The following is a 144179-nucleotide window of genomic DNA, read 5'->3' as shown; positions in this document are numbered from 1 at the left end:
TTGGAGAGTGGGTACAGCTCAGTGGCAGAGTATGTGCTTAGCATATATGTGGTCCTGGGTTCACTCTCCAGTACCTCCATTAACAAAAATAATTTTTTTTAAAAAGATGACAAAGACTTGGTTGGCTTAGATGACATTTTTCGATAACCTGAATGTATTGGTGTACGTATGAGCATATTGTGTGAGGCAAGTCAAATTCAGCTGACCCTAATTTGCTTCCTGGCCTCTCCCAAGACTCTTGGGAGTCCCTGTTCCTCCTGGTTGCTGAATATCCATACCTGAATGCTTATCAGTGCCTCAGATGCCAGTTTCAAGCTCAACTCGACCCTTCCCTCCACACTGTCTCATGTTTGTTCATGACATCACTATTTCCCACCCAAATAGACGTTACACAGGCTTGGGTTTAAATTCTGACTTCACCATCCCTTAAATTTGGGTACATTCTTCAAACCATCTCAAGCTTCGGTTTTCTTTTTTGTACAATGGGAAGATAATATTCACCTCATTTAGGATTGGTGTAAAAATTAAAGGACACACTGAGTTTAAAGTGCTTGGCACACAGCACATATAAAAAATTACTTCTTCTAAAGACAGTGTCTTCAGCAAGTGGTTTTGGAAAAACTGGATAGCAGCATGTAAATCAATGATGTTAGAACACTCCTTCACGCCATACACAAAAATAAACTCAAATGGCTTAAAAACTTAAATATAAGACAAGATACGATAAAACTCCAAGAAGAAAACATAGGCAAAACATTCTCTGACATAAATCTTAGCAATGTTCTCCTAGGGCAGTCTACGCAAGCAATAGAAATAAAAGGAAAATTTAACAAATGGGACCTAATTAAACTTAAAAGCTTTTGCACAGCAAAGGAAACCATAGGCAAAACAAAACAACAACCTACTGGATGGGAGAAAATATTTGCAAATGATGCAACTGACAAAGGCTTAATTTCCAGAATATATAAACAGCTCATACAACTTAACAACAACAACAACAAAAACAACAACAACAAAAACCCAATCCAAAAATGGGCAGAAGACCCAAACAATCAATTCTTCAAAGAAGATATACAAATGGCCAAGAGGCACATGAAAAAATGTGCAGTATCACTAATTATCAGAGAAATGCAAATCAAAACTAAAATGAGGTACCACCTCACACCAGTCAGAATGGCCATCATTCAAAAGTCCACAAATGATAAATGCTGGAGAGGGTGTGGAGAAAAGGGACTCTATTACACTGCTGGTGGCAATGTAGTTTGGTGCAGCTGTTATGAAAAACAGTATGGAGATCCCTCAATAAACTAAAAATAGACTTACCATATGATCCAGCAATCCCACTCCTGGGTACATATTGGGAGGGAACTCTAATTCAAAAACATACATGCACCCCAGTGTTCACAGAAGCACTGTATACAATAGCCAAGACATGGAAACAACCTAAATGTTCATCAACAGATGACTGGATAAAGAAGTTGTGGTATATTTATACAATGAAATACTACTCAGCCATAAAAAATAAAATAATGCCATTTGCGGCAACATGGGTGGACCTAGCAATCATCATTCTAAGTGAAGAAAGCCAGAAATAGAAAGAAAAATACCATAAGATATCACTAATATGTGAATATTAAAAGAAAATGTGAATCTTAAAAGAAAAAAAAAACCACTATGAACTCATCTACAGAACAGAAATAGACTCACAGACATAGAAAGAATCTAATGGTTACTGGGGCAACGGGGTAGGAAAGGATAAATTTGGGAGTTTAAGATTTGCAAATGTTAGCTACTATATATAAAAATAGATTTTAAAAAAGTTTCTTCTATACAGCACAGGGAACTATATTCAATATCTTGTAATAACCTTTAATAAGAATATGAAAATGAATATGTACACATATGCATGACTGGGACATTGCGCTGTACACCAGAAATTGATACATTGTAACTGATTGTATTTCAATTTTTAAAAAATTACTTCTCCTTCCACACACTTCTCAAAATGTTAGTCACCCATGTTTCTTCCCTCCACATCTACTTAGTCATTAAGTGCTGACAATGCACTATTAGGAGGCTACTTGGCCAGACTGGAAATGGAAGTAGAGCTCCTTTTGAATCACATTTAGCTCAGAGAACATGACCTGTATGGTTCTGTTTCTTTGGAATATGTTGATTTTTTTATGGATTAATTTTTATACGTTGTGTGTTTGAAAAGAATATGTAATTTTGCCACTATTGGGGGCAGTATTTCTCTCAGATCAAATTTGATTGTATGGTTCAAACTGTCCATAGCCCTAACGATTTTTGTCTTTTTGATACATTCAACTAGGAGTGTATATTAATATCTCCTACTCTGATTTATCTATTTATCGTTCTATTTCTATCAATTTTGACTCTATATATTTACAGTCTTTATTAAATGCATACAATTTTTAGCTGTTATGACTTCTTGGCAAATTGAAAGTTTTATCATAGTATCATTTAAAAAATCTTTGGAAAAGCTTTTTGCATTATATTCTATTCTCTGTGTTTAGACCTCTTGGCTCACAACTGGATTATAGACTTGATTTGGAGAATATTTATTATCCATCTCTTTAAGGAGCTGTTCCTCCCTCACTTCCTACAGACATTTCTGGAATTGCCAACCATATTCTCTCTGTCCCCTTTTCCACAGTAAGTAGTCTGAGGGGTAGGTAAATGGCCCCAACTGGGCCAAAGTTCTTCCCCAGACTTTTTAGGATGATAGCTAGAGAGGAAGTTTTCACAACACTGTAGAGATGGATGCCCAGCGTTTCCATTTGAGGTACTCTGTGGAGAATTCTCTATACTATGGGACAGAATGGAACCAATAATGGGAAAGCAGCAGATAACATGTAGAGAGAGAGAGTGTGTGTGTGTGTGTGTGTTGGCAGGAGTGGGCGTGGGGGCAGACATCGTGTCCATGAATCTAGTCCACTGCTGGTTGGTTACATGAGATAATAAATTTCTGCTCCACCTTTTCCCTATAAGGTAGATGGACCTGTCCATTGCAATGAAAATCCCCAATTAACAGTCATGAAGTTCCTTAAAGGGTGCTCTGGAATTCTGGCCAAAGAAGATAGTGTACCAACCCATAGCTGTCCTCATCATTATAATTTTGTTCTAAAACTTTATTTGGAAAGATAGGAGTGCTTTTCTGTTTAATAACAAAAGTATTCATAGTTATAGGAACGCAGTGATAAAAATCTTTAATATACCTGAGTGTGTAAGGACACATAATTTGTACTTTTGGAATATACCAAGCAATGACTTGAAGGAAAAAATGTATTGATTTAACCAAGAAGGCAGTTATAAGCTAATTTTAAAAATATTTATGACTTTATGTAGGTAGCAAAGCAATGATGTCATTTATAAACAAAAAAGCCACAGAAAAATAGAAAACCACAATCTGGAAGCAATAAAGTCTAAATGATATGAAACACATTTTTCATAAGTAAACTCTAATCAACAGAGGCCAAAGTTTAATTTACTGGTAGTATAACATATGCAAATAATCATCATGAAAACGCCCTTTGAAGCCAGATTGTCTGTTTCAAAAAGGACAAAGCTGTTGAGTGAAATCAGAATCACTAATTTCAGACTATATTCAATAGTAGCAGATACAGAGATACTTTTCATATCATAACTACTGAGTTATCAAACACTACTTTATACAAAACCTTTCCAGCACTTTAAATAAACTCCATAGTATGTCATGCTTTTTGGCAATTAGACTGATCTCTTTTAGCACACGATAATTGAAGAATAATTTACTAAAGGAAATAAACCAAGAAGACCTCTTCGTAAATTTGTGATTAAAAAAAAAGACATCATTTTATTTTCTTATTCTTGTCTGTGGTCATGGAACATGATCAAATATTTATGAACCCAGTTTTGATATTCTAATGGTTCTTGCTTATAATCACATTCCCCCTGCCCTTTATTTTTGGCCTTCTACTGTAGCTTAAAGAAAGAGAAATGAGATAAAGAGAAAGCAAGCTAATAGACTGGAGCTATACTGGAGTATTGCTTTGAACTTAGTCAAATGACGACTTGGAGTGCTTCTAAACGTGGTCACTTTCATCCATTCAGTTTTTGCTATAGGAGCAATATTAAGTAAACTGAAACCACCGATATAAATCTGTAATTTGCTATTTATGATCTATTTAAAGAAATACCCAAATTAAGTTATTCATATCTTGATTGTGTGAAATGAATTAAACTTTTGACAGTGATTTGGGGGGTGGGGCATGCAGCCTTCAAATACTGTGTTTTATGTGAGTAGGCAAGTCTATGTCCTAAAAGATTCCGTAACTGACAAGCAAACTAATTTCCTAGAAGAGATCAGTTAGCAGTTTCTAGCTAACTCTTCTTGTGGTTTGCTAGTCACAGCACTAAGATCACTAAGAAGGCAAACCTTGGTACAGAGGACACCAATTACTTTTCAGTGTAAGCGTTCTTTCCCAAAACTGCCCATGTATTTCTGTCACAGAAGGATAAGAAGTAAATCTACAAAGGCTGTGAACATCAACGATATTCTTATTGGCCAGAATAGGTTAGGTTATGCTGTGATAACCCTTAAATTCAGTGGCTAAACACAATAAAAGTTTATTTCTGGCCTCTGCTCAAAATGGCCACCCGAGGAAGGCTCCATTGCGACACTTGGTTCTACAATCACTACAGCAGGAGGAACAGAGTGATGGGGTGGCTCCTACTGGCCACTAGATGTAACATATGAAACTTGGGCAGTTGTGGTAGTCGTAATTTGTACTCTGAATTAGAAACAGTGATGGAAGGATAATCTTTTGCCTGCAGAGAGGTGAGTGGCAGGGACCTGATTGTGACCTAGTTCTTGGTTATAATATAACCTTGAGGTTGAGGTATCTTCCTGCCCTTGGGGTCCAAACTACACCTTAAGGTCCATTCAATAAACACATGTTTTTCTTTGTCTACAGCTAGTTACTGTTGTTTACGAACAAGAGCTTTCCTACTGGATCAACACTGTTTAATCCAAGTGCCTCCTTACTAAGTATAGTGAGCTGCCGTCATAGGTTCAGGCCTGGGCATTACTGAGGTACATCCTGTCAGCTTGATCCACAGGAAATACATCACATAGAGATGTAGACACCTTCTCTAAATGATCTTATTCACGCTCTGGTAGACTATGAGTTTTTTTCTCACTTAATTTCAGAGACTAAAGCTTCCTTTATTAATGCTCTAATTAGAACAGTAGGTGAACGTATTGAGCATTTACTAATTTAGGCATTATGCTAAGTACCGTATAGTTAAATTATAGCTTAGCTAGTGAAGTAGAATGCCCAGTGTCACAGAACTAGATAGTGGCATAGGTGATCTTCAACTCTGTCAGACTCCAGAGCTTATACTTATGGTCCTCTAAATCTCAACCTAATCTCAACATCTATCTCTCAAAACCATGAAGACAGATAATTTCTATTTTTCTCCAGTAAGACTTATTTTTATTAGGAAATTATAAAAGCATCATGATGGCATAGGATGTTCCTCTTTTTTGTCTCCTTTTTTCACCAAAGAATTAGTCATCTATCCATGAACAAAAGCACCTTTGTGGGAGTTGTGAGACCCAGCACTATACACCAAGGGACTCAGGAGGAGGAGTCTGGCCCACCTGTGCATCTGGGAGTATGGAGACAGACTTCAGCACAGGATGTTCAATCAGTGGAACAGTGAACATGTCCAAGACCCTCTCATCACATTTGAGAAAAAAAATCTGGGAAGTGCTGACCTGGGCAGATACCTACAGACAAGAGACAAACTGCAGAAGTCCAGTCTTCCCAAAGGGAGATGCAGCATGCCATTGGAGCAAACAAAATTATAATATTATACATGGGGGAGTGTATAGCTCAGTGGTAGAGTGCATGCCTAGCATGCATGAGGTCCTGGGTTCAATCCCCAGTACCTCCATTTAAATAAGTAAACAAACAAACAAACCTATTTATCTCCTCTATAACCCCCCCAAATATATTACATATGAGTGAGTTTGGACACAGAGGAGACAGTAAGAAATTTACTAGTGCTGCCCCGCCTCCCCCAAGGTAACGCTGCATGGGGCTGAACTATCAGGCGGTGCCGACCTCTCCTAACCTCTCAAGTAGTGAAGCAGAGCAGTGAATGAGTGCTGGCTACTCCAGGGATACAGGATGCAGCTGGAGAAACCCATTTTTCTCCAGCAGCACCCAGAGTATAGAGGCAGGACCTCCATGGCTGGGAGAAGGGAGGAGACTAAGAAAAACACAGAAAAGAGTATCATATCAAAGGGCATGAAAGGGACATGGTTCCTGCTGAATACACTCAGGAGACAGTCTACCCATGAGCCTCTGACACTACCACATCAGAGGACCTACCTACCAGGTCTGTGGGCACCTTTAATTGCCTGAACGCTAAACACATAATTCCTGCCACTCTGCAGCTGGCTGCCTGGGCATAGTCCCAAGTGCAGCAGCAAGAGCTAGCTTTGTAGATAGAGACTGAGCTCGGAAAACAGGCCAGGGTCCACGGGCAAGGGAGAAATCATAAACATGAGCTATAGTGCCACCTTCTAGAAAACAAGAAAAGTTTCCTGTAGCCAGCCTGGTGAGTTGTAAGAACAAGAGAAGACATAAAAGCTTAAGAATTCTGTCACAAGAGGGGCCAAGAAGAATGGAGCAGGTGTACCCATACAAGGCAGAGGAAACTCCAGATAATAATAGCATCAACAAACTGAATTCCCTATCTGAAGGCAACTAGCAAAGATTTAAGGAGGTGTCTACTACTCCAAATGTGAAAGCAAGCGATGCAAAACTGCAAGGAATATGGAAACAAACAAAAAAATCAAGGAATCATGTCATCAACAAAAGATAATTCTTTAATAACCAAACTGTGAGGCACAAAATTTTGTGACCTACCTGATAAAGAATTCAAAACAGCTGTTTTGAAGAAACTCAACAAGCTACAAGAAAACCCAGAAAGATAATTCAATGAAATCACAACACACACACACACACACGCACACACACAAAAGTACATGATCATCTTAGCAGAGAAAACCATCAACAAAACGAAAAGGCAATCTACTGAATGGGAGAAAATACTTGTAAACTATATATCCAATAAGGGTTTAATAATCAAAATGTAGCAGAACTCAAGAGCAAGCAAACAACAATAAAATGGGCAGAGGATCTAAACAGTTGACACTTGAGCAACACAAGTTTGAACTGTGTGTGTCTACTATATGCAATTTTTTTTTCAATAATGCATATTGTAGTACTACATGATCCACGGTTGGTTGACTCTACAAATACAGAACCAGACACCCAGGGCTGACTATAAAGTTATATGCAAATCTGACTGTGTAGAGGGTTGGCATCACAAATCCCTGCAAAGTTCAAGGTTCAACTGTAGATTATTTTTCCAAAGACATACAGATGTCTATGAAAAGATATCCGACATCACTATCAGGGAAATGTAAATCAAAACCACAATGAGAAACCACTTCACAACCTGTAAGAATAGCTACTATCAAAAAGACAAGAAATAAGGGTTGGCAAAGATGTGGTGAAAAGGGAACCCTTGTCCACTGTTGGGAATATAAACTGGTGTGGCCAATTTGAGAAACAGTATGGACGTTTCTCAAATAATTAAAAATAGAACTATCATATAACCTAGCTATTCCACTTCTGGGTATTTATTTGAAGAATATGAAGACAATAATTCAAAAAGATATGTGCACCCCTATGTTCACTAGTTTTATTTACAAACTAGAAGTCATAAGAGGAAAGCTGGAAAATCCACAAAAATGGGGAAATTAAACAACACACTCCTGAAAAACCTATGGGTCAAAAAAGAATCACATAAAAAAAAAAAACTCTCAAAATAAATGAAAATAGAAACACAACACACCAAAACTTATGGGATGTAGCAAAAGCAGTTCTGAGAGTAAAGATTATAGTGATAAATGCAAATATTAAGAAAATAGAGGAGGGAAGGATCAATTAGGAGTTTGGGATCAGCAGATACAAAAAACTATACACAAAACTGATAAAACAACAAGGTCCTACTGTATAGCACAGGGAACTATATTCAATAGCTTGTAATAACCTATAATGAAAAAGAAAATATATATGTATAAGTGAATCACTCTACAGTACACCAGAAACTAAAACAACATTGTAAATCAACTATTTTTCAATTAAAAAAATTAAAAGTAGAAAGGGCTTAAATAAACAACCTCAGTTTACACCTCAAGGAACTAGGGAAAGGCCAAACTAAGCCCAAAGTTAGCAGGAGGAAAAAAATAAAGATCAGAGTGGAAATAAATTAGAGACCAGATAATCAATAGAAAAAATTTAAAAACTGGTTTTTGAAAAAAACAAAATTGGCAAATCAGACAAAATTGACAAATCTTTAGGTAGACAAAGAGAAGACTCAAATAATAGCAGAAATGAAAGAGGAGACATTCCAACTAATACTATAGAAATATAAATAATTTTAAGAGACTACTATGAGCAATTATATGCCAGCAAATTTGATAACCTAGAAGAAACAGACAACTTTCTGGAAACATACAACCTCCCAAGACTGCATCATGACAAAATAGATAATTTGAACAGACCAATAACAAGTAAGGAGATTGAATCAGTAATCAAAAACTTCCCAACACAGAACCTCAGTATCAGATGGCTTCACTGTGAATTCTACCAAATTTTTAAAAAACAATCAATACCAATCTTACTCATTCTTCCAGAAAACTGAAGAAGAGCAAAAACTTCCAAATTATTTTATCAGGCCAGCATTACCCTGATACCAAAGTCAGGTAAAGACACTCCAAGAAAACTATAGATCAATAGTTTAATCCCAAAAAAATATAAATGCAAAAATTCTCAATCAAATACTAGCAAAGCAAATTTACTACATATATAAAGGATTATACACCATGATCAAATGGAATTTATCCCTGGAAGCAAGGTTGGCTCAACATATGTAAATCAATAATTATCATATATCACTTTAATAGAACGAAAGGTAAAAATCGTAAGTCATTTCATTAGATACAGAAAAAGCATTTGATAAAAATATAACACCTTTTCATAATAAAAACTCTCAAGAAATTGAGTAGACAAGAAACATATCTCAATGTAAGACAAGACCATAACTAACATACTCATCTACAAGCTTTTCCTGTGAGATCAGGAACAAAACAAGGGTGCCCGTTCCCAACACTCTTATTGAACATGGTACTGGAAGTCCTGGCTACAGCAATTAGGCAAGACAAAGAAATAAAAGGCATTCAAACCAGAAACGAAGAAGTAAATTGTGATTATTTGCAGATGGCATGATAAAAGAAACCGTAATGATTCAATGGCAAAAATGGTTGGAACTAATCAATAAATTCAGTAAAGGGGGGAGGGTATTATAGCTCAGGTGGTAGAGCACATGCTTAGCATGCATGAGGTCCTGGGTTCAATCCCCAGTACCTCCTCTAAAAATGAGTAAACAAACCTAATTACCTCCCTCTCCCCTCCACACACAAAATACATATATATAATTAAAATGTCCAACTACTCAAAGTCACTTTGAGCAATGGAACAGAATAGACCCCAGAAATAAACTCCCACATTTACCATCAACTAATATTTGACAAAGGAGCCAAGAACACTCAATGGGGAACGGATAGTTTCTTTAACAAATGGTGTTGCAGATATAGAAAACAAATTTATGTTTACCAAAGGGGAAAGAATGCAGGGGAGGGGGAGGGATAAATTGGGAGTTTGGGATTAGCAGATACAAACTACTATATACAGAACAGATAAACAACAAGGTCCTACTGTATAGCACAGTAAAGTATATTTAATAGCTTGTAATAACCTACAGTAAAAAAAAATCTGAAAGAGAATGTATATGTATAACTGAATATGCCGTACACCAGAAACAAATACAACGTTGTAAATCGACCATACTTCAATTTTAAAATGTGGTTTTGAGAAAACTGGAAAACCATGTACAGAAAAATGAAATAAAAATACTGCATAACATCACTTACGGTAGAATCTAAAAAAGCCAAACTTGTAAAATCAGAGAGTAGAATGGTGGTTACCAGGGGCTGGGGAGCAGGGGAATTAGGGAGATGTTGTTTGAGGGTACAGACTTGCAAAGAGTAGGTAAGTCCCAGAGATCTAATGCACAGCATAGTGATTATAGTCAACAATATAAAATTTCAAAGTTGCTAAAAGACCAGTTCTTAACTGTTCCCACCACAAAAAAGAAATATCATGTGATGTAATAGAGATGTTAGCTAACACTATGGTCTTAATCATAATGCTATATATAAATGTATTAAATCAACACATACATCTTAAACTTATACAATGTTATATCAACTATATCTCAATAAAAATAAACGCAAAAATTAAGAAGTTATAAAAGTCTACACTCTTTGAAATATTCACAGGTTTATTTACGACATGCATTACTAATATAAATTTTATTTCTGTACTCTGAGGCAGTCCTTGAAAGCATAATACATTTTTTTTAAAGTATATGCAGCCCATGCAGTAAAGTGTGTTTACTTATGGAGAAAATCCAATGGAAACATTGTGATGGGCCAGTATCTTCTGTAGCTGATATTTATTTGCTTTTCATGAAAAACCAAACCAGCATCATGACCCCAGGTGAAGGCTGGAATCGCTTGCTTGGTATTCTTGGGCAGTACTTGCACTTGTGAATTAGAGCAGGGAAAATCTGAAGGGTCCATCAAAGCAGATTGTTTCCTTTGCTCTAGTCATGCAGGAAATATTTTTAAAGGTGGATTTGGAGTTCTTATTTGGGTCAACATTGGAAGGGTTTTTTTTGTTTGTTTGTTTTTTATTGCTTGCCAGCTATATGTGCCTTTAAAAATATCTTCACCCCAGATAATGGTGAGTTTTATTCTCTGCTGATGTTCAAGTCTTTGCTACTTGTTCTGAGGCTCAAATTTATCCCATCCTTTCCTCCACTTGGTTCAGCCTCAAAACACACAGGGGTCTTTCAATGACTTTTCTTTTTTTTTTTGGCTAAAGCTATATAGTAGTTAGGTTTTACTATACAACTACTGCAAAACTCTAGTTTAGATCATGATACTGTGGGTCAGCTGGATGATTCTGGGCTGCCTTGGTTGATCTCATATGAGTTCACCCATGCTGGCAGCTAGGTGCTATAGAAGATGACCTCAGTTAAATGTCTGGCAGGTGGATGAGGGTTGGCTGGGGTGCTGTGGAAGTGACCGGACTATGTGGTTTCTTGTCTTCAGACAAACTTTACAAGAAATATATCTGAAATTGAGAAACAGTGACTTCAAAACAATCTCTACTGGCATTTTAAAAGGGTAATCTCATTTTCAAGGACTTTGGATAGAATATTTAATGATCTTGGGGACCCACATTGTGTATTTTGTGTCCTGAAACTACCCCCTTTGTAAATTTCTTTGGTAATACTCCAAAGTGTTTTTCTGCTAGTAGGCAAGGAGAGACACTTGTAGACACTGCTCACTCATCCTATTGCAAAAGAGAGCAATTTTGATTACTTTGTCACACTTGGTGTTTGTTTTACCAGAAACGCTGGAGGCTTAAATTTAAAACCCCCAAAGTGGTAGAAGTTGTTCAGTATGTATTATTTAATCTTTCAGCTCAATAAAACTTTCCCATTTCCTCAAGCACTGATGAGGCCATCTGGAGCCCAGAATGACCAGACAAATGGGCAACACTGGTTACTATTGCTTCTCCTCAAGGAACATTAACTAAAATGTCCTTTTAAAGTAAAGCATCTGGACCTATTTATCACTGTTTAACAATGTGAAGGGAGTTGCATCCTAAACAGAGGATTGCATTAAGATGCTGAGTATGCATCGAAAAGAAATGCAAGATGGGGAGGGTATAGCATGCACAAGGTCCTGGGTTCAATGCCCAGTACTTCCATTCAAGATAAATAAATAAAAACCTAATTACCTCCCCTGCCTCAAAAATAAAATTTAAAAAAGAAATGCAACAAGGAGGTAAATGATTGTCGACATCTCTCCTTCTCAAAGATGTAGAACTCTGCGTCAGTGTCATGGGTGGCAAAAAAATCCCCCATCCCTGTTTCCATATTTTAGAGTCTTTCTGAATTTTCAAAATAAGGTGAAAAGTTGACCCTAGATTAGATTCTACAGAACATTCGTAATTTCATGGACACTGAGCTTTTCCTTGACCCACTCAAACACACACACACACACACACATATATATATTCACTCACTCACTCACTCTCTCTCATACACACAAAGATCTGACCAAACTCCTGAATGAATCCTGACTTCCAAAAGGCCTCCTCATCCAGCCCCTGACCCCTCCGAGTTAGTTGCTGGTTCCTTGCTCAGGGTCACTATTGAAACTTGAAGGATTTTAAGCAGTGAATTGACATCTCAGGTTCATGTTTAGAAAACTGTTAGAGCAGCAAGACTGGGACAGTTAGTTTTTGCTGTGTAAATAAATAAACCCCAAACAGAGAAGCTTAAAGAAACCACCGGTCGCTCTCTCTTTCTGAGACGACCCACACTCTGCCTATGGAGGAGTATCTACCTTTACTTTAACAATCCCCCTACACTTTTATTAAAAAAACAAAACAATCATTTCACTGCTCATGAGTCTGTGGGCAAAGCCAATCACATGGCCAAGCCAGGAGTCTGTGCACATAGGAACCAGTTAAAGGTGTGGATACAGAAAGGTGGAAACAAACTAGGGACCATCACCACAGCAATCTACTGCAGAGGGGTTATTTCATTTGTGAGTGCCTTCAAAACATGTGGGTGGATTTTCTATGGCCCCGTTTTTTTTTTTTCTCTTTTTTTTGCATTCATATACATGTCAAGAGATGATGAAGCTTTAAATAAGGTTACTAAGGAGGGTTAATAAGGGGACAGTAAAGTATGATATTCTGTTTTGATTTCTATTTATGTTTAAATTGACTTCAAGTTATGCTCATTTTTTCTACTGGGAAGGGTTTAGTGTTATACAAACCAAGAGAATTCATCCTACAGACTTTACAGAAGCGTTAAGTAATCATGATCACCATGTATTATCCCCTAGAAACTCACCACTGTTTATAAATTTACATACAGAGAAGTATCCATTTAAATTTTTTTTTTTGCTTATAAGTTAGTTCCCTATCTACACAAAGGAGACCACTTAATCGATTACTTCAAGTATAAAACAAATTCTTGTTATTTTTCTATTTTTATCCCTTCAAAATGCCCTAATTACTCATTCATTCCAAAAAAATAGTTATTTAGATTATGTGCAAGGAACACAGTGCCAATGTATGATATGGTTTTCCCATTTGCTGTCCCCCCTCTATCCCACGCTTATTCATTCACTCATTTTTTCAGCAAATATCTACTGAGTATATTTTGTAAGGCAAGTGCAATTATAACTCTGCATATCAAACTCATACATTTAACCAATAAATACGCACTGAGTGTCAGTTATGTGCCAGGCACTGTCCTAGACATTAGGGCTCCAAGGATGAGCAAAGCCTGGCATTCTTTACTTTCTAGAATTTATAGTGGACTTGGGAATACAGACATTAATTGGAAAAATTACACAAACGTGTATTCAATCACAAAATGACATAAGAAATAAGTACAATAAAGGAAAATATAGTTTGCACCAGGGAGCCCCAAAAGGTTTCCCTAAGCAAGTGATGCCTGAGGTGAGGTGAGAGGGTTGGGAAGAGCCAGTGGGGGGACAAGCGGAAAAGAATCCATGGCAAAAGCCACAACACACTCTGTGGCTGGAGGGGCAATGCCCATTACCAGAACTGAAGGAAGGGCTGGAGTAGAGAGCCGAGTGTGGGAAGTTGTGGAGATGAGGCTGGAGATGGGGGGTGGGGGATGGCTCACGCTGTGAGGGGCTGTAGGTCATGGTAACTATATGGGCTTTTATCTTAAGATAAATGAGAGTCATTGAAGGATTTTAAGTGGGAAGGAGACACTGTCAGATTTGTTTTTAAAAACAAATTTTAAAATTATTGCTCTGATTTACAATGGATTGGAGTGGAGTCAGGGTGGATGCAGTGAGATGAGGAGGAATCCCTGTTTAGTGGTCCAGGTGGAAGCCTGGACTAGGATGTTGCCAGTATACAAGGAGAAAAGGAGATGAGTTTCAGATTTATAGGCGGTAAAAAAAAAAAAAAAAAAAAAAAAAAAACAGACTCTGGTGATGTGTACGCGCAGACGAAGGCGGAGGCCGACTCCAAGGTCCTCAAGTGGTTCAATAATACCTTTGATAAGGTTTTTACCTACAATTCTGCACCCAAGTCCAATGTGTGGGGTTTTTCCCCCACAACCAATTCTCCGACACCAGCTGAGTACCCTCTAAATCAACTTAATTCTGACACTACCTGAAGACAACGTCAGATCCCACAGGTTAAAGTATTAGGGCAGTAGATATGAGCAGAGAAAGGGGGACGTGGGCCAAATGGCAGGAAACCATACATCATGTGAATAATGGGGGGGGGTGTCCTTGGGCAAACAGAGAAGCAGGAATCTTGGGACTGATAAAAGATACAATTTTTAGGGTGACAAGTGGCCTGGAGGCCAACAAAGAAAGGCAGGAAAAAGCAAATATCTCCAGTGTCCAAATGTAACCTTTTGCTCACTATGCCCTCATTTCAATAAAATTAGCCTTGCAGATTAGAAGCACCCATCATGCACAGATGCTGTAACACTTCCCATCCAGACAAAATAAGGACAAAAATCCCTCTTCCCCTCAGGAAGCTGGAGCTAGGATGAAAATCAGGGAATACGACCCCAAACCCTTCCCTCCCCAATGAATATTCTACCCATCCCTTCATTTTTACACCCTGTGTAACCAATTTACCAAAGAAACTCAGCGCAGCTGCTCACCTGAGCCGGTCCCCTCTCCCCTTGAGAGTGTACTATCTATCGCTTAATAAATCCTCACTTTACTTTCTTAACCTCTGTGTCTAGTCTCTAAATTCTTTCTGCAACAAGACAAGAACCTAATTGCTGGCAACAAAGGGCTCGGAGCCCCACAAGAGCACCCCCTCCTTCAAACGCCAGTCACAAGTCCAGACTACTACTGTGCCTCTGACCGACCGGCTATAGATCAGAGGTTCCTACAACCCTCTCCTCGGGTTGGATTATCTTGCTAGAGCAGCTCACAGAACTGAGAGAAACATTTTACTTACGTGATTACTGGTGTATTATAAAAGAACGTAACTCAGGAACAGCCAGATGGAAAAGACGCGTAGACCAGAGTACGTGGGAAGGGGTAAGGAGCTTCCACACCGCCTCCAGGTCCACCAGCCTACCACCCTCCTCAGTCTTTACGTGTTCACCAACCTGGAAACTCTGAATCTTGTCCTTCGGGGTTTTCATGGAGGCTTCATTACATCGGCCGTTGACAGCGGAACTCAAACTCCAGCACTCCCTTCCCCGAAGAGCAGGGAATGGGACTGAAACTTCCAGCCCTCTTACCACGTGGTTGGCTCCCCTGGCAACCAGCCCCCATCCTTAGGTGCTTTCTACGTAACCTCATTAACATGATAGAAGACACCTTTACCACTCTAATCACAGGAAATTCCAAGGGTTTTAGGAGCTCTGTGCCGGGAACCAGGACAAAGACCAAATATTTCTTACTATAAATCACAGTATCACATTACCAATTGCAAAGGCAATCCATGAAGTCTCAGCTTTTACTGCTAAAGTACCCCCAAAATGCAATGACTTAAAACAACAATCATTTACTCACAATTTTGAGGTGTGGCGATTTGAGCTGTGCTCTTGTGGGTGGTTCCTCTACTGCTGGCCTCTGGGCTCAGGCTCCTGAATGCCTTCAGCTGGAAGTGGGGCAGACTAAGAGCGCTCAGCTGAAATCACTGATTGACTGTTCCACCTAATCTTCTAGGCTTCTTTACGTGGCGGTCTCAGGGCTCCGAAGAATAACAAGAGAAGCTACTCCCAAAGTGCTGTCACTTTTCCAGCTTTTGCTTGCACTTCACTCACTACTGTCCCATTGGACAAGTCACACAGTCCAGCCTGGAGTCACTGTACAGGAGGATCACCCAGGGACATGGATATAGGGAGCTGTGACCAAATGGGGGAAATTACTGAACAATCTGCCTCACGTGGTTTCATTGTTTTAACAATAAATGACTTGAAAACTTGTGGGAGGATAGCCTATGATCTCAGGGATTGATTTATATTTGTGTGGAATCAACACATTGTTATTGCCAACTAAGGAACGTCACTCACCGTCCAGCTCTACAAGGATTGAGTCTTTACCCACTGCAGTCACTGACCTTCAGCACACCCTGCAAGGAGTTCAGGGCAGAGATCAGGAATGAGGCGCTCTGGGAAAACTGGCAGAACTGGCCTTCAGATAGACATTTTCAAAAGAAGATTTTACGAAACCAATTTCTTGCACCTTTCCATAATTAGAAAAGACCATTAGCTAAGATATCTGCTCATGACCAACAATAACCTGCTACCAAGATGTAGGCAGCATCGCAGGTAACCCTTCTCCAAAATCACATATACCTCTTTGGAGCAGTTTCTCAGGGCTGAGAGGCTGCCTCCCGGACTATACAGATTCAGTAAGTCCCCAAATAAAAGTGAAACTCACAGCTCTCGCGTGCATTTTTATTTCAGTCAAGATTATCAAGGCACAATCGCTATTTGACCTGGTGCTCGTGACCTAGTGTCATATACACACGCACACACGTATCAAGTAGTTTGTTTAGTCAACTCCCCCCTTATCCCCTGCTAAATCTCATACTTTAGTGGTGAGGGTATAGATCAGTGGTAGAGCACATGTTTAGCATGCATGAGATCCTGGGTTCAATCCCCAGTGCCTCTATTAAAAATAAATAAACCTAACTTCTTCCCCTAGATCTGCCATTTACCTCCAACAAAATCAAAATTAAAGTACATTTTAGTAATCTCCAAAAGAAAAAAAATTAAATATTTCAAGACTAATTTTAACATACAACCCAAACTACCATCCAAATACCAACATATTACTTAAATATATAATTCTTACACATATAAAATCCTACTCAACCTATTAATGTGGCTTAATAATTAAGGCAAGGCACTGAAAATGCCTAGATGAGTTTACTAACTCCAAAAACACATAGGTTTGGTCCTAGGCCATTAATTTCTAATAAAATTACACATGCAAGTACCTTCATTCTAGTGAGAATGCCCTCTAAATCATAATAGATTAAAAGGAGCAGGCATCAAGCACTCTATAAAGTAGCTCACGACATCTTGCTTAACTGTGAAGGAAAAGCCCAGCTGGGCTAACGAGCTAAGTCACAAATCTAAGTGTGATAAGTGTCGGTTTACTGATCTAAGTTCTGCTGGGCTAACTCATAAATCTGAAGTTTAGTGTCAGTTTACTGGGCTAATAAGCTAACTCGTAAATCCAAGCTCAACAAGTGTCAGTAACGTGATCTGTTCCAAATTGATAAGCTCCAGTGTACTGATTCCTTGCTTTTTGTTGCTTGAACCTTATTGGCTAATAGCCCCATACTTGTAATTAACCCTATAAAACCTCATGTGCACGTCTTGGAGGTGCTCAGAGCTTCGGAGTAGAAGCCCCTCTGAGCCCGCCGACGTAATAAATCTGAGTACTGCAACCCTCCGAGTGGTGCTTGTTTCTTGGCTGGCCTGTCATTTCCGTAACATAACCACACCCCATGGGAAACGGCAGTGATTAAAAATTAATGTCTGATGACATTACATTAACTAAACAGGGTTGGTAAATTTCATGCAAGCCACTGCTGTCATACGTTAACCCAAATCAATAGAAATCTGTTGTAAAGCATGTTAAAGAGTACCCCAAAATAAAGTTCAGTCCTAGCTAACGTGTCAAAAGCCATAGATAGAATTAAAATAAGCTACAGAAAGTGACTTTAACATTTCTGATTACACAACAGCTAAGATCCAGACTGGAATTAGATACCCGACTATGCTTAGCCCTAAACCCATGTAATTTTAGCAACAAAATTATTCGCCAGCGTACTATTAGCAATAGGCTAAAAGTCAAAGGACTTGGCGGTGCTCCTTTCTAGATGAGCCTCTTCTATAATTGATAAACCACACCAACTGTTGCTAATACAGAGTATATACCACCAGCTTCAGCAAACTCTAGAAATGACTAATAGTAAGCATAATTATCAGACATAAAAACGTTAGGTCAAGGTGTAACCTATGGGATGGGAAGAAATGGGCTACATTTTTTTACCTCAAGAACATAAAATATTTTATATGAAAGTTTTTATGACATTAAAAGCCAAACGAGAATTTAGTAGTAAATTAAGAATATGGAGTGCTTAATTGAATCAGGTCTGGAAGCTCACTCACACCCACACTGCCCGCCATGCTCCTCAAATAGCAAAAACTCCTTATAATCTAGAAATAAGTACCAAAAAACATAGAAGAGGAGATAAGTCATGACAAGGTAAGCAGAGTGCAAAGTGTTCTTGGATGAATCAAAGTGTAGCCCAAACAGAAACACCTAGTTTACACCCAGGAGATTTCAGACTGCATGAACACTTTGAACTAAAATTATGCAAACTTCCCACCAAACTCAACTATTACAAGTAAGTTAAACATTCATTCAATATTTAAAGTATGAGCGATAGAAATTTTAATTTGGTGCTACAGAGAAAGTTTTGTAAGGGAATGACGAAAGAAGTATTAAAAGTAGCAAAAAGCACAGCTTACCCCTTGTACCTTTTGTATGATTTAACTAGAAAACTTTAACAAAGAAAAATTAAGTCAAACATCTTGAAACCAGATGAACTACTTACTTATGAACAGTTTATAAGAACAAATTTATCTAATGTGGCAAAACAGTGACTTCTCACTAAGTCTTTATAAGTAGTAGTGACAAGCCAAACAAGCCTGGTGATTTGATAGCTGTGGTGACATCCTGTGTGTTGTCAGTAGTCAAGATCAGAGTTAACTGATGCTCCTCTGACATCTGTCCTCCTGAATCATCATAACTTTGATGCATTGATTCCCTAGTAGACTCTCCAGCCACTGCAGTATTACTTCTTGTGGATTTTGTGCTTCTAAAGAGAAAAATTTGAATTATTTTTTGGTCTCCATTTTCTTGTATTTGACTCAGTGTTTTGTGGATCACTACACATTTGCTTATGTCAGCTTTCCACTTAAAAAATATCCTTTCTTTCTAACAAAAATACTGGTTGTATCAGTCAGCTATTGGTATGTAATTGACACAACACAAAATTTCTATGGCATACAAAAAACACCGATTTTGCTCACATGTCTGTGGGTCAGCTGGGGAGTCTGCTGATCTAAGTGCATGAGTCAGATCCATGTGTATCTTATTGTCCTTAATCCACAGGATTGGCTAATAAGGGTTTTTCAGTAAATCCACGGGCCACACTGAGTTCCCAGGTTGGTTTGCCTATTTTTTAGTTTGCTTCTCTCTCCCCACCGTTCCCTCCGTGTTTTTTAAAAAAGTTTTAAGACACAGTAGCTTGTTTCTTTGACTTTTTATTTCTAATGTTTAGAATGATTTTTTAAAGATTCATTTTTATCCACTTTAATTATGAAATTGATAAAGACATTTTAGTTTGTCTATTATTTCTACGCCTGTCAGTTGCCAGAACAGACATTTGTAAGAAATTTGTTCACTAAACTAAGTTATCAAGTGTATCACTCACGGTGTCCTTTTTGTTCCAAGTATATTAAATCATTCTTTTCTTTTCTGGTATTATTATCCACAGAGGAAGGATCACCTTTTGTCTTTAACTTTAAATGAAAGTTCTGGCCAGACATTTATCAAACATCCAGCACTTTTAAAGGCTGCTCATGCTACTTTGCCAGTAATCTGAGAAGCAATGACCATGAAAAGAAGCTCTGAAATCTCCCCACAGAATCAATGATAAAAAAATGAATTACTCCTAGAATGGAGAAATCTTCTACAGTTGATGAGATAGGAATATGCTAATTTAGGGTCACCTACTTAGGTACAATTATGTGTGCTTTATGGATTAGTAATAAATATTAATGGCAAATGTTACTTTAGTAGAAAATAAATGCTTGCAAGTAAATACACCTGCAAATATTCATCATGGCAACTTACTGAAAGTGGGCCACATTTCTAGGAAGCAAGCCTGTGTCATAGACTAGAATGTGGAATCAAAGCTAATCCAGTCTGATATAACAGCAGTTGGCTAAATTGCACATGACCATCTACTGTCCCACTACCATTTCTTGGTAACATTTCTTTTGGCCCCAGAAATGCATATGGCAGGACAGAAGTTAATCATGATCAGAAGAGAGTCAGTGATGCTAAGAAGTCTGGTAGTGTGGTTAAAAGTGTTGGCTTTGCAACCTAAATGTCCATCGACAGATGACCAGATAAAGAAGTTGTAGTATATTTATACAATGGAATACTACCCAGCCATAAAAAATAAAATAATGCCATTTGCAGCAACATGGCTGGACCTAGAGATTGTCATTCTAAGTGAAGCCAGAAAAAGAAAAAAATACCATATATCACTCATATGTGGAATCTAAAGAAAAAGGACACTATGAACAAAACAGAAACAGACTCACAGACTTAGTAAACAATCTTACAGTTACCGGGAAAAGGGGGTGGGAGGGGATAAATTTGGGAGTTTTTGAGATTTACAAATATTAGCCACTATATATAAAAATAGATCTTTAAAAAAGTTTCTTTTGCATGGCACAGGGAACTATGTTCAGTATCTTGTAATAAACTTTAATGGAAAAATATGAAAATGAATATATGTATGTATATGCATGACTGGGACACTGTGCTGTACACCATAAATTGACACATTGTAACTGACTGTACTTCAATGAAAAATAAAAATAAAAAGAGTGTTGGCTTTGAAGTCCGGCATACTTGGGCTTGAGTCTCAGTCTGTTATTCACTTGCTCTTTGACCTTGGGCAAATCATTCAACATCCTGAGCCACCTCTAGAGATTCAGGGAACTTGTCTGTCCTGGGGAAGACTGGTCCTAGGATTAGTCTCCTTGACACCATTCCATCTGCCCCTACCCACTCCTGCCCACTCCCGAGGCCTCTAAACTCCCTCCTGGAGTCTTTGTAGGGAGAACTTGAGTCTCCACTCTGGCGGGGGCTTGAAGCTCTGTGCCGTTTGTTTCCTCACTCACTGCCCTTAGAAACATTTATCTCTGCCCTCCTCGTCCATTGCTTCACTCCCAGCCAAGCATAAAGCCCTCCAAGCATTAAAAGGAAAAAAAAAACATACAGCAGAAACAAAACACCATTGTAATAGCTCAGTAAATTATCTAGTCAGGGTGAAATAGTATTAACTAATTTTAAGGGTATTTATGAGAATTCAATGTGATAATGTATGATAAAGTATATAAAGCACTTAACCTACATATATAGTAACAACTCAATAAATATTATTATCATCTACCAATCACCTCATGTGAGCAACATTTTATAAATCAGAGAGAGGACCAACCCTTGGTATTAAACCTCTTGGGCATTTCACCTGGAAGTAAGACAGACCTAGACTCAAAATCTAGCTCTTCCTTTTTAAGGACATGCAATATTTTTCAGGCTTTGGTAACCATTTCCACCTTCCAAGAACTTCTGAATTTAACGTTGTCTAGTCTTACTTCTCAAATGTCTGTGACAGGTATGGAAGGGGCTCTGTGCACCTGTGAGGAGTGCAGGTTAGATGACAGCTTCCAGCTGTGGCTCCTTTGGGGGTACTTCTCAGTTTTTGAACCAAGCTCATGCTTTTGGAGGGGGCCACTGGCTAATGAATGAGCAGGTGGTGGTACTTGGGCCTGGCCATTTCTGCCCAGTGCGGGGCTCTTCTAACAGGCAATCTTCCCTCCAGAACTCCCCACTGGGCTGGCAGAGGTTTTCCACCTTTTCTTTCTGTATTCCATGCTGGGTAATTGTGCTAATCTATCTTCTAGTTTACTCATTCTCTCTTCCGATGTGTCCAATCTGTTGTTCAATATATCCATGGCATTCTTAATTTTGGTTATTGAATTTTTCTTTCCTAGAAGTTCAGGTTGATTCTTTTTCAGACCTGCTTTGTGGATGTTTCCAAGTTTGTCATCTATTTCATTAAACTTCTCTGATAATATCTGAAATTATAAAAATCTCTGCTTTTATTCATCAGGTTCTCTTTTATGATGACTCACCTTCTAGTTCTCCCTTGGACTCCAGGGTTGTCAATGCCTTAGGAAAATCATTTCTGGTGGCCCCCAAAGGCCTAGGATGGAGAGGCTTTTGATTTGATTAGGTCACACACCTTGGAGCACTTCCAGTCCAGATTGCATCAACTAAGCTCATGGCTCGAGGGACACACCTCACTGAAGATATGAGTTCCTGGTGGTATAAATTTGCATGATGCAGACATGTACCAACCTCTCAGGGATTCTTTTCCTTTTCTTTCTTCTTCTCTAGCTATGCTCAGAGCCAAGGCAGCTTTTTCTGTGGTCTCCTGGGATAGGGAGTGAGGGAGAAGATCCAGTCCTTATCCTGGAGGTGCAATCTTCTTGGACCCTTCCAATAATGCTGGATAATCACCTGTAAGACTCCCTTGACTTTGAATGTGTCCTGGTCCTGGACTTCTGGATCCCGAGTATGAAGCCTATTCATCTTTGGTGCTCCGATAGCTTATATCTTAGATTACAAGCTATCACCCCAAAATTAAAAATTAGCCTGGGAGCTATCATTTTTTCAGCTCTTCAATATTTTTCAGGTATTATTTTAACATGTTCAATGAGAAAGTTTATCCAAATTACCTAGGGTGATAGATAAAAATGACCACAAGCTGCCTGTAGCTCTTTCTATCAAAAGATGGAATGCATTTTCCCTTCCCTTGAATCTAGGCTGGTCTTATGATTTGCTTTGACCAACAGAAAGCAGTGAAAGTGACTTTGTGGGACTTTCCAAGCCAAGGCCTCAAGAGGCCCTACAACTTCCACTCTTGCCATCTTGGAACTCAGCCACCATGGAAAGAAGTAAGAGCAACTTAGGTGCTCTGGCTGACAGCCTAAGCTATCAGATGTGTGAGTGGGGTCAAGTGGGGCCAGCCAGAACCTGGTCAACTTGTTATCTGACTGTAGGCCTGTGACTGATCCAAGCAAGATCAACAGAAGACTTGACATCAATGAACCCAGGCAAAACTGATGGTCCACAGAATTGTGATCAATAAAATTCCTGCTGTTTCAAGCCATAAAGTTTTGGGGTAGTCTCTTATGTGGAAATAGATAACTGATAGACCCAGCTCACCAGTGAATAAAAACTACAAGTACCCTAAACTGAAATGTTGATGCTAAAAACATCACCAATTTTGTTATTACTTTGAGAAGATATTCATGTAAAATTTGTTAATAATCAAAGTATTCTACTAAGTAACCAAATATTTGATGGCAGAATTGGCTTTTAATCCTTTTCTGCCTTCTGACTTCTGAAAATCTTTAAGCATACATGATTAGAATGGCCAAGTCCATTCAGATATACTAAAGTCAATTATCAATAAAGCATGATAAAAAAAAGAGAAAACTCTACCTTCTTTTCTCCAATCCTTTCCCCAAGGGGACTAAAATTAGTTCTACTATAAGCAATTTTAGAAACAAGACTCATTATTCTTTAACCTACAAACCTGACTGTAGAGAAAAGAATAGTATAACTCTAGGGCCATTCACTTTTTCAAGTTAACATCCTACTCACATGTTTTGGATAAAAGCCTTTTTAATGTCTTTACACAACATATAAAGCTCCTTTTATAAAGCCCCCTCAAAAGTTTTGGGAGCAAGAAAATTTTCATTGTATCTTCCTGCTTGTGGATTTTTAGCATCTATACATCTACAACTAAATTTCTCCCTTACAGTACAATGCAAAGTATCATTACTTCTCTGAGATAAAAATTAATTTGGAGTATTCAGTTCCAAAGTAGTTTATGATTCTTTTTAGAGTGGTATATTCAAAGAAATTAAAAATAAGTTTTTATAGAAAAAGAACTCCATTTAAAATACACTTTACACAAAAGCTACTCAAGTAATAAACTGTTACAATCATTGGCTCAACAACTATTTTATGATTAAAGGAATTTAATCCTATTTGTAGCTTATTAACGTTGATGAATCTATTGTAATTGTTTTTTCAAAGTATACTCTCTGTCTCATACAATTGTATGGGGAAAATGTAAATAAAGTACTCTATAAATTAGGTTATTCACCATTTTCCGGTTATGTTTTATTATATTTGGATGCTAAATTGCTTATGATGCTTAGAACATATGATCAAAGTGCTGATGGTCTATAGTAATAAAAAATATTTTCTTAATAACTATAAAGCTCAATGCATAAGAAGTTAATGACAATAATGGAGTTTTTAAAAGACTTGCTTGGTATTGAGACAATAATGATAGTATCAGCATCAGGTACAATTAACATAATTTTATCTTGATTTGCTAATATTTCTGGATTGTAATAAAGAGATTACTTCTTTATAGTTTTCTATAACCAAACAGATGAGACCAAAAATAATAAAGAATAAAAAATAATTTGCTTGGTATTGAGGAAAATGATGGGTGTGCAATTTTGCCTTGGAATTGGTTGATTCTACTATGACATCCTCAAGAGTCAACGAAGAACAGAAGTGTTGAAAAAAAGCTTTTTTAAAGAAATAGGTTGGGGAGGGCATAGAAACCTAGTTACCTCCCCCCAAAATAAAAAATAAAAAAGTAGGTTGTTAACCATAAAGATCTTTATGATGAATAAATTCAGGGGAGTGTATAGTGTGTAATTAGCAGAGATATTTGATTTTAAATAATTGTTAAATATTAAATTATAGATTGTGAAGGAAATTATCTTTTACAGTGAGCTAAAGTCTAAGGAAAATCAAAGCTGCAGGAAAGTGTAAAGGGATTAATGATTTTGCTTAAGCTGCTGGTTTTTATGATCCTACCATTAGGGCATCCCAGATTTCCCATGATCACTACTATGCTTTCAGGTAATTATGATTACCTAAAACAAGTACCCTAGCCACTTCTGCAATACACGCTGATGGGAAGAAGACCTGAGAAGACAGAAAAGCCTGTGTGGAAAACAGTGCCACCTAGGGGCTATCAGTCTAGGAATCAGTCCCTAGATTCTACGCCACATGCCCTTAAGCAAGCAGATAAAAGATTTTAGACTATGAGTGATGGACTTTGAAATGATTGGGGAATCTTGTACAGTACTCATTAATAAAATGTGATTGGATTTTTGAGACATTTCAGCAGAAAGTTAAGCATCTGCCCATGTTATCATCACTTAATATTGGCATTACAATGTCCAAAGTATAACTCAATTAAAAAAAACCCGAAAAAATTAAGTTTGAAATCCTGTCTACTACAATCAGATTAAAGAAACCTATATAGACATTTGTACCTTTGCCAGTTGTTCCAGGAGTGGGACACAGGCTTGAACTACACAGTTGCTTGGCTCAAGGCAAGAAACTGGAAACCAGTAAGAACTGAGGATTTTCTCTTCTTAGCTTTGAAAGGCAATCTTCTTTCTGGGAGGCCCATGCAGTTACGAGTGCAGTTCCATCAGTCAAACACAGTTGTCGAAGTCAATTAGGAAACAGTAATAAGCAGCAACAGGCTTCAGAGCATACTAAGCCCTGTGTGTTACATAGGTTTTGGATTATCAAAAATTACATGTTGTCCAGGCCTAGCTGAGAGGGAGAGGAAGGCACCTTGTGTCTCTGATGAACACATATACACACTAGAGACTTTGCAAAAATTTCCCTACAATAATTTTTATTATCTATAATCCACAGAGAGAAGAATAGCTCTGGTTTTGTTTATTCTACATGTACTTACTTAACAGAAAATGTGAAGAATCTCTCTTATACTCACATGAGGTTATACTGAAAATATGTACCCTATTGTTTCCTACTATAAACTCTGTAGTAAAGAAAAAGATGTGGTGGTAAATTAATTAAAGGCTGAAGGTTTAAAATGAGTTTGGGGAGAAAGATGATAAACAGATGAAATTAAACCTTCAAGAAAATTAAGGAACAGCATAGTTAAAAGATTCCACTGAGGGAAAAGTCAAGTTATTGGCAATTATGGTAATATATTTTGCTTAATACGTTCAGAAGACTGCCTCCTCATTTATCAAGTCTTTGGGGAAAACGAGTTAGCTGCATCCTTTAATATCAGTATATTCTATTGGACAGATCATGAAAAGGGGAAGCCCAGATCCTGTTTCACCATCTTTCATAGTATTAATGACTAAAGCATTTATTTCCAATATTAGATACTAAAAAAACAGTGAGAGTGAAGTTAAAAAGGAGATAAATTTATTAACCTTTATTTTTCAAGGAGCAGATAAAATTTATTTCCTTCAGAGGGCTCATTTCAGGGACTACAAGTTCACATGCTGTCAGGGACTGGTCGTATATATTTTACATAAATGCAAATTAAAATTACACTTTTATTGAGATGTAACTCATATACCATAAATGTATTCCTTTAAAGTTTAAAAGTCAGTGGTTTTTAGTATATTCACAAAGTTGTGCAATCACCCCCAAAGAAACCATGTATTCATTAGCAGTCACTTCCCATTTGCCCTCTCTCCAGACTGTGGCAGCCACTAATCTACTTTTCGTCTCCATAGATTTGTCTATCCTGGACACTTCATATAATTTGGCTTCATAAATGTGGCTTTTTGTATATTACTTTTTTGGCGTAGTTTTCAAGGTTCATCCGTGCTGTAGCACGTATCCATTCTTTAATCATTTTTATACCTGAATAATATTCCATTGTACGGACATGCCAGCTTTCACTTCTCCATTCATCAGTTAATAGACATTGGGTTGTTTCCTCTTTTTGGCTATTATGTATAATGCTGCCATGAACATTCATGTACAATGGCCTCTGAAGTTAGGCTCAAAATTAGACTTAGTTTTGTAAATAGTTAATATATTAACATGGTTCAGTATTATACCTACTAGCAATTTATATATGTGTGTGTGTGTATATATATATATATATAAAAATATATATATGTGAAAGTTTTTTGCCACCTCTGTCTTCCATATACCCAATATCACTGCTTTCTGTTCCAATAACTCAACACTATTTATAACTTCTTTATGTGTCCTTCCAGCATGGGCAAACATCCTAGTTTTCTTTGTTTAAAATAGAAACTTATGCACTCTTCTGCACCTTGTGTTTTTCACTTATCCCAGATATGTTTTCATGTTTCTAGACAGCATCCTCATTCTTTTCTAAAGCTACACATTTTCTTTAAATTTATTTTTATTTATTTTAGGTTTATTATTAGGTTTGTTTATTAATTTTTTTAATGGCGGTCCTGGGGCTTGAACCCAGGACCTTGTGCATGGTAAGCACACGCTCTATCACTGAACTATAATATGTACCCTCCTCCCTAAAGCTACAGATTTCCTATAGTGTGGCTGTACCACAGTTAATTTTGCCAGTCTCCCTTTGATGAATATTTTGGGGATGATTTAAATGATTTGAAATCATTTATGAAATCCACTTGTAAACTAGTCATATAATAATAAGCAACCAATGAGGTAAGTAATACCAGGTTTAATAATGAGGAATAAAAGAAACTACTTAACTTTAATACTACACAGGAAAACTGAAAAAAGCCCGAGGCTGCTTTTGAAAACAAAATATTATTGTCATCCTCAAGTATTATGCTGTCAGGTAGAATTAGTTACCTGAAGTAGGATGAAAACTGGTAAATAAAGATCATCTAGCTGAGAAACTTGTTTTTAACCTCTCTTCTGCTTCTCAGAATGTATGTTTATAGTCCCCAAATTTAATAGGTCATTTTCACCAAATCCGATGACAGGGAAATCTCTGGGAATACTTGTGAGTTTTTTGTCTATGATATTTAGCACATTTTACACTTTATCATACGAACAGAACTAAGATATGTACCTATAAAGTACAGACAAAGTAGCAATCAGATGGGTTTTAAAAGTCACTCAGTTTTCCACTAATTATCTATTATGTAATCTTATGAATTGTTAGGTTACAAGAACAATGGATCAAGTAAATTTCATTATTTAAATATGATTAATTAAAACAAGCTATTATAAAGTTCTAGCTAAAAAATAAATTTTGGAACCCTTGTACACTGTTGGTGGGAATGTAAAATGGTGCAGCCATTATGGAAAACAATATGGAGTTTCCTTAAAAAATTAAAAATAGAACTACCCTATGATCCAGCAATCCCACTTCTTGGTATACATCCAGAAGAACTGAAATCAGGATCTTGAAGAGATATCTACATTTCCTTGCAGCATTATTCACAATAGCCAAGATGTGGGAAGAACTGAAATATCCATTGACAGATGAATGGATAAAGAGAATGTGGTACATACATACAATGGAATCTTATTCATCCTTAAAAAACCAGGAAACCCTACTATTTGGGACATCAATAGATCTGACAGACATTATGCTAAGTGAAATAAACCAGACACAGAAAGACAAATACGGCATGAACTTACCAAAAGACAAATACGGCGTGAACTTACCTTACGTGTGGAATCTAAAAAGTCAAATTCATAGCAACAGAAAGTAGATTGGTGGTTAGCAGGGTCTGGGGTGAAGGGGAAATGCAGAGTTGTTCAATGGCTATAAAATTACAGTTAAACAAGACAAATAAGTTCTAGAGATCTGCTATAGAACATAGTGCCTACAGTTAACAATACGGTACTGTGCACTTCAAATTTTGTTAAGACAGTATATGTCACATTAAGCAATCTTAACACATACACCCACAAAAAGCAACGAGACACAAGACTTCTGGAGGTGATGGATATTTTTATTACCTTGATTGTGGTGACAGGATAATGGGTATATGCATATGTTCCAACTGATCAAATTATATACATTAAATATGTGCAGTTTTCTGTACATCAATTACACTTCATTAAAGCTATAAAAATAGTAATTTTTGCACTTATTTACTATCAGGTAGACATTATGAGGTAAATACTGCTTACTCGACTGTCAATGCTGTTAGTTTCTATGCTATGACATCTTTTGTTTGGTGGTTCTTCCTAAATAGCCATCATTCTTCATTCTGACACGATACAAAACACTCATAAGCCAAAGAACTGAGCTTTAGGCATTTCAAAAGAAACACACTAAAAAATTCTAAGATATCATCGCAGAAGCAAGTATGCATTGCTTATGTTACTGATTACTTGGAGTACAAAAGATTGAGCTGTTGGGCTTTGAATTCTGAGAACAATGGCATATTTGACTCCAATGACTATCCCAGGTAGAAGGAAAGCAGAGTAGAACCAGTAGGTCAAGGTTGGCTATGACCGCAAGCCCCTATTGAAAATGGCTGCTGACCTTGCCAGGGTATTTTCTCGATGCTGAGATGGGACAGTGTCGTCTTTTCTAATTGAATGAGTAAGGTGCTCATCATTCCAGAAACTACTTCTTCCGGTGTTGGTTAATTCTTCAGAGTGTGCCTGATCAAGTGCTAACAGCTGAGTTTCATGCTTCCTGAAACATCTTTCTCAATTTAACTTTGATCTAAGTTCTAGTCTGTAAATGAGAAATGCAAGTAAGAATGAGGGCCAATTTATTTTAAGTAAATTTATCATTCAGTATCAATGCATACAATTTCAAACATTTATAAATATTGCAACTTATAGAAAGTTAACATAATCTTAAAATTATTTGAACAGTGATTTTCACAATTATTTACATTAACTCAACCTACCTTTGTAGAAACATAATTATGTTTAGAAGTATCCTTGCTACGAAGTAATAATTTCACAGTACTTTTCTATACTACTTATGTCACTGGAATGTATCAATAAAACCCAGCAGATTCAATAATTTAGAAACAGCATAATCAGAACTGCAAATGTAAGCTACCATAAACTCCAAATAAAACAAAAGCTTTTATATTAATATATAATATTTTCCCATTTCAGCACTGACTGAAGAATTAGGAGGCAGTGTTTTCTTATCTGTAGTAAACAGAAATTAATTTTCAGATATTTTTAAAATTGACATTAAGAAACTAGACCAGGTAAGTTTTTCTAACACATACTATTAAATTTTTTTAGAAATTCTTGGTTTCATGAGAAGCCATTTCTAACAGTAAAACACTTCTTCAGCTGTAATATGACAATAAGCAGAGATAATTCTGTCATCTCAAGTAGAAATTACGATTGCTTATCAGCAATTGATAGCATACTTGGATAAAAAGAGATTCTTGGCTTTTTTTTTCTACTGACATTTTTAACCTAATTTGACATCCCCTCAAAAGAACCCTATATATGTCTAAAACTATGGCAAAGGAAAATAACTTTATATGGACTAGTGCTTGTGTTTGAAAACAATATTCACTGTAGTATTAATCCACAGTCTTTTTAAAAATATAGTATATAAAAGTAAAGTCTAAGAAATTATAGTCACAATAAAGTACATTTTCTTTTATTGACATAGAACATATACTTGAATTTTAAATGTTGGCTCTTTAAGAAAAAGTTTCTCTTGGTAAATAATATGCATAACCATTGCCCAAAAATGTATACAGCTGTTTCCCCTGAAATATTTATACACATAGTGGTCCACTTAAGACCAGCTCCATTATAACCTACTGAATATAATGTGCTCTTAATTTATAAATGGGCTACCCGCAGTATATAAAATACATAGACATATACATTATACATGTAAAATAAAAAATATAAAAAGGAGAAATGGGAAAAAGAAAAGGAAAAAAGTGTCCTTCCCTATAAGATCCAGATTGTAATTCAGTGTAACCAGTGAGATCATGTAAAATGTAAGAATTTTCAGTTTTTGGCAAATACTTTTCAGAAAAATACCTCAGCTGTGAGAGTATTAAATTTCCACTTTAAGAATTTAGTAGAGGTATCCATTTAAATATTCACTGAATGATGTTGTGGGGGTCTCTCTCATAAATAGAAAAGAGGCCTTTGTGGGGGGGGGGTTGTTAAAAAGAAACAAACAAAAAGTCACTCATTTTTAGCTGGTTAGTAATAACCCCTTAATCAAGTGTGTGTAGTGCAGGTATCAAATCCTGGCCCATCAGAGTTTGAATATCTTTGAAAAAAGATTCCAATGGACAGGATCTTAATTGTTCCTAGATTTTAGAGGGAATGACGCAGGAAATGATGGCAAAGGAGGGGGTCAGCCCCAAAGGTGGCTGGTCCAATCTTTACTGATATTAAAAAACACACCAAATGTTTCTATAGCATTCTTTCTGCTGCATTTTCTTTATTTCAAGCCACAGATGTACTTGGAGGGTCATGCAGCAAGTGGCTTATAAATAAAATCAGAGTCTATGAATAGTGTCATCACATTAAGAGACAGAATCGCTGGATTCTCGTTAGGTAAAAGAGCTCGCATCTTTGGGATCCATGAGTTCGTATTATTTATGGCATACCTAAAACAGAGGACAAGAGTCATATATGTCAATAACAACATACATGCAATTCAGGCATTAAAGCAATGAAGACTATTCAGTTATTTACTGAGCTAGAGATTCCGTATGGTTCCTAAATATTGCTTCACAGTTAAAATGCAACAAATATTAACTGGGCCAATTCTAAAATTAGCAAATAAACACTACTGCTGTTTACCAAGGCAAGCCATACCCATTTTTCTCAAATCTCAGCATATGTTACCAAGAGAGAGCCTAAAGATGGTAACTATAACCATTTTGGAGGCCTAGGACTTTGGACACTTAAAGTATCCTTTAGCTTAGACCAGGACTTTTTGTTTTATAATGGTATCAAAGGGGAAACAGAAGGAAAAAAAAATCAGTGAAAACATTCAGCTGCAATGTTTTTTTCTTTCCTTTTCCACACCATCAGTATGCAGCCAAAAACTCAGGATAAAGAAAAAAAATAACAGAACTTTTCTGAAAACAGCATTTAAGTTTTAAAAAATAAAATTTAAATTACAGTTCTTCTAGGGAATATTTGGACTCTTCCACCAAACATTCCCAAGAAGCAGAAGGAAATTGGCATTAGCTAATTCTGTATATATTTATGTATACAGAAGAGCTTTGTAAGGTGTAAAGCACTAATACCAACATAAAGTGTGGTTATTATGAAAGCAGAAGATGTGAACAAATTTATCAAGAATATGAAGAATACAGGAAAAGGTAATCTAGTTTTAAATTCTCATGCAAGTAACCGAAATTGCATCATTAATTAAAAGATAATTTAATGTTCTGCTGATGTAAATAATTTTCATTTCATTTCTGTTGATGTTAAATAACTTTCATTCCATATTTATATATAGCACTTTGGTGATGGTGCTGCGTTGATTAATGCTTGTCAGATTTCTATAAAGAGATGTTCCCCCATCAATAAAAAATTTTACATTTTAAACCCAGGTCATCTTCTAATTTATTAAAAGATATAATTTAACTCTTTCCCTAATTAGGAAGATTTTTTAAACGTTTCACTTTCTTGGCAACATATGAAATACATGATTTCCATTTATGCTATTAATTTGAAGAAAAATTGAGCTATCATTAGATAATCTTTCAAAAATAATTATTGTATTTAAATTACTACAGTTTATGTAACATGTTTTATAACATACTGAGCAATTTTACTCTTATAAGAATATTCAGAAATCAATATTCAAAACTAGTAATTTTGAATTTCAATCCCAATTTATTTCAGCAATAATTAAAAAAAACTTCAGTTCACAAAATATATTCTTTTAACTAAGATAAAAGTGACTAAATTTTCCCCAGTTTTAGAGTTTTACAGAAACTCTGCTGACATACTCTGGCGAATTCAAATATTAAGATTTCTCTAGCAGATTTTCAAAAGTATGAAAAACAGCATATATACAGTTGTAAGCCAATTTAACTGATTTCAAATACTATATTTAAAAAAAAATTTTTAATGGCGGTACTGGCGATTAAACCCAGGACCTCGTGCATGCTAATCACGCTCTCTACCATTGAGCTATACCGTCCCCCCGTCAAATACTGTACTTTAAATTTCACCTCTCACTCTGAAAGTCCTTTCATTTAAGCATTAACAGAAATTCTTTCACTTTTGCTGACTGCTGCAGCTGACAGCCGAATGCAGTCCCTCAAAGAAATCATTATCTACTAAAAATAAAAGAGATTAAGCAGAGTCACAGTCCTTAATTGTGACTGCCCCAAAGAATAACTGGTCTAACTAATTAGATCTTTAATGGATTTTCCAGGTTCCAAGAACAGGAAGAAGGAAAAACACTGAAAACTTTCTGCTGAGTTATACACAAATACATTAATGCTAACTAATACAATTGTCTGATTTAAAGAGGAACTGACCTGAGAGGTACCTTGCTCCGATTAACATTACCATGCTACTCACTATAAAAAAGCCCAAGGGTAGACTACAGAAGATACTAGGGTCACCTGTGGTCATCCAAGTGGGAGGGAATTCCAGTCAAGCAAACCAAAAGAGAGACACATAATTACAATATTTGTGTTAAGAATCACATGATAGCAAAACAAAGTTATAAAAATAGTATATTCATAAAAGCTAGCAAAGAGTTATTACTTCAAATCAAAAACAATCAATATTGAAGGCTTATGACAATTAACAAACAATACAGATAGCATGCCACAAGTAGTCAAGAACATAATGCATATAGACCAACATAAGCCTTCCACTGGCAAAGCCAAAGAAAGCTGATGGAGAACTTTTTGGGAGGCTGTTGATTTTAGCTTTCTTGATTCTTCCCCAAAAGATATTACATGAGCAATCCAATTCCTCCAAATTCAAATGCAAATTAGAGATCCTTTGGCTATCAGAGAAGAGTTATATTAGTCTACTGAAAATTAATTTCAAACCCTATTAGTTTTATTTTCTTTTTAAAATGAACTTGGTGTATAAGGAAATACACTTGAATATTAGTATTACTATAATTTAAAAACTAATTGTATTAGTCTACATCTTAAGATATTGCCTGAGAACACGGCTGTTTCATTATTTTCTAACTTAAATTCTCTTGGAATCCCTTCCTTTGTACATATGTATTTTATATATGTATTTATATATTTATATATGTATTTATATATTTATTTATATATTATATATATACACACACACACACTTTTCTTAAATTTAAAATTATTTCTCTAGAATATTAAATACTCTGAAAAAATGTTTTGTTGGGTTTCATATAAAGCCAAGAAGCCATCATTTATGATTAGCTCTCTCCAAAAAATATCAACCCCCCAATCACCTCTACTATATTTTAAACACATTGAACATATTTTAAAAATTCTTTACAATACATTCAAATACAGTTACAAATAAGAAAATAAATATGACTGCTTCAAAATTGGCAAAGTGCTTTGGAAATTAAGCCAGCATTATATTCATCCTATAAATTAAAGCACTTTAAGGAGTGCTGTAGCAATTTGAATATCCATTCAAGATGATTAGAATAGGATTCTGTCTCTATTGCTATCATCATATAGTTTGTTGATACAGCATACAGTTATATCATATAGCTTATATTGCTTAAGGAATACAATTAGCATTTCACTAATTGAATATTATTATTCTGTGTACAGTTTAGAGACTCAAAATATACACTAGAGTGCTTTTCATAAATTTACTCAAAGCTTTTTTTTTTCAAATTTTGGTTTAAATCCATTGTTGTCTAATTGAAACAAAAACAAAGTCTGAAAAATCTAAAGCTCTCAAAAAAAAAATCAAATAATTTTATCATCAATGCTGATAGCAGAAACCAAAAGAAATCATGTAATTTTCTTCTAACAACTTCTTCTCTTAAAATTCACTGACAGTAAGGTAGGCAAAGAGAAAAGGATCAATTGGTTTTGTGGGAATTTTGCAATTAAAATTATATCCTCAATTGTTAGTAAGGAGAAGTGTGTGTGGCACTGAGGGTTGGGGCGGGGGTGGGAGGGGGACAACGACTCAGGGAGAATTGCACCATTTAAAAAGATCCAACTAGCCAAAGAATCACATAACTCAAATTTTCATTAGCCATTAATTAAGGGCAATCACAAAATAAATCAGAGTGCATGTTTGTTATATCTTGCATAGCAACAAGCACTGTGCTACAAAAATACCTACGACTGAGAAGTTAGACTATAAAGGGTCTCAAAATTGCACAGTCTTAGCAAGAAAGGCTTTGCCACCCTCTTAGAAAAGTGAGTCTCAGAACAAAACATTTAAAGAAAATGGATATTAAGCAAGTAGGAACATCTGAGACTGAAAATACAGATCACAGTGATCTGCGGTAATAGATGATCCCAGAAGCTTCTCCTAGAAGCCAGATAAACTAAAAGCGGTTCTATACTCACTTAGGGGTGGGAAGGCAGGTTATTTTTCATTTATAAGCTCTTCTCCATTAAAGTATATGCTTTAACATATTGGCCATTGTCCCACTCATTATGTTCCAAATCTTACATTTAGTAAAGAATTAAAATATTACATCAAACTAAAGGCATGTTTAAGCCGTTTAAATATCAAAGGCATATTAAAGACTGCTCAGGGCTGTTTACAACTAAATGGTTTTACTTAAGCCAAATACCTTCCCACCTAAGCAAATGAAAAATAGTCCTCTACTTTCTGCCAAGGGCATTTCCTAATTATGACATTTCTAATTTACTACATTTGGTACTTTTCTTCCTCTGATTCCAATGAATTCTCATAAAATACACTCATTAAGAAGTCAGAAATCAAACTAGGCAACAGTGAAATAGGATCTGACATGAATACAGCTTTCAGTTAGTTGAAGTCATGAAGACAGCCCCCCAAAAAGGCAAAGAAAGACACGAAGAGGGGGAAAAAAAGTGTAGTTGATTTTTTTTTCCATTAAGAAGAAACTAAAAATAAGTTTACTTTCAGAAAACTATGTTATCAATTGAAGTAGTAGGAGTAAACTAATAAGGAAAGATGGAGCAGGATACAGAATAAAGTATATATATCAACGTGATAATTTATATTTTATGTTTAGAACTTTTCAAAATGTTTTCAAAGCGTTTTCAAAATGTTAGAAACTATGAGCCTATGATAATGCTTGTCTTCAAAGCAGCCTTGCTAGTATAAATGGTCAGATACTTAAATAAGCTATTTAACATACTAAGACAAAGTGGAAATAATAATAAAAACATTTTTACCACTTTCCGAAGACTGAGTTGTAACCCAACCCATTGACTTCATCACAGCTTTCTTCCACGTAGAATAACGAATTTCACTTTCTAGAAAGAGGAGGTTAAAAAAACACACACAAGAAAGGTACTTTAGTGAGATGTACCACACTTAATGTTCACTCAGCATCCTTGACAAATAGTTATACGTATTAAGCTGACATTGAGCTTTATCAGGACTCAGATTTGGGAGAGTTCATTCGCTAGTGAGTGCCAGTGAGTGGGAGAGACGCTTGCTTGGAAGTTGGAGGCAAGTTCAGCACAGTCAGCAGAGTGAAGGGAGATTGTGAGACAGGCTGCCTGCCAAGACCAGGCCACAAGCAAGTGGTCATGAAGTAGAAAGGGGAATCCTACTGGATCTGTTGTCTTTTTTTGGAGGTGGAGGAGCTTAGATATGGCGAGACGTATACTATAATGTAGAAAGACTAGAAGGAGAATTATTGTGGGTCCAGCCACAGGATTGAACAAATATTGATTTTTAACATGATTCAAATTGCATTCCTGTCAGATGGGATGTCTTTAAAGGTGGAAATCCACAACAAGAGGACTAAACAAGAATGGGCCCTGGTGTGTCCATGCACACTGTACTCCTCCTAATGACAGGGAGGAAACATGCATGAAGCTGCCCTTCTCTCAGGCCTCCCGGCCTTCCACAGCACCCGAAGCCTGCAACACCCATTAGATATCAGTTGCAGCAGGAAGCTTTCCCGTGCCCTACACTTCTGGCCCCTCCTCCATCTTCCCAAAGCACCTAACACAGACCTCAGGATAGCAGCTACCACGGGGAATTTTCTTGGTTGTGTCTACCTGTCTCAATATACATGAGTCTCCCAAGGAGCAAGGACTTCAGTTCATTCATCTCTACATCCCCAAGTCCGGACAGTTTTTGGCCTTTACTTGGGTCTAAACAAACATGCACTGGAAGAATGAACTATCTACATCAGGGTGCCCAATCGCCCATGCGCGTGTGTGTGTGTGTTGTGGGGAGCGCGAAGGGCTCCTGAAAGGAAGGACAACAGATGTAAATGATCAATTCTGAGATAGGCCTTAAAAAATGGCAAAGATAGCTCTCCTTACACAACAGTAGTCCTTAACTCTGCACAAAAATTCCCTGCTTTAACAGTGGGATTGGGGGAAGGGTATAGCTCAGTGGGAGGGCACATGCTTAGCATGCACGAGGTACTGGGTTCAATCCCCAGTACCTCCATTAAATAAACCTAATTACCTCTCCTCCTCAAAAATAAAAAAAATTTTTTTTAATTTAAAAGAAGAGTCGACTAGTATCTGATGGCCAAATACTTGCTCTGAATATTATTTGCTTGTTAAGGAGTTGGTTTTCTTCAGAATTTTCATATTTTTTTATTTCAGAAAAATCAAAACTTGATTTTTTTGAACTTCATGTTATCCAATATGGCAAATTTAAGAATGAATTACAGATAGAATATCAGATTTTGAAATATATTTCTACATCAAGGTACATGGTACACTGACTATAAAATTACTGATACTATAATTCATTTTCTTGTATTTAGAAAAGAATGAATAAAATTCAGAAGCACTGGCATAGTGCTCCAGAAAATTAAACAAAAATGCATTTGAAAGCTTATTTGCCAATAGCTCAAAATCCACTTTGACACTATTTTATACATAGGTTTTTAAAAAGTTTAAAAACCAAGTTCAATACATAAAACCTTACTTTTGTACTCACATTGAATTCAATTTCAGAGACGCACCACAATATTTCAATAAAGGTAGCAGTAGGAGCTTGCGGCTTAACTTAGTTTGTTAGGACAGTGAACCAGATATTTAATGCTCATTTATTTAAATTGCTGCTGCATTTGTTGGGCTAGCCCTGCTGTGCTTAAAAGTTATCAGAATGTCTCTTAGCCCAGCTGATCATATGCTAAAACTGGCCACTGGCACCAAATATGATCCAGTGTAGACATGAGGGGTTGGTGGCCAATACATCTCCCTTCTCATTTTCAAAAAGGGCTACACTATCAACTCCCAATAGACCTGGAGGCCCCAAATGGCAGGAGATTCCACCTCCAGTGGACCTGGATCTTTATTATACATATTGCAATGTACTAGCCTGGTGAATGGCACACCCACAAGTGCCATGACAGTTCTGAAGCTAACCATGGAAGGTCAAGAGAGAGGGTGGTGGCCCAATTCCTGGGAATCCATCCTCTTTCTCGCTCTCTCTCCTTCTGTGAGGTCTGCATTCTACCTATGAAGTGTCTATCTCCCTTTACTTCTTTAGTTAACTACCCTCCGCAGTGTATATCTCTCTAAATAAATCTCTTACTAGGAAAAAAAAAAGAAAAACAAAAGCCTATGCTAACAAACTAGAACTGATAGTGAGGCAGTGTTGCCCTCCTACATGAAAGGCCTGTAAACAGTAGAAGTAAATGTTAAAAAAAGAAAAAAGTGATTTTAGAAGTTTTTTCTTAAAATAAGGAACTACTTCTCTCATTCACACTCATTCAGTGTAGCTCAATAAGTTTAGTAGCCAAATCTCAAACAGCAGCATTTGCTATTTTATTTAGTTTCTTAATTTATGGATAAACAGAAAGGCAAACTCACTTTTCACCGTGTACCATTCTTTAAACATCTCATTTTTATCTTTCTCCTTCCTCTTCCTTTATTCTGCCATCCTCCACCACTACCTCCCCATCCTCCTCCATTCCCTCACTGTCACCCTCCCTTCCTCATCCTCCTTCCCTCCTAAGTGTTTCATTCTTAAAATGTACCCTCAGCGTTGATCTGAGGTTCAAACCGCTCCATCGTGACAGCTGACAAATCCTCAGGTTCAAGACTCCAAACGCCAACTCCTTCTGCAGCCCCTGCTGCCATGGCAGCTCCCAGGGCAGTTGTTTCTGGCATTGAGGGTTTCACTGAAGGGAGAGAGCTACATCAGTATCTCTGAACTCACATATGCCTAAAAAAACAATTCTTCAGAAGGAAACATTACTCTTGGAATTTAAAGGCATGAAGGCTTACTGACCTACTGGGATATATAGAATGTCTGCTTGGAGCTGCATAAGAATTTTGTTGTTCGTCATTCCTCCGTCTACCTGCAAATGGCTGAGTGGAATTCCACAGTCGCGGTTCATGGCGTCCAAAATCTGAAATTAACCAATGCAATGAACAGAATTAAAGTACTTCATAGTAACATCTCTGAAAACAGCAATCTTCTTTCAAAAATGCTCAAGAGCACCCCAAAGCCTACAGAATAAAAATTTGGATTTCTTATGCTGATCTTCCAAGTCCTCCTTGATCTGGTTACAACCAACGTTTTCTCTCACCACACCTCTCCACTCAGCCCTACATCCAGCCAAGCCAAACAACTCTATTTTGCACCCTGATTTTCTGCCATGATGCCTTTGTTTGCGCTATTATTCCCTTTGGTTAATCTACCATTCAGCATACCCCTAAATGTAAAATGCTTGGTACTTGGCAGCTAACAGGAACTCAGAAGGTAATAACAGCTGGAAAAAGAACAAAAACTTACATTTATTAGATTAATGTTTAGACAGGCTTAATTTTGATTAATTATTACATTTATTGTGCTTTAAATAAATTTCTGGCTTTAATATACAATTTGTTTAAGAGCAATAAAAGTGGATTAAGTACAAGAAAAAGGCCCATATTTATTACCTCTCGGGTCTGGAAACAAACAGCTTCTAACGCAGCAAAAGCAATATGGCATTTATTGGTGAACTGAGTGAGCCCACAGATAATCCTAAAAATACACACAAAGATTCTTAAGATCAGAGTGGAATAAACAAGTCAATTGAAGATGTCCTGAATATGGAAAGGTTGATTTTGGTAGAAAGAAATGTGCAGGGGAAAAAATGGACATTAAATAAACCAAAACTGGACATAAACATTAAATAGCTTGAAAAGTCCTTATAGTCTACAATCCTGCATCCACATATGAAAAAGTTCATGATCCAGCTGCATAGATGATATGTATAGTAATATTTTATTTTATATTGGTATTTTTATAGTATTCATCAGTATTCATCTACACTATGTCCTCTTGATATATAACTTGCTGGTATCTTGAAGGTAAAAGATATTAACACTAACATGAATGTGGATATGGTGGGGGCTTGTTGTCAGATGATTTATAACTTCTTGGAGTGTAAAGGCTCTGAAATTACACTCTCCAAGTAGAAAAGATATCTTCAACACTTAAAAATCATTTGAGGGGGGAGGGTATAGCTCAAGTGGTAGAGCGCATGCTTAGCATGCATGAGGTCCTGGGTTCGATCCCCAGGACCTCCATTAAAAAAAATCATTTGAAAATAGATAGGAAACTGTTACCCAGTAAGTTATTAGCCAATGCTGTAAATAAATCAAGACCAACAAAAGCATACCTTACTTTCAATTCTTACCCTCTGGCACTGGGCTCCCAATAAGGTGCATATAGGCCTGAAAACGCTGGGACGAAATAGCAGCCATAAGAAGTACCTACTTCTTTAGCAAGTTTTTCTAACAAAAACAAACAAACAAAAAAACCCAAGAATCACTCCAATATCTACTTACTTCAGTCAATAAACACACGTGTTTAAAAAATGAGGACAGAGCTTTGGGTTTTCTATTCATTAGTAAAGCAAAATGTTCCTAATTATGACAGGATGCGAGGGGCAACAGAACCAAATTTCCCACATTGAATATCCTCCAGTAAAAATGTACCCCAGTCCCAGAAATAACAAACTGGATTAGTTTTGTTAAGGTATTTTAGCTCCTCTCCACTATTTTGAAGGTTGCTGATTAGTAGATAAAGTAGCCTCCAGTGTGTCCCTAATCAGAAATGTGTTTCTGATTGTCTCACCTTCAGGCAAAATTAAAGACGTAGATGAATGAGCGGGAAGGGGAGTTCAAAATAATTATCCATTGACTGAAAATAGCCATATTAATGCTTAAATTATACATACTGGAGTTTTAATGCTCACTCTAAGAGTTAAAACATTTTCTCATCAGATAAATTTAACTGCAGAGTCTGGCAATCTTTTGTGTTCAGTTTTATACTTGGGTAATTTTTATGCCTTACCTAGCCAGTTTATTAGTAACCACCACTAATTATGTCAGTCCGTTGCTTTATAAATCCTCACAAAACAGTCTTTCATGTATAATTCAAACTCATAATAGGGATCCAAGTAGTTTAATGTCACATATGGGGCAAAGCACAAGTACTAAAAGATTACAAAGGTAAAAATGTTAAAATTTTTCATTATTTAGATTCTAACCCTTTGTTAGAACATACTCACCAATTTCCTCTGAGGTCTTTATAATTCCAAGATTGTCTCTTAGCCAGCGAATAACAGCACCAGCTATAGCTACAGAACCCTACGGAAAAAAGGAATCCGAGAGAGAATATATGTTATCACTATAAAAAGTTTTTATTGATCATATTCTCTGTGTATGACACTACCAGATGGATAAAATTTTAAAATTTGTCAAAAAAAACCCTTCAACTTGGGGACTTCTACAAATATCATAAATTAGGCCTCCTAACAAATAGTTTTATCTAGGTCATTATAGAAACTTGTCATGAGACAGAGAAGCGAGCCCTCAAGCATAACATACCCTTGGACCTGTCCCTGTTGGTGTTCAGCAGTTTGCCTCTTGAACAATTGTTCTATCTGTTAATAAACTACTGAGGTATATTATTACCCAGAATACATTCCCGTCTTATCCACAAAGTTATTGGGAGAAGTCACATTAAGTTTTTTTCAAGCCCATTTCCCATATCCAACAGTATATGAAATCAAGCAACAGCAACAAAATCTTAGCAGAAAAGCTAACTACAAAGTAATTATTCTTAACAACAAGATCACCATGGGATGTGGGGGAGGGGTTGTATGGCTACAGTAATACGGAATAAAACATACAATTTGGAGTCAGATGAACCAGACTTGAGTCTGAGTTCTAGTTTCTAATTGCTATGTGACCTTAGGCAAATTGGTTAGGCTTTCTGAGCCTCCATTTATTCACCTATATCACAGTAGTGACTGTAACAAAGCTTACCTAAACAAACTACCATGAGGCTCAATATGAGTATCTGGGAGGTTCTTATTGAATGTAAATATCAGCATCATCAATTCTTTAAACGTTAAAAAAAAGTATCAGCCAATTCCATTGACTGATGTATGATTAAAAAAATGTAGTATAGCCACACAATGGAAAATTACTTGGCCATGAAAAGGAATGAAATTTTGTTGCAACACAGATGAACTTTGAAAACATTATACTAAGTGAAAGAAGCCAGTCACAAAAGACTATAGATTGTATGACTCCATTTATACCAAATGTCCAGAATAAGCAAATCCATACAGACAAAGAGTAGATCAGTGGTTGCCTAGGGGTGGGATGATGGGATTATTCTTTGGGGTGATAAGAATGTTGTAAAGTTAGATTGTGGTGATAGCTGTACAACTCTGTGAATATACTAAAAAAAAAAACATTGAATTATACACTTTAAATGGGCAAATCAATCACGTGACATGAGAATTACATCTTAATAAAGCTGTTTATAAAAAGATCTTGAGGGCAAAGAGTATCAGCACAAACTATTAGGAATTCCAAAAAAAGGTTTTTGGTTCTGATGTTTCTTTCATAGAGATTATTAATGTAAATTACTTCCACAAAGTCACCCCAAACCCAAACCTCAGGTGGTATTAAGTGTAGGAAGCAGAATGCTTCTTATATGTTGCCTGCCTCTCTGTCCCCAATTCCATTCATTGAATTACAAATGGGTGCTACTTCCTGCTGTCAGTTTTCATGACGTAAACAAACTAGATGCTGAGTATGTTGATACTGTCTACCATTCACAGCTGCTCTGAAAATAAGTCAATATATGCTACTGCAAAGCTGGCAGAACAATACAGTTGTTCTTTTTATACAGTGGCTTTTCAGCTATAAAAAGTTATTTGAGGAACAGATTTGACATTGCTGTGTGAATATAACCAGGCTTTAAAAATGGGACAAAGATAATTCAGCAAATTCCTGACAAGGAATTCCAACCCAATGCTTCCTCCCAAAAAGGAAGTTCTTAATACACTTCCTAACTTCGATATATTAAATATTTACGTACATAATGGGATCATGAGGGAGAACTAAGTAAACTTTTTGCCTACGGAGATAACAATTCAACTCTTAAACATTATTTGGAAGCAAAAAATTCAGAGACAGTAGTTGCCAAAGATTGCTAAATATGTAAGATATTCTAGACCCAGTGGTGTTTAACAGAAATATGTGAGCCACATATGTAATTTAAATTTTCTAGTTACCATATTAAAAAAAGGTTAGATTAATTGTAATATATTTTGCTTAACCCAATATATTGAAAATATTATGACTGCAATGTGATCAATATAAAAATGAAGATTATATATATAATAATAGAGAGTATATGTGTATATATACATATATTCTACTAGGTCTTTGAAATTGGGTATATATTTTACACTTACAGCACATCTCAATCCAGCCTAGCCATATTTCAAGTGCTCAACAGTCACATTTGGCTAGTGGCTACCATATTATTTTGGATAACACAGTTCTAGATATAACTGGAAAAACAGATATCCTTTATTCTTATACTCTCAAAAAGACACTGGTCCTACACGGCATCTAACCAGGAATGTGTATATGTTCAATAGTTTTAGGTGAGTAAATTGTGAATTTTAAAAAGCCATTGGAAAAAAAAGCCACTGAGCTAGAAGTCCAGTAGAGCGGTCCTGTGGCTATCAGCTAGAAAAACTTTATATTTAGGGGAACAAAATGCTGGTGTACGTCATTTCCACTGAAAAGGCCAGGATGTTACATGCTTAAACTTTTTTTTGAGCGGAAGCAATTTGATTTCAGAAAAAGGAAAATCAGGGTTTTCATTAAAAGTAACTGGCTGAGAACCAAAAGGCATTATTTAGATTAAAACAAAAGGGGAAAAACACAAAGCCACTGTCAAGGTTCCAGAAGAAACTTATATTTAAGTTTGGCCATCAGGAGTATACAGGAGTGTTTTGTTGTTGAATGAATAGATTCAACATTAAAAAATTAAGGGTAATTAAAAACACTCATCTGAAAGAAGTATATAATTTTGGCATCAGGATATAATACTTGGTATAGCCTTTAAAAAATTAATAAAAATAAGAGAAACCTCCAAATTCACAAAAGATGTAGTCTTCTGAATCCAGAGGCAGGACATAAAGTGGAAGATGATACAATGCTTTGAAGATGGGCAGGAAAAAGAGTACAGGAATGGAAACCTAAAATGATAGATAGAAGATGACTGTCTACTTGCTATCAAATAAGCTGCTGTCATTTATATCCTAAAAAGAAAGATTCAGTACTTTAGCTCATCATCTACAAATATGAATCAACCCTTATTCAAAGTCACGATCTTCTGGGAAAGTTACACAGAAGCCTCGTAGTTGTTCTCTAACAAAGACATAATAGAAATGAGAGGGTAAAAAGAAGTAAGTTCAGTGATAACAGGACAAGAGAAATAAATTATTCAAAACTTGGACAGATAGCCTGGAGAGTGAAAGGCTAAGAAACAGGCTAAGAAACAGGCTATGCAAAGATTAGATTAAAAAATAATCAAGTAGATCGGATGTGATGTCATAGCTGGCAAACATACTTTTCCCAAAAAGCTCCTTGACATGAATGCCACTACCATGCACAGTATCAGGATGTAAGCAGATATTTCAGGATGCAGGGGAATCATATCTTACAAGGCTGTTATGGTTAAAATCAGTAATTGTCGAGAAAAATTACATAAAATTAATGTTATCCTTCAACTGCTTAAAATCAAACATTAGGCACAGTAAACATAGTTTTGTGTATGTTAAAGCAGTATCACTACATATATAATTTATACTGTACTTAATTTGTATAAGATTACAAATGCAAAATCTAACTCTATAGCATTTTTAATTGCATAGAATGAGAACAGGAGCATAGTGCTGAACTGGGGAAGCATTATTTTTGAAATGTAATCTGTATCATTAATACTTCAGTAACAAGTTAGGGAATTAAAATTAAAAGCACTTATTGCTCAGAAAGTATACTTTCCAAGAAAGTACATTACAAAAGTCCATAAATATATATACTGCGGCAGACAGATCCTTAATTAAGGTGGCCTCCATGATCCTTGCCTCCTGCTGTGCATCCTCTTCTGAGATCCCTTCTCCATGAGCGACATGAGATCTCTGACTTGCTTCTAACCAGTAGGTCATGTCAAAGGACAAGATGTATGTGATGATGTATATATGATTACATTGCATAAGATTATTGCACCTGTTTCCTGGACTCTCTCCCTCCCTTGCTGGCTTTAAAGAAACAAAGGGCCATGTTAGCAGTCATCACATGGGAAGGAACTGCAGGTGGCCTCTAGGAACTGAGGGCAGCCTCTGGCTGACTGGTGGCAAGAAACTGAAACCCTCAGTCCTACAACCACAAGGAACTAAATTTGGTCAATAATCTAAATGAGCCTAGAAGCAGATGGAGCCTCAGAGGAGACTGCAGCCTTGTGAGACCATGAGGACAGGAATCAGCTAAGCTTTGTCTGGACTCCTGATCCATGGAAACAGTGAGATAGTAAATGGGTGTGGTTTTAATCTGCTTACATTTGTGGTAATATTGTTATGCAAAAACAATTAATTAATAAATCAGGCTTATACCTCAAATGGAATATCTGCCTCAAAAGGAATGAAAAACTCAAAAAAGAAAATATTAACACTATAATCATAAATCATACCAAGTAAGAGATGGAATAAAGAACATTTAAAGATACAAGGAACCATGTGACAATGAATATATATATGTTCATGTATAACTGAAAAATTGTGCTCTACACTGGAATTTGACACAACATTGTAAAATGACTATAACTCAATAAAAATAGGTTAAAAAAAAGATACAAGGAACCTTCTTTGAAGTGCATATTTAAATAGACAAAAATGGCATCACATAGTATTTGGTATGTAAACAATATTCATTATTGAGTGTCTACTGCATGTCAGCCTCTGGGATGGAGTGGTGAACAAGACAGACAAGTACCCTGGCTTAGGGTACTTCATCCTAGTGAGAGAATACAGAACATGGAATTCTCAAATCCAGAGTAAGCTCAAGTTCATAATCATATTAAAGGCCCCCAAGAGAGTTTTGTTTTGTGAAATAATATTTAGAAAAAGAAGATGACCAAGGAAACGGAGAAGCACAGCTTGGTGAAGATAGTACACAGATATCAGAGCGAAGGCAGAAGTACTCAACCACTATTTTGTTTCAGCATCTTCCACTCCTAAGAAACATTTTCCAACTAGAAAGAGTGGGACAAATTTAAGCAGTTTAATATGAGTTTAAAGTTTCAAAACAATGGAAGGATCATGTGTCCCAGTTCCTTTTCACTGATAATGAAAACAGGGACCTAGAGTTGTTTAAATGTCAGGTATAGATGAATCACATGCTGGAGGAAGGGAGAGGAAAAAAGAATTTTCTTGGTGATGAAAAAGAGGTAAATATCGTATCAGCAGAGGTGGTGAGTCTGCATTTTAAAAATCATCTGTGTTCCTAAGAGAGGGTAACAGGCAAAAGGTAAAAAGAGAAAACCAAAACAACACAGGCTAACTCAAACAGAGGATAGTGTCGATGTGGACAGAAACAGAAATGCATGACCGAGCAGGATTTGAGGCCACAAGCAGGATGGGTTCTGGTTCACTTTTCTGTATGTGTCAGGGAGCAGGAGTGGTGGCTACGAGCTGACTCCTGCAGAGGAAAAGGGATCCAAAATGTTTTGTGTAGGACAAGGAATAGCATTGGTGCTTGGAGCCAGGGCCAGGGGCTGCTCTCCCGCTCGTGCAGGGGTGCTGGGAAACAAGCGACTGTCCACCTGCTGACTAAGGCTAATGGCTTAGTGGAAGATGACACTGGAAGGGAAAATTTCAAAATGTACGAGGAAATTCATTATTAAGACATCAGGCATGGTGTTGGAAAAATTGGAGAGGTACATGCAAAAGAATCAAACTGGGCTACTTTCTCACACCATATAGAAAAGTAAACTCCAAAATAGATTAAAGACTTAAATGCAAGGCTTGAAATCATCAAACTCCTAGAAGAAAACATAGGCAGTGTGCTCTTTGATACCGGGTCTTAGCAATTTTGGAGATCTGCCCCCTCAGGCAAGAGTAATAAAAGCAAAAATAAACTAAAAAGTGTTTGCACAGTGAAGGAAATTCTCAACAAAAAAGGCAGCCTACTTAATAGGAGAAGATATTTGCAAATGATATATCTGATAAGGGGTTAATATCCAAAATATACAAAGACCTCATATAACTCAACATCAAAACAAACAGCCCAATTAAAATAATGAGCAGAGGACCTAAATAGACATTTTTCCAAAAAAGACATAGACATGGCCAAGAGACATATGAAAATAAGTTCAGCATCGCTAATCATCAGGGAAACGCAAATCAAAACCACAATGAGATACCACCTCACACTTGTCAGAATGGCTATTATCAAAAATACAACAAATAACAAGTGTTGGCAAGGATGTGGAGAAAAGGGAACTTGTGTATGCTGTTGGCAGGAGCATAAATTTGTGCAGCCACTATGGAAAATGGAGGTTCCTAGAAAAATGAAAAATAAATCTACCTACCATACAATCTAGCAAGTCTACTTATGGGTATTTTTTCAAAGAAAACAAAAACACTAATTCAAAAAGATACATGTACTCTTATGTTCATTGCACCACTGTTTATAATAGCCAAGATATGAAAGTAACCTAAGTACCCAATGACAGATGAATGGATAAAATGGATAATTTCAAAATATATAAAATGGAATATTACACAGCCATTAGAATGACATCTTGCTATTTGTGAATACATGGATGGACCTAGAGGGTGTTATGCTAAATGAAATAAGTAAGACAGATAAAGAAAACACAGTATGATTTCACTTATATGTGGAATCTAAAGAAATAAAACAAATGAACAAATACAATAAAAAAGGAAATAGACTCAGAAAAGGAAAACAAATTGGTGGTTGCCAGAAGGGAAAGGGGTAGGGAAATGAGTGAAATAGATGAGGGAGATTAAAAGGTACAAACTTCCAGTTACAAAATAAGTCACAGGGTTGTAATGTACAGCACTAGGAATATAGTCAATATTTTGTAATAATTTTGTATAGTGAACGATACTAACTAGACTTACTGTGGTGATCATTTTCTAATGTATAAAAATATTAAGTCACTATGTTGCATATCTAAAATTAATATAATATTGTAAGTCAATTATACTTCAATTAAAAATTGGTAAAATTAAAAAATACATATATATACTTTTCGGTAAATTAGATATTATTGCAATCGTGCTAGCTTGCAAGCACCATTTTGAATAAAAATGTATGGAAGGGAAAAAATGACGTAAGTCAACAAAATAGCTGGAATAGAATTCATTCCAGTCTGAAAAGTAAGTATTTAAAATATGTATGTGCTAAAAGTATTCAAAGAGATAAATTAAGGTATGATTTCCATGAAAAAAATCACGAATTACAAATCAAAAGAAAAGATGAATAAAACAAAATCAGGTAGATATGAAAAATAATGAATTGCAAATCCTAGAAATGAAATTACTGAGTGAAATTTAAAAATGTAATAGATGGGATAAACTTTAGAATAGACGGAGGAGGGTATAGCTCAAGTGGCAGAGCTCATGCTTAGTGTGCGTGAGGTTCTGGGTTCAATCTCCAGTACCTCCTCTTAAAACAAGTAAGTAAATAAACATAATTACCCACCCCCTCCCCAAAACAAAAACAAAAACAAAACAAAACAAAAAGGATGGACAGCCATGTTAGGTAAATAAGTGTTCCCATACACTGCTGGTGGCATTAACATATGGTAATGAAAAAGAATGAAATAACAGCTATATCTAACAACAGGGATGAATCTCACAAATATAATGTTGAGTGAAAAAGGCCAGATCAAAGATTGCATACTGTATTACTTAGTCTCTCTCTTTTGTATTTTTAATATGTAAAGTATTAAAAACATGCAAAGCTAAACTCTGGTGTTTAGGATTGCACATTAAAGTGTTAAAACTATACAGAAAGTAAGAGCAGGATTATAATAAAGGTCAGGACAGCCATCACCTTAGGCAAAAGGGAGGAGGTTGTGATTGGGAGGGGCACACAGGGCGGGGGGGGGGGGGGGGTTCCTGGTAGGTTCTGTTAACTGATCTGAGTGAGGTTACATGGGTCTTCCCTTTATAATAATTTATTAAGCTGTACACTGATATTTTATGCATTCTTCTTTATATGCCTTCCATTTCACAATTAAAAAGTTTTCGTTTTAAAGAGAGAATTTGAAAATGTAAGGTAGATACTGAGAACTCACCAGGGATGCAGCACAGAGAAACAAAGAGATTAAAAAATACAAAAGGGCAGTTAAGAGACACGGAGGGTGGGTTGAAAGGTTTCAATACCCATACAATAGCAATTCCAGGAGAGGATGGAGGTAATGGTAGAGAAGCAGTATTTGAAGAGATAATTGTTGAGAATTCTCCAGAACTGAAGACAGACTTGTATCCAAGGACCTAACAGAATAAGTAAAAATAAATCCAAACTCAGGGACTATCACAGTAAAACTATGGAACAGTCAAAGATAAAGATAAGGAGATAATGTTAAAAACTTCCATACAATAAACCTGATTATCTACAAAGGAACCACATTTAGAACAGAGCAACAAAGGTCTCACTAGTATCAAAAAATGGCCACGAGGGATGTAGAAAAAACAACTGAGATTTTATATCCACCCCAGAGAGAGGGCAAAATAAGGACAAACCTATAAAGAATAGGCTTACTATGCCAGACTATAAACTATAAAACACTATCCCTCAGCAAGAAAAACCTGGGGATGAAGACATAAAAGGTATGGGACCAAAGAAATGATACTGGACACAGAAATGGATAAAATATGCCATAAATATGATTTATGATTGACTGAAAACAGTACTAATGATTGTGTTTTACAAAAAGTGTAAATAAAAAAAATTAAATTCAGTAACATGATTGCTGGTGGAGGGGGTAGAGGTAAAGCAGAGATCCTCATCATGGTTGGGTGGTTAAACATACTAAACAACCATAAGCCCTCTTAGGAAAGTATATCGTTATAGAATATCTTAAAAATTTAAAGGCACTACCAAAAAATCCCAAACAAAAACCAAAAATTAAAAATGCACTGTTTTTTGCTTCTAAATCAGCAGAAGGAGAATGAAAGACTAAAAACTAAGATGGGCAGGTATAGTTTCCATTTTCAAAAAGTGTAGAAAGTAAAATTTTAATATCTCAGAATGCCAAGCCTAACAACAATCTGTCAAAGAAATGAGTATTAAATATACACTTTTTAAGCACTTACCAAAAAAAGGGGGCAGGGGGTGGGGGAAGAAGCGTGACCAAGTGGAATTTGCATAAACTTACTGAGAAAATGTTGTACCAATACAGCTTTACTCTCAGCACTTTTTTCGATCTTTTTTTTTAATATTTAAAAAATGTTTGTTAACTGAAAAAAAATTAGAAACATCGAAAAGAAAAAAATTCTATCTACTATTGTTAATATAGAACTGTGTGTGTGTGTTGTGGCTGAGTTGCTAGGTTAGAAGGGTGTAACCTATGTGAGATCCAGTGAAAAGAACACTGGACTTGGGAGACTGGAACCCAGAATATTCAGATTTACAAGCAAGGAGATGGCACAGCGGGGTGGCCTAGGCATCTAGACTTTTTATGTCCAATAACCCTAATTTGCATCCAGCATCGGCTACTAACTAGCTGTCAAAAGTCACTTTGATCAAATGACTTCAATTTCACTTGCCTTCGTGTATAAAACAAGGAGATAGCGGGGTGCTGTAAAGCCTGTTATCTAATCTACTGTCCCTCTCCACTTTAAAATTCTATGAAACTAAAAAAAATTTACATGAATTGGAACAAAATCATAAAGCATAGAGGTGTTACCTCTCCAGATGAGACAACACTGCAAGAATAACAGAGTGAAAAAAATTCACAGTGTCAGAATAGGCTGAAATCACTATCGTGAAATTAAACAGAAAGAAACAAAGACCTAAATTTGGATCAATAAAAGGTCATCTGTGCAAATACAAATTGGAGGGGATCTGGCTTGATGATGATTCATTTGGAAAAGAGCTAGATATTTTAATACATGCTCCTGGAACCAATGATATGATGGGGTTATTAGATCTAATCAGTGAACTCTCAGGCTAGAGTGGCAGAAACAGTGTTTATGGTCACAGAGGCACAAATCACACTAAGGGCATACTTCATTTTATTGCACTTCACAGATACTGCTTTTCACTTTTTTTTTTTTTTAACAAATTGAAGGTTTTGTGGCAACCCTTCATTGAGCAAGTCTATTGGTGCCATTTTCTAACAGCATTTGCTTATTTTGTGTTTCTGTGCCACATTTTGGTCATTCTTGCAATATTTTAAACTCTCATTACTATTATATTTTTTTGTGTGGGGGGGAGGTAATTAGGTTTAATTATTAACTCTTTTTAAAATGGAGGTACTGGGGATTGAACCCAGGACCTTGCCCATGCTAAGCACTACCACTGAGCTATATCCTCCCCACCCCATTATTATTATATTTGTTAAGATGATCTGTGATCAGTGATTTTTGGTGTTTTGGGGTGCCACAAACTGCCTATATAAAACAGTGAACTTAATCTATAAATGCGTGTGTTCTGACTGCTCTACTGACCAAGACTTTCCCCATTTCTCTTCCTCTCCTCGGGTCTCCCTTCTCCCTGAGACAAAACAATACTGAAATGATACTGAAATTAATAACCCTATAATGGCCTCTAAGTGTTCAAGAGTCACATGTCTTTCATTTTAAATGAAAAGCTGGAAATAATTCAGCTTAGTGAGGCAGGTACGTCTAAAGCGGAGAGAGGCTGAAAGCTAGGTCTCTTGTACCAAATGGTTAGCCAACTTGTGAATGCAAAGGAAAAGTTCTTGAAAAAAATTAAAAGTGCTACTCCAGGGAACACTCCAGTAGAACTCCAGTGAATGCTAAAAAAGTGAAACAGCCTTGTTGCTGATATGCAAAAAGTTTGAATGGTCTGAACAAAAGCTTAAACCAGCCACAACAGTTCCTTAAAGCCAGAGCCTAATCCAGAGCAAGGCCCTAACTCCCTTCAATTCTGTGAAGGCTGAGAGAGGTGAGGAAGCTGCAGAAGAAAAGTCTGGGGCTAGCAGAGGTTGGTTGATGAAGTTTAAGGAAAGAAGCATTCTCCATAACATAAAAAGTACAAGGTGAAGCAGCACATGCTGATGTAGAAGCTGCAGCAAGTTTCCTAGAAGATCTAGCTAAATTAATTAATGAAGGTGGCTACACACAGCAGATTTTTGAATGTAGACGAAACAGCCTTCCACTGGAAGAAGATGGCATGTAGGACTTCCATAGCTAGAGAGAAGTCTATGCCTGGCTTCAGAGCTTCAAAGGACAGGCTGACTCCCTTGTTAGAGGTTAATGCAGCTGGTGATTCTAAGTTGAAGCCAATGTTTATTTACCATTCGCAAAATCCTAGGGCCCTTAAGATTTATGCTAAACCTACTCTGCCAGTGCTCTAGAAATGGAACAACAAAGCCTGGAGGACAGCCCATCTGTTTACAGCATGGTTTACTGAATATAAGTCCACTATTGAGACCTACTGCTCAGAAAAAAAGATTCCTTTCAAAATATCACTGCTCATTGACAATGCACCTGGTCACCCAAGAGCTCTGATGGAGACATACAATGAGATTCATGTTGTTTTCATGCTGCTAACGCAACGTACATTATGCAGCCCATGGATCAAGGAGTAATATTGACTTTCAAGTATTATTATTTAAGAAATACATTTTGTAAGGCTATACCTGCCACAGATAGTGATTCCTCTGATGAATCTGGGCAAAGTCAACTGAAAACCTTCTGGAAAGGATTCACCATTCTAGATGTCATTAAGAACATTTGTGATTCATGGGAAGAGGTCAAAATATCATTAATAAAGAGTTTAGAAGAAGTTGATTCCAACCTTCATGGATGACTTTGAGGGGTTCAAGACTTCAGTGGAGGAAGTAACTGCCAATGTGGTGGAAATAGCAAGGGAACTAGAATTAAAAGTGAAGCCTGAAGATGTGACTGAATTGCTGCAATCTCATGATAGAACTTTTTAACAGATGAGGAGTTGCTTCTCATTCTTACAGAGAGCACTGTGACTTTCATTAGCTTTGAATGTTTGTCATATTATCTATAATGAATGAAAAGTACTTACTTCTAATGCATAATATACTGGTTTGTCTCTGCCAAGTTTGTAAGCAACTGTGGTTAGAAGGCCATGTTCAGAAAATACACACTGTAGGAAAGAGAAAAAGGATTCAGCAGTCAGGAAAACAAAAAGAGAGCATAAGAATATTTTTAAAGCAAAAACATAATTCAATAATATTTTTAAAGCAAAAACATAATTCAATAAATATAACAAATTAGAAAATAAATCTTAACAGTCAAAATTACCAGTATTAAGAACAACACATTTAAATAGTACAAAAAGTTTATCCCTTGTTCCAAATTTGATTTGCATTAAGAATCTGACAAGATCCTAGTGCAGATATCCCATCAACACAATTAAAAACATATGTATAAAATTCAGAGAACCATTCAAATTTAGTGGTTTTCATCATTTTTATTGAGTTCTAAATTAAACTGTTAAAAATTAAATAAAAGCTTGTTGACTCAAAATAGCAAATTATGTTCAAGCATTACTTTTATGAAGTTAAAGAAGACTTTCATCAATCTCTTAATTTGAAAAAACCAACCTTACGGCCTGTATTACATAGTAAGAAACAGCCTGTTCCATACCTATAGTTGGGGGAGAGTGAATAGTAGGACAATTTTATTAAAAGTAAATAATACAAATTACTTACAAAAAGTAAATAGTATGAATACAAATTTCAACTGACATTTAACTTAGTATAATAAAAGTAATTATATTAAAGTTTTAGAAAACGTCCCAAAGCTAACAAACATCACATACTCTTTTGGAATAATGTTCAAAGAACAGTCTAGAAGAAAATGTACCTAGTGTGATCCTAATAGAAAAATGCACATATAGTATGTGGTGCTTGGTCATAGCCCAGGGCTATGTTTGTAAAATACCACTAGTTACAACAAATCCTAAATGCAGGCACAGTTACGTTACTACTAATCCACGTGGAGTGAAGCATCATGACTTAAGAGCCATTTGGCAACGGGGCCGGCCAGCCTTGCTCCATCGTTAGTACAGTCATAAGGCAAGAAATGCCACCATCTTCTGGCACACAGAGGCCGTTAGGTCCAGGGTGCAGGAAAGTGGAGCTGGACTTTGGGCACAAGAGAGGCACAGAGGGGAAGGCTATTTCCAGCCTAGCCTTCCCATTCTCTGTGCAGGATGGGGCATTCTAACAGTGGTGGGAGAGTCCCAGCCAGCATGTAACGCAGCTGCCATGGGAAGTGAATTTTTGTGGTAGCCTTATCAGCATCAACTTTGGACTCTGCAAATCTGGTGCTTGGACATGAGAGAGTAGTTTTGACTTGTGCCAGGCAGATAAGTAGCCCAAACTGATACAGTAAGGGTCACATGGCAACAGTTTTCAACTGAGTTGGCTGTGACAGTCACCCTCGGCTCACCACAGCTGCCCTGCCTGAACTCAGGATTCCCTCCCCATGGACCCTGCCACTGTGCCCTGCAACGTTTGGGCAGAGAGGAGAAGGGAGAGGGAGTGCTCAGTCCAAAGGAAGGGGATCCCAGCAGACGCTACGACCAGTTACCGCTAAGTCAACAGACCCGAAGAGCTGTATTTGTCTTGTGGAAGCAAATAGAAACCGAAGGCAATTTTTTCCAGGCACCACTGCTGTGAATAAGAATTAGCCCGATACAGCCTATCTCTTCCGCTTGATTCTGGGCCTGCTTGATGAATAGCCAGCACATTCAGGATGAATATCTAAGTTTTCAAAGACACTAGTTAAAAAACACTAGGTACAGGTAATGACATATTCACGAATTTAAACACATAAATCACTATACCTTATTACTTCCACAATGCTGAAAAAGCTATATATTTTAATATCCTTTAATAGATACTCACAAAAAAGTTAATTATCTGTTCCATGCTTTTCATTTTATTTTTTAAATTAATTTTTTAATGGAGGGCCTGGGGATTGAACCCAGGACTCCTTGCATGCTAAGCATGTGCCCTACCGCTGAGCTATATATCCTCCCCCATGCTTTTAAAAGGAGAAGTCTGAACCCATTTAGTCCCCATACACTCTGTATACTGAACAGTAATGTACATACAAGTTTTAAAGTACAAAATTGACACAAAGGCTCAAGGCACTTAATAAATACGAACTTAAAAACACAAACAAACAAAATTCCCCAAACTTGGCGTGATCCTTTTAAAAGAACAAACTACCTACTTCACACATCGTTCCTGGGTGGTTGCCTTTCTACAAACACAGTGTCTTACTGCCTCTATTTTCTACCTACCTGCATCTCTCTGGACCATTTGCAACCTGGCTTCCATCTTGAGCCTTCTACTAAAGCTTCATTCATTCTTAGAGGTCACCACCGAAGACCTAATTTGTCAGCCTCAGCCTCCATGACTTTTATGGAGTATTTTGCACTGCTGACCAAGCACCCCACCCCCCAAGTATCTCTACCTGGGATCACCACATTAATGACTAACTACATTCTTATTTGTCTGCATTCTCCATCCCTGTGTTTCTTACTTTTAAAAATATCTCCTCTACCTGTAAATTTTTTCTTGGTATTTTCATCTAGTCCTGTTGCTTCAAAAATCACCTCTAAATCGGGAAATTCAAAACCTCTACTTTTATAATGAACTCATTCCCCATTTCCAAATGTGTATGATAGATATATAACCTATCAGTACCACCGTGTCCCAAATAGAAATTCTTCTACTTGGACGCGTTTCCTACTTTGGCTAAGCCTAACCACTAGGTCCAGGTGACTAGACTTCATACGTGCTTCCTGTCTCCTGTCCCTCTGCAGTGTCATGGACATTCACCCACAGCCTCCCTCTCTCTCCTCACCTTCCTAGTCTTTGTCCTTGTTACTGAGATGGCATAGTGGCCTCCACCATGCCCTCTTTGCCTCTAGCCTCTCCTCACTTTGATCCAGGATCATATTATTAAGTGGACTCTGAACACCAGCTCACAAACCTTCAGAAGTGTCCCAATGCCTTCAAGAAAAAACTCCTCAGTTGAAATTTAGGCCTTCACAACACCATCCTAGCCTTATTTTCCCACAACTACTTCCCTACCTGAATGTTCTGTACAGTCTTTAAACAAAGCCTTCCATTTTCCCACATGCATCTTTGGTCAGTGTTCCACGTGTTCACCATACTGCGCATTCTTTAGAACATTTCATTACTAACATAATGTTTTGTGACTTTTCTCCCCTCCTTATGAAACCCAACATAAGTACTTCAAAGCGTCTTACGGCACATACGTTCTGATTTATAATATGATGAACTGTGTGTTTGTGTTCTTTCTCCTCAGGAACACAAACATGAACTGAAAGACCTTACAGTTGGCTATTCCCCTCCTTCAACCTGGAGGAGCTGCAGAGATATTCAACAAGCCGTCCTTAACTTAAATGCATCATTCAGGACTTGGTTGATAATGCTTAAGGGATTGGGGGAGTATAAAGAGAAGGAAAATCAGGCAATTTTATTGGATCCCATGTGCTCTGTATTACTGTGTTAGGTACTTGACAAATAGAGATACCATCTGACTTACTAGCATTAGTGTGCTTGGCAGAGGAGGAAAGAAGGGGGCGGAGGGAATAGCCTACTTTTCCGTCACTTCTCTTGATTCCTGATTCAACTACCTGGAACCCAGAATTCATAGACTATGTTACCAGACCCTCGCTGACTCAAGCTTTCCTTGTGGTAACCTAGGATACCACGACCTGCACAGAATATTCATATCTCCCTTCCCCCACCAAAAATTCTCACACAAATAATATCACACTCTTGCATGAGGACAGCTGCTCCTGCTAGACTACAAGAACATTTCATCTAAAATGTTAGATGTTCCATTATTCACAAAAGAAGAAACTAACCACTGAAGTTAACACTGATGAGAGAATTAGGAAAGAAAAGCACAGTAAATGTAGACAGTCTCCTGCTGGATCTATGGAAATCTTTTCCAAGCAGGGGACAGTAATGTGCCCCGGCTAAGTCAAATCAGCTGGATCTGGGTGCAAAGATTGCTTCTCTCACTTGCTAGCATAACCTCTCCGAGCATCTGTATTCTCCTACTAAAGTGGGAATAATCTTATTATTCTTAGGTATGTGGCTTGTTACAGACTCTGCACGTGTGTGAGTAGTAAGATGAGATTAGGAGGAAAATGCACCAAATCTCTACTTCCATCATTCCTTCTTCTTCTTATCAAAGAAAAAACTTCAGGTAATAGGGAGAAAGCACAATGCCAGGGAAATAACACTGAAAGTCCCACACAAAGAAAATTACTTTACAATTAGCGAGAAAGTCTAGGACAGGAACAATACCTTGAAAACTGTAGTTAATTATGACTCTTCCTCCCCTCTGTTCAACCTTCCTCCCATCCCCGAACAAGCTCCCCAAAAGGCAAGAATACTTTAAACCAAAATTTAGTTTCTGGATGAAAAAGGTATGGACCTTTATAAATCACGGTTTTCACAAGCCTCATCAGTGTGTTTACCTATGGCATAATGTATTTTATTTGAAGCAGATGAAGAAATACAAACGGGAAAACATTTTTATATCTTTATTGGAACTCTGAAGCTACTAATTTTCAGCTCAGATGAACTTCAAAAGCTTTTCCTCATTCAAAACACCAAAGGGAAAAACAAACAAACCAACAAAACGCCATTGGTTTTCAGATTTCTGAAACTCACGTGTTTTTGGCTTGTCCATCTTGGAAGCACATTTGTCCCACCAGTGCAGCTGACTGGTCCCCCAAACACTGAAAGTATAAATGACAACAAAGAACACCGACTAAGACTACTATTAATTTCCTTTTTACAAGAACCATAAGATTTATCTTTCCTTCTTTATTTATGAAGGAATGAACTGTCTTATGTTCTCTGCATTGCCTCCACTTGGCCATTTTCCCATTTGTTAACACTCCTCTGAGGTAACAGGTACGGGAAGGGAGATTTCCAATTAATTTACTCAGAAAATTTTCAGTGGCCCACACTGTGTCACATAAGAACATGAATTAGCCAATTCTGCTGCTCTTATTTATTCTTCACAGTTAAGGAAGCAGCAGACTGATTAAGGAAAGCTGTAACATGGAAGGGATTGGGGGTAGGGAGGTCACAGGGAGATGGTTGCTGATGAGACTTACCCCAGATATTGGCACACCTTCCAAGGCCCCAGCTTTCTAATAAAATTTTAAAAAAAGGATTATGAATAATCACAAACTGTTGGCTCCACTAACATAACTGCAACAGAAACGAACACGAAGAGCAACATGCCAGAGCATGTGGGCAGACAAGACAAAGCCATTGTTTCAACTACATGAGTGGTTCAGAGAGACAGACACTAGAAAGATTCCTAGAATGGCAGGAAGAGGCATGGCACTGGAGTGCGGACATGACACACTGGGCTGGCAGTCAGGAGACGTGGGCTGTACTCCTGGTTAGTCACTCAGTCACCGAGCAGGCAGCTGAAACCTCTCTAGGCCTCTATCTACAAAATGGGACTGGCCTTATTGAGCTTATATGAATGCCAAAGTCCATTTGCTCTTTGCTATTATTGCTGCTACTAAAGACTAACACATCCTTTTAAATGAACATATGAATAGCTATCAAACAGCATGGAACATATTTACTTTGGAATGTTGCATTTTATCAACTGTACTTCCTACCCAAACTGCTTAAGTAAGAAACACAGGGTGGATAGATCACTGGTAGAGCACGTGCTTAGCAAGCACAAAGTCCTGGCTTCAATCCCTAGTCCTACCCACAAATCAATCAATCAATCAGTTGGATCACCACAACCCCACCAAAAGAAAAAAAAAAAGAAAAGAAACACAAGAGTGTTCAGGTACTGGGTATTACTTGTTCATAACCAACATCACCCTTCAAGTTTTTTATAAGTTAGAGTTAATTTATGTGATGAATAGTGGTTTCTATTTTGATCAAGGATGGCCAGCATTCCAGGGGGAAAAATGAGATTTCAGTGGCTGACTGTGGAGTTTACCAAACTTAATTTTTAAAGGAATACTTTACACTCATACAAAGCAATCTGTACCGGTATTAGGAAATTAGGGGAAAGGAATATGTTCCCTTAAGTACAGGTGATGTACCAGGAAGAGCGCCAAACAAAAGCTTTGGCCCGACCGTTCAGCCTGCCATTTGGAAGCCAGTCTCCTGGCCCCTGGGAGCTTCCAGTTCCTGGGGTGTTAAAGCGAGGGTAAAAATAGAGGCCACCTCACATGGCTACAAGGAAATAATAGCATCTGTGTGGAAACCCTTTACAAAACAGAAAATACCCTCTAGGTAGTAGTTATCATTTTATTTCTTTCACGCTTTCTGGTTAGTTCAAGACCTGTCTTTTTATTTACTGTAAATAGTCTTAGAAAATCTGAACCTGGATAATAAGTGAAGGGTAAATTCCATAAAGGGCTGAGAGAGAATTAGGAAACCTAGAGGCTGTATATCTTGATGTATTTAAATACAGAAAGAAGCCCTTGCTCATACTATTGAAGTTAACATCGAACAACCAGCAGGATCTACTGTATGCGTGCGGTCAGGCACAGAAAGCGCTCCTTTTCCTTCGCAGAGAGGGATCTCTGGAGGATTCCTGGGAATATCCTCTGGTGAAGCATGCAGAAAAAGTGACAGTGCATTTCCAACTAACTGGTCTGAAAGGTTGGGCAAGATAACATTCAAGATAGATGTTCAGGACATTTAAAAACGACATCTGATTTCCCTGTTATGCTAAAGCCCAAAGCACATCACAGCTGTACTTTGTAATGGGGACCATAAGAATTTCTCATTCCAGAAAATCACCTTCATCTTTTATTGTGAAATCTCACTCTTGATCTTATGAGATTCTTAAAAAAATAAACAAGTAAGATTAAGTTTTAAAAACACCTAATGCTTGACTAGAGCTTATAATAATTTGGAGGGTCATGGAAGATTCCAGATAAATCTGTTAAGTAAACAGACTTCTGCTTGACTAAAACTAAATGGAAATGCACTGTATCTTTTCCAAATGAATGGGTAGCATAATTGGTGGGCAACCTACTCACCAGGCTATGAGAGATTTTCTACAGTCAGCAAAGGGGAGAGAGGGGGGACAGAAGCAATAATATTTAAATACAAGAGAAACTAGGCCAGTGAAATTTTTTCAACCATCCTCTGAAACTGTTTCTCAAGAAAAGTTTTTTTCTCTGACTAAAGTCAGTTTGTAGATAGCTATGAAATCATCAAAGCACTTTGAAATTGTAGATAAGCAACTATGCTTCCCTTTAAAAATTCCATGTTGCCTTGAAAGGCTTTATTATAATTAAAACATTTAAGAATTCTTGCTTAGACTTTATCTACAACACTGAGTATTCAATTCAATAACTCAATTTAATAATAAAGTCTATAAGAGTATCTAATATTTTTTGTGGAATGTCATTTTTTGCAATTAATCTTAGACATTCTTAAATTTTACCATAAATTCTAGATTTTTGAGCTTAAACACCAGTTCAAATCCTCTTAGAGATTTGCATCTCTGCTGAGTAATCAGAGACACTCAATGATGCTAAGTGGACTTTTTGCTGACACTGCTTTTCTTGTGGGTTTCAATGAAAGCAACAGTAAAAACGTCCATGATGAAAACCCGTTTAATTAGCAATCACAAATCAGAAACAGACTCTGCTTTCAGTTTCTTTGCTCAGGTTTTGCTCAGGCTGACAAAGAATCTAAGATGAAACATGGTTTGGTTATTAAAAGAGATTCAACAGGAAAAAATGTGAAGAGACTTTCCTATAAATTAAAAGCAGGCATCACAACTGCTAAACAGTTATTTGGATTAAAAAAATTAACTGGCTCAAACATTCCCCTGCCATCCTCTATAATTAGATTATTCCATTAATACTTTCAAATACTCAAAGAAAAGCCAGTTAAGGTTTATAAAATATAAAATCCATTGGTAGGAAGGGTTCTTAAGGATTTAAGTTATAAAACTATTTAAACAATACTAAATTCTTATTTTACATACTGCCAACATTCACAAAAAATTCACAGCTCTCAAAATAAAAAACATCACACAATTGACTTTTGACTTCTGAATAGTAAAGCTTTTTTTTTTTTTTTTTTTTTTTTTTACCATTAGGCCATAGATCTCAGAAGAACTCCGGACATTTGGAAGAATTTTCATTGGAATTTCAAAAAATCTAAAAAACAATAAAGATTGTGTATAACACTATTGTCAGTAAACATCTAGAAACATTTATATGTATTTAAAGGTAAAAAACCAAAAAAAAAAAAGAAAGGTAAAAAACCAATGTAAACAACAATTAGAAACGGGTGTATTTGAGTATAGAGTTAAATAGTAACAAATAAATAAGCCAGCAGAACACACTGTATGCTTGGATGTTTAACGTTTTAACTTTATACAAACAAATCAATACAAAATGAAAAGCACACAGAAACCCAAGTACTTTTAGAAAGGAACCTAGTCTTCTTGAAGAATAATCAAGACAATTACTTAATTTGGCCTATTTATTATACATGCAATATTAGTCTCCTTTAAAAGAATACATGACACAGACTTGTATTTTGTAGTTGAAATATCAACAATTAAAGTTTGGTGCTCCACTGACATCTGAAAATAGTAAGATTTAGGTTATAAATAGGTAACCTATTTGGAAAACTATTCTTAGGACAGAACACAACTTACTCGCAGAGCTCTTTATCCCATTCCAAAGAATGGATGTTGAAAAGCATTGTCCTGCTCGCATTTGTTACATCCGTGCAATGGACACCTCCACTGGCTCCTCCTGTCAAGCTCTAGACAGAATGAAAAGGACATGTTAAATGTGTACGTTTTTGCAATTTAATTTACACTCTGTCAAGAGCCATAATCAGCAGCAGAACACATAAAACAGGAAGATGGAACATTTCAATTACTGAATTTTCTAGTTTTCAGCAGTGTCCAAGAGAAACATAATGGGAGCTGCATATGTAATTTAAAATGTTTTAGTCGCTACATTTAAAAAGCATCAAGCAGCAGGTGAAATTAATAATACAATATATTTTATTTAGTCCAATATATCCAAAATACCCTTTCAATATAAAAAATGATTACTGAGATACCTTTCCTTTTTGTACTAACTCTGAAATACAGTGTGTATTTTATACTCACTCACATCTCGAGTCAGAATGTGCCACATTTCAAGTGCTCAATAGCCTTATGCAGCTCAGTAGCTTTATGTGGACAGCATAGTTCTAGCTAATGATGGATTAAAAATTCTGTTTTGTTTTCATTCTCTCATCTTTGGAAGATGGAAAGTCTTATTAAATTTGGCAAAGTGAAATACATTGAAATGACTGCCTCTTCAGGATCTTACTGAACCCTGTGTTGCTGTTGTTGTTTGCTTGTGTTTGTGTATGTGTGTGTGTACGTGTGCACTTGCACACGTGTGTTTTGTAATAACGATTCTCATTGGGCTGTGCTGGCACTGACCCAGGCACATATCCTGAAAGCAGGGTTTTAAACTCTCTAATGTTAATACCCTTGGACTTGAACTGCAAGTACGGCTGCTTTCTTTTCTGTAGAAGAAATAAGAGGTATGAAAGCAACAAAAGTGGAGAAATGGCATCAAGTTAGGGGTACAGCCTCGAGTCTCTTGCAGCTCACAGTTCCCACACCCTGTCTTGCTCTGGCTCCAGGAAATTCTGAGAACTATTGTCAGAACTATTTCAACTGTGACTGACACGTATGAAGACTGCTGGCCATGAGCACAAAGCACAACCCGCCCTGGCCAAGCACTGGGAGGGCTGGAGAAGGCGCCACTTCCTGAAAGGGGTTTTGAAAGATCTGCTCCAGGGATCTGACACGTGAGAAATAGGGGCAATGTTCCCTTGAAGCTCCCTTGAATGTTGAAAAAGAGAATCACAAACTTACAGAAGTGTTTACAAATGAAATACTATGCCTGGGATTTGCCTGAAAATTATCCACGGGGAGAAAGAGAATGTGGCTATGGTTGAAACAAGATTGGCCACAGTCGATGGCTGTAGCTGACTCACTGATTTAGAGGTTCCTGACAGTATTCCCTCTGCTTTTTGGGTCTATTTGAAAATGCCCACAATAAAAATAGCAGAGGATGTGCATGTGAGGGGAGGGGGGTGAAGGGAGAAAATACGTAGTTTTAAGATATAGCTGGGAAATGTCTGTTTCTACTCATCCATGTACAGCTCAGGGAAAAAGATTATATAGCAGAAATTTCCACTATGACTTTTCATATTGCAGTTTAATGAAGAGACAGCTGTGTGATGTTGAAAGTAAATGCTAAAGGGAGAGTATATAGCTCACGGGCTTAGAGCACATACTTAGCATGTGTGAGGTCCTGGGTTCAGTCCCCAGCACCTCCTCTAAAACACAGTAATAAATAAATCAACCTAATTACCAGCTCTCCCAAATAAATTAATTAAAAAAGAAAAGAAAAAAAAAAAAAAGGAAGTAAATGCTAAAAGTAGCCCAGGTGTTTTATCATGTTAAATAGTTATTTCTTCCAAGAAATGGCTAGTGGAAAGGAAGTACAATTGACCCCTGAGCAATATTGGTTTGAACTGCACAGGTCCACTTACATGTGGAATTTTAAGATAAATGCTACAGTAGTATATGATCCATGGATGCAGAACTGCTGACTAAGGGACTTGATATCTGTGTCTTTTGGTATCCTCCGCGGGTCCTGGAACCAATACCCTGCGGATACCAAGGAACTGCATGATAGGCAAGAGCTAAAGGCTAAATTTACTAACTGCTAATTAATTACATTAGCTATTCTAAAGATAATAGATGTGAGATATGGTTTTGGTAATCATCCTCCATTTTTACTGAAATAAGGCAAGAAAAAATAAAGAGGAAGGAGGCAAAAGTGCCTCTCAAATGGAGGCTGAAGTGTTCTGCGGGTTTATGAGTGGCTTTTCTTAACGATGCTGCCAACTAAAAAATTTGAACTCTTCGTAGAAAAAAATGGTAAGCAAGGTGGTCTAAAAAGTTTCTGAAAATTTCTCCATACACACATTATATTTAAACATACCCAAATAAGCCATGAATCAATGGTCCCGAAAAGAGCTCTATCTTCTTCAACTGCCTTTTGAACTTTTCTCACATTGTCAAGGAGCCAACGAAGTTTCACTGCACTAAAGTAAGTGCTGAGCGGAAGGCCTGTCTTGGACTAAAAACAGTTATGAAATTCAGCCAGCAAGTTAAACTCATAACAGTTTAAAATAAAACAAAATACCAAATCAAAAAAACACAACCAACCAGAAAATATTCAATGGCTCTAAAGGCAATCCCATGGTATTATGGATAAAAAAATAGTTTTCCTATCTCATGGCACAGAAAAGCATGCTCATGAACAAAGGTCAGAGTGATATATTTGCAGTTCAAAGAACATCCACATAGAAAGGCAAAGAGAAAATTAAATGACACAGCACCCTGAAATCTAGATAGTTAAGACATAGATGTGATGTAACATTTGTGATGAATTAGTAATATACACAGAACCTAGCCCAAAACTGTGCCTTTTATTTTATATTCCATGAAAGTGATAAACTATTGAAAATCAGTATATCCAATCATAAACTAATGACCATAACCAGAAGACTATGTTTTAAAGCATATGACTTAACAGCAATTTATGTGTAAAAAAATAACATAAATACATACTCAACGCACATACGTATTCAAATAACATAAAATTAGTAGAGAATAAAGTAGAACTCAAAGACACACCACATTAAAGCAACACAGATGTTCTATTTAAGAAAGTAGTTGCTAGTCAAAAGATAATGTAGCACACATGAAACTTATTTGATGTTCTAAACCAATGTGACCTCAGTAAACTAAAAAAAAATTAGTATATACAAAAAAAGTAGTTGCCTGAATTCAGCAAATATATTGAACAAAGGGAGGGTGAACTGAATAAAGGTGAAAGGGTAAGAATGAAACACATATGGGCTTATCGATCTTCCTTGAGAACGATGAGGTCCAACTCATTTTTGTTAGTATATTAGGCACTAAATTTATTTATAAGGGCTGGTGTAAGTGGTTAAGAAAATACATATGTCAAAATAATGCAACTATCCTTCCCTCCCTGAATCCTATTCTCATTTGTCACCTAACTACAGCAACTACACCTTTCCTTCTCATCTCTATGGATATGCTTAGTAAACAAAAGCTCAAACCAAAGGTTTTAGTACTTTAATGCAACCTTATAAGTTAAGAATCTTAACTCACAGTTTTCCAGCTTTCCTAGAAAAAAAAATCAATGCTCAAAAATAATAAAAAGAAATCATTTTTGCGACGTTTCTTTGATTTTAAGGACCAAGGGCCATCCCACAAACCACTACAGAGATATAGCATTAGAACATCTCATCATTATTTAAGTAGAACGTGTCAAAGTTGCCTAAAATGGCTTTAGAGAGAAAAATATGCATTCCCTGAAGCAAAGCGCAGTTGGAGTTGGGATGAGGGTTGGGCAGGTTGACCGAGAAAACAGATTAGGAAATGGTTAAGGGTGTCTTCAGGACAAGCCTGAAGTTGTTTGGGCGGGTGAGAATGGGAAATGGTTTGTTAGATTGCTGGAATTAATGGGAGTTGAGCACTAGTTTCAGAACCAAGAACTGCAAGAAACTGCCCTAAGAGTCCCATTGACAAATATAAAGGGAATAAACCAAAACCCAGAACTTTCTTTTGGATACTAGAAGAGCTTGACCTTGACCTTGCTGAGAAAAATACCACACTTGTTTCAAAAATTCTCTCTCCCTTCATTTATCTGAAGAGAGATGTATGTAAGCACTGAAAATCAGGCATAGTTTTATTGGCTTCTTCATATGAAGACAGCAGAAGAGGAGTTCAAGTAAAGGCTGGAATGCCTTCTACCTTCTCTCCCTGAATCCAGTTGCCCCAAAACTCAAAAGCATCCAGAATTTTCTTTGATGGATAGTAGAAAAACAAGAGAGAAGGATTTGGAAAGCATGGTTAAATCATAGGAAGTATTTCCTAGGGAGTATGGTTTAAGGCACGGGGACACCTTATAATCCCCTCCAACCTATCAACCTCAGAGTATTATTCCTCTAGTCTACCACAGGGCAAGGAAGATGGAAAGGTAAAGACCTGAGTTGTCCTCAATTGTCTGCAGAGAAATATTCTACAAATTGCATCAAATAAGTATTGCGCAATAAGATGTAACAGCTGAGTAGTCTTTCTGGTGAAATCGCTAAACTTTTTTTTTAAATATGCATTTTTCTTTTTATAGTATACTTTTGAAGAGATGTCTTACCTTGACAAAGTTATTATTTCCTGGAATTCTTTTACTAAGACTCTCAACGGTAGACTGGGTTCGTAGGTCAAGCCACACTGTAGACCAAAATATAATAATAAATACGAAAAACTTCATTAAAAAATTCAGATTTTAATGAAATCACTGTCAAGGACAGGAGACCGATTAGTTTCCACAAGCAATTAAAATGCTGTAGCTTTCAAAAGACAGAAATTAGAAAATTAGAAATGAATGGGCATACTGTTAGAAAAGAGACCAAATTTATGAGAATTCAAAGCTTTTATGCAAAATTACAGACCAAGTTAGGAGAACAATACATACCTTAGGGCACTTATTTTGTATCTTTTTTATAGAAAAAGTGAAAAAATTGTTTCGGATATGGATTTTCTATGCATAGTGAGTACTGAAAAAATCTGAATGCTAGACAGGCTAGTTGCCAGGGCAGAATGTACAGCCCAGGGTCACTGTACTGTGTATAAAGCATGGATCTTAGAAACACTTGGGAGCAATGTGTGACACAGCCGAGAACCTAACACTATTATGGAAGGAAAAAATAGAAAATTCAGTTGCTCATATACTAAATGCTTATTTACACTAAACTCTTTCAAAGGAGGCTAGAACCCAGAATCGTTACAAAAGATTATTTAAAGGTTACCATCCTTTCTCCATGTTAGATTGCTTTAAAAAATAAATAAATAAAACCCCCCTCTATTTTAACAGATCAACATTATTTTTACTAAATAATTCCACTTTCTGATCCCCCTTGGAGAAAGTTCTGTTCTGCTTCGTGACAGAAGGCTTGAGAGAGAGAAGGCATGAGATTGTACATAAAGCAATCGTGAAAGGTGAACAATAGGCTCAGCTGAGCTTTCTTGGTCAGATTTCAGTTTTGTACTTAACTTGTATACCTTTTCATCTGTTAGTGGTCACTCGATATTTTTAGGCACTGACGGTGCTCAGATGCCTCCTGAAAAGACGCAGGCCCACAGGCTATTTAAAGGGCGCCGGGAAGACTCCGCACGCTTGCCCACCACACGTGGGAGTGCTGGCAGCGAGTGTCTAGTTTATGGTTCACCCATAACTATACTATTCCCTCCTCTTCATTTAAAAACTAGTCATTTCCTGTAGTGAATTTTAATCAATTCTTTTAAAGTACTTAAACCATCATTACCCTTGAGGGCTGTCTGTGCTTGATTTTGACAGTGGCTACTTGGCACTCAATTAATTAAATCGGGGACTTCAGTACACTATACTGGTTTCCACAGGTGGGGAAAAAAGCAACAAAAGGTTTATCATAACTAAGGAAACAGAAGGTCAAGAGGAATAGCATGGAAACACATGGGCTAGAGATGACATGTGCATTTGGTGCCCAGCATCCATTCCTCTTGCTGCTGGGAGCAGTAGCTCCAATTCCCCTTAGAAAACCATTCCTCTCTCATCCTCAGCTGTGTGGCTTGCATGAAATTCAACCCCATCCCCAGCTCCAGTACTGTGCCTCTACCCCAGTGGTGGGTTCTGGAGAGCAGAGAGCACATGGGGTCTAATCAGCCCAAGTGAGACTTGTGCTTAATCTGCAAGACTCTCCGTCCTCAGTTCAGCGTGGTAGAGCACATAGCTGGGGCTGCTGCCCTCGTGTAGACAGCTGAAACGGCCACATCTGGGGCCATCCCAGAAAAGACAGACTTGTGGGATCCGGGTGATATCGTTTGACTCTGGAATCAAACAGCACCCGAACTGAGCCACTCTTTGAATTCCTTTTTTTTTTTTTCTTTTAACCTCATTTAGTTGGGGTTGACTTTTCTATTACTTGCCCTGTGAGTGATACAAGCCAGCAGCAGCAGTAGCAGCGGCAGCACAGAGTTGGCAAGATCTCCCAAGGCCAGGGAACAAGGGCAATCCACTTTTTTCACAGCATCGTATGACTGCAACAAAAGTGGACCTTCTTCATAGGCAAGCAACCCCAGCAGGTGTTAATGGTTTAACCGCAGTAGTTGGGAAAAGTAGAGGAATTCGAGAGAAAAGTTTTAAATCTACGATTGGTAGAATTAACAAGCGTAATTCAGTTTAGACTACCTACTTTAAAAAAAGGAAATAGGATGGATTAGAATGGAGAATATCAGCATTCACTAACCTCAGTAAAATAAGTATTGACTTGTGAAATCTTGCTTTAGTTACGTTGATTTCTTGAACCATGATGTAAAATACATTTCTTACCAAGGGACATGAAAACCACTGCTCTAGGCTTTTTGTTTACTGGCTTCCAGATCAGCATTTTCCTATATTTTAATGGACATCAAAGTCACTAGGGATCTTAAATATAAACCCCATTCCCAAGAATTCTATGATAGTAGGTCTGGGGAGGGGGCCCAGAATACACCTTTTAAATTGATGCCCCCCTTTAAGAAACACTGTTAGACTCAACAGCAGTGATTCTTATCCAGGAAGCACACAAGAACCACCTAAAAAACTCTGAAATAACATATCCTGGGGCCTACACTAGAGGATTCTGGTTGAAGGTCCAGACAAGGAAGGCCTGAGTCTTTCTACCTGTGTTACTCAGTGTTATACTAGAACTGGAGAACCTCTTTTCTAGGGCATGTTCTTTAGGATACTGAACTTGTTCCAATCATTTGTTTAAAAACAAAACTAAAGACAAACTGATGTGATCATCAGGTTGCTCCCTGAGTCTCAGTGGCTCTATTACTCCTTGACAAGGACCACTTATGTAAAACTGGGCACTATACTCCTCACTGAAAGCTTCCAACTATTCACACTGGTGTCCACAGAATTAACCCTTTGCCAAAAGAGTCAAAACATTGGATGCGAAATCTACATCTTCTGGCTTTGCCACCAATAAGCTATGAGACTCAAGCAAATCATTTTACCCTTCGTGGCCTGGATTTCCTGAATATAAAACAAGGCAGTTGGAACAGTCTCTAAAGTCTCTCTCTCCTTCTATTATTCCATGATCACAGACAGCTGGCATAATTCTTACTTTGTGTTTATAGCCCAAGAGTTTAAGGTAATTAGAATATATGGAATGAATTAGTAAAACTGCCAAAGAGAAAAATGTCAGTGGTCGGTACTAAGTAATTCACAAATGCTCAAAATTAATTGAATTAAGAACAAAAAAAATTGAAAACTCATTAAAGAAGCTGAGATGGCAGAATTAGATTTGCAGAATAAGGGACCAAAAGCCAAAGAGAAGACCCCAAGCTGGAGGACTAAGCCCCTCATGGAGGTAATTTCTGAGAACAATTAAAAGAGGTGCCAGATCCAGATCCAGCAACAGCATTGGTCAGTTTCCCCCAGTAGGTCAGAGTCGGAAGGCCAAGATGTGAGCAAGAGGCAGAGCACCAATACCTGAGGAAGCGCCAGCAGCTGGAACTGAAGAGCCAGAGGGAACAACGGCAGCTGGATCGGAAGGGCCAGGAGAAACTGGAGCAGCTGGAGCATTAGGAGAAATAATGGCAGTTCATGCTAGAGATGGCCAGGTTCAAGGTCTCTGTTCTCTTCCTGACCATTTAGGAAATGGCAGATCACTCAGGCGAGTTCATGAGAATGAACATTTTTCTACTCATTGAGCGTAGAACAAGAAAAGGAAGAGACACGGAGTCGAAGGGGAACGGGGCAATCCAGTCAGAGTCTCTGGTTCAGTGGCATTTCCATTTGGGCAAAGACCAGGTAAACACCTACTTCTTGTTCAGCATGACTCTTTGCTACCTGGCCATGTAGCCGTGTCCTAGTTAGGAAAGTTTCTCAGTTGGTTATTGACTGCTCACCCAACCACTGAATTGAAAGGCTTTGTGATGCAGTGAGTGAGCACATCCCTAGGGGATGTCAGGGGATGTCAGAAAGGAAAGCTAAAGAGTGCGCTACAGTCTGTTGGGGCCATCTGCAGGAAGACATAAAAGGGCTGCTCTGGGAAGGCGTAGCCCCAGGAAAGCACTTCCCTGGTAGGTTGGAATGTCTAGAGGGAACAAGGAATTGCTAAGTTCCAAAGTAATTCAGAAAAATATCAGAAGGAAAACAGAATCCAGAATACCATACAGCTTGTTTCTAGAACGCACGCCCCTTATTTAGCCTCAAATAAATTGGACTTAAATGGTTTAGACCATCAAATGAATAAGTTGGAAAAAAACCCAACTTGGATGATCTGAAATTTTTATTTGTATTAAATAAAGCCATATCTAATATATGCCTGGTAGATTTAGTTTGTTCTGAAAAACAAAGTCTTAAGAGTGAAGAGAAATGCAGTTGCCTCGATGCCCATGGACCAGGGTTAGTTCAGTGATGAGTAGCAGTATAGATGAAGAAATCACTTTTAGAATATTTAGAAATTACATCAGTTTTGGTTAGTCTTAACAATAGAAGGGAAATGTGCTGAAGAAAAAGAAGAAATGAACACACTAGAGATAATCTAAAGTATTTTCAGTTGACTGGGAGCAAAGGCAAATAATACATCTCCTCTGGATGGTTTGTTATGAGGCGCTGCTGGCCCGACAGGAAGGCAGGCTCGGGTTACGGAACACACCCTAAGCAAGGGCTGCTGACAGTTACGCAGTGTTATCAGGTTGTTTCCCTCGCAAAACATGGTAATAGTAAATCAGATATAACTGCTATGTGTTACCACTAGCCAAAAGTTAAGCTACTAATTAAGCTGGGTAAAAGGTAATTTGCAAAGGGGAAGGGAGTATTGATGACTGAGGACATTTTCAGAGATCAGGTGGGGCCAAAAGAAAAATAGAGAGTTGAGGAGGAGGGTAAATCAAAACGTGTATGTCAAAATTGGGGGGCTGAAGCCTACTTCAACTGTTAGGTGTATAAATGCAAAATGCCAATGGCTTACATGAGTGTGTGTGACCCCAGGTAGGCTCTGCATGTACCCTAAGAATACCTGTTGTGAATAAATCAGCCATTTCATCTGGCATTCCTAGATTAAAAAGGCTATCAGCCAATTCAGAACAGTGGCCATGTTCTGAACATTTACTGAAGATTTATAGTCTGCTAGGCACTGCTTAAGTGTCCTACATGTATCACTGATCTTCACCTCAAGCCTATGAGGTCCATACTTAGAATTTCTCCAGCTTAACTGTTGAGGGAACAGGCACAGAATGGTAGTAAATAGAAAAAGTAGAATTTGAACCCAAAGTCTGAATCCAGAATTAAACTTCTATGATATTTCTGTCCTCTGGACCAGGCTAGTGCTCAGGAGAATCTGTTTTTTAAGCCATCTGAATCAGGTCAAACTGTACTTGGTTGTGTCTGAACACTATATGTCTTCCCTCTTGGGGAATAAATGATAAGTTAACTGTCCAAGAAAAAAAAACACCTATGATATAGGTACAATCAGGATGAATTCACAGTCTTAAAACAAGATCACAGACCTCAAAGTTGAAATCTAATTTAGTTTCTTTTTCTGGTCAGAGTTGAAGAATCCAATCACTGCAAAACATGGCAGTATTTCTTTACACAGGATTGAAGGCGATCTAAGGCATTCAAAGAACCATGTAAAAAGAGACTTGAAAAATGAAAAATAAGTGGATCTTGATAAAGCTGAACAGTTGAATACTCTAGATTTTATAAAAGAAAAAAAAAATCAGCTCCTTTCCAAAGAAACCCATTAAAAACAAAAACACACCTTTGCTGTTTAAGGCCAAGGAGTTTGAGGTGGTTGGCCATCTATGGTTTTCTTTCATGCTGATACTCTGAAACATAAATCAGTTCCAGAAAAGATAAAAGAATTGAGCTCAAGGTTCCTTCAGATCTCACCAGATGACTAACCAGGTTTAATCTCTGGCCTAGGTTTAATGAGTATGTAAAAATTTAAAAAGGCAAAGAGGATGACCAATGTTTTAGACTGCCACAGTCAGCATAAAGAATTACGTGTCACAGAGGACTTTAAATCCATTATCTTAGAAAAAAATGTTTGCAATACCATTTAAATAAGGAATAATGGCTCAGAGACCCATGATTTTTGTTGGTGGTTTTCTTTAATATACTAAAGGTCTCAAGTCAGTGACTCTTGCCTCCCTGGATACTATAGTCCTAATGACGAATAATATTTCTATATTAAATCATAAATTGTGCTCTACAGAAAGCTACCAGATGAGTCATATTGCACTAGGCTTGCCATGCGCACCAGTCAGCTTCAATAGTGAGGGACAAAACCTGGCCAAGAAGGGGGGAAACAGTTGGGCCATCCTAGTTAGGCCAGAATGTTCCATCAGTAGCATCGGTGAAATGCATCTATGAACGTACTAAATATTGATGATTCAAGTCTTTCCCCTCTTGACAGTTGAACCACTTGTATAGTTTTGAACTTCATCAGCTTAGTCTGTGGTGCATTTGCAAACCCAAACCTTTTTTTTGCAATACTTCTTAGAAGACAGCAAGGTCTGTAGACCACTAATAATAGTTAGTTTTGGAAGGAAAAGGCTTAGAAAAATGGCAGGGGCAGAGTAGAGGGAATTCTTTGGAAAATATTGGTGAAGATAACGCTAAGAGGGAGAAAGAAAAGTACCAGAGGGACAAGGAAAACCAAGACAGCCGAGAGAAGTCAAAGGCCTGCTTCACATCCAGAGCCACAAAGCTGCTGCCATCCACCTGTGAGGTCATCGTGGTAAATGACTGCATCATGCAATAGAGACTGGGAAGCAGGGATGCATTTTATCTCCATTTTAGATATCACACCATTTGCCTCTTTCATCACAGAATTAACACATTTTAAAACAATATGAAACTTCTAAAACAGGCCATCCATGCTTCAATAGACGCATTTAAACTTTATCCTGCTCTTATCAGTGTACCCGTTATAAAAGATGCCAGTAGACAAACAAAAGGAATTTTTGCAAGGAAGAACAAGTAGCCTTTCTCAGTCTTCAACTTCTTCAAAGAAGCATATTTCATGTCTACTAACAGGACTCTGAAATTCTCCTGTCTCTGTTACTGTACTGGGAGGTGAGTGAGCGGATTGCTTACCAAGGACCCTTGAGCCATTAAAAAGAAGGCCACATAAAAAGCAACTAAAAAAAAGAAATGTAGACTCTGCCTCTCTCATTTCCCTGTCTATAACAAATTCTGCTTATTAGTTATAAAATTTAGTAAGTAAAGACAGAGAAAAGTCAAGAGGAGAAGGACAGGCCTAGAGGAACAGAAATTTACAAGAGAAAGGGACAAGGAAGCAAGAAAATCTAAGAGAGAGAGAGAGAGAGGGAGGGAAAAGTAGAAAACCCATAGACTATGATACAAACAAAGACAAAGAAGCTCAAAGACAAATATATGTAAAAATCTGATTTTGTTTCCATCAATACCACCTTGTGTTATTTTAAGATAAAGCTACTAAAGATTTAACATCATCATGCTGATATTCTCAACTGAGGACCTGCAGGGAGACAGGACACCTTAGTTTTCCTGGTTGAAATAAAATTGGAGGTAGATCTATCCTTGTCATTACTTCAAGTGGCTTCTCTTCCCAGCTAATCACTCCTCTGTCTACCTTTTCTAATCCCCTTCCTCTGTCTAGCTTCCAAATTCCTATCCCTAAGTCTTCTGTGTCACAAAGCCAAGCATGGTGCCTGCTTGGTTTGCCACCATATGCCTAGGGGCCATCATAGAACCTGTCTACAGAAAGGTATGTACACTTCTGTTGAACAAATTAATTTCACTTTCATTCCTATAGTGAATTCATCTATAATAAACTGAGACGATCACCTCTATGTTATCAACATTTAAGTCTACATTTTGAACAATCTCTTTATAATAGAGATACAAGTTTTAATTATCCAGAAATTAGCTTTGATTCTAAGCCCAATATTCACTTTGTCCAAAAAATAAAGTCCAGGTTGGCCCTCCCATGTGGGCACTCCCTAAATAATATTTAATTTCCTTCTGTTCTTTCAGGCTGAAAATCTTGCAATCCTGTTTTATTTTTGTCTCATCTTTATTCAATTTCCAAACATACCTTTCCTCTGAAAGGTCTTGCCAACTTGGCTTCTCTGTTCTCGCTGCACTAACCCCATCAGCAGTCTCAATGAACTCCTCTGCTAGATTTTACTGCAGAGATGAATCTTGTCCTTTTTAACATAATTACTTACATATTAGGATTTAAATGCTTTCTATTTGTCTTTTCTTCCTATTTCTATCCCTTTTTCTTTCCTTTTTAAAAAAATCATTCAATTTCCCCTTTAAGCTTGTTAATTATACATTATTTTACTCTTCCTGCTTACCCTATATACAACATGCATTCTTGACAATAAAAGGGCCTCAAACACTTTAACCTCACTTACCCAATATTCCTTTCATGTACTACTGTTGCCATGTAGTATTTAAATTTTTAATATATTTTGAACATCACAATACATTATTGTTTTATACAGTCAAATTCATTTAGACTGACCTACATAGTTACCCTTTCTAGGGCTCTGCATTCCATCTTGCATTGTCAAATTTCCACATAAGAACGTTTCTCTTCTACCAGAAAAAGACTGTTAGTAGGGATCTACTTGTAATGATTTCTATCAATTTTTGTTTGTCTTGGCCTTTATACCTTATTTTCATTTCTTTAGGATATTTTCATTTCTTTAGGATAGAGAATTCTAGGTGAAAGTTATTGTCTTTTAGCACTTAAAGATTTCATTCCATTGTACTCTGACTTTGTTTCCACTAAGAAATCAGCTGAAAGTTTTAGTATTGCTCTCTTGAAGGTCATATCGTTTGGCTACTTTACAATTGTCCTTTTATGTACGGCTTTCTATGTATTTATCTTGTCTAAGAATCACAGTGCTTCTTCAATCTGTGGTTTGATATCTTTCATCAGTTTTGAAAAACTTTATCATTTCTTTTCTTCTGGGACTCCAATACAAACAGGTTGGACCTTCTTACCTTACCTCACTTCATATTTTTCTTGGATTTTTTCCTATATTTTCAAAACCTTTGTCTCTTTGTTCTTCAGTCTGGATATTTGTTTCTGATCTCCCAGGTAACTAATTCATCATAAGCTGTGTTTAATCTGATATAAAATTCATCAACTGAGTTTTTAATACAGTCCTAGAATTCATATTTTGAAATTTCTAATTCTTTGCTAAGATTATCAATATTGTCAACAGATTCCTTGAACATGTAGGTCATAGTTATTTTAAAGTTTGCTAACTCTAATATGAGGATTTCCTATGGATCTTTTTCTAATGTCAGTTGTTTATGTTGGTTTTTAGTTATTGTTGTTTTGAAAGCCTGGGGTTTTTTTAATAGAAAACAAGAAATTGTATATGAAAAGTGCTAGAGATAATTTTTCTTCCAGAAAGGGTTCATTTTATTTACTTTTTGTTTTGGGGGGAGGTAATTAGGTTTATTTACTTCCTTATTTATTTTAACGGAGGTACTCAAGGATTGAACACACGTGCTCTACCCCTGAGCTACACTGTCCCGCCATAGGATTCATTTTTGTTTCTGAAAGGAAGTTAGGCTAGGAGCATCAGCAATCTCAGATCATATTAAACCACGGAGGATGGGAAGGGATAGACGGGATTTCAAAATTGTAGAATAGATAAACAAGATTATACTGTATAGCACAGGGAAATATACACAAGATCTTATGGTAGCTCACAGAGAAAAAAATGTGACAATGAATGTATATATGTTCATGTATAACTGAAAAATTGTGCTGAACACTGGAATTTGACACAATATTGTAAAATGATTATACATTAATAAAAAAATGTTTTTAAAAAATCATATTAAACCAGTCAGGGTTTTAAATTATTTGAATCTGGGCTTCAATTCTTGTGAGGGTTGGTATAGTTCCCATTTACCTAACTTCTAAGATTGGCCCTTCACAGTCGCAGTCAAAAGTCTGGCTTCCCAGGGGAGGGCACAGCTCAGTGGTAGAGTATGTGCTTAGCATGCACTAGGTCCTAGATTCAATCCCCAGTACACCTCCATTAAAAGAAATATTTATTATTTTTAAAAAAATAAATTTTAGGAGGGGGTAGGTAATTAAGTTTATTTAGTTTTAGAGGAGGCACTGGGGATTGAACCCAGGACCTCATTCATGCTAAGCGTGTGCTTTACCACTTGAGCTATATTCCCCCCACCTTCCATTAAAAGAAATAAATAAATAAACCTAATTACCTCCCTCCTCCAAAAAAAAAAAAAAAAAAAAAAGACCAAAAAAAAAAGTCTGGATTGGATTTTACCAATATTCAGTACCATCCTTGGCAGCCTCTGATTCCACCTTTTGCCTCCTTATTTCAAGGAACCTATAAAAGTGCTGCTTAGCTTCTCAGATACTCCTTTCAGAATCTATAGATATCTCTAGGGAAAAAGCAACAACAAATGCCAAACTCACCTCTCTGGGCTTTCCTTTTCTCCTGGATCTTGGTCCCACAATTTCTCACTGCCTTGGTAGCCTTCCAGTTCTTTAGGCAGTTTCTTTTTTTGTCCGACTTCTCTCATTGTTCTCAGCAGACAAGTGCATTTGAAATAACCCATTCCGCCATTGTGGGAAGCTAAACTCTCCTTTATCACCCATTTTGTTCCATGTTGCCCAGTCCATGGCTTACGGTGTCCTCTATATCCTCGCCAACCCCTATCTATCCAAATTAGAACATGGGATTTGGGGTTGGAAAGATTTACATTCAAAATGTGGCTTTACCTCTACTAATACCTATATGGCATTGGACAAATTATATAACTTTTCCATCAATCATTCATGAAATAAGCCAAGTAAAACCTGTTTCAGGGTCACTGAGATTAAATAAATAAATGGCTTAGTATAATCCCTAGTACCTAGTAATAGCAGTTAGCACTGAGCATTTGCATCACTGCTAGTTCTATTAAAACTAGTAAATTAGTCATCCTATACTTGAATCTGATCAGACTCTTCACTCTTTGGTGAAATATGTGTACACATTTTTGCTTCATAGCTTGTTCACACTATCCTTCAATTCTTCCTTTTCTTTTTTCCTTTTGTTCTCCTCTTTGCTTTTTTTTCTTTCTTTTTCTTATTGATATATAGTTGGTGTACAGTGTTGTGTCAATTTCTGGTGTACATCATAGTGATTCAATTACATATATTATTTTTCATATTCTTTTTCATTATAGGCTATTTTTATAGGGTACTGAATATAGTTCCCTGTGCTATGCAGAAGGACCTTGTTTATCTATTTTATATAGTTTACAGATGATGTCTGCAAATCCCAAACTCCCAAATTATCCCTCCACCCCTCTTCTAATTCTTCCTTTTCTTAATGTAAACCTTCCATACATTCTTCAAGGCCTAAAATGGAGTTCAATCTCCCTCAAAGGTACGCCAAAAATTCAAAATCAACAGGAGCATGCACTGACTCTAATTCTTATTTAACTTAGTAGCACACAATTTATCAACTATTCCCTAATTTTGTGTTAGTCTCTTTTCAAAGCCAGATTATAAAATGTTTCCAAAAACAGCCAACAATTCATATCCTCAATAACACACCCAGTGTAGCATCAAAGACATAAGAGGTTCTCAAAACATGCATGTGGTTCAGTATAGAAAAAATGTCTTATTTCATAGGTACAGATTGAATTAATACTCCAAAGCACATAGAATGAGGTGCAGAGGAACACAGGTCGAAGGGAAAAAAATGAGCAAATAAGCACATAACAAAAAGCTTTTCTGGTAAAATATTTACTGAAATCCTTCACTATAGTAAGCATAACATCAAGTAGCCTAGTTGCATTATTTTAAAGTGGCAACTCAAAGTCCAAAGTTGCATTTTTACAATTCAAAGTTTCGAGCTTAACAGGAAGTTTCTGGTTCTTTTGAGTAGGCCCTTCCTTTCACAAGGGGAAAAAATAGTAAAGCCCTAACTAGCTTAAGAAGTTGGCTAACACTGTTCTCTCAAGTACTAGTCATTAAAATTGTAATACCCTGCTTATATTCAAAATGAGCTGCTCATGAAAATGAGAACAAAGTAAAGATTTAAAATATGTACTTTTGTGTAATAGGGCCTTTGGCTGCAATGCTTTGACATTTTCTGCACCTTTAATTTCTTATCACAAATACAGAAGACAAACTAAGTTCTTTCTTAAACACAATAACATTAAATCTCTTAATTTTTTTTATAAAGATTCTTCCCAAAGAATTCATGCTACTCTTACAAGGTACCTTTTTAGTGTATTTTCTGCATGACATCACTTTCTTCCAATCAATACTAAACTAACAATATTACTAAAGTAACTGTAAAGTAAAAATAGCTCACTCTATAATCCCATCTCTGACAATTGCTGCCTCCACTCTCCACCCTACAACCTAGTATTTTATAGACAAAAAAGTGTGCTTTGCTGTTTGTGACAGAATGACGCCTGTTAGTAACTGTATATTTAGAGCAAAATTTTCCTTTTAGCAAGTGACAGTGTCATTCAGAGCTGAACTGTCATGTGCTAAGAGTGATGTTAAAATATACCCATGGTTATTTACCTTTAATAAGATGTGACATCTAACGGTGGTATACTTGAGATTTTGAGTTTTTGAACTCCTGTTGAAATAGCCAAATTCAAAGCAGAAGGAACTAAAAGCTTGAGATTTTATTTTTATAACCTCAGCAGAGTGAATTCAAATTTTTAGATGGGAAGAACAAGTACTTTAGAGACGGCGAGAGAGGGGACTGCAAACATTTGCAATCTTGACTTTTGAGGGGAGGAGGTGAGATCTCTTTTAGGTGTCAGAAACAGCAGGGATTAATAAAACAGTTCTGGCAACATTAACTCATGAGTATAATACAAATAAACAGGAAAAGGGGAGAGCATAAGAAAGAGTTCATTCAAGATGTGAATATCTGAAAATGGTAAAGATTTAACAACTAATTTCTGAGAGGACTCTTCTGCCCAACCCATGAGACAGATTATAGGAAACATGACCTCATGCTTTTTTAGCCAGATATTTTCGTAATGACAACATCTGCAAGTGGGGAAAAGCCTTGCATGTGACATCCACGTACAACACGTGGCTTACCTACAGCATTGTAGAGAGGCTCTCCAGTTAACTTGTCCCAGACTACTGTGGTTTCCCTCTGGTTACTGACACCAATAGCTTTAAAGAGAAAGTTAAACAGCAGGGAGTTAAAAAAACAAGCAGAAATCTACTTCAGGAGGATAGTTCTCTCTCCCTTTTCCTCTTACACACACAACTAAACATGACAATTCGAAAAAACACTTGGAACGTTTGTAGTGGTATTGAGTCTATTTTCTTTCAGTGGCCCCCGGAAAAGCAAACACCCAAACACACAATTGTTTCTTTTTCTTTCTACAGACTCCTTCCGGCTTCCCTACCAGCACAATGACATGGGTCCAGATCAATATCCAAATGAAATGCTCCTAGGTTGCCTTACAAAAGGGGATTCAGTAACTTTCCAAATTTACAACATCCAATTATTATGCTGAGGAGTCCAACAAGAGCTTCATTCATTTATTTACTAACTGCTACAAGAAGTTTCCATCTGTGCACCTGTGTGTGCATGTGTGCATGCCTGCATTTTAAGAAAATAGTCACAGTTAAAATCCTCCCTGCTGAGCAACCTCATATTATGGTTAGTTAGAAATTCAGTTTTATGCATGTAGTTTAATAATGTGACAAGCCACAGAGTTTGAATCAGGCATAAGTACAGTATGTGATGGCAATTGTATTATACTAACCAACATCTAACTCAAGTGCTATAGTTACAGTTAAGTTACTCCAAGTAAAATGCTAATCCATGTCATCTTATTCAATTCCGCTTGATTTAGTTAGATTCGGAGGTTCTTAAGACTTTGTGGTACATTAGAATTAACTCCAGAGGTTTTAAAAAGTATCAGTGACCAGGTCCTGACCCAAACATTCCAATTTAACTGACCTACAGTGGGATCTGAGCATTGGTTTTTTTTCTTAAAACTCTCCATGTGATTCTACCACACAGCCGAGTGCTAGGATGGAGCTCTTCCAGAATTTAAGATTAGGACACACCTTAAAGGCTATAGAATCAACAACACATCTTATGCTCATATCTCCTGTGGAATCACCTGTCAGGTGACCATTCAGACAGTGTTTCTAGTGACAAGATACTCACTGCCTGTCTCCAGGCAGTCCAGTCTCTACTGCTCAGCTTTGTTATTAAAAAAAAAAATTCCTTTTCCTCATTGCTTCCACCTACAGATCTTTGCTATATTCTTTGGAGATACATAGAAATAAGGTTAATCCTTCTTCCACATGTCAATCACTTTTTTAAAATTGAAGTTCAGTCAATTACAATGTATCAGTTTCTGGTGTACAGCACAATGTCCCAGTCATGCAGTCTATCACTCTTAAAGCAGCTACTTTGTCCCTTCAATGTTCTCTTCCCCTGCCTAGGCTAAACAATCCAACTTCCTTCCACCGCCCCACCTCTGTATGGCATGGTTTAAAGTCCCTTGACCACCTCTCCTAGGAACCTGCAAATATTGTCCACATTACTCAAGCTATACACCAGAGGAAAACACAGTAAGAATGTTCTGACCAACACAGAGCTGAGGGGGACTAGCAGCGCCCTTGTCCTAAATAATCTTTAACCAACACAGATTTATTTAACACCTTTTCTTGAGATACAATTTACTACAAGGAAACTTATAGGCATAGGGTAAAAGGAAGAGATTTGGGGATGACTTTTTAAAAAATAGAAGATACAAAGGTTTATAGGAATAAAGAAGGTAGAGAAAGGAGAATGTGGGGGGGGGCGGTTAAGGGGGCTGAAAAACAATGGGATATGGTCCTGATTCTTGTAGTGCCAGGAGGGGATGGAATTAATACACAGGTAGAGGGAGGAGCCTCAGTAGGGAAGATTACTGCTTTCCTTGTGACAGCGGGGAGGGGCCAAGAGAGCCAGACATTAAGTACAGAGACAAGAAGTTGAGGAATGAAAACCCCAGAGCCTCAACTTTCTCCGTGAAGCAGCACACAAGATTATCTGCTGAAACGGGGATTCTGAGTCTTGGGCATTATTCAATAGAGCTCAGGCTCTGAAGCCAGACTGCTGGGGCTCAAATTTCAATTCCTGGGCTTCCTAGCAGTGTGACCCTGGGTCTCAGTTTTATCTTCCATAAAATGGAGATAATAGCTCTCACCTTACAGGGTTACCAGAAGGAATCCCTGAGTTAATGCATATTAAAACAGTGCCTAGCACATAGTAACCACTCAATAAATGTTACTGCTGCTCTTCACAATCACTGTTACAGAGAGTGGAGTATCAGTCGCAGAGAACGGGACTGAGCCAAGCAGGACACAGAAAGGAATTCCCCAGCAGCACTGTGGGCACAGCAGAGGCCAGAGACCTCAGTGGGATCTTGGCAGTGGTTTTCAAGGTGGAGGAGTATTGTGAACACGATGACTGATGTGATACGAGACACCTTTAAAGTGAGGGCTCACAATGAATTTGTGGTCTACTAAACCCTCCTATTCTTCCCCAATGCATTAATTTTCCCTTAGCTAGGGGGCTGCTTCCTTCTTTGTAGTCCTTAAATTGCTATTCTATGCCCCTTCCACCACCTTTCTTTATTGGCTCATTCTAACTTGTATGCAGAACTGTTTCTAGAGCTATTTCTATCTAATTCATTGGTCACACGTTCCACCTTGACTGTTCCTTCTTTCCCTCTATCTTAATTCAGTTTCCTTCATGCTAAGTAAAATTGCTTTTCTTGCAGACAATCAAAATCCAGTGAAACAGCTTCTCAGGACTCTCCTCCACCCACAAATGCACATCTAGTACTGGTCTCTCCCCACTCAGGCCTTCTGCAATGCCTCTCAACTTTTTCAGTGTGCTAACTTCTTGTCATTTGTACCCTAAAAATCCCCTAGGATTTTCTATGTTTCTTAAAGAAAACTTTTGACTGCTCATCCCAGTACATGTGCCCCTCTTTAACAGCTCCTGATTTTAATTCCCTCTTTGTCAGAAAAACACATTCAGGTTTTATAATTCTCGACCCTTGTTCACCTACCATTTAAGAACTATATGCATAAAGTATATATTTCCTGGCCTTACAGTATTTATTTATTTACTTATTTGTTGGTTTATTTAGCAGGGGGAGGTAATTAGATTTACTTATTTTATTTTTAGAGGAGGTGCCAGGGATTGAACCCAAGGTCTCTGCAGGGCCCTGGGCATGCTAAGTATGTGCTTTACTGCTTGAGCTACACCCTCTCCCCTGGCCTTGCAGTCTTTTAGTTACAGATACTATAATCATTGGCACATATACAACCCAATGTATTACTCTTGTATCTAGCAGGCTCATACTTCATTTATATATTCTTTTTCAGGAGATGTTTTCCTCAATATTAGTGTCACTTTAAAATTAACTACTTAAATGCAAGATTCAAAATCTGGTTACATTTTGCTTAATACTGCCTGTGAAAAGTTATAAGCACAGTTAAGAAACTATACTTAGAAAAAAAGCCTTTGGAAATACCTCAGAATGCCATCATTGCTGTCCTGGTAGAATGATGAATGACATGCATCCTTATTTAAAAATAAAATCATAATGTATAATTGGGACACATTTCTTAAAAAAAAAAAAACAAACCTAAAAACACACATAGTAAAATAGTAAGAACCCCAGAGGAAGGCTCTGGGGCTACTAAAAGTGCCATGTGGGAAGAGGTAGAAAGTTTTTTAAGAAAGCAGTCTCTGGAAGATGTGTGCTTGTGGCAAGTTATAACAATTGCAAATGAGATGTGGTCACTGCTAGGAAGTTCTTTCAGAGAAAGATTGCCTTTCTGAGACCCCTGAGAAGGGGAGGAAATGTGTGTGGGTCTGTTGCAGGGGAGGCAGGTGATGTGGGAGTTTCCCTTTTCTCTAAGGGTGTGAGAACTCCTCTTTAATGGCTGAGAATTGGACACTCTCAACTTTGTAACAGCGTATGTTGCATTTTGCTTGTATCATATGAGAGAGGATGAGTGAGAGTACCTGATATTGTAATTCTTTCTACTTTGTATTTCCTTCAGTCCAGTCACAGGCAAACAGAGCTGCTCAACTCTCTAAGAAGGGAAGAAACACCTTACTTGTCTTGGGCTCCCGTGCGCTGCTAAACTGGAAAGTGAACTTTCATTTTGGAGACACTGTTCATAGGGACCTGAAATCAACAAACTTTCTGACAGCTGAGGACAACTAAAACCAACGAAATTGGAATTTACAACCAGCTATGATGAACTCAACAAATATTAGGTTAAGATGATAAATCTATCACTCTTTAGCTAGAAAAAAACTAATAGTTCTATACAGGCAAGCAAAAGCTTGGCCCTCGGCAGTGCCAATTCAAGAAATTATCTGGGAAAAAAATTTTAGCACAACTGGCCTGGTATGGAGGGTCTTGTGGAACGTTCTCTTCCTTGGCCATAGGCTGGTAGTTGCTGAGAAGGAAGTGCTGGGTCACTTTGGTTCAGGTATGGGTTTCACACTGGCCAGAGGAGTGTAGATCAGAGAGCTGTGTGTTCAGTATCCTTACAGACACTTGGTGCAAGTGGAAGGCAAGTCACTTGGACTGGAGTTATGTGTCATCTTCACGAGCACCACAAAAACAAGAGAAAAAAGAATGGCACCTGAGTGGGTCCAGAAGGCCAGCACACCGCAGCGTACCTTACCTGCACGGTAGGTGGAGTGAGGTCAAAGTCATGGCCAATGGCTCTGGAATCTACATCCTGAATTCAACCACTCAGATTATTTACGTCTCTGGTAGTGGATATTCTGACAACAGAACGTGCTACGAAATGCCTCTTGTATGTTTACACTGTTTAGACTGTGAAAGCTGTGAGGACAATTCAAGGGAACATCCAACAACCGCTCTGACATACAACTCATCTGAAACTTGGCAAATGCAACTCTAAAAGAAGTCTGAAGTACTTCAACCTAGGTGTAGGGATAGTGAAAATGAGGGATGGATATTAAAACATTGTTAATAAAATATCAAATTGCACAAGGCGATTTCTTTTAAAAATCAGTAATAACAGAAATACCACTGTTACAATTGCCCATTACTTGGGGATTGGATTAGCATGTATCCCCATTTGACAACTGCACAGCCTTATTTGTGCTCCATTGTTTCCCTAGCACACCTAGCACACAGAAGGCACTCTGAGTTTGCTGAATGTCTGGTTGTGATTATGCTTAGTCTTTGTTTTTTTTAAAGTGAGTTTTACTTATACAAATAAGGGGAAGTCTGAAAAAAAAATCAAAGTTTTAACTCAGGAGTGGTAGTAAATCTCAGAGCCAAGATGATATGAATTAAGGCACCGCCCAGACCAACTGGTGGTTCGCCTTATCTTTCAAACTACCTGAGGAAGGAAAAAAAATAGCCCTAGAGTGATGAACTGGAGACATTTAAACTCTAAAGGGATGACAATGACCATATTATGCTTTCACTCTTTACACTAGCCTATCAATTTCAGGTGACTGGGTTTATTTTCTCTCCCAGTATGAATGATGCAAAGCCAAACTTGGGCAGTCTATTAAAACTACTAGGAATTAACATAGAGATGTGTAATAATGTAACACTCTCAGACAATTATTTCAGGGAGATTTCACAAGTGAAGTGTTTTGATTTCAAACAACCTCCCCCCACCCAAGCTGTTCCTTATTCTAGTCTTTCTCTACTCAGTAAAGGGCATCCCTATCTCCCCAAGAGCTGCAGCAAAAACCCCAAGCGCCATCTCTGATCCATCTCTCCCCCCACCCTACTACCCTCTCTGTTACCCTGACATCTAATCTTACCAGCAAGTTCTGGCCCTTCTCCCCCACCTCCACTGCTACCACTCTCAATCAAGTCACCACCCTCTCTCTCAGGACTCCCGCAGCAGCCTCCACACTGTCCCCTTGAGTCCACACTTAGGTCTTTACTGTCCAGTCTTCACACTGCTCCCCACAGCAGTCAGGAAGTTGCTTTTAAACTGTAAGTCAGATCTAGTCATCCCTTACTGTCTTGCTTAAAGGCTCCCTGTGATACTAAGAATAACATCCAAACTCCTAGGGCCGACAAGACCCTATCCACTTCCCAGATTTCATTTCCTCCTGAAACCCTTTACCCACCTACCCTCACTCATCGGTCTTCTTTTACTCTATTTTTGACATGCTGGCCTTCTTTCTGATCCAGGAATGTGCCAAGTCTATTCCCACCTCAGGACTTTGCATGTACTGCTTGTTTCCTCAAACACTGTTGCTCCAGGGATTTGAATGGCTGGCCCCTTTTGGCCTTTGAGATCTCAGCCAATGGGTTACTTCTTCAGACAGGTCTTCTTTGGGTATCCAATTTAAAGTAAGCCTCTCTAGGCATACTCTACCATATCATATGGTTTTATGTTCTGCCCAGAATGTCTCTGTCTCTCAAGTGAGCTAGCATCTGTCTGCTCTTACTGTTGGTCTCACCCCCACCAAAATAAAAGCTTCATGAGAACAGGGACCTAATCTTTCTGTTTATCTCTGTGCCCTCATTTCTCACAATGCTTGCCACTGCATGGGCATTCAAGGACATGCCGAATGAGTGAATACATTCAACTGAGATAATCATATACAGAGTAAAATATTCAATTAAAATACCTTTTATGTTGGAAATATCAATATTGAGCTGTCCAAGTTTCTCACACGTTTTCTCTATACACTCATAGACAGAATGCAGAATCTCCTTAGGGTCTTGTTCCACCCATCTTTGAACAAAAGAATACAGTTTGTTAGCCCATAAGAAAACAATACAGATATAATTTTTATCACCAGTTATGTTCACTTATGAGTGTGTGACTGCATAAATCAAAGAAAATCACATAAGCAAAGCAAAGCACATCCAATATTCTAAAGAAATGATTTAAGGAAAAGCCTATTTCCTCCACATTTTTATTATTCTTCAGATAGTAATCATTTAAAAGGAGGCAAGTAATACCAGGCCACAAACAGCAATATCCTACCTCTTTTTAAATCATTTTTTCACATTTGTTAAGAAATTAGTTCCCTAATGCTTTATCAAAATTCATCAAACCCACAGGATATAAACTACCTTCTTGTTTTACTAGTCACTAGTAATTTTTAAGCAGACTAAGAGATAGATATTACTCTTTTGATGGGCTGATTGATTTCCTTGTTTATTTGTGAAGCAAGACAAATTCTAAAAAGTCAAATAGGTATACTAATCTCTTTTGTCATTTTTTTCCCTAAAATGTTTTGTTAGAATTTATGGAAAATATGTAAATTCTTTCCAATAACTATTTCATGAAGGTAAGTGACTGGTCCACGTTTCCAGACCCAATCCCATTGCAATTCTGCAATTCTGGTTAAGGTATGAAGGCCTCAAAAGGATGAAAGGCTCCTAATAAATAACAAAGAAGAGAAGCCTGGGAAAAACAGATAGCAAATGAGGAAACCCCAAAGTAGAAATGACACAAGTTAAAAGAATCCTACACTAGGATCTGGAAGTAGCAAGGCAATTCCAAATGCCTTTCTTTCTTCTTTGCCTTCCTTGGGCCTGCCTGGCTTTCATAAGCTTAGAGCTGTCTCTAAATTCTCTTTTTCCAAAAACCCAATCTCCTTCCATGTATTTCTAATTTTTATCCCTCCAAGACTAGGTATTCTCTCTCCCAACTGCACTGGGATCAGGCCTGTGGACGGTCATTTTAATGCTGGTAACATGTCAATAGCTTTTGTTATTAAACAAAGGAATTCTCTAAAAGATAGGAGAACATTTATGAAAAATTTGGTAAGACACCAATTTTTTTTCTGTCTTAAATTGAACTAAACTTTACAGGGACATGGAGAGATCTAAAGTGCACAATCTGTTGAGTTTTAACAAATGTATATGCCAATCCAACCAACACCCCAGGCAAGATATAGAATATTTCCATTACTCCAGACAGTTCTTTCATGCCTCTTTCAAGTCAATCACACATTCTACAGGCAACCACTATTCAGATTTCCATCATCCTAGATTAGTTTGGCCTCTTTTTGAATTTCAGATAGAGCCATGCAGTATGTATTCTTTTGTGGTCAGCTTTTTTCACTTCCCATAATATCAAAGAGATTCAACCAGGTCATTGCACGTATCAGTTCACCTTTTAAAAATTGCCAAACAGTATTTCATTGTTAACGTTCTATTGAAGACAGACATTTGAGGTATTTCCAGTTTGGTCTGTTATGAACAAAGCTGCTATAAACATTCACGTATATGAGTCTCTCTACAGACGTATGTTTTCATTTCTCTTGGGTAAGTTCCTAAGAGTGGAATGCTGCAGATGTGTGATTAATTCTATAAGAAATTGCCACTTTTTCCAAGTGGTTGCATCATAAATATCAAATATTAGATATACTGTATAATAAATGTATATGTATTATGTGATGTATATGTAGTAATTCCACAATTATGATATATGAACATTATTCCCCAAAAGGATGATTTTAGTATTAGATAAGATATACGAATGCTTCTTAAAAATTTTTATGTCTTTATTTAAGGAAAAAACTCTTACACTCAAATCTGCAAAGCAGCAGTTTGGCAATGATGGAGACACAAAACTAAGTGACTTCAAAGTCAATGTGGAATTTCTGATATCTAATACTCCTTTGCTTTGTTACTTTTTTATCCTTTCCTTTTCTATCACTAAATTCCTAAGTCAATCATCCACATGTTTTTGTTGAGCTACGAAGTTATTGCTTCTTTTCTTGACAAATACCTATCCCTCAAATCTTCTCAGGACGGTGTTTGGTCAAGTTTACTTTACAAAGATATAGGGCAGGTGGGGTGAGATGGACTAATAAACATGACGTATGTTTACATACTAAATTAGGAAACATACCCTTCTCTTGGAAACTCTTGTTTTATTTCCACTTGATGATGACTAAGTAGTTCGGCTGTTTTTGAATTGAAAACCTGAAAAATATATTGCAATATTAGTGGGAAAATGTAGGTAGAGAACAAAGATGTTTGAAAGTTATTCAGCAACTGAAGTTCTTACTCATGGATAGAAAAAGTCCAGTAAGATGAAATGTCATACAAGATGTTCTACTTTCTCTTCAGATGGAATCGTGGAAGTTATAAGGTACCTTCGGAAATAATAACTTCTCTTTAGATAAATAGAAATCTATTAAAGATAAAGCTAAAGAGGCAATTCCCTGTTCTTAAAAAAAACAAAAAATGGTTCCAGATATAGGAAATTTAATACATCAACCAATTAATGGTATGGATTTCTTATAAAGAATCGGAAAACCAAGAATAAAAGAGAGCTGGCAAAATGCTGATAGTGATGCCGTAAGTTTCCGTTTTGTATCCATCTTGGACGTGGAGACAGAAGTTACAGATGCTCAGGCAGGGAAGCATACTGTGTAAATTCCTTGGAAGGGCAGTGCAACAATCTATCTAGCTCTTATCAGAGGTAAGTGGAGCCACATCAGCACAGAGAGAACTGTATTGTGGCATTAAGCTGAATGCTCTCTGTGACATGCTTGTCATGAATTGCTCGTGCTTGATTATAAAACATTAAAACCAATGGACAAAAGTTACCAAAGAAGTGTAGTACAAGTGTCCACAATTTTAATACCACTAAAACAACTTAAAAAAAAAACTTATTAGCAACTTGTTTTTCAAATATATTGTTTTTCACCTGGGTGTACTTAGACTTGAGTACCAAATTACTTAGTCTTTCAGAGTAAAGGTTCATATTTTAATTAAAATTAACTTCTAAAATGACTGTAATCACAGTAGTAAAGTCATATCCAAGCAGTGAACAAAGTGTTTCCATGTCTGGATTTCCTGCGGGAGAAAATTTCCTGCTGAACACAGACTAAGAAAGAGAAAGTAATAAAAAACACATGATGGGTCGGGTCACTGCTTTCTTCCCTTCTCAACACACACATCACCTTTCTGGGAGGAAGTGATAAATATAATGAAAGCAAGAAGGCAAATTCTCAAGTCCTTTGAGGAGATAAAATACCTTAGAAGTCAAAGGTTCATCTGACACACCATAAATAAAAGGCACTTGGCAGAACCCCGCATAACATCTTGGTAATTTACAACTTAGCATTAGGGATGTCTCTAGGATATCCAGTCCATTTGTCCCACTTTATCTGCTGAAATATCTCTAGGGCCTGGAATAGTGCCTGGCATGGGTTGATAATAAATATTTGTTACATATCTAAGAAACTATAGTCTATCAGGCACTTACTAGGAGAAAAATGATCAAACAAAATGGGAAACAGTTGTGTGGCAGAAAAACTCAGGAAACCACAGTTGAATAATTTTTCTTTGTATTACTGCTGTTCCCGTAGTCTACCCTAGTTCCCAAAGGACTCTGGGATAAGAAACAACGTGTGCCCTTTTGCTGGCTGGATTCATAAAGACCTCAACAGCAGACTTACGGGGCTTAAAGTGGAGTAGGATCCCTCATTCATTACCTCCTAGTTTTAACTAGGCTAGCTTCAGAACCCTCACACTAAAAATAAACTCAAAGGCCTTTAGAATAGGCACAGAAAAGGGAGCTCATTTGGTAAATTCTATCTGCCATATTAGAACATGATGCTGTCTGACCACACAGCATTTGGATGTAACAGGATTGAGCCTGGACCTCCCTGGACTTTTTCAGAGCTGAGTCTGAGGAGAAAATGGAGATCGCCTTTAGGTGTTTAAGACTGGACCCTGTGCACTGCTCCCAAGTTTGTGGGACACTTTATAGATCTACTATTTTAGAACCTGTAACTTTCTTAGTGGAGTATCATCCAATAGAAATATAATGCAAATCACAAATGCAAGCCACATATAATTTGAAATGTTCTCATAAAAAACAGTAAAAAGAAACAGGTGAAATTAATTTTAATAATTATTTAAGTCAACATATCTAAAAAATCATTTCAACATGTGATCAATATAAGAATAATTATATCATTTACCTTTTTTTAGTACAAATTTTTAAAACTATTACTATTATTTTGAGTTTTTGGTGGGGGGAGGTAATTAGTCATGCTTATTTATTTTAAATGGCAGCACTGGGGATTGAACACAGGACCTCCTGCAAGCTAAGAGCACATTCTACCACTGAGCTATACTCTCCCCCCATGAAGTCTTTGAAATCTGGTATAGATTTTATACTTATGATCTACATTAATTCAGACCAACCACAACTAAAGGGATCAAGAGCCACCTGTGGCCAGTGGCTAATATACTGGACAGTGAAGTTGTGCAGTACTGCTTTTCTCATATATCTAGGTTCATGTGAGGAATCATAATGAATCCCCTGACCACCCATTGGTCTGCAGATGGGCAAGTGTACGAAGTAGACTAATGATGTTTCTATAAGACTGGCTGGAGGGTTGCTAACTCCATATAAGAACACATTCATTGTCCAGTAGTGAGAATGCTAGTCTGTTCTTTTCAAGTAGACTTCAAAAGCCATCGTCAGTTAAAGACGGTAGTGGCTACAGAGTCTGCTTTATAAAAAGGTCTAGCACTTTCATTTGTTTAAGAATCATTACATGGCAAGGGAGAAACAGCCAGGATTACAGATGCTCCTCATCTCCTTCTCCCTTTTCAAGTTTGAAATTCACCAAATTTAAAAGTCAGTTAAAACTTCGGACACACAACAGCAAAGAACAGAAAACTCTCTTTAAGAAAATGAAAGGCTGAGGCAGGGAGAACAGCTGCGGATGTGTCTGCAGTGATCCAGGTGAGACACATGGAGGGCTCCACTTGGAGGAAAGCAGCAGTGGGGAATGAACGATGCGAAATGCACCGCTGGGAAAGAGTCAGTTCACAAGATAGGGGCAATTAGATGCAGCAAGGGCTTTGGATGGGGAGGAGTGACATAAAAGGAGGAATACTCAAGGCTGACAGGTTACAGGTTACAAGTTAGGGTGGTCAGTGTTTACAAGACAAAGGCAAGGTGAGGAGTAATAGCTGCGGTACAGCAACGGTTAAGGAGACTGCAAATTTTTAGAAATAAGATTGCAAATTTTTAGATTCTGTGTTTGAGGTGTTACTGCGGCATGGAAGTGGAGACACCCAGCAGTCAGTTGCTTATGTTTTAGGTCAAAAGCATAACAAAAGCGGTCCATTAAGGGTACAAACTTGGAACTAGTAGATAAATAAGTCCTGGGATCTAATGCACAGCATAGTGATTAGTCAGTGATACTGTATCATAAACTTCAAAGTTGCTAAGAGACTAGATCTTACTTGTTCCCGCCATAAAAGATAATTGTTATTTATGTGACATGACAGAGGTATTAATGCTACAATAGTAATCATACTGCAATATACAAATGTGTCAAATAGCACATTGTACATTTTAAATGTATGCTATGTTATGTCAATTATGTATCAATTTAAAAAAAAAAAAGAGGGGAAGGGAAATAGCTCAGTGGTAGAGCGCATGCTTAGCATGCATGAGTTCCAGGGTTCAATTCCTAGGACCTACATTAAAAAAATAATAATAATTAAAAAAAAAAAAGAAAGAGATTCATTCTTAGAATTTCATGTGGGCCAGAAATGCAGTTGAGAACTACATGCTTAGAGTAATACGGAGGCAAAGAGCACAGGACTCGGGGAGAGCTGGGCCTGGGCGGGGAGGGGGAGGTCAAGCCCAGTCCTGCCCATGTCAACTCTTTAACTTTTCTGAACCTCGACTTTTCCAACCATAAAAGGATTAAATAAAATAATTTATGAGAAGTTTTTTTGCAGAGGGCAGGCCCATAGCATGCACCTAAAAGATGTTACCACTACTATTGTTGCTACAACTGCTACTATTTTTAATCACTGTTACTGTTACTACTACCACCATCAGCACAGCAGAGAGGTAATAGAGTTAGGATTCAAAATCACCAGCTCTGTATTCTTCTAAGCTTAAATCATGTCTCAATTCGATTGTTTGGAGGGGGGAGGGCATTAAAAACTGGAGAAACAAGCTAACGTGAGAAAAGAGTTCAGCACAGGTTTATGAATAGCATAAACCCAGAAGATGTTACCGCCACTGCTGCTGATACTATTACTGCTACTGCTACTTCTTTCTTCTTCTCCTTCTCCTTCTTCTTCTTCTTCTTCTTCTTATTATTATTATTACTACTACTACTACTTCTATTACCTAGAAGTGGTGCAATTAGAAGTCACTAGCTCTGTACTCACCATTGTGCCTAAATCATGATCAATTCCAGGTTTGGAGGAGGGGGACAGTTTAAAAACACGGAAGAAACAAGGAAAATTATTTTTATAAAAATTGTTTAAAAAGGACTTTCTGAAACAATGCATGCCTTCTGTCTCAGAAGAAGGGGAGCAGTGGAGAGATGAAATGCTGTCCTTACTAAGTAACTGTCTTTCAGGCTTGCCTTACTCATCCGATGACTAATTCAGCCATCCCATCATAAACATGCAGATTCATTTCCCTCCCCATGTGATTTCCCCACCAGCCTACTCTCTTCTGTCACACTCAACTTTACTGTGTGATAAGCAAGACATTTTTTGGGAATGTAAACTCACTCTCTAAAACACTATGATACTATATAAATTTGCATGACCTAAAATAAAAATACTAGCTACCAATATGTTACACTGGCAAACAAAAGGCATAATGGCACCTTCCAAAAAGCCACAGAAGTAAAGACCTAGCAAATGGCTTATTTTTTTAAAAATGAAACCATATTAAATAGTATATATACTTACATTTAATAGAGCTATAGTTGCCAAATTCAACTTTTTCCAAGAACCCGCAAGTTTTACCTTTCTAGTCTTCCAACCCAAGAGTCAACACATTGAGCCCTGCAGGTCCCTCGCTGCTGATGTCTATTCATGTAATAAGCACCTACTACATGCTAGATGCTGTGTTAAGCCTCGGGGGGGGGGGGAATAAGACACCATTCTGCCCCCTCACAGAACTCAAAATTAAAAGCTCTTAATACTTCTGCTTATGAGAGACAAGAGGACGAGAGAGTGGCAGCTCTCTCATGAGACCATGCTCCTGCCATTTGTGTAATGTGATAGGCAAGAAAACAAACCAGCTTAGTGGGGAAAAAACCCACAGAAGAATCACAATTACAGTTATTATAAGGGGGCCCCATTCCAGCTATGGGTCAAATTAGTTTTACCAAATTTAATGTTCATTAGTCCCTGGCCCCTAATGGGTGCTTAATATATATGTGAATAAATAAATGAAAGAAAGTGGAAATCTGTCCCTAAGCCTTCTGAGATCTCTAAGTATGATGAGACAACTGGGGCCAAGGCAATGTTTCCTGCCAAAGCAGGTACACAGCTACAATTGTAGTCATTCTTCACAGATGCTGGCTATCAGAACAAAATGGTTATGCAACCATTATCCACGGTGACTACACCTGAGCCCTGCCCAGGATCCACTTAACCTGAGTCACAAGATAATCAAAACCAGAAGGACTTATACAAAGGCAATATATATATATTTTTTTACATATTGTGAAACCAGTGTGGTTGCTTTTCTTGGTGAAGATTCACCCGTGACCATAATCACAACTGCTAAGTGGCCTTCCCCAGCCTCCCATCTCCCCTTCACAGAACAGTCGGTCCTCTGTATCCACGGTTCCACATCTGTGGATTTAACCAACTGGAGATCAAAAATATTTTTTAAAAATTCCAGAAGGTTCCAAAAGGCAAAACTTGAATTTGCCCTGCCCTTGGCAACTATTTACATAGTATTTACAACTATTTATATAGCATTTACATTGCACTAGGTATAAGTGATCTAGAGATGAATTAAAATATGTGGGAAGATGTGTGTAGGTTATATGCAAATACTGAGCCATTTTATTATAAGGGGATTGAGCATCCTAGGATTTTGGTATCCACGAGGGTCCTGTACCCAATCCGCCATACAAAGGGATAATTGTACTCCAGGGAGCTGGGGAGTGAGCCTAGGCAGGAGTTAAGAAGATTGGCTTCTGACTGTGAGAGATGGGGACTTGGAATCCTACTTCCACCAGTTGCTCTGCAACCTGGGGCACAATCCTCAGCACGGGTAGTCACCTGGGTAAAGGAGCTTAGAAATACTACCAACCACAGTTGTTATGAGGACTCACTGAGATGATACCAGAAAAGTCCTCAACGTAGTCCCAGACACATTTCAAGTCACAACACATTCCAAGCCCTTTTTTTTTAAACAGTCAACTTAATGCAGAAAATGCAGTTACCAAATTTTAAAGAAGGAAGTTGACACTGAGGCTGAAGCTTTTGTCTTATAAAGAAATGGCCCCTCCTTTAAACCTGTTACGCTAATTCTCTTTTCCAAGAAGTTCCTACTCTGCAATCTGGGTAAACATGTGCCAAGCCAGTTCACTTTCCTATCAGACAAGTTGGAAATTTTCCTTTGGTACAAAAGGTATGCATAGGGTCCTGAGACGAAATTTTTGACAACTAGAGGAGGAAATGAACCCGTTCTAAAAATTGCAGGTCTACTAATAACAGAAGAAATTAAGTAATCAAACATATCCAAGTCAGAAAGTTTTAAGATTTTTTTGACAAGGTAAAAAAGATAACCAGAATTAAAATTCAGTTGACCTATTAGAAAGAAAATTTGCTCAATAAATATGTATAAAGTGCCCCCATAGATAAAACATGTGTTCATCTGTCATGTTGACCAAGATGTTTTAAGGAATACAAAGATGAACAAGTCTTAAAAAGGAGGTTCCTGATTTCAAGTACAGCAGATACATAATAACACAAGGTAGGTGATAAGAGCTATTAATAAAGATACAAAAAATGCTATAGGGACGGGGAGAGATTCTGACTAAGGGTTTGAGGAAGACTTCTACTAAGAGATGGCAGTTGAGCCAGTATTTGGAGGTAGAGCAGAATTTCAAGAAGCAGATATGGGGAATAAGGGAGGAGATAGTTCCCGTGGATGAAAGAACATGAATAAAGAAATCTTGTATTCATTACAGGAGAAAGCCAATAGAGCCAGCATTGAAAAAGGGAGCAGAAAGCATTGGAGAGGGTATTGCTCTTGTGAAAGCTGAATTAGATATGCAAGTTTACTGAATAGTGATTAGGAAATTATTTTAATAACTTTCACCTTACAAGCTTCCTTATGCCAGTTCTTATCCACTGTACTTTTCCCTGAGAAGATAAGCAATTATTTTTGAGTCATAATTATAACATGGAACAATATGACTGGAACAACTCCTGGGAATCACCTTGTGACTGAAGCGCTTATTCAGCACATCAATTATCTACATGTTGCAGGGAGTGGTTTAGCAACCTCTTTCCCTATAACCAAGGGAAAAAACACCTTGCTAAACCATTCTCAAGGTTTTCTCTACTTCACACAGGATCTCTAAGTCTTTTATCTACCTCTGAAGCTTTCTCTCATAGTTGTTTCTCAAGAGGCAGAAACTTTATTAATCTACTTTTCTACATCACTCTTTAAGCAGGACAGGAATCTTCTGAATTTGCACCTTAGCTTAACTCCATCACTGAGATCATGCCACAGTAAACAGAACCCAACCTTTGAAGGCTCATCTTCATGTCATACACTGAACAACTAATTGGGATAACATGAAGTTGATTAATTCTTTCTCCACCAATGCAGGAAGATGCCTCTTGGGCAGCAGAATCTGAGGGGCCAGGAACAACCTGCTATAGATAAAGATTGTTGGACCACATGGACAGCAACAGTGAAGAGTTGAAAGGAAAACAAGCACAGTAAGGCTGGCCACTAAAAAGGAAGCCTACAAAATTAGGAAATATTTTACCCACTTTCAGAGAGAGCAAAGGCTGTATAAACTTGAGAACAACTGCCATGTTTGGTTTGGCCCCTGAAGTGCTTTACGAACTAGTTGCCAACATTTAAGAATAGGAAGATTTCACTGAAAAAACTTTAGACTACCAGCTTTTCTTAGAGAATTTGAAGATCTGGCAAACCTGGGCTTGTTGTGTTCCTGCTTGGCAACCATAGGTTATTCCCTTGGCTTGAGTCTGCTCTCCAGTCTGCCTTCCTCCCTCTACTCGCCGGGCCCCTGCAGGCATTTGTGTGGGCAACTCTTGATTATGGCTTCAGAAGTCAATCTACAGTTAGTCAGCACACACATCTTCATGGTCTTTCTTAATTTGGAAGATGGTAGTGCTGATTGCGTATCTTATATATGTATCAAATCCAGTTAGGCAGACTTTCTTACTTATGATTCAAGATTACTTTATAAACATTTATATGAAAATAAGACAAAGTGAAACCTGCCCTGGATGATCCAAAGATAAATAGTGGAAAAGATGGTAGAACTATGTCTTGGCAGTTCACACCGGGTTAAGTCATTCAATAAGATTCAAACTAAAACTGGACTGAAAGCTTTCCACTTTAGACAAGAGAGATGGAGTATCAAAATGAAGGTACAAATGCAGATTTTAGTCAAGTGGTCAAATTTTGAAATACATATATATGTACTGTATATATAATTTATACAGTATACACACATACATACACATACTAAATTCATGAAAACGTGATTTTAGGTAAAGAAGTGAAGATGATGCTAAATTATCATTAAATATTTACATCAACTTACCAGGTTGGTCAAATAGCCATTGAAAGCATCTTAATCAGTAGCTGGTTATTTAAATTATTTTAAAATTATCTTCCTGAACTCAGTGCTAGATCACTTAAAGAGTAAGTTTCTTAATTGCACAAAACAAATTAATTAGCAGAGTCACTTAACGTTATGGCAAAACGCTACATTGTGAATAAAAAGAGAAACAATTTCTCTGTCATTTTACTTTGCGAAGTGCTGAGAGGACAATCATCTGTTTATAATGGGCAAAGAATCAGAACTGAAATTTACGAGTCTTATAAATTAAGTAGATTCTGGTAAAAGCAGTGTAGTGTGACTTGTTCCTAATGTATCCGGCCACTTTCCTCCCCTCTCCCCTTACCATTCTACCTCTGCACTTTCTGTGAGAGAGGATGACAACGCATCATCACGTTTATACTATATCCGTTCTACTGCTCCAAAGGACGCTGTGTTAGGCTACCACAGTCGTGACACAGCTTCCCCCCCATCCAAGGACGTCCTGCTCCTAGCAGGCCAAATGCTTCTGGGGAAGAACGCAACAGCGGTCAATGTGGCCACCTGTCCCTGGCTGCAGGCGGGCCGCTCTTGCACGGATGCTCGGTGAGTCCTAGCACCCTTTGGAGGAGGAGTCCCCCCTATTAGCTGACCCGGCTCTACCATCAAGGCCAGGGCTTCTCAGATCAGACGCGGGGGGTCGCGTTTCCCCAGGCCCGGGCGGGGCAGCTCCAGCGTGGCAGGTCCTGCTCCGGGGCCCTTGGCTTCCTTCTTTTGCCTGGGGGCCAGCGCTCGAGACTATGGGAAGAACAGGATGAGGACACAACCCACAATCCCAGGGCTGCCGCCCTGTCTCAGCACCTCCTCAAACATCACCCCGGGCTCACCAAAAACCGCGTCGAGCTGGTGCCCTGGTCCACTGCTCCCACCAACGGCCCCAAAACAGCTTTCTTCGAGGCTGCCATGAAACCAGCTTCGGGTAGGCAGATGATCGCGGCCCGTTTCCCAGGTGACGGTGGCGGGTGAGTGATGGGCGGGCGAGAAGCCGAGAGGGCCAAGCGGTGACCGGCTGTAGGACTCTGGGACCGTGCTGCAGGCGGCCCCTTTACCGGCGAGGAGCCTTCTCACCCCGCCCCTCCGGCCCCGGCCCCGCCTCCACCCCCACCCGCGTTCCCCACGACTCCAGGGGCGGGGCGGGGGGGGGGCGCTGTCTGCCTGGCCGGCCAATTAGCGAACGCGGAAAGAGAAAGAAGCTTCAGACAATCTAAGGATAGCAAGACGTCACGGGGGAGGGGCCTGGGCGCGGCGGAGGCGGTGGCCGGCGCGGCGGAGGCGGTGGCCCGCGCGGCAGGTCACGTGGGCCCGGCGACCCGGTGGCGGAGCCGGCCTGCCGCAGGGCCTGGGGCGGAGGCCGGTCTTGCCCTTTGGCAGGGAGTAGCACTGGCCCGAAGAAAGGGCACAACACCCCACCCAACCCCGCGCCCTGGGGCTTCCGCTGGCTGATGGGTCCCAAAGTGCAAAAGTGCCTGTTCCTCTGGTGGGCTGTGCAGAGCGCTTGTTACTCACTCTTTGGACAGACCCTGCCGGGCCTTCCCGCGCTTCCTACGCCCGCCTACTTCCTCGTTCCTCGTCCAAGATAGAATAATCCCCTCTACGTAGGGACTGACCCTATGTAGTGTCATGTTTAGGAACAGGACTAACCATTCACCTTCGGAGGCTTTTCAGGACCAAGGAACGCGGAAGTTCTTTTGATTTAGCATATAAGGGAAACATTCAAAATAAACCTTCCCAGGTCATGAACTGATTATCCGGGAAGAAGTGCACCAGGCAACTCCCTGTCCTGATGCGCCCTTTTTCCTAGCTTGACCTCACTCTGGTGCCCCCTCCCTCACACGCCATTTCTTCTCTATTAACTGTTCTGGACGGCAAAAGAAGATAAAAGGGGCCTTTTAATTTGACCTTAAATTTACCTTGCCAGTAGTCTTTTGGATCCTAGGTTCCAGGGAGTTTCAAACTGGAACAAGACCCACTGTGGGAAATAGTTTATAAAACAACCCCGGGCATTTCTGTGCTCTTGGGCTCGTGCATTTATTTGTAATTTATATAGCTGCATATATATACATTTTACATATTTTACGTATATTAAAAATATTTCTGAAACAATGTTTATCCTCCCATGCTATGAATTCTGTATTTTTTTATTCTATTGCATATCAGTTTTTAAAAACGCTGGTTAAAAATCAGTAAATTGATTTTGTAAACCAGAATGCTCCATCAATTTCAAAAGCATTGTATTATTCCCACTCTCACATTTTTTTCACTCCATTTTCCTAATCTCCCAGTGTTCTGGAACAACGTTTCTATTTTTTCTCCATCTTGTCTTACTCCACACCACCTCACTTATTCATCTCTGTGTTTACATTTTTACCACTCTTGCTCTGGAAGCAGATTTTCCTATAGTTTGTCTAGAAATCAAATTCTAGTGTTCCAGATGAGGCCTACTTATGGAGATGCTGGACTTGGTAACTAGTGATAAACTGGCTTGCTTTAGGAGTGCAGAGGAATCCATATTTCTGAATTTCCTGGAAAAGACAGACAGGCATACAGGCAAATGTAAAGAAACTAGGCTAATTTGTCCCTGATCACGCTGAAAAACATTAGTTGAATGATAAATAAGGATTTCCTTACTCTAACAGGCAGTAAAAAGAAAGCAACCAAACCTACCACATTGATCCATTAAAAAAAAAAAAAATCCCTGACCGTGTTTGAACTTTCACACATTTTAACTCTCAGATTCTAACAGGACAGCAAATTATTGTTCACCAGTATCATGTGATCAGAATTCAGTCATTTCAGAATAAGTAGGGCTGGATGTACAAGCAAGATTCTGAAATGTATTGATCCTGTGGTTCCCACAGTAGTTTGTGTTCCACATCCTCATTCCTTTCCCTAAAACAAAACGTATACCATTGAGGAAAAGTGACTTATGCATGTCTCCTCCTGGATGGAATCTGAACTTTGACCCCCTTCTAGTCTTAACACAGGCATCCAGAACTTCTACCCAATGTTCCAGAAACTCAAGATACTTCATGGACCCATACTCTAAAGTAACTCATGATTCCTTAAAGACAAATATCTCCTTTCTTGCATTGGGTCAGTTGTAATTCTTGAACAACCTGTGGCTTTTGCTGTGAAGGAAAAACCGGGCTGGTCTAACAAGACAACTCACAGGTCTAGGAATGTGAAGGAGAGGCTGGGCTGGGCTAACAAGTCTAAGTATTGGAATACTGATCTGAGTTCTGCTAGACTAACTTGTAAATCTAGGTTAATTAGTGTTGGTTTGCTGTTTATGTGTTTTTGCTAGCCAGCTGGATTTTCAAAGATACATATCTGGCTTTGGAATGTTGGTTTGCTGCCTCCCCACCTCCACTTTTGTGATGATAATGCTGCTAAAGCTGTTCCATGCCTATTGGCCGAATACCCCAAGCTTGTACTTTACCCTATAAAACCTCATGTGCACGTCTTGAAGGTGCTCAGGGCTTCGGAGCAGAAGCCCCTCTGAGCCCGCCAGTGTAATACATCTGAGTACTCCAACCCTCCGAGTGGTGCTTGTTTCTTGACTGGCCTGTCGTTTCCGTAACATTTCTGGAGGCCCCAGCGAGATACAACCACGCCGGCCCCTTGAGCCACTGGACTGGTGGCTCCAGCCGACCGGGGGATGGGATTCCGGCAGCGAACGAGGTGGCGCCGCCCGACGGTATTTCGGGTTCTCTTTCGTGACGGCAACTCGGCCCCCAGGTGGCTGGGCTACAACCAGATCCAGACTCCATGGAGGGACGGACAGACTCACCAGGTAGCCGTCCGGACAAGGTAGGAACCCCCGGGAAGTATCAGGTCCTGTCCCATTGGACAGAAGAAGAGGCTGATCCCCTCCTACAGGCTCTCCGTCTGATGGTATTTCAGACGGGGAAATCAGGTCAGGTATCAGGTCCTATCCTAGTGTACAGAAGAGGAGGCGGATCCCCTCCTACAGGAAACAGGATATTGGTATTGGTGGGAAGAATGTTGTTAACCTCTGTGTGTGTGTGTGTGTATGTGTGTGAGTGAATGAGCGGCCTGTGAAGCATGCGATCAGGCTCGAGTTTGTAGCTCCACGGCATTCTGCTACGGAGTTCGAGTGAGTCCCAACCTGCGGTTCCGTGGTGACCTCATACAGCTCAGGGCGGTATCGGTCCCTCAGGGTCCCGATCGGAGTCAGCGGCTTATACTGACCCGCCAAAGCTAAGAGGCACCTTCGTCCCTGCGAGGGGAGCGGCCAGGCGGACACAACGAAAACCCTCCCTTGTCTTGTCTGAGACACCGGCACAGGGTGGCTACACTGGGAGGGAAAAGGACATAGACAGCCAATGAGTCATCGCCCCTGTGCCCTCGGAGGCTAGGATGCTATTTCTTTGAAAAAGTCTCCTACCTGATTCTGTCACAGAACACCCGAGACTTAGTGTTCCCCTACAGAACAGACCCAAGTAGTGCCCCTTTTGCCTAGCCCCAGACCCCCAGGACTCGAGTTTAGAAGACGAATTCCTTCAGGACCGGGCTTACCTGGCCTTGGAGGTCCCTTTTCTAGTCCATTTGTTTTACCATCTGTCGTCAGTCCCATGCCCCTGATACGTTAGTTCAGGATATAGAGAGGATTTAATGAAGAAAGTCCCTGGAACTGCTTGAGGCCTTGAGCTCCAGAGACATCAGCTGTGACTGGAACCCAGACTCCCTGACCAAATTAGCCTTCAAACAACTCATAGACCCAGCAAGAGAGCAGTCTCTCTGGGAACTCTGGTGTTTTGAGGAGTGAGGAAAGAAAAGATATAAAGGCTACCTTCCCAAACATCTAAAGCAACAGATCTATTATCCTTAAACATCTAAAAAGAATGGGAGGCTCTAAGTCGAAACCCACCACTCTAGACTGCATGATTAAGAATTTCAAAAAGGGGTTCCCAGGAAACTATGGAATTCGAATGACCCCTGGCAGGCTCCGCACTTTGTGTGAGCTTGAATGGCCGGCCTTTGGAGTCGTGTGGCCCTCAGGAGGAACTCTGGACCTAGCAACAGTGTGAGCACTCTATCAAATAATCAGTGGAACCCCAGGCCACCCAGATCAATTCCCTTACATTGACTCCTGGCTGAATATCGCCCAGACTCTACCCCTATGGATTCGGTTCTGCTCAAATGGACCTGGACAATGCAAGACATTAGCAGCCCAGCAATCCAGGCCAAAAAGACAGACAGAAAAAAGCCTGTTTTCCAGGGAGCCGCAGTAGACAGATATGCCTACCCCCTCCGTATGCCCTCGGGGCACCAACACCTCCCCAGCCTGAGGACCCAGAGGCAGAGCCCAGCCCCCAGCCTGAGCCGTAGAAAGGAAAATCTGCTCAGCACAAGCTGTGAAGCCAGCAGCACAGGCCCTCCAATTGCCGCTGCGGGAGACACAAGGGCCGCAGCAAGTTGGGGAAGATGGGACTGTTCAGCCTGGGCACCCCGTACTCTGCTACCAACCCTTTAGCACCACAGCCCTTCTCAATTGGTGCCATCATACTCCTTCCTACTCTGAAAAGCCGCCCAGCAGCAGCAGCAGCAGCAGCAGCAGCAGCAGCAGCAGCAGCAGCAGCAGCAGCAGCAGCAGCAGCAGCAGCAGCAGCAGCAGCAGCAGCAGCAGCAACAGCCCTGGCACCCCCTCCCCCGCAGCTCCGGCACCGCCTCCACCTCAGCTGCCGCTGCCTCCATGGCAACTGTCAGGGAACACCGGCCCCTGCCCAGTCCCGAAGCGATGCTGGGACAGCCTTGGGTCTCTGTTGCAAAGTCATGCAAATATTTGGTCTCTGTCCAGCCCACGATGATTTCTACTTGGTGGTATATGACCACTGTAATCAGGCTGTCAAGCCGCAGGCTATGATTGACCTCGTAGAGTCTATCTTCCATTCTCACTGGCCCACCTGGGAAGATGTCCACCAGCTGCTTCTGACTCTTCAATACAGAGAGGAGACGCATTCTCACTAAAGCACGAAAATGGCTGCAGGGCCGAGCCCCTGGGGACACAATGGATGTTGAGGGATGGGCCATGACACATGCCCCTGATACCAGACCAGATTGGGACTTTAACACCCAAAAAAGGAAGAGAAGTGCTGCGTGAGTACCGGGAGGCCATCCTACAAGGGCTAAGAGCGGGAGCCAAGAAGCCAACTAACATGTCTAAAATGACCATGGTGACCCAGAGGCCAGATGGAACCCCCACTGACTTCTATGAGAGACTATGTGAAGCATTCCGAGTCTACACTCCTTTTGATCCTGAGGCCCAAGAAAACCAGCAGATGGTCAACGCTGCCTTCGTAGCCCAATCATACCCAGATATACGCCGGAAACTAAAAAAAACTGGATGGATTTGCAGGGATGAATGCTACACAGCTGCTGGAAGTTGCAAACAAAGTTTTTGTAAACCGAGAATGGGAAGCCCAATGAGAAGCAGACCAGCAAATGAAGCAGAAAGCCGCACTCCTTGCAGCAGCCCTGGGGAAAACAAGCTTCAGCCAGAATCCTGCACCACCCCGGAAGAGGGGACCCCCAACCATGGATGCCCCTGGGCCGAGAGCAGTGCGCATACTGCCGGGAGGCAGGACACTGGAAGAACGAGTGCCCAAACAGAAAGGATGGAAAGAGAGCACCCCTCAAAAGGCCTACTTATCAGCTGGAGCCACCAGCCAGTAATCACATCGGACTGGCTGTGGTCGACTCAGAATAGGAGAGACCAGGCTCCCTGCCCCTGGGCCCCGGGGAGCCCAAGGTCAAGATGTTTATAGGGGGCCAACCAATGACTTTTATGGTAGACACAGGAGCAGAGTATTCTGTGGTGACCAAACCTGTAGCCCCCTTGACCAAGAAAAAGGCGACTATTATAGGGGCTACTGGGGACTCAACTGCCCGCCATTTCTGCCAACCACGATCCTGTCAAGTAGGGGGCCATCTAGTGACACATGCCGTTATTTCATTGTAAGGGACCATATTTAGTGGTATTAACTACCCCTATAGCTGTTAAAGTTGCAGGAGTCATCCCTTGGATCCACCACTCCAGGGTTAAGAGAGCAACTTCACCTCAGACAGAGGGTCCCTGGAAAATTGAGTGTCCAGGGAGACCCGCTTAAGATCAAGATCAAGAGGGACCAGAAAAGGATCGACGAGCCCTGCTCTAGCCACACCCGGAGGCTGGCTAGTCAACGCACGGCCGAAGCTTGAGGAAAGCTCAACGCAGCTGTTAAATGTATTAATTTTGTGCTCCCTTGCCTCTTTCCTTGTTTGCTATACTAGTCTGCGTATTAGCAGTGGGGCTAGCTAGCGCCGCCCCACCTGACTGGAACATAGGCCATAGAATCCTGATAGCTATTTTATATCTTGTTATAATTAGTGCCATCACTGCAGCATCATGTCTAAGATAATCATAAGGCTGATGTTACTGACGCTTGGCTGTACAATGCACCTGCATACAACCGGGTGACAAGTGGTCCATGTACCAACCTGTATTTTCAGCTTACAGGTGAATTCAGCCACGATCTCCAATGAATAGCAGAAACCCTGGGAACTCTGCAAAATCAGATTGACTCTCTGGCCGAGGTGGTCTTACAAAACAGGAGGAGTCTGGACCTACTCATGGCCAAAGAGGGGGGACTATGCCTCTTCCTAAACGAAGAGTGCTGTTTTTATGCCAATCAATCAGGAATTGTTAGAGGGATGGTTCAAGAGTTACAAGACCAAGTGAAAAAGAGAAAACATTTTAGATAAGAGTCCATGGACAGGCCCCTGGGGCTGGACCTCCTGGCTGGCACTGTTCATAGGTCCCTTACTCCTGATTTTTGCAGTTCTGGTATTTGGGTCCTGTGTCCTAAACTTCCTGACCCACTTTGTCAGTGAGTGGTTAGAGGCTATAAAACTTCAGATGTTAGCCTCCAATCATGAGCCCCTGCAACAGATAAGTGATGATGCTTACTCCAACTAGAGTTGTGAAAGCATCAAGAGGGGGGAATGTGAAGGAAAAGCCGGGCTGGTCTAACAAGATAACTCACAGGTCTAGGAATGTGAAGGAGAGGCTGGGCTGGGCTAACAAATCTAAGCATTGGAATACTGATCTGAGTTCTGCTAGACTAACTTGTAAATCTAGGTTAATTAGTGTTGGTTTGCTGTTCATGTTTCTTTTGCTAGCCAGCTGGGTTTTCAAAGATACATATCTGGCTTTGGAATGTTGGTTTGCTGCCTCCCCACCTCCACTTTTGTGATGATAATGCTGCTAAAGCTGTTCCATGCCTCTTGGCCGAATACCACAAGCTTGTACTTTACCCTATAAAACCTCATGTGCACGTCTTGAAGGTGCTCAGAGCTTCGGAGCAGAAGCCCCTCTGAGCCCGCCAGCGTAATACATCTGAGTACTCCAACCCTCCGAGTGGTGCTTGTTTCTTGACTGGCCTGTCATTTCCCTACATTGCCTTTATAAGCCCCTGACTCTTTCTCTTCCCAGAACACTTTTACCTGAATCTGTGTCTCCTGAATTGTGATTCCTTTTTTTTTTCACCTTTTCAACATTTTATTATGAAAAATTTCAAACATACAAAGTCTTTGAAAAACTTTTACCATGGACACTTACATAATCACTACATAGATTCTACAATTAAAATTTTACTATAGTTGCTTCATCACACATCTGATTCTTAAGACCCCAAAGCAAGCTCTTTGTTTTGCAGCCTTGATACTGATTACTGATGCAAAGGGAGGGATCTTAAATGGAAGAATGGAGCTCAGCCTACCTCAACGCCACACCCTAAATATTTACTCTGACTCTCAAAAACCTATTTGCTCTTATCTTTTTGGAATTAGTCTCATTTTCCTGCCCTTCATCATCCTTTCAAGCCTCAGCTACAGCCTGCAAATTCAAATTTATATAAATGTAAAAATCAACCAATATATATCCTGATTCCATTTTTCATACTACCATTGAGAAAAAGTGGGAATAGCTGTTGATGAAAATGTAATCCATAGTCGAGCTAAGAAAGAGATGGAAGCTTTTATTCCAGCCAACCTGAGGATTATAACCCAGGAGTTGGTCTTTCAGAAAGCTGTGAGGACTGTTAGAGGACTGTTAGTGGTTAAAGCAGTTATATTAGTTTTTGAGACAAAGGATTATACTTCAGATGACGAAATGACAGTTTACACAGTCCATATCTGCATGAAGAAAGGGAGTAATGGTTTCATCCTTTACAAGATTAAGAAGGAATGTTAGCACCTAAGGAGGTCTGGTTGCTGCAGATGCTCAGTACACACTAATGGGGAGGGAAGACGCCCAAACTGGCAGAGAATATTTTATGTTTAAAATTTTGTCTTGCCATAAAATATGAATTTTATTTCATCATAACAATGGTGCACCTGAGGCCCAGAGTGCATCAGTGACTTGTCTGAGACCAGCCAGCCTTCTGTAGTAGAACCAAGACAAGACTTTCCATCTCCTGACATCAAGCCTAATGCCTTTTGACAGCAGGCTGAGGGAAGGGAAGTTGAGGAAAACTAGGAAGAAAAATGGATAAAAAGGAAAAAGGTAGGATGCTGGTCCACCTTGATCTTCCCAACATCCATGGAGATTTAAAGGCAAGGCAGCAGAAGAAACACTGGATTGGAAAACTAGCCTGCTCTTGGCCCTGGCATTCAACTCTGGATCTTCCTGAACTTTAAGTACCTCAGTGTCTCCCATGGCTTTCTTTTGCTTCTTTGTAAAATAGGGAAAATGTCACTGACGTGGATAGCTTAATGTGAGACTTATATGATGTAAAGCCTGGGAAAGCACTCTACAAGCAGCATAGTTAATCATAAAAGGCAAGAGGTGGTCTAACTGGCAAGTGCGTTTCCACCGAGGAAATCCATAGGTGAAGACCAAGGTCCTTCATGCAAATGATCTGAGTAGCTTGAATCATCTGAGCTCACTGTGATGATTTCTGACTGGTAGAGCAAGAAATCAGTTACTCCCCAACGCCGCAACCTCTGGAGAGTCTCTGGATGTTTCACTTATTCCTCCCCTAGTTTTTCTTGTTTTTTAATTTACATAGAACTCGTATAAGCAGAAAGGCCACATTTCCTTAGAGAATTTTTTTCTGTCCAGTAACACTTCTTGGTCTTCTCCTATTTGCCTGACTTACTTTTTCTAGTCTAGTGCATTTGGAGAGCTATCCTTTCCTTAATCTCTCCTTGCTAGTCTAATGATTACTTGGGTTGGAATGATACAGATACAGAAAGCACAACATGGGAAGTTAGTGCTAGAAAGCATTACAGTAAAGAGCACCGGCCCTCCTTTATTTTGAGACTGGGATGATTTAGGCAGATGGGAGAAGTGATTTGCCCAAGGTAGCTAAGGGAGTTAAAGACAGACCAAAATTTAAATATCTTTGATTAAAATAGCCAAATTGGGAGCCTTCCCCCCTCTTCATGCATACCGAACATTCCACTCATATGCATGTTAATTATCTAAGTATAACTACCTAAAATTATGTATCGTTTTACACAATGTTGCAGATAGGAATGACAACAATTCTGAAACTTTACCTACATCAGGACCACCTAGAGGACTTATTAAAACCTGGGCCCCAATCCCCGAATTTGTGGTTTAGTAGATGAGGTCTGAAAGCTCCCAGGTGATGCTGTAACGTTGGTACAGGGACCGCACTTTGAGGACCATGGTGCTGTGGGTATGCTGGAATCTCTGTTCTAAGATTTAGCAAAACTGTGAGGTATGAGAAATCTGCCTTATGACTTGGGTAGAATCTTTTTCTCCCAAATCTTAGTTCTCTGCTAACACTCAAATAATCCATTTGGATTACTGGTAGATAAAGGTTTAAGGCAGAGATTCTCAAACACTACTCTGTGTTAGGATCACCTAGGGTGCTTGTTAAGGATGCAGATTCCTGATACCCTCTCCTATATGATTATAACTCAATAAAAAATGTTAAAAAAATAAAACTTGTCTTTTGGAATACATGGTATCAGAAGCTGCCCATATTAATAGCTTTGGTATAAAACGGTAATATTTCCCTTGATAAACAGACAAAATGCATCCATTACCTTATACACACTCCCATCTCTTATAACTACTCTACTCTCAACCACCCATATTAGTCAACTCACTTCTGTCCCTTCACAGGTGCAGAGAAGACTGCTTGAGGCCATGTGACTTTCATCACCAATGGGATGTTAGCAAACATGATAAGTGACACGACAAGTGGGCTTTTCCCTCTTGGAACCAAACTGCCATGCTGTTAAGAAAACCAAACTAACCTACTAGGAGATGAGAAACCACATGGAGGAGAACTATGGCATTCTAGTTGACCAACACCAACTTCCAGATAGGTGACTGAAACCATTTTGGATATTTCATCCCAACAGAACTCCTAGCTGACTGCAGCTGCTAAATGAGCAACCCTGTCCAATGAGTAACCTTAGCCAATATAAGCTAGAGCAGGAAAACCAGCCAGCTATGCCCAGTTTGACCACAGACTTACGAGAGGTAATGAATGGTTACTGTTCTTAGCCACTTGGTTTTGAGTTGTTTGTCATGCAGCAACAGAAATGACAAAATGAGTACATTTTGGTATGATCTCTGTTCCTAAAGAACTTAATTCTTGGGCATATTTGATTAAAACCAAGACACTAGTTCTTGACAAAAATCAGAGTAGAAGCATCTAGAAGTTTTCCAGTTTTCCAAAAACTTGAAACTGATGCAAACTGAGAAGCTTTCAATCTGAACACCTGTCCTGATAAGGTTCCAGGGCAGGGATGATACTTAGAATGCTCTTGAGGCCTTGGCTGGGTCTGTTCAGGGCAAAGGGGTGCTGAAGGTAGGGTCACTGTCACTTTGGTTGTTTTTATTTCCTTCCCCCAGCATCTGTTTGACTCTCTAGTCTCACATTCCTCTGATTTCCCTCATGCTTTCTCTTTTGTATGCTTGTTTCTTTTGTCTTTCCCTTTTTATATGCCCACCTCCAAGCCTCCAGTGGCTAGTAAGATGAGACAAGATGAGAGTGACAAGGATGTATGTTCCATTTATTTTCTGCCTTTTGCCACTACAGAGATGTAAAAAAAACATATAAATACTGACAAAAGTGAAGCCAAAGTAACCACAAGTATGTTCAACAGTATGTTCACAATTATAAATTATGCATTACATTTATAATCATGGGGCAGTGACTTTTCAAGTGCTCTAGTCACACATTTTAGAAAGAAAAGAAAGTTGATTTAATGCCTTCCCTGACAAGTCATATAGTAGGCACAAATATATGTTGAATGGAAGAAGGGAATTCACTAATCTCAATGTGATTACGAATATTCATTTGCTGATTCTTCGAAAAAAACCTATACTCTTGAAAAGAAAAGGTAACTCCTCCAATTTATTTGTTTAAGCTCCCTATTTAAACTTTATCAGGGAGAAAAATGGAGGAAAATCTATCATTTATCATTCAGTAATGGCATATAAGGAAAGAGGAACAATGATCTCAACTGCAGTATATTCATTGTTCCTTTAATGGGAAACGACTCCCTTTTGAAACATTCCACTGAAATCATCTGTGTCTTTCGGGACACTTCTTATGTGTGAAGAAACATGGATTTTTTAAAAATCAAAGGATTGGAAAGAAATTTTTAGACTGTCTAGCTCAACTGAACTTATTAGAACAGGAGAATATAAAGGCAAGAATCTAAGTCATTTGTCCAAGGTCACTCAAATGTATGGAGTAGGTCACCAAATGGTGACATGCACATGTGTGTCTTATGAATTCATTACTATTTCTGAAAAAAGAACTCGAGTATAAGCCAGCCTACAATGAATCAACAGTACTATTTTCCAAAGACAGTGTAAACATACAAACATTGTATGTATTAACAATTGAGCCATCATTGAAAAAAACCTGTGGCCTTTTTTTTCAGTTTTCCTACCATACTTTTGGTACTCCATTCTCCCAAGGCCCCATTTCTCACCACTGTACATGAAACCTAGGTCTTCATCTGTCATCTCCCTCTCTATGTTACAGAATGAGGAATTAGAAACCATAGAGAAACATCAGATGCTGGTGAGGATGTGGGGCAACAGGACCTCTCATTCATGGCTGCTGGGAATGCAAAATGGTACAGCCACTTTGGGAGACACTATGGCAGTTTCTAACGAAATTAAACATACTCTTACCATTCAACCCAGCAATCATGTTCTTCGGTATTTACCCAGAAGAGCTGAAGACTTTTGTCCACACAAAAATCTGCAGATGCACATTACGGCAGCTTTATTCACAACTGCCAAAACTTGGAAGCAACCAAGATGTCCTTCAGTAGGTGAATGGATAAATGAACTGTGGTACATCCAGACAATGGAATATGATTCAGTGCTAAAAATCAATGAGCTATCAAGCCATGAAAAGACATGGAGGAGACTTATATATATACTACTAAGTGAAAGAAGCCAGTCTGAAAAGGCTACACACTGTATGATTCCAGCTATGTGACAATCTGGAAAAGGCAAAACTATGGACACAGTAAAAGATCAGTGCTTGCCAGGGGCTCGTCAGGTGGGGATGTGTAAGGATGAATAGGTGGAGCACAGAGGATCTTTACGGCAGTGAAACTACTCTGTATTGATATGGAGCACTCTATAATGATGTAGTCTACAAACTACTCTATAATGATGAATACATGTCATTATACATTTATCTAAACCCACAGAATGTAAACAGTAAGAGCAAACTCTAATGTAAACTATGGACTGTGAGGGGTAATGATGTGTTGATGTAGGTTCATCAGTCGTAACAAACATACCACTCTGGTGGGGGGTGCTGATGATGGGGGAGTCTGTTGGGATGGGGGCTGTGGTCATATGGGAATTCTCTGATCTACCTGCTCAGTTTTCTTGTGAACCTAAAACTGCTATAAAAAAAAATCCTCAAAAAAATTGTAGAACTAGTTTTGATAGATTTGAATGGTTCTGCCCCCTACTCCTCCTTCTCAGCTGATGGTACATTACTGAGCATTCATTACTTTGGTTGAGATATCACCACTCTTTCCCTTTCATTGCCATTTCGATTCTCTGGTCTTGACTTCCTTTACTTGGGACCACATTGCTTGCATTGGTATATTCCCTTGCTTATGATAAAATAAATTTTACTAGAATTCTTTTTAGTATTTAAATAAATTTATGAATTCAATACTTCTTAAAGCTAAGCCTATTTTAAATACTTTGTAAAATCTTGGTGCAACATGAAATCACTAACTTATGGAGAACAGAGGTTTTTTCCTCCTTTTAGGAACTGTTGGTCCCCACACCCCTGCTACTCAGGAAAATTCCAAGAACAGTTTGTACTTACACTTTCAAATATACATTAACTTCTCCACTCCCCTTCATGCCCTTTTCCCTAATTGCTGGTTAATGACAGTGCAGTCCACAAATGGAAATGTTCTCTTTGTAGTTTGTGTCTGGCTGCCTGGAAGTGATGGTGATGTCACAATTGTCAGTTGGGCAACACTGTAAGAGGAACCTAGTTAAAGGGAAAATAACTTCTATTTGTAAATTAGTATTTGTACAATGAAGAAACCATAAGTTTGTATGTCTCTCCTCCCATGACCTTCTCTTCTTCTGGTTGAGGCGATAGGACATTTCTGCCCAGTAAGGAGAACTTCCTTTGATGTAGTGCCAGTGTCTAGACACTTTGGGATGCCTGTGTATTCTACAGGTGACATAGTCCATATTGCGTCACATTTCAGAGATCTCCAGTCTGCCAGTCTCATAGACACCCAGACTGGCATTATGTGCTCAGAAATAGAGAACAAAGTGATCACTCTTAACTTATGATTCACAGCTAAGTGGTTATGAAACTTAAAGGAACAAGACCCATTTCAAGTAAGGGTTTGGTGCCTTCCGTGGTACCCTCAGGGAAGGGTTTTACAGCAGAATAGCTTTTCCCTGTATAATTATATTTATTATTTGGGAGCCTTCTCTGCTAACAAGTATAAGAGAGCTTGTTATGTGGATTGTATTCAGGAAAGATTTTCTTTTCAATCTTTTGGTATTTTCCCCCTGTTAATTCTACTGAAATTCTTTTTTTTTTCTCAAGGAAGAAAGGCAGATGATATATTCAAATGAGAGTGAAAATACTACAGATACTTGGATATTTTATAACTTTTTTTTTCTTTTCTAAAAAACTGAGGTATAAATTGACACAACATTGTAAAATGACTGTAACGCAATAAAAAATGTTAAAAAAAAAGTAAAAAATTGAAGTATAATTGACATACAATATTATATTCGTTTCTGGTGTACAATGTAATGATTTGATACTTGCATACACTGTAAAATGATCAGCACAATAAGTAGAGTCACCATCCATCACAATAGAGTTACCAGGAAAAGACTTTTTTTTTCTTGTGATTAGAACTTTCAAGATTCACTTTCAGCAACTTTCAAATATGCACTACAATGCCATTGACTACTGTTACCATGCAGCTCACCATCCCCATCACCTATGTTTTTCCCAACTGGAAGTCTGTACCTCCAACCCCCTTCACCCATTTGACCCACCTCCCCTCAACCTTCCTCCCTCCTAGCAACCACCACTCTGTTTTTCATCGCGATGAGTTTTGTTTTGTTTTCTAGAATCCACACGTAAGTGAGATCATATGATATTTGTCTTTCTCTGACTTATTTCACTTAGGATAATGCCCTCAAGATCTAGCCATGTTGTCACAAATAGCAAGATTACCATCAACAGATGACTGGATAAAGAAGATGTGGTATATTTCTACAATGGAATACTATTCAGCCATAAAAACGACAGCATGATGCCATTTGCAGCAACATGGATGTTCCTGGAGAATGTCATTCTAAGTGAAGTAAGCCAGAAAGAGAAAGAAAAATACCATATGAGATTGCTTGTATGTGGAATCTAAGAAAAAAATTTCATTCTTTTTTAATAACTATTTAGACCAATGTTTCTATGGCTTTAGAGTCAAAAGTGTCTGAGTTAACATCTTGGCCTCTTCCAAAAGTCTGGAGGTCAAATTGTAGCAAACTTGGATGTTTTCTTAGGCTCACTCCTTTATAAATACCACTCCCCTTTGCTCATAGGCCGTTCTTGAGCAGTACTGCCTTCTCCCTCCCTGTCCACTGTAGTTTGTGCTATGTCGTTGCAGTAATGGCTTTGACACAAGCAGAGAGTTAGAATGAGGTTCTTTATTTTGGACTAGGGCTCCTTTGCTGCTCCTTTGCTAGTCCTCAAACCACCACATGGAGAGACCTCATGGAGCAGAAACAAGTCACTGCTACTGAGGCCCTACTAGAAAAACCAGCTTAACAATCACCAGGCACATGAGTTAGGCTATCCTAGAATGTCCAGCCTCAGTCCAGCTGGCCTAGACTAGAAGAGCCATCACAAATGTCCCATGCATCACAGACAATCTACAGAATTGTGAGCTATGCACAAGATTTTGTTGCTCTAAGCCCCTATATTTCAAGATGGCTTGTTATGCAATGAAAGCTATGTGATACACAGTCTCGCATGCAATCAGTTTGGTTTTCTATCATGTGAGGGAACACCAATCACAAGCTGGTTGCTCATAACTTCCTCTTCTTCCATTATAGAAAGTATCTTAGTCTAGTTCTTTGGTTACAAGGAACAAAGTCCATTTAAGTTAGCTAAAAATAAAATTCTGTGCATGTCTACATTTGTGCGTGTGCACACGTACATATGCTATGTGGGTGGTAAGGGATGGTTTTGATGACAACACAGACAACTTCTTAAACACAAGACCAGCACTTCTTCAAACAGCCTTATGAGAACTGAATTTACTCTAATAGTTTTTTTTTGTTTTTGTTTTTTTGTTTTTTGCTCTCTGGGACTCTTCTCTGAAACTCTGAACATCTGTTCTGTTTTCCTACTTAATTCTGAGACTGGCTTTCTACGTTAAGTCACCAAGTTGCACACGGCCCCAAGTGACACCTTGGTCTCCAAGTCTAGGAGACTTAATACCTTATTGATTAAAATATGTTTCCAAATGCAAACCCTCAAAAAATTTTTTTGACTGGCTCAAGTCATAGTCAGCAGGGGTGACATGGGACAGATAGATTGGGCAAGAACTCTGCTGGCTGACTTGAGATCTACTGATCTAGGCTAGGCTCAGCCAGGTACCACTGCTTCAGGCTATGGCAGCTAGGCTGGCCCTTTTTCTCACTGCAGGTTGTGTATTGGAACGGGTGGCTCTGCTCCATGTGTGTTATTTTCTTCCTTGGTTCAGTGAGATAGCTTATTCTTAGGCATGTTTGTCTCATGGTGATGGCAAACGTGTGAGAGAACAAATGAAAATGTGCAAGGCTTATTAAGGTCTAGGGTTGAAACTGTCATGCTGGCATTTTTTGTCCAGATATCACTCATCAAAGCAAGTTACACGATTAAGCACAAAGTCAAGGGGCAGGGAAATCCACTCCACCCATGATAAGACCATGACAAGTGTCTGCCTGTAGGTAGGGATGAAGAATTGGGACCAGCAATGCAACCTAATACACTTTCCTCCTTTCATGTCTTTGATATATTCATCTTTAGAGCAGCAGAGATGGTAGTAGTAGTGATTCATGGTGAAGAGCGGGAAGAGGTGGGTCCAGGGGCTAGAGGAACTAACTTGTCTATAAGAATGGTTTTGAAGATTGCTGGGAGCCAAAATGACAGTTTAAAGGGCCCCACAGTAGATATGGGTTTGCTCTGGATCAATACTAGTATTCCAGGAGAACCAATACGTACTGTAGTTGCAATCTCTAGGCCATGACATGGCCCTACTGGAGAGGGCCAACCAGGTTGTTTAGGGCAGAGCTACACTCCCTAGAGTAAGAAAACTGCTGTGCACATCAGGAAAGCAGCACAGATAAACAGTCATATATCTGGCCAATAAAGAAGAGGTCAGAATGAAGGTAACAGCATGACAGCAAGCACTGGGCCAAGGCTAATAGGACAAGACTACTCCAGGCCCCAGAAGGTCTGCTTTGGTAAAGCTTAGCTAAGGCCAGAGATGAAAGGCTATTGAAGGTCCTCAGGGCCTGGCAAGAAAAAAAAAAAAAAAAACAACCCACAGACTGATTCTGCTAGCTCACAATGCTTTTCCTGTCCTGTAAACGCACTGCCTCCTGCCCCCAGCCTGCTATACCGCTTGTTGTCCAAATGACTCAGTTGGTAATTCATCTGTTCTACCTTATCTGTTTCTTAATTTGTCATGTGTGGATCATGTGAAAAATCATATGACTATTTTTGTTTGTTTGTTTGTTTTGTTTCATTTGACTACTTTTAAAGATAAAGTTCAGAGCAGACCTATGCCCAATAGTTGGTTCTGACTGTTGAAGGAGTAGAAATCAGGGTAATGAAGTCAGAAGACCCAGGAAGTGTAGACTGATGGTAGGAAGAAGACGCAATAAAAGTAAATCATTAGTAGGGCTTGACTCTGATAATCCCGTAAGAGGCTCCTAATACATCCTAGTTACTAATGGTGGACAAGAGGCTGTGACCTGACTATAAGCATTAGGAGAAATGGGGGAGGAGCCTGTTCCAAGCACTTAGAAGAAATGGACGTTGGCCAAGCAGCAGTGGGAACTCTTTAAAACTTCCTCATCTCTGAATTCAGAGTAAGCACCTGTTTATTTTTGCAGCTTCATCCCCCACAACTTCCCCATCTGTACTCTACCCACTGCCAACGAGCATGCTTTCCGTTTCCCAAAGACATCCTGCTCTTTCCCTGTTCTGTGTGTTTGAGTGTGCTGTTCTTACCCTCTAGGATGCTGTCTTTCCAATTTTTGCTTATTGATTTGTTCTCATCCTTCAAGGTCTACCCCCAATTCTACTTTTTCCATGAAGTGCATTCCTCAAGCAAGTATGACCTGTTCTGACTTTAACTCCCATGGTACATCTCACAGTCGACCTTGTATTATTATTTTACCCACACTTGTTTTGGCCATCCTTTCCCTCCTCTTCCCTCTGTATTAGTTATCTATCGGACAGCCTGTATTTCATCTGGACCTATAAAGATGCTTGTTCTCAAAGCCACTGCCCTCAAAAGACTCTAGTTGGTCTAGAGGAAAATGTAGACAGACAGACAAATGAGAATTGAAACGTGTGGTAAAGATTAAACAGAAGTAAGTATAAGTGTTATGGACCCTCTAAGAAGGAAACTCTAACCAGCCTTCTAGAGTCAGAATCCTGAGGGTTAAGGGCAAGTCATTCAAGCAGTCATCAGCATGTGCAAATACCTGAGGGTTATTAAAATTTGCTCTAAGGAGCAATACATTAAATATTTATGTTTAGATCTTGGTAAATTAATAAACAAAATAAATGAATTATATAAAACCCTTCCTATTTGTCATATCTTCTGGCAACCTTCAATAAGCTGTCATTCACTGCAATTTACAAATAAGGAAATCAGCCTCAGGGTTTAAATGATTAATCTGGAGTCAATCAAACTCAAAGTAGCAGAGTAAGGTTGACAACATAGGTTTTCTGATGCCAGAGCCGTGCTCTTTCCTTTACATTCTGCCTCTCAGATCTTGCTCTTCTTGCTAGGAGAGAACTGGGTAAAGGGTCAAGGAAAGGCTGTGGAAGAAAAGTTGGGAACTGGAGGATTAATTACATAACCGCCACAGTTTTTGCACAAGACTAACTCTGCTTCATAAAGTATACAAAATCCAGTGTCTAGTTGGTCCATCAGTGTGCCTTAATGCCTTCCCATGGACTCCTCTGCTTTCAGTGGTTGACACTGACATTCACAGAGGTAATAAAAAGGGTGGAGGTGAAGGATGACCTCTAACCTACTTAAAGAACTGATGTGGATGCAGTGATGGGAGCCAACAAAAATGTCATAACATGCAAGTATAAAGAATTATTTTGGAGTTGCACAAATCACCTGACTGAAGCTCTAACCTCAGTACCACTGACATCTGAATAGCGAACTTAAAAAAAATAATGGTACGTTACTATATTCTAGGTCAAAACAAAATTTCACTTCATTTCCACTTAAAAAATCTACATGTGCCATATACAACATTTAAGAGAGGTGATAAGGGTAAAATCTAATGAGATTTCTGTAATTCCAAAAATTCTGTTCTCTACAGAGATCAGCACTGCCACCCTCAGTAAAAGGTGGAAATTGCAATTATCAAGTAAGGATACTGTAGCCTTAAATTAAATGTAAATTGCTCCCCTAATTAATAGCCTTGAATTAATACTTGGATGAAACACTGGAGATCATGCCTCATTTTTCACGTTAAAAATTAAGATTCAGAGAAGCTTGGTGATTCTGCCAGGGATTTTCATATATGTGATGTCATCATATCTTTGAAAACTTGCAAAGTAGACATGACAAGTGATATTCCAATTTTACAAATAGGAAAACAAAGCACAAAGAGTTTATGCCTTGTTTGTTAGCACAAGAGTAATAAAGGACTATTCCAGGATTTTTGTATTTTTTCCTGTACTGCGTGACCCTTCATGAATTTTTTACTGATCTGAAGGAAATGACAGTTAAAGGATAATAATAAAAAATAAATAAATCAGCATTTCACTCTTTTCTTAAGCAACCCAGTAAGGAGGTGGAAAGGGTTCTAGACTGGAGTTTGAGACATATTTCCAGCAGTTAATGGCTGAGTGACCTTTGGGCTAACTTTTTACATGTGTTCATCTTTGAGGTCATAAGCCTGGAATTTGACCTCTCTCCCAGGGTTGGTACAAAGCTCAAATGAGATAACTGATGGGAAAATGCTGTGTAGACTGCTAAATCTTAACTGATTATATGGTGAAAACATATTCTGGATGATCAATGTTTTCGAAATGCAGGGGATAATAAAAACATTAACTTTTAGGTACTAATCTAATGAGAGACTTCTGTAACTTATAAAGGAGGATTTGACAACTTTTTAACAGCAGAAATGATAATCCTGGACACAAGAAGAAATATATATGCTCTTGTTTGGGAAGACAATATAATAGAGAAGGTATTTCAGAAATTAATTTACAGAGTCAGTACATTACCAATTAAAATCTCAACAGACTACTTAACAGAACTTGACTACCTGTCAACTTTTTATGGAAAAACATTCAACCAAGCAATGTTTCTACAAAAAAAGATAACAGTGTAGGATTTACTCTGCCAAACTTTTAAATAACTGTCACAACTTTCTGCACTATCTTAAGTAGAGAAAATAGAACGGTGAGGTAGAATAAATTTTAAAAGTAGACTAACATTTTAAGATGTCAATATATGGCAAGTCAATGACACAAAATAATAAAAATGAATCACTAATAAATGTGCTAAGGAGAATGGAAAGGAATACACAGAAAAATTAATTTCTAGTAATATCTTGTATCACATCCTAAATACATTTTAAATTAAAGAGTTAAATATTAAAAAGCCACCTACAAACAATGCCAGAAGAAAACAGGATCATAAATCTTAAAATGCTTGTGAAAGGGAGATAATTTCTTGATAATTAAATTAATAAAATATCCATTGTAAAATGGATAAAATAAGAAATGAAATGTTTTCCTATAACAATGAATACTAAAATGAAAACAACTGGATGAGAAAGTTGTTTGTATTTGATATGTAGGAATAAAAATTTTAGCCCCAAAGTATGTAAGTAAGAGAGATACTGGTTTATAAAGGCAGTAACTACTTTCTAATGGCAGCATGGTCAAAGAATAGGAATATACAATTACATAAGAAGAAATATATGTAGTAATCAAAGGTTACTCAACAGTTAAGCTTTCAGAAGAATTTAAAATTTCGTGAATTAGAGCAACTATAAGATGTCATCGTAACTATATTTAATTAGTAAAAATAAATCAATTTAAATAGGTCATTTGATGACAAGGAAGTGGGGAAAAAAGATATTTCTATACAGTGGTGATAGAATGTGGGCAATCCTTCCGAAGGAAATATTTCAAAAGAAAAGAAAAGAAAAAGACCATTTTGGACAAAGGCATTTACATTTGCATACCATATTCCAGTCAAAACTGGAAATGATCTGATCTGATAACTTAATTTTAAAAAGTTTAAAAAAAAACTGGAAAGATCTGAAATACTGCTGTGGAGAAATTACTAGACAAACTGTGACATGTTTGGCAATGGATTAATATTCTCATTAGAAATGACAGATGTTAGGACCATATAAATATGTGGAAATAAATACATAAAATAATGTTAAGTAAAACAAATAAACAATGTATAGATGTTGATACCAGCCTTACAAAATTTATAGTATAAACAGTGGGCTTGGAAAGGACCCTGTTGCTAAAAAACAAATGATTTTAAAATGAAGGTTTCCTCTCTCATTTAATTATTTTGGTATGACTTCATTTTATGCCATGTATAAACACAAAGATATGAAAATACATTAAAAACCAGAGATAAATAAAATTCTTCCCTAGTGCTGTGAATTATTATTATCTATAAAATTTTTTCCACATTTATAAATTATGGTTTATTTACTGCTATAGATTGAATTTTTGTGTCCCATTAAAGTTCATTTTGTTGTGACCTAATCCCCAATGTCATAATGTTTGAAGGTGGGACCTTTGGGAGATGACATAAGATTAGTGGCCTTATGAATGGGGCCTCACAGAGCTCCCTTGTCCCTTCTGCCATGTAAGGTTATAGTGAGAAAGACGGCTATAGAAACTAGGAAGGGGGCTCTCATCGGACACCAAATCTGCCGGTGCTTTGATCTTGGAATTCCTGGGCTTCCAGAACTGTGAGAAGTAAGTATTTGTTGTTTATGTCACCCAGTATGCTATTTTGTTACAGCAGCCCTAATGGGCTAAGATACTTATTATTTATGATTGTGATATCCATTGATCTTTTTTTCTTTTATCAACTCAATTTGTAAACTTGGAACTAGATATATTCTTAGAGATTACTAAATCCAACCTTCCCATTTTGAGAATGAGGACAGTGAGGCCCAGGGAGATTAAGGGACTCCTCAAAGCCACAGAACTTGTCAGTTACCAATTAATATTTAGATTATATACAAGCATTATTTATTTTCTTATAAACACATTTGTCATACCTCCAAATAAGCATGTTATCCATCAGAGTAACTCAATGTCAGAAGTATTACCTCAACCTTGCTTATAATTAAAGAAATAAAAATCAAAGTAATAAAATGTTATGTATCACTTATAAGGTTACTGATAAATTAAAAATGTATTATGATATCTAGTGGGAGTTCAGGGAAATAGGCATTCACATATCATGTTGGAGTGAGTGTCAGTCAATAGCAGGGATTTCTGGAAGGCAATTTTGGCAACAGCTACCAATATTTAAATGTACTTTTCATCCAGAAATCCCACTTTTAGGAATTTACCCTAGAGATATACTTGGAAAAGTTCTTCAAAATATGTCCAAAAGGATGTTCATAACAACATTATCATATAAGGAAAAAAAAAAAGAAACCACTAAAGCACTGATTAATTGAAAACTGGTTAAATAAATAGGGACTATCCTTCAGGTGGAGTACTATACAACCACTAAAAATGAAACTGAGTGTGTCAAATTAGGAACGGTCCATAAGATATATTATTAAGAAAAAAAGAGGTACATAATCATGAATGTTCCCTGGTGTATATGGAACATACATATACAAACACATACAAACATACACACAGACACAAATGTATGAATTCTAGAAGAGAACACAAGAAACTTTGACTAGTAGTTGCCTTTGGAGAGAAGGATATGGAAGAAGGGAAGAAGGAAATCCTTTACTTAATATTTTATCTCAATTTGTACAGTGTAGATTTTCTACTCCGTCACACCCATTACTGACAGGTTTAAATTGCCATCAGAGTTCTTGGAGGTTGTGGAGTCATTAGTCAATATTTTTTTCTTTATTTTTCTTGTTTGAACTTTATACTTCTCTGTATATTTTCTTAATATTTTCCTGATAGAAAGAATAAGTATTTTAACTTTTATATTGAGTTACATCATGTGAAAGGACCTAGAAAAATGTTCACGGAATTTTATATGAAAAAAGCACATTGCACAGTGAAATTTTTCATTAAAAAAAACCTGGGGAAGGAGACCTATTACATTATAAACTTGGATGGGCAGTATTAGTGAGGAAGAACAAAAAATCTCTTTTTTCTAAAAATAAAAATGCAGTAAGGTAAAAAAAAAATTTTAAATATCACCAAGAAGCCATATGGGACCTGTATTATTTTCCTATTACTGCTGTAACAAAATACCAAAAACTTAGTGGCTTAAAGCTACACACATTTATTATCTTATAGTCCTGAGGTGAAAAGCCCTGAATGGATCTCACTGAGGTTAAATCAAAGCAGGATCCAGAAGAGAATCTGTTTTCTTGCCTTTTCCAGCTTCTCGAGGTATAAAGCTTCCTTTATACCAGGCCACCTTCAAAGTCAGCAATGGCCAGTCCAGTCTTTCTCACATTGCATCACTCTGACACTCTCCTGCTTCCATATTTAAGGACCCGTTTGATTATAATGGGTCCACTGAATAATCCAGGAAAAATTCCCTATCATAAAGTCAACTGATTAGCAACCTTAATTCAACCTGCAACCATAATTCTCCTTTGCCATGGGATTAGAATTTGGGATTGCTCAAGGGATCAGGACATGGACATTTGGAGGGGACCATTATTCTGCCTACCACAAGACACGAGGACGATGGCCACTTCTGGGACTATATAGGAATGCTCCCAACGTGAGCCAGAGGGGCTGGAATGCTAGTAATTTATCAGAAGAGGCCGAATGTGGTTTTATAATCCTACCATGACAGTACCTCAATCTAGTGTAGCCTGAAGGAAAACTTGTTATTATGCTAAGTTATTCCTGAGTGAAGCTGGGAAGCAGACAGGACTCCCAGTTGTTCAATTCCTTTATCTTTTCCCCCTTCCTTTTATTTTAAGATGTATTTGCTGGCCCTATGTCTGCATCAGTGCTTTTGCCCTTCTGTGGAATCCTTCATCCACCGACACTACCATATTCTTAGTGTGAAAATACGCCACCACAGTACTCTTGTCCTTGGTACACTTCCTGAGAAAGTTCTGCCACTCACAAGAGCCCCTGATAAAACACACTATCATCATCACTCTTCACTGACAAAAGATATAAGTTAAGTGTGAATGAAAAATATTGCCAGCCATATCAGTAAACAAAGAATGTTGTCTGTGGCCATCAAGTCATCAGCTGCTACTGCCACCCTCAACAGGGAGAGGAAGGAATTTAGGATGCAGACAAGCAGGCAGCCTGCCCTCTGCAGCCACACACAACCATGCACCCTGAGGGAACTCAGGATATATAAGAACAGGATCCTGGCCCTAGATAGCTAAGGTGCATATTAAAGGAATGATTTTAATGAGCCCAGACCTTTGCACATTCCCACATTCAGAAAAGCACTAAATTCCTTAACTTGAGATGTCTGGTTTTCTTTAATTAACAGTAATCTTTTGATGTTCTGACTACCTGGTCTTTGTTGCAAAAGCTCCTATATATCCTGGCTTCTACCTTGCCACTTTGGAGCAGTCCCTCAGAGTGATCTGAGATGCTGTGTCCTGGGCTCAAGTCCTAAGAAAATTCACTGACTAAAACATGGCTCTCAACTTTTAGATTGTACATTTTATTTCAGTCAACATTAGCAACTTATTTGAGGTGCATATATGTGACACACCCACAGACACACATACACAAAATTTATTTTACAGTTTTAGGTGGAAAAAGGAAAGGAGACTATAATTTGACTTGAAATAAAACACCCATGCAAAATTCAGGAGTAAAGTTAATTTGGGGATAATAAGATAAACTGCTTCTAAAATTAAAATCATATGTTTTAGACTCAGCCATAAAAAAGACTAAAATAATGCCATTTGCAGCAACATGGATAGACCTAGAGATCGTCATTCTAAGTGAAGTAAGCCAGGAAGAGAAAGAAAAATACCATATGATATCACTCATATGTGGAATCTAAAAAAAAAAAAAAAGGACACTATGAACTCATCTCCAAACAGAAAGATTCCAAGACATAGTAAACAATCTTATGGTTACTGGGGAAAGGGGGTGGGAAGGGATAAATTTGGGAGTTTGAGATTTGCAAATGTTAGTCACTATATATAATAATAGATTAAAAAAACAAGTTTCTTCTGTATAGCACAGGGAACTATATTCAGTATCTTGTAATAACCTTTAATGAAAAAGAATATGAAAACAAATATATGTATGTATATGTATGACTGGGACATTGTGCTGTACACCAGAAATCGACACATTGTAATTGACTATACTTGAGTAAAACAAAAGATTCTGAAAAAAAATCATATGGTTTAGGAACATCAATTCTTTCCTAAGGTCCCAGGTGCACATTTTCATGAATAATTATGTAATTCTCCACTAAGCTTAATCTTCCCTTCCAATTTTGTGGCATTAGTAATATCCAACTCAGAATTTGAAAACAAGGTAAAAAAAAAAAGTCACCATCTGAAATGGAGCTAGTATGAATCAAAATGGGGGAGATTAATTATGAACAAGAGTGATCTAACTATAGAGGCGGGATGGTTAGTACGGTTATGAGGGAACTAATAAGCCAGAACTTAAGTGCAGGTCTTTGGACTTACAGTTCCGGAAGTTTTATTTTTTAAAGTGGAGACAAAATGTTTGTTCACTTGTCGCATTTGAGAGGCATGGGCAAATCTTCAAGACTGAGGTGGCTGTCCAAATAGGGGAATCCCTCACGGTTGGCAAAAGTAGGATTCGAGTTTCCTGTTTGGAAGGACACTTCCTGAATTTGATCTACTTCATATTAGGTAAATGTGTGGGCCATAGCAGGCTCTCAGCAAATTTTGTGTCTCCAGCATAGTATTCTTACCAGGTTTAAAAGTGAAAAATATTAGAAACCAGGTGATAGTCTCCACCATGGTTGGTTCAGAAGGAAAGAATGCCAAGGGAAAATGGGTTGAGGAGGGGTTGGAGTGGTAAGGAATGGAGGTTATGCATGGCTCTGGGCCATGTCAATGCAGGGAAAAGCAGCTGAGAGACACAGAGTTACTGTGTCATTTTCAAGGCAATATAAAGAATTTCTTTCATCTGCATGGGGCTCTTTACCTAATGAGGGTGTGTATGTTGGCTTGGGGGGATAAACAGGGAGCACATGCTTGTCTTTCTCCACGCAGCCCTACAAGAACATTCCTGTCACTCCTGTCTCTCTCTCCCATCTCCTCCCACTCTACCCACCAAGAGGAAAGACAGGAAGCAACAAAGCCCACTTTAAACAACACATACTAAAAAGCCAAGTACCCTTGTGTATGTGTTATTTACATATGTTGCTACTGCTGATGACATAGCCTGAAATGGTTATGTAATCTGCTTGTGAAATGCACAACAAAGAAAGGCATTATCTACACTGGCAATTGTAAATTGCACCTATTTTTTTTCCCCTTAACTCAAAGAGTGACTGTATATTATCTTGCCCATTAACTGTGGAATCTAGAGAAAAGGGCACATCACATGAAAAACAGAAGTTTTTATTGTGTTCAAATCTAAAGGTCAAACTTATGACTTTTATAAAGCTTTATTTCCTGAGTTAATGGAAAAAATTCTTTAGCACTAGAAATTTAATGGTACCATGCTTTATTTTCTCTTTTCCAAATAAGGTTTACGTCATGGCCTATCTTTCCCGTCTGTGTTTTCTTATTGCTGAAAATTTTATGTTTGCACTGTGCTTATCCTGACTAGAGATCAAAACTAGTTAAATGTCTTTCAGCAAGGAAGAACATATTAAGAAATCACAAATCATCACTCTGTTTACATTTCCATTAAAAGAGGTGAATATTAGTTTAAATAAAACATTATACTTTTAGTCATTTCTTTTAATGAAAGTCATTTAGGGAAGCCACTTCAAAGCGATGGGAACATGACAATTCTGTATCTGTTTCTTACTCATTTTTACAACCGGAATCAAAGTTTAGTCAATGCTCTAACCTGCAGAAACTCCTAACTGAATAAACAACTGGATTTTTCATGTATTTAGTCTTTGTTGGGCAATATTTAATGAATTTGTTAATTGTTCTTTGGAAATTAAGAGGTAGTTACAGAAGACCAAGCAGGGAGTAGGGAAAATAATTACTCAGGTGAGAAAGTCCCCAAACTTTTCTTTTTTCTTTTATTATTATTTATTTACTTATGTTTAACTCTTATTTTTTATTGAAGTGTAGTCAATTTACAATGTTAGCAAAAACTTAGTTTTAAGGCCCTAATTTATTAACTGAATGACCACATGAAATTGAGGGGAAGTTTTATCTTTCCTTGACTTTTAAAGGACAGTTTTGCCTCCTGTAGTTAGTATTTCTGGTTCATAGTTTTTTTCTTTCAGCACTTTCTGTTGTTGTTGGGAGGAGGTAATTTGGCTTGTTTGTTTGTTTATGTTACTAGAGGTATTGGAGATTAAGCCCAGGACTTCACCATGCTAGGCATGTGCTCTACCACTGTTCTGTGCCCTGACCCCACCCTCTCTCAGCACTTTGAATATATCATCCCATTCTTTCCTGGGATGCAAGGTTTCTGCTGAGAAATCTGCTGATATTTTATGGGGGTCCCTTTATACATAATGAGTCACTCTTTTCTTGCTCCTTTCAAAATTTTCCTTATCTCTGACTTTTGACAATTTATAGGCATCCCTTGAAGATATTGTGGGTTTGGTTTCAGACCACCACAATAAAGTGAATATCGCAGTAAAGTGAGTCACACAAACTTTTTGGTTTCCCAGTACATATAAAAGTTATGTTTACACTATACTGTATCTATTAAGTGTGCAATAGCAATACAACTAAAGAAACAATGTACCTACCTTAAATAAACAATCCTTTATTGCTAAAATATGCTAACCATTATCGGAGCCCTCAGCACGTTGTAAGCTTTTTGCAACAGTAACATCAAAGATCATGGGTCGATCATCAATCACCAAAACAAATATAATAAGAAACTTTGAACTATTGCGACAATTACCAAAATGTGACACGGAGACATGAGGTGAACAAATGCTGTTGGAAAATGGCACTGGTAGACTTACTCTATGTGGGGTTGCTACAAACATTCAATTTGTAAAACAAAATGCAATGTCTGTGAAGCACAGTAAAGCAAAGCACAATAAAACAAGGTACATCTGTAACTATTACGTATATCAGTGTAGACCTTTTTAGGTTCAACCTATTTGAATCCTATGGGCTTCATGAATCTGGATGTCCATTTTTCTCCCCAGATTTGGGAAGATTTCAGTCATTATTTCTTTTAATAAGCTTTCTGTTAGAGCTAAGGATATTCATCAACAAAACGAAAAGACAACCTACAGAATGAGAAAATATTTGCAAATAATGCAACCGACAAGGGGCTAATTTCCAAAATATACAAACAGCTCATATACCTTAATAATGGAAAAAAAAAAAAACAACAACCCCAGCAACCCAATCAAAAAATGGGCAGAACACCTAAATAGATATCTCTCCAAGGAAAACATCCAGATGGCCAACAAGCACGTGAAAAGATGCTCAACATCACCAATTGTTAGAGAAATGCAAATCAACTACAATGAGATATCACCTCACACCAGCCAGAATGGACATCACTAAAAGGTCTACAAACAATAAATGCTGGAGAGGGTGTGGAGAAAAGGGAACCCTCCTATACTGTTGGTGGGAATGTAAATTGGTGCAGCCACTATGGAGGAGAGTATGGAGGGTCCATAAAAAACTAAAAATAGACTTACCATTTGATCCAGCAATCCCACTCCCGGGCATATATCCAGATAAAAATGTAATTCAGACACATGCACCCCAATGTTTATAACAGCACTATTTACAATAGCCAAGACATGGAAACAACCTAAAAGTCAATCAACAAGATGACTGGATATAAGAAGTGGTGTACGCACACACACAATGGAATACTACTCAGTCATAAAAAAGAATAAAATAATGCCATTTGCAGTAACTTGAATGGACCTGGAGATCGTCATTCTAAGTGAAGCCAGAAAGAGGATGAAAAATGCCATATGATATCGTTTATAAGTGGAATCTAAAAAAAGGACAGAAATGAATTATTATTTACAACTTAGATGACTGATTTCTTCAATATGTGTAAGCACATTCAACTGCCCTTTATGAATGGATTACTGCATTCTGTTGATTCTTAAAAAAAAAAAAAAGCTTTCTGTCCCTTTCTCTTCTCTTTCTGGGATTTCCATGCTGCATGTATTGGTCTGAGGGCTGGAAGCTCCTATTTCAGCATCTTGCTGATGTCACTTCTCATTAATAATTCTTTATAACACACATTCTCTGTGTGCTTTTTCTTTTCTGACTGGACTTAGACTGATATGCTTCGCAAACCATTTCTCTCTCTTTATTCTTTTCCTTCGGCAGGAGATGAGGCCTTGCCCTAAGTATTTGCCAAATTCCCCAGCAGAAATAATCAAGTCACAGCACCCATTAGTCTCTTCTGGAGTTTTGCAGATTTTGTAGCTTTAGGAACTCCTAATTTCAATATGCCTTTCTTTTCCTTCTCGTTACCACTGCTCCAAGGCAGATAAGCTCAGACTCTGGTGGTCTGTACTGTGGGAAAGGGGTCATAGAAAAAGGGGACATGAAGAGTGAGGGGCTCTGGTTGATCTTCTAGAGAATTTAAAATCAAACACAACCTGCCTTCACAAAAATTAATTTTCTTCCAAATGGCTGCCTATAAGAGACAAAAGACAAAGGCCTATAAGAGAAATTGATTTTTCTAATACCTACTTGACTTTTATTTATTGGGAAATAAAACCCTAGTTTTATTACCTTAAAAGAACAACTGCCACCTCTTATTTACATTATATTAATTAATTTGACAAATTGCAGGCCTAATTTACATTACAAAGCATGCCACATTATTTGATAATAACTAGTCACAATGATTGCAGTCTCTTTCCTCACTGAAATGTGTGTGTTTATGTATCTTTTCAATTTTAAATTAAAAAAACTTCTTAAGTCAGACAAATATCATACGATATCACTTATATGTGGCATAAAAATATGATAGAAATGAATTTATTTACAAAACAGAAACAGACACACAGACATAGAAAACAAACTTAGGATTACCAAAGGAGAAAGGTGGGGGGAAGAGGGATAAATTAGGAGTTTGGGATTAGCAGATACAAACTACTATATATAAAACAGACAAACAACAAGGTCCTTCTGTACAGCACAGGACACTCCATTCAGAATCTTGTAATAAACCATAATGGAAAAGAATATTAAAAAGAATATATATATATATAACTGAATCACTTTATTGTACATCAGAAACTTAACACAACATTGTAAATAACTATACTTCAATCAAAAAAAAGAAAAAATTTTTAAATGAAAAAAACTTCAACTTTAGGGAATAAAACAGGTTACTAATAAAATATATTTAGAAATAATGTATAAAATGAGCAATGATTGGCATTTATTTCTAAAATTGCTTCCCCTTTCTGCACTAACTTTTCAGTTGGTTGAAGTTATTTTTATATTCTTTTAACCCACAAGGCAGCTGCTCTTTGACCATGTCCCTCATTCTGCTCATTACTTCTCAGTCTTTTGCAATAATGCCAAAGTACCAAATGTAACAGTGAACATCTTTTGGAATACAGCAAACTAATTTACTGCAGGAGAAAATTTTTCTATATTTTTAATAGCTTTATTTAGCTATAACTGACATGTAATGAAGTTCACGTATTTAAAGTATATAACTTAATGTGTTTTGACATATGTACACACTCATGAAATCATCACCACAATCAAGATAATGAACATTTTACTCCCAAAAGGTTCTTTATGCCCCTTTGTAATTCTTCTCTCCTGTACTCTCCATCTCTATTTTTCCAGGCAACCACTGGTGTATTTTTTGTTGCTATTGATTAATTTGTATATTTTAGAGTTTTATGTAAATGGAACCGTACAGTATGTACTCATTTCTGATTGGCTTTTTTAACATGGAAAAATTACTTTGACATTCACCCATGTTGTTGTATGTATTACTGCTGTATTCCTTTTTATTGTTTAGTAATATTTCATCGCATGACATACCAGAATCTTTTAATTGACTCAGTTGTTGACGGACATGTGAGATATTTCTAGTTTTTGGTTATTACAAGTAAAATTGTAAAGTATGAACATTTGCATACAAGTCTTTGTGTGGATATGGGCTTTTATTCCTCTTTCATTGGGCAAATAACTAGAAGTAGAATAGTTGGATCATATGGTTGGTATATATTTAATATTTGATAAACTGTAAAACAGTCTTCTGAAGTCATTGTATCATTTTATATTCCCACCATAAATGTATGAGAGCTCTAGTGGCTTCACATCCTCACCAAGACTTGGTATGGTCAGTCATTTTAATTTTTGACGTTCTAATAGGTGTGTAGTAGTAGCTCATTTTAATTTTAATTTGCATTTCCTTGAACTAATGATGTTGAACATCTGTTTATGTGCTTATCTGACATCCACTTGTCATCTTTGGTGAAATATCTATTCAGTTTTTTGGCCTATTTTTAAGTTGGGTTGTTTGTTTTCATATTATTGAGATGTGAGAGTTCTTTATATATTCTGAATACTAATTATTTTAACATATGTGCAATTTGCATATATTTTCTCCCAGTCTGTGGCTTGTCTTTTTTTTTAATAGTTTTTTTTTGGGGGGGTGTTGGAGGTAATGAGGTTTATTTAATTATTTTTTAAATGGAGGTACTAGGGATTGAACTCAGAACCTTGCTCATGCTAAGCATGCAAATCTACTGCTTGAGCTATCCCCTCCCTCTGCGGCTTGTCTTTTTATGCTCTTAACAGTATTTTTTTGAAGAGCAGAAATTCTTAATTTGGTTGAAGTCCAATTTATCATTTCTTTTATGCAACACGGTTTTACTTTCATATATAAGAAATCATTGCCCAAATGAACCTTAAATTTCATCATCTTTACATAGAATGAAATCTTGGCTACCAGAGCACATCAATTAATACAGTAGTTTATATACATGACAGTTGCCTATGTCAGTCTAAGATCTGATGACTCACATTTTCCTTCCATGGACTTTCTATTTCTTCAAAATTCAGTATTTATGGAGCAGCTAAATTTCTCTCTTCAAAAGACTATTAGCAAAATGACAATATAGTTCAAAGAGGTATTAACTAGATAGCATACCTTGAGCTCTGGTTTCAGATCGAACTAAATTTAAATTTTGGCTTTATTACTTACCAGCTGTATAACTGTGCCTCAGTTTCCTAATTTTTAGAAGTGGGAATATGACTACTATCTAATTCATGGGGCCATGGAAATGAAAAAATGAAATAAAAACCTGTAAAGGGCTTAGTAGTGAGCTTCACACATGGAAAAGCTTCAGAAATTATATTATTGCCTCAGATTAAAACCAGAACACTGGGAATGTTTTCAAGGGAGTATAGCACTTTCAAAAAGATAAAATTCCTGATTTTCCTAAGAAAATAACAAATGGAAGTAGGCTGTTGGAGTCTGGTAACCTTGGCCCTCTGAGGATGACAGTCTTGTCTTAAACCATAGTCTCCCTGGCTCCTTCTTGCGGCCCCATTCAATATGGGCTTTGTTCATTCCTTGAACACATCATACTTTCTCTCAGCTCTGAGCCTATAAGCATGCAGTTATTTCTGCTCAGTTTCTTCACTCCCAAGTCTCAGCCTGGAAGATTGCATCTTATTCAAGTTTCAGTTGAAATGTCATTTTCTGGGGAGGCTCTGCCTGATCAGGATTAGGTCAGGTTCCCTCTTATTACCCACTCCGTGTCATGTGTATTTCTTCTTTTCTTACATTTGCCATCATTGTTATTATCTGTTTAGGACCTGACTTCTACATGACACCAGACGATCCCTGATCCTAGGGACCTCCAGCTCTATTTACCATGCCTAGCACAGGGCCTAGACAAGAATAGATGCTCAAAAGTATTTGCTGATTTTTTCATGTCCCTATTGGCCATTTCTATGTCTTCATTGGAAAACTGCTTGTTCAGATCTTCTGCCCATTTTTGGATTGGGTTGTTTGTTTTTATGTTATGAAGTAAGCCAGAAAGAGAAAGAAAAATACGACATGATAGCACTTACATGTAGAATCTAAAAAAAGACACAAGTGAACTTATTTACAAAAAAGAAATAGACTCACAGACACACAGAACAAACTTCTGGTTACCGGGGGAGAAGGGGGTGGGAAGGGATAAATTGGGAGTTCAAGATTTGTAAATACTAACTACTATATATAAAACAGATAAACAACAAGTTTATAATTTATAGTACAGGGAACTACATTCAGTATCCTGTAGTAACCTATAATGAAAAAAATATGAAAAGGAATATATGACTGAAACATTATGCTGTATACCAGGAACTGACACATTATAAACTGACTATACTTCAATTTAAAAAATGGAAAAAAAAGTATTTGCTGAAATTATTGAGGCAAAATCCCACAATCAATAGTACAACTCGGCCAGCACGTCCAGTGTATAAGTTTTCCTGTATAACAAACCACCCCAAAGTGTATACTGGTTTAAAACTATCGCCATTTTATTTGCTCACCACTTGGTACGCCAGCAACTTGGGCTTGTGTCAGCAATTTGAATCAGCTGGATAATTCTTTTGTTGTTCTTGCTTTTGGTCATGAATGTGGCTACAGTCGTCTGGCGGCTTGCCTATGGCTGGATGGTCCCACACAGCCTCATTCACATGTCTGGTAGTCAATACTGGCTGTCAACTGGACCTCCCTCTCCCTTGAACCTCATCATCAAAGAGGTTAGCCTGGGCTTCCTCACATGTCAGTTTCAGCATCCCAAGAAGTGAGAACAGAAGCTTCAAGGTCTCCTGAGGGCTAGGTTGGAACCGGCATGGCATAATTTCTGCTGCATTCTATTGGTTAAAGCAAGTCTCAAGTCCAGCCCACATTCAAGAGGTGAGAAAATAAACTATCTATTGATGAGAGAAACAGCTACACTGCAAAGAGTATGCCAGGAGTTACAGCGCAAAGAGTATGCATTCAGGGCTAGGAGTAATTTTTGCAGTCATCTTTGCAAACAATCTGCCACATCCAGATTCACCAGCAGTGCAAAATTAGCCTAATTACCTGGTACATGACGGGGCTTCAGACAAGGCGCATAGGACAGAGAAAAATGGGTTTGTATCTGACAGGAATAAGCTAGGTAATGATATGTGACTGTCCCTGAAGTGAAAGGGAGAAGACTCTGTAGATGGAGAGGGGTCTTCTCATAGAGACCAAGGGTGGAAAGCATCTACTCATTTTACAGAGTACAGGCCTAAAACAGAAGGGCTAGAAAAGGTTGCAAAGGCTACAAGACAAACAGACTGCCACCCTCAACTAATTTCAGGGTGGAGAGGAGGAGAAGAAACTATAGAAAACTGACAGGAGAGAGCCTCCAAACCAGTATCTGAGGTTTGGTTCGCAGCCCCCAAGGACATCCTTTTATAGCACAGGGTAATGATACATGGTGACTATGATGATACCAATTCGTCAAAAACAATTTATATTTAAAGCTGTCTGTTAGAAAAATAGGAATTTATTTAGAACAGTTTCCAGCAAACATAGTGACACCCGTGACTTTAAGTTTTAATTCATAAGGAATTAAATTATTTGGAAAAAATATTCATAAAGAAAACATTTATTCTACAAATCTGGTGAAGAATTAGAGTGTTACTATTTTTCTCTATACTTCTTTACCTGGTATTTCTTCTTTAGTCTCAGAAATATCCATAATACAGATGAGAATATGATTTACACCACTGCAGTTGTACAGTGCACCCAGGTACACACTGTGTGTTGTGCAATGCACACAACCACATATGGTATAAACCTACTTTCATGAGACCATCACTTACCTCCACGTAAGCATATGTGGAGTCCAGAAAACCCCATGATATAGACTGATGGTAATGGCTTTCCTTGAGCTGTGCAGTCCACTGAAGTATGCGTGAGGTAAGTCTACATTCATAGGGCCATCATTTATTTCTGCACTGAGCATGTAGGAATCCAGAAAATTTATGGTTTAGAATGTGATGGGAATGGCACTCATTGAGTTATGCAGTACACCTGACTGAACATGGAATAAATCTTCTTCTGTGTGTCCATTAATTACCACTACACTGAGGATATAAGTAACTCAGAAAGATACATGGTATAGACTGCGATGCAAATCACATTCATTGAATTGTGCAGTGCACCTAACAGTACCCAGAACACGTCTACTTTCATGTGTCCTTCACTAACCTCTACACTGGGCATATGCAAATCCAGTGTGAACTGTAACACAGGCTGTGATGTGACTGGCACTCCCAGAGTTATGTAGTTCACTCATCTGTACGTGGATTTTTTTTTCTACCTTCATGTGGTCACCACTTACCACCACATTAAACATACAGAGTATCTAGAAAGATCCACGGCTAATATTAGGATGTCAATTGCGCTCCTTTAGTTGTACAATGTCCCAAATGTACAAGGAATAAATATACTTTAATATGGCAATCCCCTACTTCTACACTGAGCATATATGGAGTCAAGAATGATGAGGAGCATAGTAGGCGGAGGGTATAGCTCAAGTGGCAGAGTGTACGCTTAGCATGCTTGAGGCCCTGTGTTCAATCCCCAGTATCTCCTCTAAAAAATATAAATAAACAAACCTAATTACCACCCTCCCCCAAAAAACTAAAACAAAACAAAACAAAAAGAATGATGAACATAAACTATGATATGAATGGTAATCCTTGAGTGCACGGTTTGTACAGTCCTTCATGGACTATGTTTACTTTCATGTGATCATCATTTGCCACCACATGAGCATATGAAGTGTCCAATAAGACCCAGGGCATAGATTGTGATGTGAAGGGCACTTCTACAGTTAACAGTGCACTAACCATACATGGAATAGATCTATCTCTATGCGGCCATCACTTAGGTCCACTTTAAACAGATGAGAAATCAGGAAAAAAACATGGCTAGTCACCTGTGATGTGAAAAGCACTTGTTTAATGTACAGTGTACGCTATCATTGAGGAATAAGTCTACTTTATTGTGGCCATCAATTATCTCCACATTGAATATGTGAAGAATCCAGAGAATCTAAGGCATAGATTGTGATGTGAATGGCACTTCTTCATCGTGCAGTGCACTGAACTGTACGTGGAATAAGTCTACTTTCATGTGGGCATTGCTTACTACAACTTTAAGAATAGAAGAGCCCAGAAAACTCCATGGACTAGACCAAACAGTCAATGAAATTCATCCAGCTGTGCAGTGCATACATATAGGTATTAAATACATCTACTTTCATGTGGTGATTGCTTACCTCCAAATCGATCATATGAGATTAGAAAGGTGTATCATATGTAATAGTATATGCATGGCACCTTATGAGTTGTGCAGTGCACCAAAACTACAAAAAATATTTCAATTTTATGATGTCTTTCATTACCACCACACTGATCATATGAGAAGTCCAGAAATATCCACAGCACTACACCGTTGTATAAATGGCATTCCTTGAATATGCAGTACAAAGAACCATTCATGGAATAAATCTAGTTCAAGGAAGCCATCATTTTCCTTTACATTGGACATACGAGCAGTCAGGAAAAATCCATGATATAGACTGATGTGGATGGCAACCTTTGAGTGTATAGTGCATACAATTTCTCATGGTGTAATCTTTATAAAAAATAATTAACGTAACATTATGCTAGTTTCAGGTGTACAATGTAATAATTCAATATTTGTATATATTGCAAAAATGATCACAAGTCCAGTTCCCATCCATCACCATACATAGTTATGAAAATTTTTTTCTCATAATGAGAACTTTCAAGATCCCCTTGCTTAACTGTCAAATATGCAGTGCAGTATTATTAAGTATAGTCACCGTGTTGTACATTATATTCCCATGATTTACTCTCTTTATAACTGCAAATTTTCACCTTTTGAGTCCCTTCACCCATTTTACCCATTCCCCATCCCTACTCCCTGTCTCAGATAACCACTGATCTGTTCTCTATATTCATAAAATTAGATTTCTTAATTTTTTAAAAATTCAGCATATAAGTGAGATCATATGGTATTTATCTTTTTATGTATTACTTATTTCATTTAGCATAATGCTCTTGAGGTACATCCATGCCATTGCAAATGGCAAGGCTTCAGTCTTTTTTAGGGCTTAATAGTATTTCATTGCATACATACAACACATTTTCTTTATCCATTCATCCATTGATGGACATTTAGGTTGTTTCTATGCCTTGGGTATTGTAAAAAAAAATGCTGCAAAGAACATATGGGTGCATATATATTTTCTAATTAGTACCCAGAAGTGGAATTGCTAGATCATATGGTAGTCCTATTTTTAATTTTCTAAGGAAATTAGTCATTGCATCAATTTATATTCCTACCAAGTATACAAGGGTTCCCTTTTACCCACATCTTTGCCAATACCTATTCCTTGTCTTTTTGGTAACAGCCACTCTAACAGATGTAACGTGGTTTTGATTTGCATTTTGCATAATCCTTAATTACTGTGGAAATCACTTCATCCTTGAGCATATGAGGAGTCCAGAAAGTTCTATGCCATAAATTAGGATGTGACTGACATCTTTAAGTTTTGTAGTATACCAAAATTTACATAGAATATATCTATTTGAATGTGACATTTACCTCACATTAAGCATATGGGTTCAGAATTCATCATGCGACTGGCAGTGCACTCAACTGTATATACAATAAGTCTAATTTCATTAAGCCACCATTAACCTCCACAGTGACTATATGAAGAATCCAGAAAGACCCATGACAAAGCAGAATGTAGCTGTCAGTCCCTGAACAGTACAGTATACTCAACTGTAAGTGAAATAAGTCTAAACTCACATGACCAACACTTACCTCCACATTAGCATATGAGGAGCCCAGAAATAACTATACAATTTACCAAACAGTGAATAGCATCTCTTCAGTTGTACAGTGTACCCAAATGTACAAGGATTAATTGACTTTCATGGGGTCATCATTTACTTCCATACTGAGCACATGAGGAGACCAGAAAGATCTATGGCATAGATAAGATATGACTGGCACCACTAGTGTTTTGCAGTGCACCCAAAGTACATGGCACAATCAAACTTCTTATAGCCAACACTTACTTTCACATTGAACATATGAGAAATTCAGAAAGATTCACTGCATAGACTATAATATGAACAGAATCCCTTAAGTTGTGGAGTACACCCACATTTATTTTGATGAGGTCATCACTAACTCCACATTGACTATATGAGGAATCCAGAAAGTTACATGGTATATACTGCATGTAAATGACACCAACTGAGTTGTGTAGTGCAGCCATCAGTACATACCTAAATTCTGAGCATATCAGGAGTCCAGAAAGAGATGCGGTATAGGCTGATATGGATGGCATCCTCTGAGTGTGCAGTGCTCACAAGCAAATATGGAATAAGTCTTCTTTTATGTGGCCATCTGTTACCTCCATATCGAGCATATAGAGTCCAGAAAGATCTGTGGGATAGAGTAGAATGAATGGCACCCTCCTTCAGTTTTGCAGTGCACCCAACTGTACATAGTCATCATTTACCTTCACACTGAGTATAGGAGGAATTAAGAAAGATTCAAGGCATAGACTGTGATATGATTGGTGCCCCTTCATTTGTACAGTCCTTTCAACCATATACAGACTAAGTCTACTTCTATGTGATACTCACTAATTCACATTCACGTATGAGAAGCCTGAAAATTTATGGTGTAGACCATGATAGAAAAAGCACCCCTTCAGGTGTTCAGTATAGTAATCTGTACATGGTAGACCAAGTCCCAATAGCTATCCATTCTTTTTTCTTCCATGAATTTCAAAGTTCAGATTCCCTGAATTTTAGCCAGGTAAATAAACACCGAAATAAAAACAATATTTCTCAGCCTCCTTAACTAATTGTGTCTATGTAACTAAATTCTAGATCATGTGTATAATACATATGAAACTTCCAGATAATACATCTTTTCCTCCCCTACCCCATCTTTCTGCAAACTTGAATGAGACTGATAGTTGAGGCTAAAGCACTCATCTTGGGTCATGAGGCAGAAGCTACATACTGAGGATGTTAAAGCAACAAACTGTAATAGGCCTGGACTCTTATTGAAGGCAGTCACTATACCAGCTCTAGACTGCTACTTTTCACTGCTCATTTGAAATCTATCTTGCTTAAGCCATTGTTAATTTAGGATATGAGTCACACACAGCCATTCCAAATCCTAACTGTGATGGTTAATTTTATGTATCAATTTGACTAGGCTATGGTGCCTGGTTGATTGGTCAAATACCAGTTTAGAGGCTGCTGTAAAGGTATTTTTCAAATGTCTTTAACATAAGTAGACAATAAGTAAAGCAGATTATTCTCTGTAATGTGGGTGGGCCTTATCCAATCAGTTGAAAGCTGTAAAAGAAAAGAGTGAAGTCCATCTGAGAAGGAATTCTGCCTCCAAGTATCTTTTGGACTCAAGACATCAAGTTTTTGCTGGAATTTCCAGCCTATCAGGTTTCCCTGCAGATTTAGGACTTTCCAGCCCCTGCTATCATATGAGGAAATTAGAATATGAGGAAATTCTCTCTCTCTCTTTCTCTCTCACACACACAATTTGTTTCTCTGGAGAACTCTAATACCACCAACTAAGTCAGTTTCCAATTTATTTCACTTTACTATATTCTTTTTTACAGGATGTATAGCACAGGGAAATATACACAAAATGTTATGATAACTCACAGAAAAAAATGTGACAATGAGTGTGTATATGTCCATGAATAACTGAAAAATGGTGCTGAACACTGGAATTTGACACAACATTGTAAAATGATTATAAATCAATAAAAAATGTTAAAAAAAAATTCCCTAATGTTGTAGAAACTAGTTGGGCAAGCCACTTCATACCTCCAAAATTAGTTACAAATAGGTAATAATTAGGCAATAACACTCTGTTTATCACAGAGAACAAACATTTGAGGACAAAAGAGTTGTGTCTGTTTGAAAAACAAAGGCATTTATGAAAGTACTTATAAATATGCAAAAATTATAAATAAATATGAGAGTCTATTATCTTTGACATCTAAAGCAAGCTATTAACCAACTGTCAGGTAAAACAACTTATTAAACAGCTCAAAAGAACAGACTTTGTAGGTTGTAAAGAGAGACTGCCTCATTTCTAAGTGCTTCAAACAAAATTTCAAGTGAATGTTTGTAAGATGCCATTTATGACTGGGATATTTTGTCTGGTTATTGGGTTGAGTACGATGGGAAATTGGTAGACTAGGTGCTCATGCCCAGATGCCCATCATCAGGATTTTAAAGGGGTTCTGGAGGTCCTGTCAAAGTTGGGTACCAAGAGGCATGTCTTTTCCACCTCAACCTGTATAGCTGGACCTTAGCATCAGGAATTCACTAGCTCATGGAATATCTCTTGTCCTTGACCCAAAGGGTAGCCCATGTTTCAGGCCTGTTCCTTTCACTTCTCTGGTTATAAAGAAACTACTTTAAAAAAAACAAAATAAAACACACTTCTCTTTTTTGATATATTCCATGTACATAATTCTCAATATTTGAATTTTGGCCTCATTGTCTTTGTGGCATCCCCAAACTCCTTCTGTTATGGGGATTTGATTACCTCTGTCTCAGTTCTCCCCAATACACACCAATCATTCTTCCATTAAGCCCACTGGTTTCTGCACATGAATATCTTCCTAGTTCCTCATCATGCCCCTATGCCATCCCTAAGACTGATTATGCATTCATCATACTAACTCTCTTATTCTCTGGTGTATCTCACTCCTTGGCATTGCTCCTGGGTCTATATGTTTTTCTTACCTATACATGTTCCTAAAACCTCCTAAGCAGAATCTCTTTTGCAGGGGAAATCTGGGTTTTAGCTTGCTTAATCTTAGGTATCACTGTCACTCCTGTTCTTCAGGCCATTTCTGCCATGGGAAAAAGGTCAAGGGCCATCTCTTGAAAAGTGGTATTTGGAACAAGCCTGCAACAGTTTTAAAAATTAAGTTTCTGGTGGAAAAGCTAATGTAGACACACTGTACAAAAGTTACTGGGGGGAAAGAGGGTGGGAAGGGATAAATTGGGAGTTCAAGATTTGCAGATAGTAACTACTATATATAAAATAGATAAACAATAAGTTTCTTCTTTATAGCACAGGGAACTATATTCAATATCTTGTAGTACCCTATAATGAAAAAGAATATGAAAACAAATATATGTATGTCTATATGTGACTGAACTATTATGCTCTACACCAGAAATTGACACATTATAAACTGACCATACTTAAATTAAAAAAAGTGTAAGAAGTTCCCTAGGCACCTAATTCTTTTCTTTAGAGGTAATCAAAATGACAAGTTTCATGTGAATTCTTCCAGAGATTTACCAGCATTTAAAATACATACACACACACAGAGAAGCATACTGCACACATTATGTAAGCCCTTCTTTCCATTTAACAATATATCTTAAAGACTGTTTCATATCAGTATACATACAGCAGATTCATTTTTTTTTAAAGCATTATGCTCTGTTATATAGATGAACCATTATTTACATATCCAACCCCTTAGTGGGGAACACTTGGGTAATTTCCAATCTCTTGGAAAAAAGCTGCAACGGCTATCCTTACACATACATCATTTCACACACATGTGAAAATAACTCTATGATAAATAAGTAAGAGTAAAATCACCCAGTCAGAGGGTTAGTGTAATTAAATTTTTTACAGTTATCTTTGCCCATTTGTGTAAGGGAAAAATGAAACCACTTTCTAGTTTCAATTTACATTTCTCTAATTACAGTGAAGTTGAACATTTTCTCTCAGCAAGTTTTATAGACTTCATGTTGACTGTTGCATCTGACACTAGCTGCAGTCTGAACAAATTCTCCATTGCTCTAGACTACCCTCCTCTCCTCAATGTTCACTTAGGGAAGTGTGAAGAGGTTGGTGTTCTTAAGCCAACAGGTCCCTAGCAGTGAGACCCCAGATGGTACAGCACCACCACAGCTTCTGTCCTCTGCTCTGATTTCCTCCCTTTTGATTCACTGATGGTTATCTCAGTTTTTCTCTACCTGAGGATTATGGTATTTTCAGCCCTGTGTGGAAGGAGACGACTAGAAGTTTCTTCTACTCATCTTGGCTGGCCAGGGTTTTCAAGGGTCTCTGTGTTGGTCAGTCAGAGAAACAGAACTACCAGATTTTTTACACACACATACACACACACACACACACACACAATTTGTATATTATATATAATTTGAATATTATAATTTATATATTATAGATAATCTGTATATTATACTTTATACTACATATATATTTATTATAGGGATTTGACCTTATTCAATTTTGGGAGATAATTAAAAAAATCTACTTAAGGCTGTTGATGCTGGAGCTGGCTTCAGGCAGGCAGCTGGGAGGGAAACAACCATGAATATCCACCCTCCCCACTTGTATTTTATCTTGTGGGCGTTGACCCAGGCCTGATTGTGCCTCTGGGCCAACATTTCCTTTTAAAACTAGTTCCTCAGCTTCTGTCCCCGGGGCATATTCCCAATGTAAGTCACACATCCAAGGGCAGGGAACCCATATCTGGGACAGATATCATGTCTTCCTTTTCATTGCCAAAGGTATCTTTGTACAGAGTCCTCCTGACCTTTCTTATTCACCAGTTTATCAGGTGAGCCTGAATGCCAGCTCAAATGAAGGCTGAGGACAGGGCTCCACAAGGCACGCTAGGTCCTTCCCAGTGGGGGTCCCTCCCCCATTTTTCTGGCTCTTCTCCTTCTGTTCCCTTCACATCCACCCCGCCCACCTTATCCTTCCTCTCTTCCACTTTTAGGTCTTTGTGCTCTGCTTACTGGGAATTACTGGCTGTTTCCTCAACAAGCATCGGCTTTTACATCTCCTTAACTTTACCCATACTGGTTTCCTCCTTGAAATATTCTTTTACCATTTTTTTTGGCTTTTTTGGAGGGGGGCTAATTAGGTTTATTTATTATTATTATATTTTATTTAGAGGAGGTACTGGGGATCAAACCCAGGACCTCGTGCATACTAAGCATGCGCTCTACCACTGAGCTATATCCTCCCCCTCCCCTTTCACTAATTTCTACTTGGAGGCTGCATCTTCATTCTTCATGATGCAGCTCTAATGTTTATTCACCTGTCAAATCTCCCTCAAGCTTTTTGCCCATAACTAGTTACTTTAGTAGCATCTTTTAAAATAATTTTCCTACTAAAATATTTATGCAATTTTAACTTGAAACTACTTATGACTCAACCTTGGTAGTCTCTAACTGGGAAATCAAACACAGACTTCCAAGTCTTGTGATTGATGGCAGGAGCCATCTCCTAGCCTCTAGCACTGGGGATAAGGTAAAAAAAAAAATACTTAAAATGTGCATGGTGAAATGACCAAAAAGATAAAGAAGCAATGATGTAGAAGACAAGACTGCATGTGGGAGGTTTATGGCAATGCCACAGCCGAAGGCATGGAGAAATGACAAGCACTGCCCTAGTTCTTGGAGTGACAAGTTATCTCAGAAGATTAAGGAGGCAGTCTGCTGGAATCCTTGACTTCTTAGTCAAGGTGCTTTGATCAAGGTGCATTTGAGGGGAGGAGGAACAGTTCCTGTGAAGGAAAAGCTGGGCTGGTCTAACAAGGTAACTCACAAGTCTAGGAATGTGAAGGAGAGGCTGGGCTGGGCTAACAAGATAACTCACAAGTCTAAGTAATGGAATACTGATCTGAGTTCTGCTGGACTAACTTGTAAATCTAAGTTAATTAGTGTTGGTTTGCTGTTTATATTTTTTTGCTAGCCAGCTGGATTTTCAAAGATACATATCTGGCTTTGGAATGTTGGTTTGCTGCCTCCCCGCCTCCACTTTTGTGATGATAATGCTGCTAAAGCTGTTCCATGCCTATTGGCCGAATACCCCAAGCTTGTACTTTACCCTACAAAACCTCATGCGCACATCTTGGAGGTGCTCAGAGCTTCGGAGCAGAAGCCCCTCTGAGCCCGCCGGCATAATACATCTGAGTACTCCAACCCTCCGAGTGGTGCTTGTTTCTTGACTGGCCTGTCGTTTCCGTAACATTCCTAAAATTGGAACCTGTCCCAGTCTGGGCAGTGGGCTGAGGGTTTTTGTGGAATAGCGACTTGGGAAGGGATGCCCTAGATGATTCTGAACTGAGGCTACCCTGAAGAGGGGGCTCTCAGGTCTTGGATTTCTTGGCTGTTTGAGGATGTCTGGATAGACACAAAGCTGTGCCTTGTGGGTGTGTATTTACAATAACAAACGAGGCACTCAGTATACTAGTGGATAAATAATAGAAAGTATCTCTAGCTTCAAACTGGGCAATCATTAGGAAGATATATATATATATGGAAATGTGTATGGTACATTTCTGTAAACAGTTTTTTCCCTGGCTTTTCTCCTGTTCCTTGAATTTCTATAATTTTGTCTTTTATACATGGCAATAGTCCAATCATTTTCAAAAGACTTTAAAAAGCAGTTGTAGGTTTACAGAAAAATTAAGCAGAAGGTACAGAGATTTCCCATTCACTCTCTGCCCTCACAATGCTCATTTTATTTTCCACTTTATTTTCATATATAAGCAAAACATATTAATTATAAAAAGTAAACCTCAAATAAGCAAAAAGGGAGGGGAAGGAAAAACTTTTCCCATATATTTTAAAGATAACCACTGTTAATTTTTGTTGGCTCCCTTTATGTAGATAAAAATTTTTCTTAATAATCTTGCTTATAACATAATTGGGTGGCAAATAACTTCTTATACACTATAATTTTATTTTTCACAGATTTACTCTTTTTTGTACAAAAGGTAACTCATGCACAAAATATCAATTTCAAAAGTCAGCAAAGGGTATATAGCTTCTTTCATACCTTCCCAGATATAATGTATGTATTCAGAATTGTTTATATGTGTGTGTGTGTGTATACATATACATTTCCCCCCTACATAAATGGTAGCACACCTGAAACATTACTCAGGATCTTTCTTGTTTATTACTTATGATAGATCTTGGAGATCTACTACATTTTAGTTCACTGAAATTCTCAATACTTTTGCTAACAATTTCTCAATAATTTTACTTCTGGCAAGAACTATTAAAGTCAAAGATAACTTCTTCTGAGTAAGTCTAATTGAGACGATTAAGCAATTAAGGAGAAGATAATGCCTTTTGAATGATACTCAGAATGGCTGGTAGCAGAAGGCACAGGAATGGGGATTAGGCAGAGAGCTGGGACTGTGGATTGGATGGGAGGGGACCGGCCAGAGGCTGGGGAAGGGTGGGGAAGACGCTGATCAGTTCTAGCTGGGAAGAGAGGCTGCTGGGGAGAATGGGAGTGGCTGAGGTCAGTGACTAGAGATTGGAAAGGAAAGGGAAATTTGTGGGGAAGAATGAGCAAGAACTATTGAAAGCATTTGCAGCAACATGGATGGACCTGGAGATCGTCATTCTAAGTGAAATAAGCCAGAAAGAGAAAAAAAAAT

The 144179-nt window shown here is 38.1% G+C and overlaps 1 protein-coding gene across 9 annotated transcripts; it reads right to left on the bottom strand.

Annotated features, from left to right (window-relative positions):
• Positions 1–29087: 29087 nt before the first annotated feature.
• On the bottom strand, positions 29088–98567 carry GK (glycerol kinase). 9 transcript variants are annotated; one of them, XR_004318285.1, is made up of 23 exons: positions 98318–98567; positions 88730–88803; positions 86490–86596; positions 79913–79990; positions 70285–70368; positions 66922–66998; positions 64675–64812; positions 62310–62419; positions 61737–61803; positions 60670–60687; positions 58759–58794; positions 58307–58374; positions 54182–54224; positions 53641–53721; positions 41580–41658; positions 40704–40800; positions 39961–40045; positions 39308–39428; positions 39054–39197; positions 36271–36351; positions 33442–33528; positions 31340–31545; positions 29088–29669 (listed from the first exon to the last, which is right to left on the bottom strand). XR_004318285.1 is itself a non-coding variant. In XM_032476036.1 (22 exons), the coding sequence occupies exons 1-22, from the start codon at positions 98393–98395 to the stop codon at positions 31535–31537; spliced, it is 1764 nt and encodes a 587-aa protein (XP_032331927.1). In that variant the 5' UTR covers positions 98396–98567; the 3' UTR covers positions 29088–31534. The 9 variants fall into 9 exon arrangements, 8 of the variants coding, with proteins under 8 accessions (XP_032331927.1, XP_032331928.1, XP_032331931.1 ...); XM_032476036.1 differs by having other exon boundaries at positions 29088–31545; XM_032476037.1 differs by lacking the exon at positions 31340–31545.
• Positions 98568–144179: the final 45612 nt, after the last annotated feature.

This window comes from Camelus ferus, chromosome X, assembly GCF_009834535.1.
Source record: "Camelus ferus isolate YT-003-E chromosome X, BCGSAC_Cfer_1.0, whole genome shotgun sequence".
Classification (NCBI taxonomy): domain Eukaryota; kingdom Metazoa; phylum Chordata; class Mammalia; order Artiodactyla; family Camelidae; genus Camelus; species Camelus ferus.
This window is presented reverse-complemented; position numbering and strand designations above follow the sequence as displayed.

Bases quoted from the DNA above. Each gene is read 5' to 3' on its own strand.
- GK (XM_032476036.1), bottom strand. From the start codon at position 98,395: ATGGCAGCCTCGAAGAAAGCTGTTTTGGGGCCGTTGGTGGGAGCAGTG. The intron at 53,722-54,181 runs GTTGGTTTTTTC...TCTTTCCTACAG, and splicing joins TATGTAATACAGGCCGTAAG to TGTGTATTTTCTGAACATGG. The intron at 39,198-39,307 runs GTCAGTAAGCCT...CTCTCCCTTCAG, and splicing joins CATTCTATATATCCCAGTAG to TGAAACCCTCAATGCCAGAA.